Source organism: Dermacentor silvarum, chromosome 8 (genome assembly GCF_013339745.2).
Source record: "Dermacentor silvarum isolate Dsil-2018 chromosome 8, BIME_Dsil_1.4, whole genome shotgun sequence".
NCBI lineage: Eukaryota > Metazoa > Arthropoda > Arachnida > Ixodida > Ixodidae > Dermacentor > Dermacentor silvarum.
In genome coordinates, this window is record NC_051161.1 from 120,500,608 (window position 1) to 120,644,786 (window position 144,179).

Consider the following 144,179-nt stretch of genomic DNA (forward strand, 5'->3'; position numbering starts at 1 on the left):
ACGTCGAGTTCAAGTGGGAGATGCCGCAAATCGAAGCATTTGAAGAACTGAAGCGACGCCTACAATCGCCGCCCATCCTTGCGCATTTCGACGAAAATGCCGATACCGAAGTCCACACCGACGCAAGCGGCGTAGGACTCGGCGCCGTGCTTGTGCAGAGGACTGATGGACTAGAAAGGGTTGTAAGTTACGCTAGCCGGTCGCTATCGAAGGCGGAAGCAAATTATTCCACAACAGAAAAGGAGTGCCTCGCCATCATCTGGGCTACATCAAAGTTTCGCCCCTACCTCTATGGCAGGCCCTTTAAAGTTGTGAGCGACCACCACGCCTTGTGTTGGCTAGCTAACTTGAAGGATCCTTCAGGTCGCCTCGCACGATGGAGTCTGAGACTTCAAGAATTCGACATCACCATCGTTTACAAGTCCGGGCGAAAGCACTCTGACGCCGACTGCTTGTCTCGCGCCCCCGTCGAACCGCCGCCACAGGATGACCAGGATGAAGACACTTTCTTGGGACCCATCAGTGCCGACGAATTCGCCGAACAACAGCGAGCCGACCCGGAACTAAGGAACCTTGTAGATTACCTGGAAGGCAAGACCGTCACTGTCCCGAAGGTGTTCAGGCGAGGATTGGCGTCGTTTTTCTTGCAAAACGACATTCTCCTAAAGAAGAACTTCTCGCCTCTCCGAGCCAACTACCTCCTCGTGGTACCCTCAGCATTGCGTCCAGAGGTTCTGCAAGCTCTCCATGACGACCCAACGGCTGGACACCTCGGTTTTTCCCGCACGCTCGCAAGGATACAAGAAAAATACTACTGGCCTCGCCTCTCTGCCGACGTCGCCCATTACGTAAGGACATGCCGAGACTGTCAGCGACGCAAAACACCGCCGACGAGGCCAGCCGGACTTCTACAGCCGATCGAGCCACCTCGCCGACCGTTCCAGCAGATTGGGATGGACTTACTGGGGCCTTTTCCGACGTCGACGTCCGGGAATAAATGGATCGTCGTAGCTACGGACTACCTCACCCGCTACGCCGAAACAAAAGCCTTGCCCAAAGGCAGTGCTGCCGAGGTAGCCCGATTCTTCGTTGAGAACATCCTCCTGCGTCACGGTGCCCCAGAAGTCCTCATCACCGACAGAGGTACTGCCTTTACGGCAGAACTAACTCAAGCCATCCTGCGATACAGCCACACAAGCCATCGCCGGACCACCGCCTACCACCCGCAGACGAATGGCCTCACCGAGCGCCTAAATAAGACCATCGCCGACATGCTGGCAATGTACGTCGACGTCGAACACAAGACGTGGGATGCCATCCTTCCGTACGTGACCTTCGCATACAACACGGCCGTGCAAGAAACGACGCACATGGCGCCGTTCAACCTGGTCTACGGAAGGAACCCGGCAACGACGCTTGACGCCATGCTACCGGACGTCACCGACGAAGAAAATCTCGACGTTGCCACCTATTTGCAGCGTGCCGAAGAAGGTCGACAGCTCGCCCGCCTGCGCATCAAGAACCAGCAGAGGACCGACAGCCGACACTACAACCTTCGACGACGCTACGTCGAGTACCAGCCCGGTGACCGTGTTTGGGTCTGGACTCCGATACGCCGACGAGGACTTAGCGAGAAGCTGTTACGTCGCTATTTCGGACCATATAAGATCACCCGACGTATTGGCGCACTGGACTATGAGGTCGTGCCAGACGGCATTTCGCAATCACAGCGGCGCCGGGCACGACCTGAAGTCATCCACGTGGTGCGTCTTAAGCCTTTCTACACCCGCTGACAAACTTAGGTACTTTGTTACTTTGTTATTGTTTTTTGTTATTTTGTTTATTACGCATGGTTTTGTTTTCGCTTTCGTGTTTGTTTGTAGCATCGGGACGATGCTTTTTAAGGGGAGGGTATTGACACGTACACATGTTTATCTTTCACCGGTAGCCGCTTTCAACATTGGCTGACAAATGTTAAACGTTATCGCTCGGCGCAGGACGCGCCTGCATTGGAAGCTTCTCGGACGTTATCAATGCTTCTATCCGTCGTCTGTGGTCACCGACGCCCATGTAATCTGATTGTATGAGCGACGCGAATTGTCTAGAACTTTCTGGAAGACACGCGGGCATCAGGGATTAATCTGGAACCTTCGATGACTCAGGTATAAAAGCCGACGCGTTTCGCCGCTGATCAGATTTTCGACGATCGCCGACTGTGTTCGCCGCTATCGTTGTGCTTTGAGTGTAGCTTGCTTTTGTGGGCACAGGTTCGCCCAATAAACAACCAGTTTCGTCATACACAGTTTTGTGACTGTTTTCTCTACCGTCACTACTACGTGACAATATGAACCAATGCACACATTAGTTAAATAATGCATTTTGGTAAACCCTTGTCGGCACATTTCCCAATAGGTTGCGAGAATTGTCAGTTCTTCGCTGCAATATTTTCTCGTATGTAGTGGCAGAGGCTACATTTGTTATTCTTTCAAACACCTGGCTGCCCAGCTCCGCACACAAGCGGCAACGCTTATGCAGGCTGGAACACGTTGGACGAATTGAAGTGAATAAAGTAGATTATTATTATTATTATTATTATTAAATGAGGATTAAGGTCGATTAAGGCGTATTAAAGAGGATTAAGGTGTGTGAAGGAGGATTAGGGTGCATTGAGGTGGATTAAGGTCTATTAAGGTGTATTAGAGAGGAATAGAGTGGATTAAGGTCGAATAAGATGCGTGAAGGTGGATTAGTGGAGATTGAGGTGAATTAGAGTAGAATTTACAAGACTCGTATTCGCGTCTCTTAGGCGATAGCTAAGGACAACTGGTAATCTTTTCAGTTCTCTGGCCCGCAAACCCGCTGAGCTATATAACTCTCTGATATAGCGTTCATTCTCTCGTTGTCTAAAGAAATGCTTATTCGAGCAGATACCTGGTACGTTGGTAATGTGCAATGTATTGTCGTCTTACATTGTCGTGTTTGTTAGTTAAAGTTATTCCTCTTCGTTTATATATTCTCTCTCCCTTATTTTTCTACTTTAAAAGGATGTATGATTTCATTAAACACTTCAGTTCTGTTATAGCGATTTTACAAAATCGTATTTTGTACCAGGGAGGCTCCCTAACAGTTTCTATCAATAGGAAACGTTATCATGCTTCTTATTCTGTATTTTGCTCAACCGTAGAGCCTAAATGCAATTAAATCTTCCTTTTGTTTTATTAAAGGGGGTCATTCACTTTTCGTTTTACATTTCTTGTTCCTCCCACAACGCCTTCATGCACAACGCCACATCTGTAGTATGTAAGTTACAAGCAATAATGAAAAGATATTTAAATAATGTTAGGTATTTGCCGAACAAATTGCGATGTTTACTCGCACATCTAGCGTCCGCAACGTTGAGGCAGCGCATAGTAAAAAACAAACAGAATTGCTTGCATCGGTAAAATCACATTGTTTAACACTAACACTTGCCTTCCATTCAAATTATCCCAAGCTATACGAGAATGTTCATTTTAAAAGAATTGTGTCAACTGAAGGCTCGTTGTGTCCTTCTGGTTGATCTATAGTATCACCTGTTATTTAATGGTAATGAAGTAAAATGTAAGGCAAACTAAACAAGCACACTTACATCAAGAAGGTCATTAAAGGTAGCAGGTGCAGATTCAACTGCGCCTACAACGAGCGCCACTATGAATATGAGTTTCGCACGGTACATGCTCCCGGCATTTGCAGCTGTCCTTTAGCGGGAATATGTGTCGCTACCTATATATGCAATATGCACCTGTTAGATATGTAGATATACAGCTGTTGGAGATAGAAAGGGCAGAAACGTTTTAATTTCTTTATTTGCTTTTTCTCGAGCAAGACGCATTTCCGCCTTATTCGTTTTCCCCAGTCGCCTATGCTTCTGCACAAAAGTCTGGAACGCTTACTTTTAGCAGATTTCGGAAAGCTTTTATTGTCCACCGTATAGAGGCATGGGCTAGTCGGTTACTTTCTTTTGTGTTTCTTTCTGAAGAAAGAATCCAGTCGTCAGTACAGCGCTGGTGTGCATTTCTCGTCTTGGCTCTCCTTTTTTTTTTGGGGGGGGGGGGGGGACTGTTCCCCTGTCGACTTTTATTGTCTAGCACAGCTAAATTTAACGACAGTTTCGCATAACAAGGTTGTTTTGCGTCTTCAGGCCATGGGCGAGCAAAGCGCAAATAACCTACGTACGTTCCTTCTTTTCAAGCTGAATTATATTGCGATAGCAACTTTATGGACAATCTGGGCGAATTTCTGCCTTCGCCGTCGCCGTGAGGTTCCGTATAAAGTCCACGACCGCTAAAATCGTCGCTGCGCTATGTACGCTGTATGTGAGAGTGAACGCATGCGACGGTGAGCCGGCAATCGCGGTTCGCGCACACAAGGGCGGGAAGCGGGGAGAAAGCGCGTAGGCTTTTCCACTCACGCACAACGCTCCGGAGGGAGTGTAGGGAAGTGGAGAGGCCGCGCTTTACTGCAGCCGCGTGCTCACGCCGAGCCGGAAGGCTCGCGTGAGCGCGTTATGTCAGCTGGTATACCTAAAATCCCTATATAGTAAAAGTACCGCCATCTACTCTTTCCTCCGCCGTCTCCTCTCCTAAAAAGCACTTGTTTTTTTTCTTTACTTTTTGCTTATGAAAGCAACTTGACGGTGGCGCCCCTAGAAGGTCCCCGTTAAAGCTTTCAGGCCGGGCATGCGCCACGGCCGCCGCCGGCGACTGCGGCTGCGCAGAATGACTTTCAACATGGCACTGAGGCGGAAAAAAAAAACGAAATATGAAGAAGTGAAATCGCGCGCTATCATCGTCCAATAAGTGATACAGGAGACAGAGCAGCGGCGGTGATCAAAGGATGGTGGTACTTTTCCTATATAGGGACTTCAGGCATATCCCCAGGCACGGTGTTAGAATAAGCAACATAGGTGCTAACACTGTCCCCACAACGCGCGCGAAAGCGCCGCCCGCTCGCGTCCAGATTATGTTCGGCTTGGTTACAGCTCGGTCGGCGCCGACGTAGAGGGCGCTCCGGAATGAGGTCCCATAGGGTGCCTCGATGCCAGCGGCCGGCGGCGCTGGCATCGAGGCACCCCTAAAGCCCCTATATTTGTAAAAGTAGCGCCATTCTTAGATCTTGCCGCCACCGCGCTCACCCCGGCGCTTCCTCCTCGCCCTCTCTTAGCCGCCTCCTGTCGCCCCAGCCTCCTCCGCTCCCCCATTGGCTAATCCGTGTCACGTGGAAGTTCGCGTCGCGCTTTTGTATATTTTTTTCTTTCCAGCGCGCTCCGACTGCCATTCTCGGGCCTGTGCGACGAAAGTGCTGTACGCACAAACGGATCAAACGTGTTATGGACAAAAACTTCGTTGTGATGGCATGCTGCTGCGCCTTAAGTTGCCGCAACCGACAAGGCGAGGGCAAAAGGCTTTTTTTGTTTACCATCCGGCGTGCGCAAACGCTTGCTGCACACTTGATATTTGCGCCGTCTCGCATCGTCGCGTTGCTACTTCCAAAACGGCATTATTAAGACCAGTTACTGACTGACGAAGCAAAATCGCGCCTCAAAAACGTCTCCACAGGGCGCGATCGAAGTTTTCCTCGGATTTCCTCTGGTAGCGAGTTAGCTGTCGTCTGCCACGGCAGGCCCGACGCAGGCGGCGCCACTGTCGATATCGCGCCTCGATCGCGCTGGTCGCGCCGAGCGCGATAGTGGAACGGAGGAGGAGGGAAGTGGATGGCGCTACTTTTATAAATATAGGGGCTTTAGGCACCCTAAGGTCCCAGCGTCGGCGGTAGAGTGTACTAGACAATGGTCGAGTGGGCCGAACGGCGCTCTGCCGCTGAGGCGCCGCGTGTGGAAAAATAGTGCGAGGGCGCTGCGAGCGAAGTGGATTGGGGCGGAGACACGCTCCGCGGCATATTCAACGTACTTTCGCTGCGGGCGCCGAGGCCGATTGCGTATAGTACGCTCTTAAAATAGCGCTTTATTTCAACTGCAACTTTATGTTTACACGATTTTGCCAAACATATATATTTGAGGCATAGATTATACGACGCGCCGTCTTCAATTTTGCTGTCGTTGTCAAGCGCGTCGTCTGCTAGCGAGCACGCGTTCGCTACACGGACGCCCGGTTTTTGTCGCAGAACCTCGGTGCAGTACATTTTTTTAATGGTTTAGTTGTTTCGGTGTGCCCATGACTCTTCACGGCCATTTCCAAATGTAGTTTTAGCATGATGAACGGCTGTTTTTACCACTGTCCTCTAAAAGTAACTGGTATCTCCGCACCATGAAGGTTACGTAAGAAAACTTTATTATTGATATCGTGTCATTTTACACGCGCTTCTTGTTTGTGGATATTGATCAGGGACAATGATCGAAGAAAACAATACTAGAATGAAATAAACCAGGTTTATTAACTGCGTGGCGCGAAGAATGACCAATGTATTTCTAGGTAATTAAATGAAAGGGTACATAGACATACTTATTTACGATATATATATATATATATATATATATATATATATATATGCAGGTAAAAAAATAACAAATATTCTAAATGCAATAATTGAAAAAGTGAGAACTCCCGACCGGAAAAAGCGCACGTGTTTGCAGTAGCAAACACACTTATGAGTGATTACTGGGAATAAAACTCTCATTCGCAGAAATACTAGTCATAGCAGGCAAAACCATCTTATATATATATATATATATATATATATATATGCAGCGAAGTAGACGCGCGTATGAAGCGGTTTATTGGCGTTTCGGCCTGGGTCCGGAAGGCCGGACCCCGGCCGAAACGCCAATAAACCGCTTCTTACGCGCGTCTACTTCCTGTGAATATTTACCCGGACCCATAATCGCTTTGTCTGATATATATATATATATATATATATATATATACCTACATATATGTGTGTGTGTGTGTGTGTGTGTGTGTGTGTGTGTGTGTGTGTGTGTGTGTGTGTGTGTGTGTGTGTGTGTGTGTGTGTGTGTGTGTGTGTGTGTGTGTGTGTGTGTGTGTGTGTGTGTGTGTGTGTGTGTGCAAGTGTTATTAATATACTGTACGACGCCGAATTTCCGTTCGAATGTAACGCATAACAGCAAGCCCTATTAAAATCTCAAAGGTGAGTGACTGCATGCAAGTAAGGACTGTTATTCCGAATTATTTTGCTGCCGGAAAGTCGTGGCTGTTGCGCAGAGGCGCAGTTCCTGAGAGAATTAACGGACGTGTGTTAATAAGTCCTGCTTAATAATACTTAATAATGCTTATTAAGTCCTGTGTTTTGGGGCTGCCTGTAAATCTGCTAACTTGATTCAGACAAGAATTTTTGACAGTCTCACCATGTTTGCAACCCATTAAAGCGGAGTGCCCCATGTGGTACCACACTTATCTTCTTCAACGAACGCAACAGATCTGCACATATCTCTGCGTGTATGTGAGACATGCCATTCCTTAAATTGTTTCATTATGGTCGTTATGATAGTGCACCGGATAACTGAACGCAGCCGTTTATAATATACAAGCTGCAGAGTTGAGCGGTCATACATTTAATTGAGAACGGCATTACATTTACGCATGAAATATAGGATAAGCGTAACATGTTTTTCTCGGAAATCAGACTCGGGAATAATTTATGTTGTTTACACCCCCAGAAATAAGCCGAAGAATGCAGCCACCTGCTTTTTTTCTTTCTTTTTTAATATAAGCAAATTCTTGGGTTTTACGTGGCAAAACTACGATATGATTATGAGGCACCCGGTTTAGTTTTTGCCACCTGGGGTTCTTTAACGCGCACCTAATAGAAGTACACGAGTCTTATTCCATTTCGTTCCGATCGAATTCCGCGACCTGAATTGAACCACGATATAGGCACTAATTAGGCTACCGCGCAGGCCTGCTTTCTTTTTTTTTTTTTTTTGATGTAACGACTGGAAAAAAAATTCCACGTACGGCTTACGGTCAAAGATTAGCATATAGAATGGCTAACTAAAACCGTTTTCGGCGCTCGAGGTCCGACTGCAATAATTGACCCCGTACCAATTACTCCGCATTTTGTTACGCGAGAAAGGCGGAAACTTGATTGGAATGTTGCACTGCAGTTTACTCTTTTTTTTTAAATACCAATGCTACCCGTAAATCTAAATGCAAGGCGCCGGATGGGGCAGATATGCTTCACTTGTTTGAAGCGGCAAGCAGGAAGGCTACATATGTTACAATTGCTTCGTCTGCATTTCGCAAGGTCTACTGATAGAAAACTATATATGCCCAACAATACACACGAGAGATACATGCTGCTCGAAGAACGAGAAAAATATTTTTCTCCAAAGGGAACCGTACAATAACATATTAGAATAAAAGTCGACACTGCGGCCGCAATGCACGCGCAATCACCCAGCGGCATTAGAAAATAATAAAAAATAAATAAAGAAGAGAAAGGAAATGAATTTATTCTTAAGGCATAAATACATGTAATATGCAATTATGAACCCCATTTGATCGGTCTGAACTCAAATACCAGCGCGCGAAGTAGTACGAATGACTCTGCCGAGCAGTATCGCCAGCAGTTTCCAACGGCGCGACCTTGATACGGCCCAATCCACTTCGACCGCAGCGCCGCTCCAGTATTTTTCCACGTCGGGCGCCTCACTGCAAAGCATGCGGCCATGCGCCGCCCCAGCCGCTCGTCCCACTCGACCATATTCTAGTACACTCTAGTCGGCGGCAAGGCGCGTGCTGCCGCTGCTTCGTCTTCCTGCTTGCATGTGCGGCCGCACTGTTTTGAAGGCACGCTTTTTGTTCGCGTGCGTTTCATGAGCTTATGCTTGGGTATTGTCGCCACGGGCCCTCAACAATGGTGGCAGCGGCCTTCTGAGGGGCGTTTGAAATGGCTAGAAAGTGCTTCGTTCCGAACTGCAATTCTGGATACCGGACTTGTGCTGAGCATGTGCCTTTATTCAAAGCGCCGTCCGACAGCAGTCATCTAGAGCAGTGGCGCCGTGTAAATCTGAGGACAGACCGAACTCTAATGCCTACCAACCATGTCTGCGCCTACCATATTTCAAAGGATACGATATCGACGGCATACTACGCGTAGCTCGATAAAAGGGTTCCCACCTTATTTCCTAACTGTCCAAAGAACCTCACACGGTCAAATAAACATCGAAAGCCGCTGCAGAAGAGAGAACCTCCTGTGTGTCACAGCAGTTTGTGCAAATTTTGCTGCATGTACAAGATATATACTGGGTGGCTTAACTATCATACACCAAGATTTAAAAATATGCAAATAGTCACGTAGCTGGACAGAACCAAGGTAGTATTGTCTGCCGTCGCTTGGAGGTACTCAGAATATTTTTTTAGCATTCAGCCTCATTACATATTTATTTTTTAATTGATTAATGAACTTTTCTAATACTATAATAGGATAAAAAGTGTGAACGAGAGAATTGTACAGCAACATGGAAAACTTCCGATACAGCTTTCTGTTGCCCAACATGTGATGCTCAAAAGTGTTTTCCGCGCGTGAAAGAAACCCGCGAAAACAGGCAAAATTGCCGCGCGTCAGGCCGCTCGAGGGACTTCGCGTGTATTCGTGGGCTTCTTTAACGCTCGGAAAAACATTTACGCGTAGGACGTATTGAGCAATATAAAGCTGCACCGGGAGTCTTTCATGTTGCTCTCCAATTTTCTCATTGACACTTTAATCTAATTATAATATTTGATAAGTTGAATAATTCATTAAGACTAATTATGTAATTAGGCCGAATGTAAAAATAATCTGAGTATCTCCAAGGGACGGAAAACATCATTATTTTGCTTCTTTCCAGCTACGTGCCATTTGCACATTTTTAAATCTTTGTGCACCCTGTATAATACTGCTGTTTTCTGTGCAGATGTGTGCCTGATTTTCAAATTTGTTCCATCCTAGCTACGCAATCTTTTTTTTAATGCGCGTGCGGTGTATATTACACGCGTGCATGTTTTTATTCAAATTTTTGCATTGTGGGAGTGTATGAGAGCGTAAGCTTCTGGGATGATTAACGCCTTTTAAAATTATCGAGCTGATTCATGCACAATTTTTTTCTTATTTTGTCTTCGCAAAATAAAAAGTATGAGATTATTGTGTAGTGGGTGTAAGTATATTTGTGGACAGGCTGTAGCAGGCACTGTCAAATACGCTTACATTGGCACATTCTCATATGCAATTTAAGAAAAAAGAAAGATTTTTTTAAATCCTGCAAGAGTCACTCAGTTCTCAATGGATGAAAGCCATCGCAGGACTGAGTACACAGTCCTCAACAGACATACGCGCCCGTGTATGTCCGTGTATGTCTTCAAGTGCATGTCCAATGACATACATACCACCAGTACTCTAATCGTCTCTTGCTTATCCCTACGACTGATCTGTTAATGTTTCCTTCCACTTTAAACCCAAGCGCGCTTCTGGGAGTTGCACGTTACCTAGTTTCTCGCTGGGTGAATCCCGTCGCATTCCATTAGGATGTGCTGAGTGGTCTCTGGATCCATACTGCAGCATACACATGCCTCATCTAGTTGCGAATATTTGCTCCGGTATGTTTTGGTCCTTAGGCAACCGGCTTGAGCCTCAAATAGCAAGGCACTGCCCTTTGTCTTATCGTACAGATTTTCCTTTCTGATTTCTTTCTTCTCATTCTTGTAAATCGATGATGATGATGATGATGATGATGATGATTTATTGGCATCCCCTTTGAAACGGGGTGGCGACAAATAGTCACCTAGCCTGCTTGATTTAATCAGGTATACTACACATGTTCTTTATCTAGCATTTTTGTATACCTCTCATTATCTTTCTTTTTCAAAAATTTAGCTTGTATCGCTGCCTATGATTTTAAGAGATCAGGTCGTATCCATCTTTTCCCTGCTTTTTTTCCACCAGCACTCTAATCGTCTCTTGCTGATCTCTACGGCTGATCTGTTTATGTTTCCTTCCACTTGAAACCCAAGCGCTTCTGGGAGTTGCACGTTACCTACGGTTCTCGCTGGGTGGATCCCGTCGCATTCCATTAGGATGTGCTGAGTGGTCTCTAGATCTTTACTGCAGCATACACATGTCTCATCTAGTTCCGAATATTTGTTCCGATATGTTTTCGTCCTTAGGCAACCGGCTCGAGCCTCAAATAGCAAGGCACTGCCCTTTGTGTTATCGTACAGATTTTCCCTTCTAATTTCGTTCTTCTCATTCTTGTAAATCTCCATTGTCCTTTTCGTTTCCATTCTTTGCATCCAATTCACGGTCTTTATTTCTCTCACTTTCTTTCTGATGACCCCAGGTTGTCTATTTACAGTTTCGATTATCCTGTACTTGGTTGCCAACTTTCTTGACCTCTTCCTCCATTCTGTGTCCAGGCTTTTCATGTAGAGATACTCGTGCACTTTAGCCGCCCATTTATTTTCATCCATGTTCCTGAGCCTTTCTTCAAAACTAATTTTGCTTTGTGCTTCTCTGACTTCAAAAGAGGCCCAACCCATGTCTCCATGCACTGCCTCATTTGTCGTATTACCGTGTGCTCCCAAAGCCAACCGGCCTACTGATCTTTGGTTAACTTCCAAACCCGCCAATATATCCGATTTTAAGCATATAATGGCATTTGCGAATGTTAGCGCTGGCACCATTACTCCTTTCCAGATTCCACGCACCACCTCATACTTATTGTGGCCCCACAGTGCTCTGTGTTTCATTAATGCTGCATTCCGCTTCCCCTTTATTTTCAGATTATCCTGGTGGTTGCTTGAGTAATTCTTTCCTTCGTTTATGTGTACGCCGAGGTACTTATATTGCTTCACTATGGGTATTACTTGCTGTTGAATTGACACCACGAAGTTACTCGTGTGTTCATTAAAGATCATAATCCCTGATTTCTCTGTGCTAAACTTAAGGCCTAGATTTGTCGCTGCGTTCCCACAGATATTCGCAAGTATCTGTAAATCTTTTTTATTGTCCGCTAGTAGCACAATGTCGTCTGCGTACATCAATCCAGGGACCTTCTGTTGCACCATTTGTCCATTACGCATGTAGGATAAATCAAAACCTAATTCGCTGTTTTCCAGTCGTCTTTCTATGCCCTTGACGTAAAGCGTGAACAACAATGGTGACAGAGGGCATCCTTGCTTCAATTCTTGGTGAATTCCCACCATTTCATTTCCTTTTCGGCCTTCCCATGTCACTTGTACTTGGTTGTCTCGATATATCTCCCTCAGCAGCTCCACGAAATCGTCATCTATGCCTTCATATTGAAGAATATCCCACAACAATTCCCTGTCTACGTTGTCATAAGCTCCTTTAATATCTAGAAATGCTACCCATAAAGGTCTTTTCTGAGCTACTGAAATCTCTATGCACTGAGTTAGTACAAACATATTGTCTTCTAAGCGTCTGCCTGGACTGAACCCATTCTGTAGTTCCCCCAATACACCGTTTTCCTCCACCCACTTCGACAGTTCTAATTTTATGGCTTCCATTGCCATTCTATATATCACCGACGTTACTGTAACTGGCCTGTACGAGCTCGTCTTATCCTTATCTCCTTTGCCTTTGTAGATGAGATTCATCTTGCTTTCACGCCATCCAACGTGAATATTCTTGGTTCTAATCACTTACTCTATGGCATTAGTCAGCAGTGCCTTGCTTTTTGGACCGAGGTTTTTGATTAGCTGTATTGGGATTTCATCGGGTCCTGCTGCGGTGTTGTTAGGGACATTTTCTGCTGCCTTTTTCCAATAAAAGCTTTCTATGCTGAATTTTGATCTCTCAAGCCTCTCTGTTGTTGCTGGATCTGTTGTCTGAACTACGCTTTTTCTCGTACCGAAGTTATCCCTGATAACGTCTGTGATGTACCGTAGCGCATCATCGCCTTCATAGATGTTACCGTCTTCATCCCTTATAGCCGTTTGCGAGTTTCTAGTTGGAGCTCCGAGTGCTTTTATATGGTTCCAGAATCTTTTTGGGGCGCCTTTGTCTCTTTTGTGAATGTTATGCACCCAACGTTCACTTGCGCATTTAATTTTCTCTTGCACGAGCTCACTCGCAACCCTTTTCTTTTCTCTGTATGTATTCCATCTAAGGAGCACCTCTTCTTCTTGTAATCCCAACTTTTTGGCTTCTCGATGAACCCTAGATGCCTCTTTACGCTCTTCTATAGCTTGTTTAATTTCCTTGTTCCTCCACTTACGTGGTTTCCTCTTTCCAATCCAACAATTGTATTGCCGTGTCCGCCTTATTTCATGCTGCATAACCTCCACCAGTTCCTTATATTCTCAGACTGCTGTAGGAAAATCCTCAATTTTCTTCTCTGTGTTGTTTGCGATCTCTGTTATTTGCTCGTCATTCATTTTTAAAAGCTCTGAGGCTATTGGTTCATGTTCTGCGCTGGTATCTCTCCCAAACTTTAATGCTAAACGTCTATGATCGCTTCCCAGGCTATTTTTTCCATTTTCGTCTATTATCATTTAGTCCAGTTGTTCGCAGACCATTTCTGAGACTAAGGCGTAGTCGATACATGACTGCCTGTTTCCGCATTGCCACGTTACCTGTCCATGACACTCATTCTCCCTGTTAACTACTATAAGGTTCTGTTCATCACACAAATCCAGCACTAGAGAGCCGTTGTAATCAGTATATCCGTCTAAATCGTCCATGTGCGCGTTCATATCTCCCACTAATATCACCTGGCCCGAGTTACTGAACTCATTAATATCGCTTCTAATGCAATCGACCAATTCCTTATTTTTTTCCCTGCTATCACTACCTGTCCATAGGTAAGCTACTCCCAGCCACGTCTTTTTACCTTGCCATGTACCACTAATCCATAAATGCTCTTTACATGTCTCGTTTACCCTTCGCCACTTCAGACCTCGCCTAATTAGTACGCCAGACCTCCGCCTTTCCTTGACCCGGTCATTCTGTTGCACCCTTCAATAACAGGCGCCTGCTCCAAATCTCGTAGATGCGTTTCGGTCAAGGCGTACACGCTAATCGCTTCATCATTCAGTTGCGTTTGAATTTCCAGCCATTTTTCCTGCTTACGACCACCCTGCATGTTAATGTAGCAAATTTTACCTTCTCTATTCTTATCCTTTCTGCGTCGGGTCCGGTACAGCAGCGCCGCGGCGCGGGAGTTCACAAGAAAAGGTCCTCGCTCCTCCCATGCATTCGCGAGGCGCTTTGGACACTCTCCAATATTCTAAAGTCGCGGGTACAACTTTAGAAGGCAGCGGCATTTGCCCCCTCAAAGGCGGATGCATACGAGCCTCCACCAATGGGCGCGCGCTGAAGACTTGCGTCATGAGCCGGACGGCTGGTGTCCCCGCCGACAGAGAACATGGCAGCCCGCTCTTCAAGCAGGAGCGAGTCGCGTCAACGGGACTATTTCTTTAATCGGGGAGGAAATCGGCTGCTGCGCTTCGGTCATCTGGGCGGGGCCTCTCCTGTCTTCTTAAGTTGTACCCGGCTATAGGTCACTCTAGCAGTCGGAGGTGAAAGAAAGCATGGGGCGGAAAGCAGAGGAGGAGCGGAGGGTAGACGACCTGCGCATGCGCTGAGTTGCCGGCGGCCACGGCGTCCGCCGCAGCGCGGGCGATCTCATCTGCGCTTACGAGTTGGGGGGGGTCGTGAGTGAGCTGGAGAGGGTAGGCTAAAATCCCTATACAGTAAATGTACCGCCACCTACTCTTGTCTCCGCCGTCTCCTCTCATAAAGCGCTTGTTTATTTCTTTACTTTTTTGCTTGCGAAAGCAAGTCCACGGTGGCGCTCCTCGAAAGCCGCCATTGAAGCTTTCAGGCTGGGCGCGCGCTGCCGAGTGACTGCGCAGAGTGACTTGCAACATGGCTCTGAGGCGGAAGAAAACAAACTATAAGAAGTGAAAGAGCGCGCTATCATCGTCCAATCGGAGATACAGGAGGGAGAGAAGCGTCGTTGATCAAAGGATGGCGGTACTTTTCCGAAGGTATAGAGACTTTGGGCTACGCTAAAACCCCTTCATAATTTGAAAGTAGGGACACTCTCCTCCCCGCAGCGCTTTCCTCCTAGATTCTCCTCGCCTGCCGGCTGCGTGCGCTGCGCACGGCACGCTATTCCGCCTTGGCTACTGCGGACAGGCCGCAGAATTCAATGGAGGCGCATGATTTTGGGCCAGTTGCGCGCCCCAGTGGCGTAGAAATTGTTGAAAAATGGTGATAACAGCATATAGAATGCTGAGGAGGTTGGTTTCATCTTAAAGCCGTATGAATGGCACACACGCGGTGAGTTCTATACTGCAGATATTTTTTTCTGCCACATAATATACTGCTTTAAATGTGCATCTGATCTAGTACTGCTTGTGGCACATCGCTCTGGGTTTGGCAGTTTTTCCTTGCACGTGCGCACATGTGCACCACAGGTATTATATTCTGCGTGCCTTCATATTGTGACACATAGATGCAAGTAACAGTGAAATCTATTTACAGCTGATATTACAAGAGACAGGCAGCGCAGGCGAGTCCCTAACGTTGTTGTCTTCCGACACCATTTCGTGCCCTTCTTCTTCCACCTTGTTCCCATCGTTGTAACATATGGCCCTCTGGCGTGGAAGCACCGTTCCGGTGCGTCTTATGTAGACGAAGACTGGTAGCGTTTGAGGCGGCCATCATGCACGACGTCACGGGGAGGCTGGGCAGAGCAAGCGGGAGTCGTCGCAGGGGAGATTTCGTATGTTACAGCTGTCACCTGACGGAGGACCCGGTAAGGACCAGCGTAGCGCGACATTAGCTTTTTTGATAGGCCAACGCGGCGGCTAGGAGACCATAGAAGGACAAGGTCCCCGGGAAGGAAATTAGCGTCACGGTGACGACCGTCATATGTGCTCTTCTACTTGTTCTGGGAAATAGAAAGCCGACGATGAGAAATTTGACGTGCCTGACGAGGGCTGTGGGAATGTGGTCTCGGGCGTATTCCGACGTAGAATCCTGAGCGATGGGCAAGACGGTGTCGAAAGGCAATACGGGGTCGCGGCCGTACAATAGATAAAATGGTGAGTAACCGGCTGTGTCGTGACGCGACGAATTGTACGTGAATGTGACGAAGGGAAGAGCATTGTCCCAGTCACGGTGGTCATCGGAAACGTACATTGACAGCATGTCGGTGATTGTGCGATTAAGGGGCTCAGTCAGGCCGTTCGTCTGCGGATGGTAGGCAGTCGTGAGCTTGTGCTTGGTGGCACAGGAACGGAGTAGGTCGTCCACAACTCGGGAGAGGAAATACCGGCCGCGGTCTGTAAGAAGCTGACGAGGAGCGCCGTGATGAAGGATGATGTTGTGCAAAAGAAACTCAGCGAAGTTGGTCGCGCAGGATGTCGGAAGAGCTTTGGTGATCGCGTACTGAGTTTCACAGTCGGTAGCGACAGCAATCCACTTGTTGCCGGAAGCAGATATGGGGAAAGGACCAAGCAGGTCTAACCCAACGCGAAAGAACGGTTCGGATGGCACGTCGATAGGTTGAAGGCGACCAGCAGGGAGCACAGGTGGCTTTATCCGGCGCTGACATAACTCGCAAGAAGCGACGTAGCGGTTGACGGATCGGTATAGACCGGGCCAGAAGAATCGGCGTCGTACACGATCGTACGTGCGAGAGACGCCAAGGTGACCAGCCGTGGGTACATCGTGTAACTGAGAGAGAATGGTGGCACGCAGATGGCGGGGAAGGACAAACAGCCGCTCGGGACCACTAGGGTGCATGCTGCGCCGATACAACGTGCCGTCCTGGATGAGAAACAGTCGAAGGGAGGGGTCGGACGGCGCAGACGCGAGCTTGTCCATGACGTCACGTATGTAGGGGTCACGGCGCTGTTCGCTTGCGAGGTCAGCGAATGCAGAGAGCGAGGGAACAGGAGCAGGAGTGTCGGTCGCAAAAATGTCCGGACGGTCGACAGGATGAGGTGACAGACAGTCGGAATCTTGGTGTAAACGACCCGACTTGTAGGCAACGGTGTACGGGTACTCCTGAAGTCGCAATGCCCAGCGACCGAGGCGGCCTGTAGGGTGCTTCAGGGAAGAGAGCCAGCACAGCGCGTGGTGGTCTGTAGTGGCTGTAAATCGCCGACCGTATAATGAATTACTGCAGTAATTCATTATACGGTCGGCGATTTACATTCATTATACGGTCGGCGAATGCACTCGCCATGGCGAGTGCATCGTCCGGTCATGTGTTTGTCTCAATGTCAAAGTAGCTTTTGCGCTGTGGTTTCTGCATTGAATTGGACGGTTGCGCAATTTCAGTGTGATGAAGCGGTGCCGGCAACACTGACAAAAGCTTCTGGGGGGGGGGGGGAAGGGGGGGGGTACGTTTTACGACGGTGCAATGGTATGCGCTTCATCTGCAAGCGTCGAAATTGATGGAGGTAAAAAAAAAAGGCAAGTGGAACTGGCGACACTGCTGCCTAAAGGACTGTCACAACCACGAAGGCCAGCCCGGGATAAAGTTGTACAGGTTTCCTGGCAAGTCTTACGAAATGTGACGGTGAAAGAAATGGATGGCAGCTGTGAGGAGAGTAAAGTAAGTCAGCTTCTTTCATATTTGTGAGAAAGGTTTGTTTTGTAAACCCTGCAACACCTGCGCGTTTTACGGCTCGTTGCGCGATGAACTTCGATGAATATTTTTTAATGGTTCAATATCATTTATAAAGCTACTAATCATTTAATTTACAATATTATAACGAATAAATATCTTCGCAGATTACGCATTTCTTGAGCAGATACAAGGCATTACCCTTTTCGCGTGACGGACAAATTGTGCTGGGCTACTCGCCAAAGAATGTTTACGCATTAAAAAGACCGGATAAATAAGGACTCGTTTGTCTCACTTGCGGCGCAAAGCGACTCGTAGTTGCGCGGACTGCGTCGGCAAGTAACTCCCGGTTCCGTGTTCAGCAGTGAGCCATATGACAGACCGCTTACAACTGCTTTAAAACCGCAAAAGTTTTCCTTTGTCAGCGTGCCAGACGACGACGAAGTACACAACGTTAGAGCAGCACGGTGTCGCACAGTCAATGTCAATCAAGGTCGCGCCCGATCCGGATCACATTTCGCAATTTCGATCACGCATGGTCACTGCCACACGGTCCAACAATCCGAATCATGTTAGTTTAGCTCACTCGACATGACTGTGCTGACGACAGCCTACGAGTGAGCGTGTAGCTGCACGCGGTCCAGATCGAGCTGCATGACAATCTAAAGTAACAGTGTGCATGACAGGAGGATCAAATGATAGGCCGCGCATACAACGCGGCGGGGCGAAATGAGGCATGCATTGCCAACAGTGAGGCGTCGATTAAAAATCGGTCAACTACAACGTTTTCAGGGTGCCAGTTGAGGGACTTTAATTTTAGTGTAACAGTTTACTCACGTGAAGGATAGTTTCGTATAGTTGCTTTCCCTGCTGCGAACGGCACTTCGCGTGAACGTCCACGCCGTCCACTTCTTTCACAGAGGTAACATGCGAAGCAGCCTATAGCTTGTCTCCGCTGGTTAACGCTGCACCATGAAAGTACTCGTCTATTCCTTTAATAAGCATGAACCCAGCAAAGTCTATTTGTGTCATCACAAAGCGTCACGCTTGCACTTTCACGTACACACACAAACAAAAAAATGACATCTCCCGTAGGGGAACCCTGAGTAGTATGCGAAGCAGCCATAGGGTCGACTCAACGTAGTTTTATCAACTGTATAAACTTGGACATGCAGCACCAGCAACGCGCAGAACTGTTGTCGACGCCGTCGGCATTTTTCCCGCGTTCGCACCGAATGCAAGCGGCGTTGGTGACTGTTGCCGGTGCCTCTGGGGCGCCTACCGTCGCGTCTCTAACCTAAGCTGCTTCGCATTATCGCGCGCGGAGCCGCAGGTGTTGCCATTCGTTGCGCAATCCGGAGAGGGGAGGAGCGTCGGAGAGGAGAGGAGGAATTCCGAGAGGAGAGTTGAGACAATAAGAGGAGAGGAGGACGAGGAGGATGCGCATGCGCAGTAGGGGTGTGGACGCCGCACTGCGGAGGGAGGGAGTGACATAGCCCCGAGCATAAGATGCTTCCCATCTAAAAAAGAGACGGCGGATTTCGGAGACGTGTATACGTAGTTTCAAAATCTCGCGGTCTTCCCCCCTTCCCAGTTTCGCGCCGCCCGCCACACGCGGCGCTGAGCATCACGGCACCGCTAGGGTGCCTCGATGCCAGCGCCGCTGTTCAGGGTGGTGCCATCCTTTGACCGCCCCCGCGCCGCCGTTTTCTCGCTGCGACGCCATCTTGAATCACAGCCAGCGGTTGCGATTGCTTGGTGCCGGTGCTTAGTTCGAGACACATTGCGCGCGGATGCTTCGCTGACGCTTCTACTTGCTGGACAGTGTTCAGCCGCATGAATGACAAGCTTGTCAAGTGCATCGAGTCGACATGACAGGCTGTTGTGTTCCCAAGTGCACCGGATCGACGCGTAAAGGGCTTCGTTGTTTACGCTTTCCCCGGAACCCAGAGCGAAGGAAGAGATGGGAAGCCCAAGCGGTATCACTGGAAGGCAACGGATAGCTCCTACATTTGCGAGGTAAGTGTCAAGAAAGTTTAGACTATCGCACCGTGTTTTTAATTTAAATAAGAAAGTATTCTCTGATCCTCGCTCACGTACCTCCGTTCGCTCACGAACTAAGCACTGCACCGATGCTGTCTGAGTAGCCTATGGTTTGCGAGCGCGCGTCGCATAGGCTTTTGCCGTTTTGATCGGCGCAGTCTATGCGAGTAGTACCCTTATTTTAAGGATTTCCGAAAATGCTTCGCCGCGAAATAGTCTTACATTAGCTACAAATCGTCATGTAAACCACCTATTTTACTTTTTCACGGGAATCACACATCGTGTGTCTCTTGTTTCTTTTTTTTTTTCCTCAGTTTTTTTTTTTCGCTACTGGTTATTTGGGACTAAAGAACGCAGTGCTTCTTCTGGGGAGAGCGGCTGTTGTGTACGTGGCAAGCGAAGCATTGTGATTTTCTCTGATTTCTCAGCAGATATCTTGCGGATCTCAGGCTGTTACGTTATATAGCTGATTTTTTCAACGAATATATTTGTAGCGTGGTGCTCGTAAGCCGATGGTCATTCGTGCTCATTACCGATCGTAGTGGGTACTGTGACGGTCTTTAAATGCCTGTGCGCGGTATGCGCAGGTGTAGTAGAGTTAAGGGGCATCGTGGGACCAAAATGTTTCGGCGCTTTCTGGCATGGTGTCTGTTGTAGCCTGTGCATTTCTTCGAAACGTGTGAAGCGAAGTAATACAGCATTACTTCTGCGAAATTTTATTTTTAGGCACTGTAATGGGTTCTCCGTATTTACAAGGCAACTTTTCATATCAATAATCACTTTTGTTGTTTGACTTAATTTTTGTACTTAGAAACACATTGAAGAGGACCAGTACGAGGGAAATCGACGGGATGGGCGTCGTCTGTTAAAGTCAACAGCCCTACATCATCATGGACTATATTTTTGAAGTGAAAAACAGTGCTAATCTGTATTTGACTGTCTTAGTTTCATTTACGGTTTTTGTACGCGATATGTATGCAGTGTTCTTTATTTTTTCGATGTACTTATCAGTGTTCTAATGGTTATTTATAAAATGTTCTGTACTCGCCATCGATGTGTTTGGCTGATGCGACGTATTCGATGGTAGCTGATGTATTCTGGCTGGATATCTTGATTAATATTACCCGCGGTTGCGTTTTCTTGTTTGTATGCTTGTTTTCTATTTATATTATGTGTAATAAGGTTGATGTACTCACTTGAACCCCCCCCCCCATGTAATGAATAAATTAAAAAAACTCTCCCTATCCCGAATTGTTTGTGTCGAGCCTGCCTTGCGAATTTTTTTTATCTCGTCTTTTAACATAACCTTCAGGCGCCATACAGTACATATAATTTTTCATGTAGATATCTCTTGCATGATTGACTGTACTAGACATTACTAAGTAAATATATTTTGTGCATCGTTTGGTTTCTTGTGTGTACTACGCAAGATTGACACAGACAAGTTACGTTACATTTTTCTCTACAGCACTAACTAAACCTTATTTTCACATCGCAGCTATTTTTACACCAGCGTAATCCTGTCAGCACACAGTTTTGTGGGCAAAAAAAGCAAAATTGCGCGTAGATATCGTCAAATAATTGCAACGAACGCGAAGAGCACGCGCAACGCAAGGGAAACTAACCGCCGTGCGCGAGTGGCTGGCTACGGTAAAGGAGGCGTGACGTGTAAACCAAAATACAACAGCGAAAAAGAAAAACTTCCACACACAGGGTGTCGCAAACCTTATATACCAAGCATCGAAGCGCAAAAAAATAGTGCATATTTCAAACATACACACGGCATATTAAATGTGATTGAATTAGGCAACTTGGGGCATGTTCCCGGCGCCATACATTTACGCCTTGGATCTTCGACGAGTTAACGGCTATTGGTTATAAAGATGTGCAGATGCGATACCGATAAAAAAATTCTCATCAAGGCAAAGCACTTGGAAGTGCGCCGCGAGTAACACTATTTATGAACGCAAGCGTAGCTGAGTCTGAGCTCGTGTGATTCAATATGGCGGCGCCAGTGGGGTTGTCTCCACCCTGAACGGCGGCGCTGGCATCGAGGCACCCTACGGCACCGCTGCTGCGCAGCAACGCCGCCTGTTCACTGTACGGAGCCTATAGAGGAGGTCAAGACGAGCTCAAGAGAGTTGTACGCCTTTTCCAAACGCTGCAACTTAAATTACTAGTTGTACAGGCAACAAAACGGGCCGCGCGCTACTTGTCTTTTGTGTGGTGGCAATCCGTATTTAATGCAATCTGCTATGCGTGGGTAAGCGGAAGATCGGAAAGCAGCTGCCCGAGACGTGCGCGTTATGTTTGTTGCTAGGCAATGCTTTCTAGGTTCACAATATCCAAGCATGCTTTAAAGTAATTGCCACCTTGCACATTCTTCCTGCTTCACTCTTCTTGCCAAGAATCTTCGTTTCGTGCAGTAGCCGGTCATCAGTGTGAGCTTATTTTATCTGCGGCGGGGCATTCGCCCGACGGGAAACTAGATTTGCTTTGATCAGGCATGTAATGCTAATTCTTGCGCTCGTGCTGCTGGTCCCAAGGTAATCACTGGTTACCGTGATCTGGGTTCATTTCGCGGAGCAGTTTGTACGAGTGATTTCTCATGACCAGCGAAAAGATACCTTGCTCACTAATGCAATGAGTTGCCATGACTAACTATGCATTAAATATTTATACAACATGATATAAGGCATTATGCGCATATGTAATACTTACATCGTTAATTAATTTTGTTGGCTTATTGATGCAAATGCATGTGTTCTTTCTGTGCTGATAGTGCTGATTCCACTCCCTGGGAGCCGAAATGAGAGCAGCCGTGTGTGCGCGCCCAGCGATCAACGATACCAACCACAATCGTCACCGTCTCTGCACATCTCTGCAAGCATGCATGACCGCTTTGTGACTGCACCAAGAGAAATAAACGTGACTAAATTACTGAACTCGGTTTGTACCTCTAACTCGATGTCGTATACAATCTTGTTGGACACCTCCGACACGCACTTGTCTTTCACTGTCACATCACCGCCCACAATTTGTTCAACGCCATGCACGTGTGGAAGCCGACGCTCCCCCTTTCTTGAGATTGCCGCCACGAAAAAAGCTGTCGGAGTCGGAAACCTTCTTGAAACCGCATTGCAGTCTTTGCATCGCTTTTCCGCAAGCAGGCGATCTACCACCGTCGAAAACGGGGCACCGTGAGCACGAGCAGCGAAGGAAAGCGCGGGCGAAACAATGTAAACAAAACGGAGACTGCACCACGGCGCGACCGCGCTGCTTGACATTTCCACATTGGGGGCGCTGTCAGGAGGCGCAGAAGTGCCTTCTGGCGATAGTTTTCTCGTCTATTATCGAGGCAGTCGCCCCACACTTTGCAGTGTGCCGCTGTAGAAAGATTGTCCACGCTAGCTACGCTACTCACAGCGTTCTCTCCATAATATAAGCCGTGTACCTATTTGATATAAGACAGAACATTGACACGCGAAATGAAAACACGTGTAGAGCTGCGCTTAAATTTCGCATTAGGAAGTATCGTAACCGTCGGTAAAATTTTTGTACTTGGACTTTACCTGAAACTTCGCGGCGAAGGCAACGCTGGAAATTCGCCACTTGTATTTTATTTTTATATTATTTTTTATTTACAAAGACCTTACAGGCCCCCGTAGGAGCATTGCGTAAGGAGTATAAGTGCCACTTGCTACACAATATGTCTACTAGCTCTTACAGTTCTGTTTCCGTTTATGCCCTCCTTACGCAGTACGCAATGCACTTGTCGTCATATAATTGTCGCAATAGTAAAAGTGCACTTGCCTGAAGCACCATGTAGATCCTATGCACAAATGGTGGATACAGTATGCAAAAATATCGACGGGTTGCTACGATATGGAGCTAGAGTAGCGCGCGTCGTCTGTATGGAAACAAAGCACTTCATTAGCGGAGGTCTCTCTGCGGCGGCTGCTGTGAATCGCACCTACCCGTCACTCACGTGCTGCCTCTCGCAATCTCCCGACTATCGAGGCAGTCGCGCCACACTTCGCTTCGTTTGAAGTGTGCCGCACTAGACAGATTGTCCACGCTAGATACGCTGCTCACAGCGTTCTCTCCCTAATATAAACCGTGTACCTATAGGATCATAAGACAAAATATGGACACGCGAAATGAAAACACGTGTAGAGCTGCGCTCAAACTTCGCATTAGGGAGTATCGTAACCGTAGGTGAATTTTTTGTACTTGGACTTTACGTGAAGGTTCGCGGCGAAGCCAACGCTGGAAATTCGCCAGTTGTGTTCACATAATTGTCGCAATAGTAAAACTGCACTTGCCTGAAGCGCCATGTAAATCATGTGCACAAGTGGTGGAAACATTATGCAAAAATCCCCTATGGTTTGTCAGCTTATAGAAGCAAAAGTAGAATGTGTTTATACTTATGGTTATTATCAGAGAAATTAAATGATCATGGATTCATCAGGATAGAGAGACACAACTTACTTTATTACCAAACTTTATTGGCAAGTAACATACAGTTTTATTTCTCGCGATTTTGTCTATTTTATTAAAAGCACAACACTTGCAGTCTCGCGAGAAAAAGATGCATATAAGATGTCGACCATCCCCAACCCATCTAGAAGAAAGCATGGCCAGTAGAACAATTTAGGAGGTCACATTTTCTCAGTTGTTGCAAGAGCGGGTGTAAGTGATACAGGTTGGCCAGCCCCCGCAGAGTGCCTGGAAGTACTTCAGGCAAGTAAAGTTCACGTGGTGATATGGTCCTTCTTTAATAATGGCACTTTCCCACAGGTGGAGCTCGCAGTGATTTTTTCCTGTTGGGGAAACCAGCACGTTGTGTTTTATCGTGGTATGATTTGCCCCACTGCAATACCGAGAGATGTGGCATGCCGCAGCGACCATTTACAGAGAACCACATCCACAGGGGTTTTTCTGCACATTGCAGAAAACCACATCCACATGCAGGGCAGCATATTATTGCAGTGCCTCTGCTATCATACATTATTGCTGCAGAACAGTACGGCAAGAACACCAGCATGCTTAAGGCAACCATCCGGACACCCCACTACCAGCCTTATTTTTCTTCTTTCTTTTATTTTTTTTTTTTCGTCACGCGCTTGTAGTCGCCGCATCCTTGCTAAAGTGTGTAACTGTGCGAATCTTCATGAAACGACATCAGGATTCACATGTATGCCTTTACGTCTCCACATGGGCACCATGCTAATATTCACTTAGACTTTACATGTTGATGAATGACACGAAATAAAGAAATAAATATCAGTGCTTCACAATAACACTAGTCGCACAATAACAGCGCCAAAGTGATGCCAGTCTTTTATGATAAGCCAAAATACTCCCAAGTTTACCATTATCAGTTATTCGGCCGTGGTGGCAGGCTGGCATTAGTTCTCTGATGAGGAGGAACAGTTAGTGCGGGTCGCGACAGCAATATTCGCATTTTGATAGAGCGAAAATGTGAAAAGATGTTAAGTTGTTTTTAGCAGCAGCATATATTTAACTCAAAGAAACTAATCGGCAGCGCTCAGCACGATGTCTCGTAGCAGGCGCTGCAGCGCTAAGTGATGTGAAAGTTTATCGGGCTAAATTACCACTTTTTTTACAGGCGCAAAACTGCATCCACGATAACACAAAAGAGGTAAGGAGTCGTTTTACGCAGCATCAGACACTGCTAGTTGGGCGTGCGCAGCACATGCGTAAGCAGTACACAATACGTTGCGTACGCTGTAAATTCAGCGTGCCACAACAATTTTAGTTTAACGGGCCGTGATACGCTTTACTCAACCAAGACGTGCCATATGGCAGGTGTAAGCGTTTTAAATGCGCGTAAGCATTAGGCGGCGAGAACCCAGCGCACACGAAGCTATCAGTAGTCGGCGCACTTTGTCCACATCGCAAATCACTTTCAGGAAAGAGCGCGCGTGGCCGCGCCATACGTAACCGTCACTAGAGTACGGTCGATCACCGTTCATAATGAGTCGACACGGATGGATAAGGCGCTAAAGAGCGATAACGGCTTATAATAATCGGAGTGTCATAGGCGCGCCTCGCGGCGCCACCTGCAGTATTTTGCTTGAGTCATCAATTGATCTTGCGCCGCCATCCGCACCACTTCGTGTCGCCGCAGCGCTCTCAATTATACTGCTCGGATCAAGTTTCGTAACATTGATAATGATACCAGGCTGCGTGGAGATGAGCAAGTGGCACAATGCTTACGCATACTTTGACAACTCCCAGAGGAGTTTCTGCGTGATTTTTTTAATGCTTCTCAGCGCCACCAAGCATCAGAGGTATACCGCGTTTCAGTAACGGCCTGGCTTCTGCGATCGGCGCACCGGACAATCGCGGAGGCCATGGTAGCGGCCACAAGCATCCGAGTCAAACCACTTGTTTGAACCTCCGCTAGCATGGCGACATCGCCTTTCAACGTAAAGTAGATGGAATTTGCATCGGGTTTGCCCTTGCTCGCGCCGGACGGATTTGCCGAGTCGGACGCCATTGTCACCATCATGCACTCTCGTTTGTTCGAGGTCTCGGGAGAGCGTCACGCAGGAAGCCGCGCGTCACGCACGCGCCATCTTGTTACAGGCGTAAGCACGTATCCGTGAAATAGACCGTGCGCTTCTAAACTTCCATCCCGCCGCCTTGCAGCGTACGCTTGATTGTGACGTGCGTTCAACCAAGTGTGCCTGTTGTCGATAACAGCAAAACCCGTGCAATGAATTAATGCGTTAAAAGGACCCTGCAAAATGTTTAACAATATTAGAAAAAGTGAGAGTTAAAGGAATAACTTGTGGGGATGCGCGACTCTCACGCGTCCCCTGATGTTGTTTTCCCCGCATGGCTCGCGTCTCCTGTAATCTGGCTTCGGAGCGTGGCTTTACGGCGGTGTGGTTGGCGCGAGTGTTGGCGCGAGTGTTGCGCTGCTAATGCCACCTAGCGGCGGGTTTACTTAGGCGCAACAGGACGAAGGCGCTTCCTCTTCGGCCTGGGGGCGGCGGGCAGCGCGGACCTTTCGCGCGTGCGCCGACCCGCTTCGCGAGCCCGTCCCGAGAAGGTTTAGGAGCAGGACACCGGTATGGACGACCACGGATCGTTCGAACGCGCCACCGTTCGCGTGACCATACAGCCGAACGACTAGGCGATGGTGCCACAGCATGGGACGAACATATTCGCTCGCTATCCGGTCGCGATGAGTCGGACTGTGCCAGGCAGCGGTGTTGAAGGTTAAGGTCTTCAATCATTTGCTGTAATTCTTCCCCATTGTTGCTGAATAGGACAATGTCATCAGCAAACCGAAGGTTGTCTGAGATATTCGCCGTTGATCCTCACTCCTAAGCCTTGATTTGTCGCGCGCCCATGTGAATGTTCTAGGGGTAGTAATTCGGCTAGCATGCATTAGGGTATGAAAGGTGCAATAAATGCCCTTTTGACTGTTTGCACTACCGTGTTGTCGTTCCTTTGTCCCAAGAGCACGTGTGAGACCCCACAAACTTTACTAAGATCATCCAGATAGGGTAGTTGAAAGCGATTAGAAGTACCGCAATCACAACCAATCAAAAATTTGTCCTTCAATCCCTCATAGGCGTTCTCATTCCTCCTTTCACACAGTACCCATTAGATGCAACCGAATAAGGGGCCGTTGCCGCCAATACAATGCTCATTGTATATCAAGTGGTTGAAAAGAATGTAAGACACCGCCCGTGGACGTCTGGCACATTCGATTTCTTGTTGGCGCTTGCGCATTACTGTCGTGGCGCCATGTAAAAGAAGAGGCCAGCGCGCCTCAGAAGAAGTTGTCTGGCCGTCAGCGCAACACGCAACTGTCGCAAGTATACGTTGTTGCTTGAGCCGAGGATTCTGTTTTGCTGCACGCTGCGGGCGAGATAAAGCAAGCGAAATCCACAATGATTGCGACGCCAGGCAGCGGTGTTGAAGGTTAAGGTCTTCAATCATTTGCTGTAATTCTTCCCCATTGTTGCTGAATAGGACAATGTCATCTGCAAACCGAAGGTTGCTGAGATATTCGCCGTTGATCCTCACTCCTAAGCCTTCCCAGTCTAAGAGCTTGAATACTTCTTCTAAGCATGCAGTGAATAGCACGGGAGAGATTGTGTCTCCTTGCCTGATTCCTTTCTTGATAGGTATCTTTCTACTTTTCGTGTGGAGAACCAAGGTAGCTGTGGAATCTTTTTATGTATTTGCCAAGATATTCACGTATGCCTCCTGTGCTACTTGATCACGCGATGCCTCTATGACTGATGGTATCTCTACTCAATCAAATGCCTTTTCATAATTTATGGAAGCCATATAGCGAGGTTGATAGTGCACCGCAGATTTATCGAGTACCTGATTGATGACATGGATATGATCCATCGTAGAATATCCCTTCCTGAAGCGAGCGTGGCCCTGATTCAAGTCAACTGTTGCCCTGATTCTATTGGTGCCGGTCAAAGTCGTGGTAAAAATGGAGTGTTCCCCCTTTTTAACAAAACGATGTGTTATGCATTGAAGCACGGAAGTAAAGGGAAAGCCAATGCATTCCATCGGAAATTTTGAAAAATAATCTCTGAAAACTTGTTTAGTCCTGCGAATTCACCTAAATCGATATGCCTTGCAATATCACCGGCTTAAATCCGTAAATTTAAATATGTGCCATCAAGTAAACATTAAAGACTTATTTAGTGCAAATATGCTTATCATTCACTTCAGCACTTTCATTACTCGCTGAAATACTGGTCACCTCAAAATGTAATTTAGTTTTAGGGTTAGAATTGTGCTACCACATTACTGCTTGTGGGTGGTTGTCAGGCTCGATTTTCTCGAAGACAACCATTCTTGGCAGCAGTAGAAAGACTTTAAGACTTGCTCTAGAAGCCGATTTTATGAGAAAGAAGATCACCAGCCCTTTTCGTGTCGAGAAAAGGGGGGTAAGCGAAGCTTGTGGTGTGTGTACCTGACCTAGTACTTTTCCTTCCCTTTCTTTCTACGTTTCCTTTCGCTTTCGTGCAACGTTTCCTTCCGTTGCGTGGTACGATTCTTTGCTCGTTTCTGTTGTCGCTTGCGGTCGATGTCTCGAGCTTGCTCGACTGGCTGGGTTACCAGCATTCGCCCACCATTCCCGCTTGCGATTCTTCGAAATTACATTGCTTCAAACTGAAATCTGGCTGTCACGTAAGACAATAACCAGTTGTTTTTTTCATCCCCTTTAATTTCCACTAATTTATCATTTCTTTAATGCACTTAGTAAGTACAAGTAATTTCTCCTATGTTATCCTTGGTGTCTTCGTTTGGCTGGCTAACACTCCCAGAGTTAGTTAAAACATAAATGCCCCAGAAAGTGGATGGGAAAACTGCGCCGCGGTAGCTAAACTGGTAAGAGGATCGCACGCGCAATGCGAAGACATTAATTCGTTCCCCACCTGCAGCAAGGTGTTAATTCATCCATTTTCCTTTACATTAATTGATAATTTCTTTCATTCACTTAGTCAGTACAATCTCCCCTATGTTGTGCTTGGTGTCGTTGTTCGCTGTCTTCTTATGATATCATTAATAAAGATCGGGCCCCTCGGTTCCCTTTCTTCTCGCTGATTACATAACGAATTCTCTCGGTCTCGAATTCGGCAACATTGATGCCTTCAGGTTGCATATGTGGGCTTATTGACCAGTTCACCACGGGCACGGCATGAGTTGTCTTTAAATAAATGGTCTATAGTTTCCCTGCTGCGCGCAATTGAGTCGCATGAGGAACAGGTTTTCACGACTGCATTTTCTCGCGGCTACTATGTTTTATTTATCGAGTTCGAGTAGTGTTCCAGGTCGTCTTTAAGTAAGCATGAATTTTCACTACGAATTTTCACTACGAGAACAGCTCTCATGAGGGTAATTGCGGTGATTGAAATATACGAATTTTCTTACAAGGCTTACGCTTCTGACGAATCGCAATGGGTGCGAACTGTCAACCTTATTTCAGTATATCACGTCTGATTTTGTTTACTTTTTCCTAAACCAAAGCAGGGTTAATAATAACAACAAATGTTCGCTAACTGCCAAAATGGCATTGTGTGCCGTAAGTAAAAGAAATGTTGACATAAACTCTAAACTTGCTGCAATATTGAAATATTAAAAACGTTTCATTATTCTTGAAAATTACCTTTTCGCGCCATCGTAAACACACCGCATTGTAGGTCACGGAGGTAGATGAACAAGGTCCTTCTGGCAGGCACCGATTCATCTGAAAAAAAAATTGAATGCGTGGCAATAGTTAAAAAAGTCATATATACCTAACGCACATCTTGAAGTATTTTTGTGAAGCGAATGTTTCGTGAAGCGCTTAATGAAGTGATATACAGTAGCTCATTGAATTCCTGCTTCCTTGCGCAAAGGAAACTGGCGGGCGCGCTAACCTTGTTGCTGTGACGTTCCACATACAAGGTTATCCACTCAAATAGATAGTTGGCGTTGGCATCATTGAAGTATTCGAGTCGTTTTGACCTTACAGAGCACTCAGCAGCCATGGTCAGGAAAGTTCGGAAGGCTCCGAAAATAAAGCTTCGCTTTGGAACATATCACGAAAAATCTACGCCCTACTGTACAGCATTTCGTCCACTCAATTCAAATATAGAAATAAAAATTTTGCATTTATGTTGAACAAATTGAGCAAGATAGCTCAAAGTATTTTCAGTGGCCGTCTCTAGCAATTGAGTGCTTGCGTAAATCGCCGCCCAGGTTCAAGATTCTTTTAGCCAATTTGCGAGGTGTACAGTAATTTCTTCTCAGTATGAACCGTGAAAGGCGGTGATATAAAAATGTAAAACCTCTTCACTGTAGAAAAAACATTCCACACGTCCACCATCAGTGTCTATTAAAATTATGTATCACGTGCCAGCTGCTGTCTGACTGTCGTGTGTAGCCACTGTCCTAACAAGAAGCTCACGAACCGTGAGAAGTCTTCAAAGCTGGTGCTCTGATTTAGCAGGTGTTTGCAGCTAAATATAACTCCTTTATTTTCCCTTTTCAAAGAAAGGAGCAGCCACATTGCTGGGTTAATGTAATATGGGCACTGACATTTTGCACATGACACGGCTGTTATCAAGGATTTTGATATAAAATAAGAGAGGAAACTGGTGTCTACCAAACATTTATTGTTACTCTCACAGAAACAATACTTGCACCTTCGACTCCTCCAGCATAAATGATCAGCTTCATGAAGGTGTTTGTTTGTGTTTGTTTTACTTCTACCTAACATAATGCAGTACGTTTTGAAATGTGTTGATATAGTCTCATATAGATTAATCTTTTCCGCGAAGATGAACAGGCGCAGTCTTCTCATCGTCTTCTGCTTCTTCTGTCCTCCGAAAACTCTGACAGTAGCTGTTTGGTCTAGCAGAAACTCGCAGCTCAGTGTAGAGAGAGAGAGAAAAGACTTTATTCCAGGTCAGACTAAGACCTATAGATATTCCTCCGCCAGGAGGACCATGGCCAGCTGGTCGGCGAAGGCCGCCGACGCCAACCGCACCCGCCAGTGGGGAGGTGGTGGTTTAGGGTAGTGAGGGGATTGTAGGGCTGCGGGGCAAGAGAAAAGGATGTGCTCTACATTTGCGTACGTAGAGGAGCAGTTGGGACTTGAGGGGTCTGAGCGGTAACGATAAAGGTATAGGCGTGCTGGAGTGATCAAGGTGTTGAGCTGGATGGCCCTGAGGGTGCGTACTTGGGCGGTGGAGAGACGATGGTGTGGTGGCGGAAGCATCTTCAATGAATGCCGGAGGTGTTTCTAGTGCTGCTTCAGAGTTTTCTTGTAAAAGTGTGCCTCGTCCGCTATGGGCGGGCAAGGCCAGGGGATCGTCGGCGCCCGGCTATTAATCTCTCGGGCAAGCTCATGAGCAAGCTTATTGCCGATAATCCCCGCATGTCCTGGCACCCACACCACAGTGACCAAAGCAGGGGAGAGAGGGGAGAGAGCGTCAGAAAGGTCGTTATGAAGATTATCGGGAAGTCTGTTGTCGCGAAGAGCGCTGATTGCCGCCATGGAGTCCGAGCAAATGCGATACCGAGGAGAGGGAGGAAGAAGGGTTAGTTCGTCCGTCGCGTGAACGATCGCGGCCAATTAAAGGGATAGAGAAGAAGTAGGAAGTGAGAAGGGGCCAGCGGTGAACGGAAGTGATGAGAATGCCAAGGGGGGTCGGTATTGTCACACAAGCAGTGGAGCCATGAGTTTGGTAATACGCTTCGTCGACGTAGCATGTGACAGTGTCCGATGGGAAAGGGTCGTGGAAGTGAGCGCGGGCTTGTCGTCGTCCCTGATGAAGATGTGGGGTCATATTAGAGGGAATAGGGGCACAGCGGAGATTACTGGGAAGAGGTCGTTGAGGGGTGTACAGAGGAAAGTCAATGGGCCGGATGCCAGCCCACTGCAGTAGCCAATGACCCTGCGCAGAGCTGGATAGACGGCCAAGTTGTCGATCCCTATGGAGGCGCAAGAGCTCTGCGCATGATGCACCGGTGGGAATAAACTACACTAACTACTAACTCCGGGCGGCCCGAGCGGCCGCGCGCGCCTGCCTGGGCCGCAAAGCTCCGCAAGGCTCCGGGGGGAGAGTATGGGAGGGGGGGTGGGGGCGTTCTACGCCGCGCGCGCCCACCCGGCCGCTCTATCTTGAAAGCCATCTGCGGCGGGGGCAGAGTTCGCCCTGCGCTTTGTTTTCCTGGCTTAGTTCTTATCATCGAGGAAGGAAAAAAATTGGCTGAGGTTTAACTCTTGTAAACCTAGTTAGCACGAGCGCAAGGTCGGTTTGGATTGGCTTTCCAAAGACTTTGCACACAGTGTTTCATTAAATTTTGGCTTTCTTGCAAATCTGATGGTGTGTCTGTTTGTGTTTCTTGGACGGTAACGAAGACGGTCTTATGGTCCGTGAAGTATTTAGCAATGGTGGTAAGTTTGGCTACACACATTGAGGAATCAAGTGGTACTCGCTGGAAGACTGCCATCTAGCTATATCTACTGGATGATTGGAGTCAGCCTGTCGCTTGCGCTGAAGCGCACGCACAGAGGGCCCAGCCGGTGCGCCATCCATGGTGAGACCGAGCGACCAAGTGCTGCAGAAGCAGCCGTTAAACCCTCGCCTGGTCAAGTGGTACCGCAGCGGCGATGCTCCGAGTGAGTGCAGCTGCGACGACTCTCCGCAGCGGATCACGTGTCGTGACCTCACACTTGCCACACACGAGCTCCGGCGGCTCAAGCTCACTGCGACGTGACGAAATGACCTTACGAGACGTGGTGTAGTAGAGCTTTTGCTCTAAAACTGAGAGGCCCTACCCCCTCCGCGTGCTAGGAGAAAAGTGTGGAGGAAGTCACGTAGTATATTTTTTTAGCTGTAGAGGCCATGTTGTGGCACAATGGCGGTTTTTTTATGGTAGCGTGTGCTCATGCGTGTGCAGCCCCGTAGGTCTCCTACCTTGACAAAGGCGTCGTGTGGGCAGGATTGCGTTACTGTCCATGTTTTGTTCCGCTGTGATATCTCGACCGTGCTCTTCCAGCTGTTATTGTGGCCAGGTGTGACTGGAAGAAGTAAAAAGCCTGAAGCGAGCGCGCATGCAACGCCATACACGACGTACCACGTCACGGACGGAAGGACGATCTTGGATTATATTTCGCGTCTTCGGTGGATTCATGCTAAGGTGTCATCACAGACTGAAGCCGCTATGCTTCTGAATATGTACGATAAACGACTTGCAGGTCATTTACAGCTGTGCTGTGTTCCTACTTTTGTCAGCTGACGATGCATTTGTGGTACGTAATACAGCCATGGAGAAGGATGGGAAAGAAGCGGCTCCTGTAGTAATAAGGGACGAATCCTCTTTGGCCGCAGATATCTGTGATGATCAGCGGCACTTGATAGAGAATGTGGCTTGTTATCAGTGCAGCGTTCAGTTTAAGCAAGGACGTGGTATTGTGTCCCCAACGTACACCTGCCGAGCGACGAAGTGCGTTGACTCATTGCACTGATGCAGTCACAACGCTTTCGACCGCGCGTCGCCATAGTACCTTGCTGCCGGTGATGACGCCCAGGAATCAAACATTAGTTTCACGAAGAATTGGATGGCCTCTGATATTCAGCGTGAGTCGTGTTGATTGCGCCTCATTCTCGGAAAAAGCATGAAGGCGGAGTTTTCCGCTGATAAAGATAGGCCAAGCGTCGATAAGTGAAGTTCGATGATGGAGATTGCGCCCTGGGTTATCCGGGCCAAACTTTTGTGTTTGAACCCCGGGATCCAAATGCAGATGTCACCTGCGTAGATGGACATTCCAACTGCCGTCCGACCTACTTTCAGTACGTCTGGAAGGCTGGAATGGTAACGTTAAAAAGCAAGGGAGATAGGACACTTCATTGCGGAACACCGAGGAAAATGCGTCGCTTTTCGCTCATTAAACTTCTGAGCTTAACCTAGACACATCGATCTCTGAGAAATTCATGGACGAATCGAAGAGCATTTGCCGAGACGCCCACAGCTCGGAGTCCGTTGATGATGCCTGTATGAGGCACATAGTCGTAGGCTTTGGCAACGTCCATAAATATGGCGAGTGTCGAAAGGCTGTCGACGCGATGGTGCTCGATGTGGCTTAGTAAATCCAAAACACTGTCCTGGGTACTCAACCGTGGACAAAATCCGGTCATACACTATGAAAGTCTCTTTCCTTGCTCAAGATACCAAGTTACCTCGTACATATTATTCTTTCCATCAACTTTCATGCACATGATGTTAGCGATACTGGCCAATATGAGGCAAGGATCGCAGGATCATTTCTGGACTTGAGCACTGAGGCACCAGATATGCTGTCTTCCATGCTGCTGGGATCTCTCCTGCGCTCCAGACGTGATTAATTATGTCCAGAGGAACTCGTCTTCGCTTGTACGGCATATTTGTCAGCATCTGATGGCTGATCGAATCGGGAAGCTCAAGAGGAGTCTTTCCATGCTTCAGGATAGCAACCAGGCGGCTGGTTTTCTACTGCTCCGGAACAATACCGGAGACCCATGCGTCATTGTTATAATTGATCAGCGCAGTGCGACCAGCCCTGCCAAGGTGAGAGAGAGACGAATACGACATCCCGTCAGGACCAGGGGCAGATGAATGGCGACACGACGCCAGAGCCGCCTCTAATTCAGGCATCGTAAAGAGCAAGTCGCAGTGGTCACTTAGGGAAGGTGGCGCAAAAACCTCGAATTGGATTGAGGCTGACCGAGTTGTGCCCACAATCATTTTGCAGAAGTCGTCCGCTACCTCCATATCAGTGCGACGTTGGTAAAGGGCCAAAGCACTGAAAGGGTACCTTTCTTGTGGGGAAGAATGCAGGCTCCTGACAACATGCCAAATACGTGACAGCGGCTTGCGAGGATCCAGTGATGAACAGAACTTTCTCCAGGGCTTCCTTTCTAATTTCTCGAGATGGCGCTTTATTTGTTGTTGAGCTCGGCGACAAAGGACGAGATCGTGCGTGGATTTCGTCCTTCTGTATTTCCTTTCAGCGCGTCGTCGGACTGCGCGTAACCTCTCGAATTCCACGTCGATAGGAGACCCCGGCGTAGGTGCACATAAGTTCCGCGTGGCCTCACTGAGGGCGGACGTGATCAAGTGTTCTTTTTGGATCGGCGACTCGAGATCCGCACAGTAATTCTCCACGAATGTCTTAAAGGTGGGTCAGTCTGTGCACCGCACATGAGACGAAGTGGTAGGTGCGCACCACGTCACGCAGATATACATTGGTATGTGATCACTGTCATGTGTTTCCACATCACTGAACCAGCTAATAGAGGACTGTAGTCGTGAGGAAGCAAACGGCAAGTCCAAGAAGCTACTATAAGACATGCCACGGAGAAACGTAGGAGAGCCATCGTTAATATTGTTGCACAAAAACGTATATTTACAAATATTTACAGGCGAGAAGCACAGGCTTAACAGCAACCAGCCAAGATGGCGAGGAGCAACCTCTACGTCCTCTTCTTCGGTGCCGGCCTAATGCAGACCGCTGTTTCGGTGCCGATCTTCTTCTTCTGTCTCGCAGCATTAACCCCCGGGCGAAAACACGCGCACCATTTGGGCAGGTCAGAGTGCAGCATCAGCGGACGGGTTGTACGGCTTTAGCCGGGCAGCATGAACTACGTCAGTAAGGACCGGCGCAGATGATAACATTGGCTTTGCCGGTGCAATCTCATAAGTGACGTCGGTAACTTGGCGCAGAACGCGTGGTAGAAGCTTCGCTGAGAGACCAATGCGCCGAGTTGGCGACCACAGGAGCACTAAGGATCCAGGAGCGTAATATACATTCTTGTGACGGCAATCGTAACGGTTCTTCTGTGCCACCTGGGACATATGAAGGCGGTCACGTGCGATATGACGTGCAGCCTGCGCACTGGCGATGGCATTTTGTGCGTACTCAGGTGATTTTTGTGGAGCGGCTGGTAGTAAAGTATTCATGGGTAGTGTTGTTTCCCGGCCAAAAAGAAGATAAAACGGTGAACAGCGTGCCGTATCGTGGCGTGACGAATTATATGCAAATGTAACAAAGGGTAATGTAGAATCCCAGTGACCGTGGTCGGCGGAAACGTACATGGAGAGCATGTCTGTTATGGTGCGAAACAGGCGTTCCGTGGGGCCGTTTGTCTGAGGGTGATAGGCGGTGGTGACTGTGTTTTGTGGAACATGAGCGTAGAAGGTCATCGATGACACGGGGCAAGAAGTAAGGGCCGCGATCGGTGAGCAGTTGACGAGGCGTAGCAGTAATGCGGAATAACATCGTGCAGAAGAAAGTCGGCAATAACGGTAGCACAGCTGGTTATAAGTGCGCGCGTAATAGCGTAACGCGTGGCATAGTCCGTGGCGACAGCGACCTTTTTGTTCCCTGATGCTGATGTAGGGAAAGGTCCGGGTAAATCGAGGCCGACGCGAAAGAACGGCGCTACAGGGACATCGATAGGCTGAAGATGGCCGGCGGGAAGCGTCGGTGGTCTCTTGCGTCGCTGGCACAGGTCGCAGCGGCCAGCATACTTCTGTACGGAGCGATAAAGCCCTGGCCAAACGAAACAACGCTGCACGCGATCATAAGTGCGCGTCACACCAAGATGACCTGCTGTAGGTTCGTCGTGAAGCTGCTGGAGGACAGTAGAACGCATGTGGGAGGGTACCACCAGTAAGCGCTCAGGGCCCTCGGGGCATACACTGTGGCGGTATAAAGTTCCATTATGTAAGGTAAACATCCGGAGCGACTCGTCAAAGGCCCCGGAACTGAGACGGTTGATGATGGAACGTAACGCCGCATAACGCCGCTGTTCATCGCTGAAATGAAGAAACTCAGCTATAGAAAGGACACAGGCATCGGTGTCAGGGTTGGTGCTGTCGGGTGGATCCACGGGATAACGGGACATGCAGTCCGCGTCCTGATGTAATTGGCCAGACTTCTGCATGACGGAAAACGAGTACTCTTGTAATCGCAAAGCCCAGCGTCCCAGACGGCCTGTAGGATCTTTCGGCGAGGAAAGTCAGCAGAGCGCATGGTGGTCAGTGACTATCGTGAATGGGCGGTTAAAGAGGAACGCTCGAAATTTGGAGATGGCCCAAACAAGGGCAAGGCATTCACGCTCGGTAATTGAGTAATTGCATTCTGGGGCAGAGAGCGGGCGGCTGGCATACGCTATGACGCAGTCACGACCATGCTGGCGCTGGGCAAGGACGGCTCCGATTCCGTATCCACTGACATCGGTCCGAATTTCCGTAGGAGCAGATGGGTCGAAGTGCGCCAACAGAGGAGAAGTCGTCAGAAGGCGGATAAGCGCAGAAAATGCATGAGCTTCTAGATGGCCCCAGACTAAAGGCGTATCTTTCTTGAGAAGGTCGGTGAGTGGACGGGCGTTGTCAGCGAAATTTTTGACAAAGCGACGAAAGTATGAACATAAGCCAACGAAGGAGCGAACGTCTTTGGTTGAGCAAGGTGCAGGGAAATGCTTCACGGCGCGAACTTTTTCTGGGTCAGGTCGGATTCCTACACCATTAACATTGGCCGAGCACTGTTATTTCGCGGCGACCAAAATGACACTTGGATGAGTTAAGCTGAAGACCGGCGCTGCGGAACGCTTGGAGGATCGCGGACAGGCCCTGAAGATGGCTGTCAAATGTCGTTGAGAAAAGAATGTCATCTAGGTAACATAAGCAGATCGGCCATTTGAAGCCACGAAGGAGTGAATCCGTCATGCGCTCAAATGTGGCTGGCGAATTGCATAGACCGAAGGGCATAACTTTAAATTGGTATAGCCCGTCAGGTGTCACAAAAGCGGTCTTATCGCGGTCCATAGGATATACGGCAACCTGCCAATAGCCATACCGCAGGTCGATGGACGAAAAATAACTTGCCCCGTGGAGGCAGTCGAGGGCATTGCCTATGTGTGGCAACGGATATAGGTCCTTCTTAGTGATCTTGTTTAGGTGTCTGTAATCAACACAGAAACGCCAGGTGCCGTCTTTTTTCTTGACGAGCACGACTGGGGATGCCCAAGGGCTAGAAGAAGGTTCTATGATGTCTTTTGCCGCCATCTTGTCGACTTCTGTTTGTATAATCGCCCGGTCAGCAGCAGAAACACGATACGAACGGCGATGAATAGGGTTCGCGTCGCCGGTGTCGATTCGGTGCATGACAACCGTTGTCTGGCCAAGTGGGCGGTTGTCGAAGTCAAAAACGTCCCGGTACGACGCTAACACACGGCCGAGCTCATCAGCCTGCACAGGTGAAAGGTCCGCGGCTATCATTTTGTTGAATTCACTGGTGGGTAATCTGACAGATCCTTCTGCGCACGTCGGACTCAAAGGGGCCTCAGATGCTAGCGTGGAGATTTCACAGTCGTTGAGGGATACCAACGTTGCAAGTGCAATTCCGGATGGTAGAACACGGGTGGATAAGCCAAAGTTGAGCACAGGCAGATAACCTTCGTTGTTGACAATTTCGACAACCATGTGTGGTAGGGTCACATTGTGTGTCAAGACAACGTCAATAATAGGGGATGCAACGTAATCCCCGTCAGTGACAGCAGCAGAGGGCGTCAAAAGAACATAAGTAGTGGATTGGGGCGGTGATCGCACGAACTCTAAAGAACACAGTTGCGTAGGCTTAGCAGGAAGAGTCTCGAGGCCAGAAGCTAGTTCAAGTTGCAGGACACTGGCGCCGCAGTCGACGAGGGCTGAATGTGTCGACAAAAAGTCAATACCCAAGATCACGTCGTATGGGCACCGCTCAACCACTAGAAACTGAGCGCTCGTCCTATAGCCAGATATAGTCACGCAGGTAGTACACGTTCCAACAACAGCAGGTGTGCTTCCATCGGCGACTCTGACTGTACGTAGCACGGCGAGTGTCAGGACTTTTTTCAGTTTCTCACGAAGACTATCGCTCATCACCGAGATCTGTGCACCAGTGTTGATAAGGGCCGTAACAGTAACACCGTCGAGTTGGACTTCGAGCAAATTAGAGCGGGTAGGAAAAGTCAGACGAGTATTTCAAGGCCGGGTCGAGAATGCAGCGTCACCTCCGGGCGTTGCACTCGTTAGTTTTCCGATGCGTAGCGTCCAGAGTTGGCAGGCGACGGGAAACGGTGGGCTTGCGGCGAAGGGAATCGGCGGGCTTGCGGCGAGCGAGATCGGCGATCGCGCGGCAATGGGGACCTGCTGTACACGTTGGTACAAGTGTCGATGTCGGGCATGTCAGTCGGGGGAGAGCGCGACGATTTTGCGCGGGAGTAGCCTTCAGGACGAGGGTTCCGGGTGCTCCAGCCAGTCGGCGACGTCTGACGGCTCCAGCAGTGTCGTGCATTATGCCCAACTCGAGAGCACGCGAAACATATTGGGCGATCATCCGGCGTCCGCCACTCAGCGGGATTGCGGTATCGCGAGTAAAAAGGCTGGTTCCTCGGAGCGGCTGGTGGAACTGGTGGTGTGACTGGTGCGACTGGCGGCACGCGAACAGTGCATGCAGACAGAGGAGAGTCCCAAGTTAGCGACATCCTGTCGAACCACGGCTTGAATCAATGAAAGCATAGGCTGGTTGGCTGCCGAGACATCGGGCACGAGAGGGGCTGGTGACATTGCTTCTAGTTAACGGCGAACGATCCGTGTCAAAGTGTTCGAAACGGGTGATTCGAACGTAGGTAGTGGTTCCTCACATGATGACGATGCGGCAGTATTGGGGAGCCTGGTGAATTGCTGGGCGATACGGCAGGATTTGGCTTGTTTGAATCGCCGACACTATTTCACAATAGCATCCACGGTGGTACAGTTCTTGAATACTAAGAGGTTGAATGCGTCATCGGCGATTCCTTTGAGTATGTACCCGATCTTGTCCGCTTCAGACATGCTACCGTCAACTTTACGGCAAAGCGCTAGAATATCCTGAATATACGAAATCTATGATTCAGTAGATGACTGCGTGCGAGAGCCAAGTTCCTTTTTAGCGGCTAGCTGACGACCCAAGAGCTTGCCGAACAAGTCATTCAGTTTTTCTTTGTAAACGTCCCAGCTGGTCAGATAGTGTTCAGGCATCTCGTACCAGACGCGCGCGGTTTCTTTCAGATAAAATACCACATTCGCCAGCATACGCGTATCGTCCCATCTGTTCTGTTTGCTGACACGCTCATACCATTCAATCCAGTCCTCGACGTTCACGTTATCTGTGCCACAGAAGGTTCGCGGATCTTGCGGAAGCGATAAGATGACAGACGGTGGGGACGGCTGCTGCACGGCAGATTCCGGCTGCTGCACGGTAGGTTCCGGCGCTCTGCATGCTTTAGTGGCCATCGCCGAAGGAACAACGCAGCGACCACTTCGGAGTTCCGTCTTGGGTGATGGTGATGAACAGGCAGCGTACCCCGCACCTTCACCAGAAAATGTTGCGCAAAAACGTATATTTACAAATATTTACAGGCGAGAAGCACAGGCGTAACAGCAACCAGCCAAGATGGCAATGAGCAACCTCTACTTCCTCTTCTTCAGTGCCTTCGCTGACCTCTGTTTCGGTGCCGATCTTCTTGTGCCTCGCGGCAATATTGACAAAATCCTGGGCGTGCATAAAATCGGACAGGGCTTTGCGTCGGTTATTCATTACTGCACTTACTCATTGGGGGTGATGAGCATTGAAGTCGCCCACAATAAGATGAGGAGCTGTACAACTCTGGATTGTTTAAAGACAGGTACCAGAAATCAATGTGATCTCTGGGTGGAATGTAGCCGCCGAGTATCGAGAAGACCCGTCCTTTAAGTGTTAACGTCAAACAAAGGTACTGGTTCGTGTTATTGGGCTGGAGGACATGGCGGTAGTTATGAAATATCTCGGCGTATGCACACTAACACCTTGCTAGTTTCATCAGCTTCTCACGACCACAGCAATACATATCCAGAAAGGCGGAAAGCAGAAGGCATGTTGGGCTCACATATCACAATCACAGCGAAGCGGTATTTCTGGACGGGTTGTCGGAAGTCACTCAGGTGAGCACGCAGGCCTCGGGCATTCCACTGCATCACTACACTGCGACGTATGCGCATCGACGCAGAGGAGGTGCTGTGTGGCAGCGCCATAGCGAATTACTGAAGTGCCGCCAAGAGCGGCTCAATTGCGTCCAAAAACTGAACAACAACCCTTGCTGTTGGCGTATTGAGGCCTGAAAGCAGCGTGCGCATGGAGTGTACAGTTGTTTCAGAAGAACGTTCACCTGCTGGCCTTCCGAATTGTCCATATTGTCCGCTCGAACGGCATTTAATCTTGGACGCGTTGGTTCGACGACCTTGGATGACAGAGCAGGCCATTCAACATCAGAGGTGGAGGATAATATACCTGTATCTTTCTGAACCACCCTGGTAACATGTGGCACTGCAGCAGATGGCGTCTTATCATTCTGTGTCTCAAGACCTTGAGGCAACTGAGCTGAGAGTTGCTGTGACGGTGGCTGAGCCAGACTAGTGGCGTGTGACTCTGGGCGTCGGCGTCGGGAACGACGTTTGCGGCGACGAATAGACGCGGCCGCCTCTTGGTAACTTGAGTTCCCCTTTACCATCTTCTTCAGGATGAGCCTCTCGTTCTTCACCATAAGACAGTCTTTAGCTGTCCCCTCATGAGCACCGAAGCAGTTGGTACACTTGACAGTCTCCGTGGTGCAAGTATCGTGGTGGTGTGAGCCGCCGCATCAACGGCGGGATATTTCGTTTCTGCAAATAACACTTACATGGCCAATCTTGTTGCATTTGTGGCATTGAACATGCCTGGGAACATACAGACGGACACGATGCCGCACATAGACTACCTTGACGCGGGATGGGATAGAATCGGTTTAAAAAACTACTTTAACACACCGTGATCGGCCGAAACGATGGATATTGACTATCCTGGCCGTAGAATTCACGAGTGTCCACAGGTCGCTGACAGTTATTTCAGGGTCTACATCTGTACATCAGGGTCTACAACTCCAGTGGAAGTCCGTTTTCCATGAGACAGATAGGGGCGGACCCGCATACCGCCTAACACTCCAATTTCTTTCAGCTTGTCCACTGACGCCCAAGATTTCACATCTAGGGTAAGAGCATTCTTCCATGCGTTGATTCTGACCTCTTGTACTTGTCCCGGAATCACCTAGTCGAAAAATTGGGTCAGCCGCTGTCTGTTAATGGTATTCAAATTACCCGTCTCTGTTGTGGTTACGAAAACCACAGAAAATCCTTCAGATGCGTCAACATTCTCTGTAGGCAACTCCCTCGCTGCTGATGTCCGACGCAACACGCCAGGTTTGTCAACAGTCTTTGTAGTGGACTCACCAGCTGTTGATGTCCGGCGCAACTTGCTTTTCGGGCGGCGCGATTCAACAAGCGTGAAGCTGCTACTGTCGGAATCCATCTCAGTCACCGTGGAGTCTGGAAGCTCCAGGTCGGTGATGGCCGTAGCAAAGAAGGCACCAACCGGCCGAGCAGCAGTTCAGTCGACTGAGTCGACGGGAAGCTGCACGGGAGGTGTGCCCGCCATCCTGAAGGATGACGCGATCACTGTGTACACACAATATTAAAACTACAGAAAAGTGGAACAGCCGAAAACACAGACGTTCTCTATCGCCACTTCTTCCTTCTCGCCCATTGACCCAAAACGCCAATCAAATCTACCACAATGTCTACCCCTGCCTCTGAAGACCCTTTATGACCCTTTCGACTGAACGTTGCCTGCGCGAACAGCCTTCTTTTAGGAGCGAAGCTCCTTATAGCGGCACCCGTTCCGTCCCCGTCGTAATAGTAGTAGTGTGTAACCAGTCTGAGAAAAATGAGAAAAAAATTTCGAAGTTGTGTCCGTAGCGCGGAATCGAACCAGGGACCCCTCGCTTCCGAGCGCGCGGCGTTAGCCCACTACGCCACGAAGCGCACATAGACACACGCACCACGATGGCAATAAATACCCAACATTAACGAAAGGCCGCGTTTCTAGCGCGTTTCTAACGCGTTTGTGCTAGCGCGTTACGGCCCGTGTAAGAAGCTGGTGTAAGACGCTGTGGCCTCTCCGCCTTACCTTCAACGCGTTTCGAACGCGCTGCCCAAGGCGGTGGCAAGTCAAGTTCAAGTCGAGGAGCGTTTATGAATACGGGGGGTATACTCTCTCAGCAGTCATGTGATGGCGTCGGCAAACGCGGTGCACGTTCCGGCATGTGTAAATGGCTGCGTAAGACGCTGTGGCCGCTCCCCCTTACTAGAGAGTACTGCACGTTTCTAACGCGTTTGTGCTAGCGTCCCCTTAAGCGGGAGATCCGATGATTCCCTCCGGAGCTTCGCCCACTCATCATCATTCACCCCGTGGATATGCTGTGATTTTTTTCGCAGTGGCCACACCACAAATCCATGCTGTGACAACTGTGGCGCCGTGGAATCTATGGAGTACATCTTGTTCGAGTGCCCAGCAGAGACGAGCGACGCCGATATAAAAGGAGCATGGAAAAGCTTTACCAAGGCCCCGTGACATTGACACAGTTGTATGGTCCCTGGCCTTGCCCATCAAAACAGAGCAAAGCCTTACACTTCTTGTTTTCAAGTGAAGCTTATATGCCGCAATCGTGTCGGCGTCTGTGTTGGCAAGCGAAAAAACCCAAGCCGCGCGAAAATGAAAATTCCACGTCGGGCTGCGGTATCGAACCACCCACCTCCGTGTTGCGAGACCACCCCGCTAACCGATTCAGCCAGTGTACGTTCATCATGCGCGCCCTATAAAGCGGGGTTTTATATGCCAACGCCTTTGTATATGCATGAAGTAGTAGTAGTGATTTTATTGAAGAAGAAAAATGACGCTTATTTCTGCTGCCCAATAGGGAGCACGGCGCAGCGTCAGGGGAAGGGGGAAAATGTCGCAGTTTCGCCCTAAGGGCGAAGCAATGAATGCGATAGCAACACAGCAATGTTATACGAAGTAAGGTGAGCGGCTTTGGTAGCAACAACACGCAGAACTGTTGTCGACGCCATCGGCGTTTTGCCCGTGTTAGCTCAAAATGCGTGCGGCGTTGGTGACTGTTGCTGGAGCCTCTGATATAAATAGGCACTTGGTGCCGCAGCTAAACGTCGCCTCCCTTCCTTCCCCCTCCCCCACGGCCTCTCGCGCGTCTGAAGAAGGCGCGTTTGCTCTACATATATGGTGATTGTAAAGGTGAAACGAGACGCCTACTTCTGCAGCCCTTAAGCGAGCACGGCGCAGAACGCGCGTTTGTTCTCCGCCGTGCGTTCACTCCCCGTGAAAGACGCGCCCCTCGCGCCCTTTCACTCGCACATACAGCGTTCGGCGCGCGGCGACGATTTCATCTCCAAATGACGTCATACGGAACCTCACGGCGACGGCGACGGCGACGGCGACGCCGACGGCAGAAATCTGCTTTTGAGTGTCCATATAATTGCTATCGCAATAAAAGGAGATAAAGATGTTGAAAGGAAGGGAAGAGAAGGAGAAGCAGCAAGAGTCTCATCCGATCATGGAGGAGGCTGGTGATGATGAAGTGAGGCTGCTGTAGCCCACGTATCCAGGAAGACGCAGGTTGGCTGTAGCAGCTTACACCTCCTACAGAACAAGCACATCGTACTCGCTCCGCAATAGGTGCATGGAGAGGTCTGCCTGCCGCTGCCGCAACGAGTTTGCGTTCCACTGGAGCACGCTCGGGCGGCGGCGGCAACGTGCAGGCGGGAGGGGACTAGCCATGTTGACTACTAGGTGGGGGCACACCACCTGCCTTGAGGCAGATAGAACATGAAGAAGTAGACGCTGAGCCCGCAGCTGGCGCGCGTGATCACACAATACCCCCAGCCAATCACAGGCGTCCCCTCCCTTCGTAAGAGGGAAAGGGTGTGATCGCGTGTTCGCTCGTCTCGCGCCCGCCGTTTCCTGCCAGTTCAGGCCCGGCAGTCAGCTAGGGAGGCCGCCTTTGGTTCGTTCTACCGAAGAGAAGGCTGCGTTTAAGCAGCGGCAGCGGGCCCGTGAACGTCTCAAACGCTCAAAAAACTAACCATCACCTGTCCTAGGGTTGGGCATGCCTCGCGTGCACCCATGTGTCCGGTAGGGGAGGGTTTTTTATATATTGAGCCATTTGGTTTGCTGTCTAAACTATGACTCACATACGTCGTCTCATCAAGCCTTCGAGTTTATTTTATTTTGCATTTACCATCTACTTTCATGGCATCGCACACTTACCCTGCTGGTGATAACATCGCACGACCTGCATTTTTTTTTTAAATGCGAAGTATTTCTTGGCGAACATTTGCCACTTTCACAGTATCTATCTATCTAGCCGCCTGCGTCTTAATGCTCTCATGGTCTTCTTTTTCTTTCTGCTGTTTTACGTACCAAAACCAGTTCTCATTATGAGGCACGCCGTAGTGGAGGGCTCCGGATTAATTTTGACCACCTGGGGTTCTTTAACCTGCACTACAACGCAAGCACACGGGCGTTTTTGCATTTCGCCTCCATCGAAATGCGGCCGCCGTGGCCGGGATGCAACACTACATTTGCTAGTAGGCACAGCGTTTGACCGCTGGCGCCACGCTGCGCCGCTCGCACGTACCGCGTTTGTAGGTGGTTTCTTTCACCGAGGGCGCTCGAACGCAATCATATGGTTCGCATGAATGCAACCCTCGGAAGCGTTGCAGTATGGCACAGTGGCTACGGCGCTCGCTTTGGGATCATGCGTACGCTGGTTCGAATTTCGCCCGGGCTAGAATTTTTTTTCCTTAATATCACGCTTTTCTTTTTTTTTTCCTCTCTGTTTGCCAGCGTGGTTGTTTGAACCCCGGTGCCACGGCGGCAGCCGTGGTACCGGGCGCCGACGCGAAGCGGCGGTCGTTGGGGTGTTGCAGAGCGCAGCGTAGCAACACCCCAAATAAAAAAATACTGCTCCAGTCAGGTAGACTGCTCCCTCCCTGATAGTGAGATTATATTTGGATCATCAAAACAGTGATGCGTTTATAATACCACCGATACCAACAGCAGGCTAGTCACCGCCAGCCCAGCGTTTTCTCCGTCAACGCCTCCTCCGTTCCAACGGCGGCGGCTACAAACATGGTACGCGCGAGCGGCGCAGCGTGGCGCCAGCGGTCAAACGCTGTACCTACTAGCAATTGTAAATACGCGGCCGGGATTCGACCCCGCGATCTCGTGTTCAGCAGCACAACGCCTTAGCTGACTGAGCCACCCCGGCGGGTTAGTGCTCTCATGGTCGTATCGTTAACTTGGTATTCACCAAAATTGTCATAGTATGACAAGAGTGTATGACGAACATAAATGATAGGCCATGACATTAATTTCATGACATGCGTGTTGTGTAGGACGTGAAACAGCCACCTCAAATGACAATGCCCTAGCGAAAAAAGAATAGCACTCAAAAGCCACCGAAATGCATTCTCACGTGGTTATTAAGTGAAGAAAACACTAAAGGGTGGTGGTAGAAGTCATAGTAGTGATGAGCATGACTCATAAAAAATGACAATGACTCAGGAAAAAAATTAACACTAAAAACCACTTAAATGGATTCGGACTTGGGTATTTAGTGAAAGAAACACTAAAGGATTTGTGGTAGAAGTGACAGCCCTGAGCATGACTCAGCAAAAATGACAATGATTCAGCGAAAAAAAATTCACTCAAAAACCACCGAAATGGGTTATGACGTGGGTAATAAGTGAGGGAAACCCTAAAAGATGGTGGTAGAAGCCATAGTCATGACCATGACTTTGCAAAAAATGAATAACTCAGCGAAAGAAGATTAACACTCAAAAACCGATGTAATGGGTTCGGATGTGGTACTAAGTGAAGGAAAAGGTTAAATATTGATGGTCGAAGTCATTGTCATGAGCATGACTAAGGCTTTCGCCTTAAGGTCGCTTCGGCCACATGACATGAATGTTATGGCATGCATGTCATGTAGGTCATGAAGCAACCGCCGAAGTCTTGGTGCTCATGGTCGTTTCGTTAACTTCGTAGGCTCCCCGCACAGTGCTTCGCATAAGATCTATTCCCAAAGGGCGTGGGATCTGCTGGCTTTCTTTTTTTCATTTACTTCTTCTGCGTACATTCTTCTAGGGCCTTTCTTCTCCTTCGTCCCATTCCCGTCAGAGTAGCATGTAGGGCAAAATACGCTGGCTAAACACTCTGCATTTTCAATAAAGAGCTTTCTCTCTCACGTCTTTGTTGTCACGGATCTCAGCGCAATGCTTGGCTGATTTGCTAAACTGGCACCTAACAGGCTTATCCGCCATGCTGTGTAGAGCCGCTGATGATGACACGCTGCGAAAGAAACCACATCGTCTCTTTATTCTGAACGACTTCTGAAACATTCGGACATACCTGTTGAGCCACAGCTGCTCGGCACCGAAGTTGATCGAAGTACTCCAGACGGAGGCTCAGGCGGAACAATGGCCGGCTATGTATGCCAGGCTAACCCAGCCTGCTGCAGCACCACCACCACCTTCTTTCCTATCGTCATCCGGTCGTCATTTGTTGCGTCCGCTTCTGCTTGAATCGCTGCTGTAGCTGCGGACGCCGTCGGCGGCGTGTAAAGCTTACGAAACTTCAGCCCCTAGTTTGACTATAGAACTCGGAAGAAAATCTCTGGTAACATGGGGCAATATTGATGCCAAAGCCGCAACTCACCCATTGAGTGAAAAATTATTCCATCTCCCGCTAAAGGGAACCATGTGTGGATGCGAAGCAGCGGGGAGATGGTTAGCTTGAGCGGGAGACGGTTTCGCAGTAGCGGTCCGAGCGCTCATCGCGGCGCTGCACAGGAGAGAGAATGAGGCGCGCGCGCTCCGTCATTTTCATACCGCGGAACTACCGTGGCGCCCCCAGCGGAGTATGCAGCTGTCGCACCATTTGTCGCCGCTCCGTATTCCTAGAGGAGAGAAACGGGAAGAGCGTAGGAGAGGAGAGTGAGGGGGAGGGGACGCGCATGCGCTGTGCGGGTGTGGGACGCCGCGGGAGGGACGGACAAAGCCGCCGGCAAGAAATGCTTCGCATTTAAAAGCCGGCGCTTGTCATCTGTAGCAAGGAAACGGCACCTAATTTCCCATTGGCTGCGGCGCCACTTAAGGAGCGTGCCTCCACGGAGCAGAGCGAGCGAAATGGAACAGCTGCTGGCCGTATTAGTGCGCCAGGTGTTGTGTGAGGGCTGAGGGCATGGCCGCGACTCCACGTCACCCTCGCTCTCGCTCTCGGAAGCCTGTGTTATCCGCGCGTTCTTCAGTGTCCACACAAACTCGCGCCTGCGTCCTACCTGCGCATCGGTAAGGCCAAATCAAAGCGCGCCAAGCGCCTCAACGCGCTCACTTGCCCGCGAAAAGTTCACAACTTGAAGCACCGCGCAGTGGCGTTCAATTGGAGATTAATGCTTTCGCATTCACAACTTATAAAAACTGCTTAGGTGGGCTCGGATTTTTTACCCATGTTTGTGCGAAAATGCTTTTCAAACTCTTAACATGCACTTGCGCTTTATCATAAAGATGTTGAAGTTGATAGATGTTTGGCAACGACGAGACCACCCTCAGAGAATACTTCGGAGATACTCTCGAACGATGATAGTTTAATCTCCGAAGTGTTTGTTGAGAATTTCCACTGCGTTGTTATAGCAATCTTCATTTGCATAATGTTCGATCCAGCCGAAGCGGCTGCTGCAGTGACGAGGATTCTCAGTTTATTAAACTCCTCAGCAGTGTTGATGGTGTCGTTATGGTGCGCAGCCATTGCAAATTGTCAAAAAACGCCGCCATTGTTTCTTGTTTGCATCGAACTTCATAGGTTCTAGCTGCGGCAGCTTAGACTTGACGCCGTTCGAATTTTTACTGCTTATCGGGCGTGAAGCTTGACACGTACGGCCGGTTTCAAACTGGAAACGAAGCTTAGGTGACATAGTGCACACCCTTGTCTCCGTGTTTGCTTGCGTGTAACCTCTCACTCTGGCTCAGCTGATCAGGTGCCTTGTCTAAATTGTCCTCATTAGTTTTCCTGATCAGCATTTAAAGCGCCTCGATACAGACATGCAGGGCGCTCACTTCGCATGCTCAAAGCTATAGCTATCAATGTAGTCAGTCTACTTCTTCCTTTCGGACGCCATCCAGTTGAAGGCACAGGCTCTAGCGTCACCGGAGTGGCCATTCCGCGAGTCCCCAGGCTGCCCTGAACTGTTCGTGAGTGCGCATCGGTCACAGCACGTCACCGTGTACGCTTCGATGAGGGTGACGTCGTCTCGGAGGTTCCGGGTTTCGGCAACATGTGGCGGACCGCAGGTCCCGCCGGCTGCCACATTCTCTTGAACAATAAAGAGACGGCCCATCCAAACGGCGCATTTGTTTTATTGGAACAGCAAACGGGGGGAGGGGGGCGGGGAGGCGTATGCGCTTGAGCACGCGGCATCTCGTAGGCAGCTGAGCTGACCATAGAGAAGAAAAAAAAGTGTTTGCTTTCACTATGAGCTGACCCGATCATGATTTGTGGTTCGTTAGGTGGATTGAAAAACGTAGTTCTAACAGATGGGGTTGTAGCCTATATCGTTCGCGCCGTTACTTGTTTTTAAATACGTAAGCGTTCCTCTGCTTACCCAATGAGAAAACTGTCCGTCAGTCCGTCCTTCCCGTAAAGACGACCGCTTTTAAGTTATCGGTCCGTGCGTCTCTCTTCAACGCGTAGCAGCGAAAAGACAGCGCGCGGAGCTATCAGCACTGGGCACACTGTGTTAGCTTCACAGATAATCTTCAAGATACGCTCCGCGCGGGAGTGCCTGAGTGGGTTTCATTGGTCCGTACCGCCGTCAGAGTCCTTTCATCACGGTTCATAATGGTTCGACACGGATGGACAAGGCGCCAAAGAGCGATAACGGCTTATGATGATTGTAGCGGCATCAGCGCACCTGGTGCCGCGACCTGCAGTACATTGTTTGCTTGTTTATGTTCGTTACACTTTGTTAAACAATGCACCTTGAGTCGCCGTCCACACCAGTTCGTCTCGCCGCAGCGCTCTCGTTTGTACTGGCCGGATCAAGTGTAGTAACACTGATAATGACACTGATAATGACACCGGGCTGCGTCGAGATGAGCAAATGAGACAATGCTTACGCATACTTAGTTGACTCTAGAGGAATTTCTGCGTGATTTTTATTATTATCATTTGCAAGTCTGCTCTATTCCTTAGCATCATTCGCAAATGTCGTTTTCAATTTTACAGTAATAAATAAAACAGCAATTAGGTTAATAATGAATTTGTTATTTAGAGACACCCAACAATATTCCCAATATTTAGGCTAACATATTCGTTCAGTTCGTTCAAGCTATTGTTAGTGCCACATTTAGCAGTAGTTGCTTATTTTCAAAAGAAATATTATCCGAGCCAAATCATATAGACGAGCTTTTGATTGTCGAACAATATACTGGGGCCTTCAGCTAGATATTGCCAGAAAGAGAAAAAATAACTTCTGACTAAACTGAGCAGGAACAGCTATGGACAAGAGCTAGACAATGCTATACATATTTAGCAATCAGCTTCAGAGTAAATTGTTGTTTTTTGTCTAAAGGAATGCATAGAACGCCTATATTGAGAAATTCTACAATGCATAATGCAGACACAAGAACTTGAAATATACATTCCACGTGTTTCTTTTGTTGTTGTTTTTTATTCGAGTAGATATTTATTTATCTATGAGATGGCTACGGTATGTTCATTCTGGTTGTTGCGCACGAGAATGGCTGCCCTAGTGCGCAGCTAGACATGCACGATTCGAAGTGTTCTCGGCAGAATTGAGATGGAGCCCGGGTTACAAAAAGACAACGAATTCGATTGTTATACAAAGCATAAACGTTTAATATAAAAACTTGCAATAAACTAAGCAAGCTCCTAGAACAAATGCAAACAGTCATGTAGCTCTAAATGTTATAGCAGAGGTAAATGAGCAAATAATATAAGGTCTGTGACCAGTCACAGGTACTTTTGATGGACCAGGCGAGAAAGAAATTAGCGTATCTTGCACCGGAGGCGCACTGCTAAAGAGACAGCGGAGCTGATGGGCACCTAGCTAGTCCTGGCTTTTTGGCTAGGCTATGCACTACCAAGTCATCCCCAGCATTTTCCGGAAGTTCTATTATTCATCGATTATCGATTGGCTATCGCAAGGTATTGGCCACGTATTTGGGCTAGGCTTAAACACCTTCGCTAGTTCACAGGGGTATGTGCCATTGCCTTTGGACCATTTCTGCAAGAGCGCCAGGATCAGTCCTTAATTTCTGTTCGCATGTTACGGACTAACGGTCTGCTTAAACAGCTCCGCTGTTAAAAGTGAGTTGCCCGTTGGCGGTTGATTTTTCTCTGCAGCTCTGACTTGCCGAAAAGCGGCGCAGGTGCCGAATGACATCAAGCTTGCATGACATCGAACTAGCCCTCTCCCAACGCGAGTTCGGGACTCACTTCACCGCCCGGCACAGCTGCACCTGCAATCCCTAACGTCGCCCCGTCCTCCATTCAGCGGGCGTCCTTAACACCTGTTTGTTTCCTTTTTTTTTGTTGTTGAGTAAGGTTCATTCCTATAAAAACCTGTAATAAACTGTTTCAGACAGTAGAAGGAGTGCGCTTGCTGCAGGCGGACGTAGATGTTTCAAACAATATAAGCCCATTTGCCGTAATATATTTGTACTACCCATCATTTTCATAGCGGTTGAATACTTGCAGCTCCATATTTACTTCTAGCAATTTGCGTACAAATACTTGAGCTAGGCATGCAGCTCTTGAGGATTGGGACAAAAGTGGTCATACGTGTCAAGTATAAATTCTAAGTTCTACGTTGGGTACGTCAAGCTCTGTGATGGCTCGTCATCCCTTTTAAAATGCAGGGCCTCCAGCCACGGATGGCTTGAGCGTGCGATCACGGGTTGTAGCAACAGGGTCAATCTGAATGGCCACACGACAAGTAAGCATGGCCCCTTATGGTGTAAGTCAGGCTACTTGCCAACAATCCATACGTCATGTACTGTGGACCAACTAGCCAGCCGACGTGACAATACCCTCTACAAGAAATTACCCTTCTACGTCACAAACAATAAGTTCCAGGAAAGTACCGAAATAAAGACCCAAGTGAATGATAAAGCAAATCCGAGAAACGTACGACAATTCACAGATGTGCGCGACAGGTCTGAGCTGCCATCGAGATTGTTCTATGTAAATACCGTGTTTTGTCACTTCGTTCCAAAGAACGAGAATGTGTAAACCTGTAAAAACGGACACGAAAGCGAATACACTTGGCGGCGCTTAGGACAGGGGCAAAACAGACACTGCCACACGGGTACCAGTACTAGCTCAATTCAAGATACTGCTCCGGTACGACATATCCTTGCTAAGATACAGCTCCGGTACGACAGATCCTTCATAAGCACCCCGAGAACGACCTCGACTCATACGAGGTTGCATACGCGCACTTCAATATATTTGATTCTGTCGAGGACGTAGACATCGTCGGAGTTATCTGAGGCGGCGAAAATGAAAGTGGCATCTGGTGAGAAAAAGCTTCACAATATATGATCTACGTCCAAAACACGAACCACCCAATGCTGGCAACAAAAGGGATTGGAACGCAGGGCATACTTTCTCTATTGCATAAGCTTGATCTTAAAAATTCTACCTGCCCCGATCAGATTTCTAACTCATTCTTAAGTCGATATGCAAGCTGGACATCACTATATCTATTTAAAATATTCACTCTTTCTCTTCAAACATCAGTGTTACCAGACTATTGGGGCAAGGCTGCAATAATTCCAATACATAAACCGGGCTCGAAATTAAATTTAAATAACTACCGCCCAGTGTCATTAACAAGCTCATGCTGCAAAATAATGGAACGCGTAATATTTAAGGCCATAATAACTCACCTAGAAACAAACGAACTTCTATATAAAAGATGTCGCAGTTTCGCCCGAAAGGCGAAGCATCGATTCCAATAGCAAATTAGTAGAGAGCTATTCGGAGTAGGGATAGTAGCTTTATCGGCTGCATAAACTTGGACACATTGGCTTACTAACTGAATTAACAATCGTGGTGTCAGCGCGCACAAGCAAACATGAATAGATCACACTGTATGACCGCAGCCAACGACTGTGAAAACGCTAGCAGCAAGCGCAGGTTCACGCAGTCTATCGCTTCAACGGAAACTGAGCGGCGAATGCACAGCGCATACAAACGTCAGAGCCGTGTGGAGATAAGAGACGGTGCGGGCGACGGGCACCGCCGGGCAAAGGGCACATGCGAAGTGGTTGGCAGAGGAGAAGCTGCCCCCCCCCCCTCTTCCCGTTTCTTGCTTTCGCGTGGGAGATTAAGTGGCAAGATACGCCTTTGGTGCCGGAGCACAGCGCCGCCCCGCCTCCCTCCCTCCCCTACCGCCACGGCCTTTCGCGCGACGGTCGTGTTTGCTTTCCACCGTGCGTTCGCTCTCCGTGATAGTGCGCGGGGGAGTTCGCCCTCCGGGATAGCGTGCGTCCCCCGCGCGCTTTCGCTCGCTCCTACGGCGCGCGGCGACGATTTTCTCGCCCTTGGAATCTATACGGAACCTCACGGCGACGACGACGGCGACGCCGACGGCAGAAATCTGGTTGAAGTGTCCATATAATTGCTATCGCAATAAAACAGCACGGTTTCATATCAAACCTGTCCACTATAACCAAATTAGCTGAGTTAACTCATGACATAGCTAACGTACTTAATAATGATGGCCATTTAGATGCAATTTTTCTAGACTTTTCTAAAGCGTTTGACGTAGTTCCACACCAGGATTAACTCACAAAATTATCGGCTTTTGGTATTAGTAATAAAATAATATCATGGATTAACAGTTTTCTAACCAATTGTAAACAGGGCGTCGCAATCAATTATCATCTTTCACAACCACTCGATGCCTACTCCGCAGTACCTCAAGGATCGATCGTTCTGGCACCACTCTTGTTCTTGATGTACATAACGACATCCAGTTTTCCATTAAAATATTGTCGCAGTTTCACCTGAAAGGCGAAGCATCAATTGCGATAGCAAATTTGTAGAGAGCTATACGGAGTAATGATAGTAGCTTTATCAGCTGTATAAATTTGGACATGCAGCAGCACCGGCAACACGCAGAACTGTTGTCGACGCCGTCGGCGTTTTGCCCGCGTTCGCACAAAATGCGTGCGGCGTTGGTGACTGTTGCCGGAGCCTCTGATATAAATAGGCATGATAAGTGGTTCTTGAGGGAAAGGGAAAGGTTGGCGCTATCTTCTGGTGCCGCAGCTACACGTCGCCTCCCTTCCCTCCCCCCTACGGCCTTTCGTGCGTCAGAAGAAGGCGCGTTTGCTCTACATATATGGTGATTGTAAAGGAGGAAAGAGACGCCTACTTCTGCAGCCCTTAAGGGAGCACGGCACAGAACGCGCGTTTGTTCTCCGCCGTTCGTTCACTCCCCGTGAAAGCGCGCGTCCCTCGCGCCCTTTCACTCGCACATACAGCGTTCGGCGGCGCGCGGCGACTATTTCATCTCCATTGACGTCATACGGAACCTCACGGCGACGGCGACGGCGACAGCGACGGCGACGGCGACGCCGACGGCAGAAATCTGCTTTGGAGTGTCCATATAATTGCTATCGCAATAAAACTCAATTCAGATGCGCCTGTTTGCTGACGACTGTGTCGTGTACACAGTCGTCCACAACTCAGACGAGCAGATAGAACTTCACAATTTACTGCAAACAATTTACTCTTGGTGCAACACTTGGGGCATAAAACTGAACACCTCAAAACACATTACATTTGTTTCACGAATAAGAAACGCCCGCTTAACTTTACGTATTCTATCGGAAGCTCAATAATCAACAAAAGCGACCAGGTAAAATACCTAGGTATTAAACTCCCGGGAGCCTTAACTGGGAGGCTCATATTTGGACAATGTGTCAAAAAGCCGAAGGCAAACTATCCTTTTTAAAAAGGAAACTGCGCGCAGCACTACCAGACGTCAAACTAATTGCGTACAAAACACTAATAAGGCCATGCCTAGAATACGCTGATTTATTCTGGAGCCCTTATCAAAAATGCCTTATAAAAAATAGAACGCATAGAAGAATTAGTAGTTAGATTTGTATATTCGGAATACAAAAGGCAGTCTAGTATCTCAGGTCTGCTCGCAAGGAGAAACATAATATCCCTCTCAAAGAGAAGAGCAATTTCACGATTAAAATTCATCTATCAATAATACCATGGTCATTTCCAGATAACACGTTCTCATTAACTGCAAGATCCTCCAAAACGCTCAACCAGACTAAATCATTCCAAAACAATCTATATTCCCCCAAGTCATGTTAATGTTCACAAACGCACCCTTTTTCCATCAGCCATTTCCCAGTGGAACAAGTTAACAAACGAAATTGTGTGTTGCAATAACATAGACTCTTTTATTAACCGCATTCAGTGTATGGACTTTTCAACATGATTTTTTTATCACTACATTTCTGTACCACTCCTGCATGGGCCGTGAAGGGCCTGCAGTATATTCAAATAAAAAAAATAAAAAAGTGTTTTATGAGCCACGTGAAAACTTTAAAAGTCGTAGTGCTGGATTCTGAAAGAAAGGCACCGCAGACGATATTCATGTCTTACTCTGGATCAAAGGTTGTCATGCAGTCACTAGCGTGTGAGACTTCCTTTCAAAATGCATTTATCGAACTCCCGTGCTGTTGGACAGCACTTCCTCCAATGCTCCAGCTTTTACAGGGCATCACGACTGTTCACGAAGTGAGGTTCTTAACAAATTGAGTATATTTTGCGGTCCCGGTGACATTGTTTGCTGTATCTGAACAACAATCAAACACACAGCACAAACTATTAGCTACGTGTAAAGATATAAAGTAGCAAGTGATGCCCATTGTCTCAAACATGCGATTTTGGACTGCTGTCACTTGACCTCTTCAACACATTGTTAATTTTCAAGGCGCCAAACCACTAGCTTTTTCAGACCTGTCTACACAAGGATCCTATAGAACTTTTCATGTGATAGAAGAATTGCTATCTAAAGCATGTTTGCATCCACATTCCACTCACCTATATCCCTGTAAAGGTCCTTTCCTTTTTCTCTAGTACGAAAGGTTGTTTCTTCTGAAATAGCGGTCAAACAAAATTTGTAAATTACAATGTTGCGAGTTTTCTCAAAAAAAAAAAAAAACTCCCGCAATACCAATACTCAAACACTTGTGAATGTGCCTCTCGTGTAAATTTTTAACTTACTTGGCCAAAAATCGAGTTCCATGTAGGGGCCGCCTGTTTCACGGTCATACCCCAGCTTGGCGTTAACAGGATTGTCATATCTGAAATCATATCACACCTACGTTAACAGACAAAGACGTAGTTATCACTATTTCCAAATTCTCACACAAGGCATGTCAACTTTATTTAACACAGCTACATCACCACTTTGTGGCGGTTAGCGGAGTAAAATCGCGTGCGAATTTAGACAAGTAGCGCTTTCTTATACGCTGGTATTCATGCTTATTATATAGTATAAGTATACGTAGGGCAATTGTTTTTGTTTAACAAAAGGTTTTTCAAGAATAGCTCCAATATGCGCCAGTCCTCAGAGAATAAGGAAATCTCAGTTCGTGGAATTGAAGCATTATGAAAAGATGGTAAGTTTTGTGATGAGACAAGAACGCATCAAGGTAGTGGTATCACGGTAGTATTATTAACAGTAAGGTAGAAGCATTGAATTTCGTACCAGAGCAGTGGAAGCGATGTACATTAGTCTGGTAGATATATTTAACGGCATCTTATAGGTGTTTGCAACTCATTGCAAATAGGACAATTAACTTGGATTAACTGGAGGCACCATTTAGGGAGCTCTTAATTATAGTTGAAAGAAGTTGGTGAGCAACCAGGCAACCATTAATTTATCAAGTTAAGTGGAATATATTGTGACGGGGCGTCAAATAGATAAAGGTGGGATAGGATTTATATACAGGGACTTTTGGTAGAGATGGCCACGATCGCTGAACACGCGCAGCGTTCCCCGGCGATCGTCGTCTTCTTAATGCAAGGAGGCGGTCCGTAACAACTAACCGCCCCGGCGGGCTGAGCGCCGTCTCGGCGCAGACTAATTAATTACACGAGGAGGCGACGGAAAAGTACGGCTTCAGTCGGGATACGTACACGACGTCACGAGATGGCAAGGTAGATGGTGAAGAACTGCCCAGTGGGGTTATTTCATAGTTCACGTCACTAAGTTGCCGTAAAACCTTGTAACGTCCGGTGTAACGCAATAGAAGCTTTTCGGAGAGACCGACGCGACGAGAAGGGGTCCAGAGAAGCACAAGAGATCCCGGAGAAAAGCAGAGGTGCCGGTGGCTGCGGTCATAACGGTCCTTTTGTAGTAATTGTGAGTCGGATAGTCGCTCATGAGCTATCTGACGTGCCAGATGGGCTCGCGCGGCTGCATCGTGGGCATACTCCGTGGTATGTTGTAGAACAGCAGGTAGGAGCGTGTCAAGAGGCAATGCAGGGTGGTGGCCATACAGGTGGTAAAATGGCGAAAAACCGTCGGTGTCGTTACGCGAGGAGTTGTACGCGAACGTGATGTATGGCAAAGCGCTGTCCCAGTCCCGATGATCGTCAGACACGTACATCGACAGCATATCGGTTAAGGTGTGGTTCAGCCTTTCGGTGAGCCCGTTGGTCTGCGGGTGGTACGCAGCAGTGAGCTTGTGCTCCACAGAACAGGAAGGAAGGAGGTCATCGACAACTTTCGTCAAGAAGTAGCGGCCTCAGTCTGCAAGCAGTTGCCTAGGAGCACCATGACGAAGGATGACGTCATGAAGGAGGAAATCGGCGACGTCAGTGGCGCAACTAGTCGGCAAAGTTCGCGTGATGGCAATACGCGTAGCGTAGTCGGTCACAACTGCGATCCACTTGTTCCCTGAAGCAGACGTAGGAAATGGACCGAGGAGGTCGAGCTCGACGCGGTAAAATGGCTCCTGGGGTATGTGAATAGGATGCAGAAGGCCTGCAGGCAACCCCCAGGGCCGTTTACGTCGCTGACAAAGGTCACACGCAGCAAAGTAGCGTCGAACAGATCGGTACAGAGCTGGCCAGAATAACTGGCACCGCACGCGATCGTATGTGCGGGATACGCCAAGATGGCCAGAGGTCGGAGCATCGTGGAGTTCTTGGAGAACAGTAGCACGAAGATGCTTGGGAAGAACAAGCAGAAGCTCTGGGCCGTCGGGAGTGGTACTACGACGGTAAAGAATATCGTCGTGAAGCTCAAACAGGCGAAGCGATGAATCGGGCTGACGAGAAGGGAGGCGGCCTATAGATCGTAACGTGTCGTCACTTTGCTGTCCAGCGCGTATGTTGGCAAGATCTGCAATAGCCATGACGAAGTCACCGTTATCACGTTCGGCGGTGTCGGGAGGGTCGACAGGGTGGCAGTCAGCCCGTGGAATAGCCAGAAATTTTTTTTTTTTTTTTTTTGGGGGGGGGGGGGGGGCTCAGGTTGCAGCGCGGCCTCCTCCTTATAGAATTTGTCGAGGGATCAAATGCATGAATAATAACTGCATTGCCAATTTCATTGTATATTAGATGCTGCAAAGGAATTATTGAACGCTATGCACTGTCCATTATAATATGTATGTTTTCATAACAGAATATATTCGTAAGCCCCCAAAATTGTGGCAGAAATAACTGATATCAATGCTTCCGTGTTTTTTTGTCTAATTAATAAGTAAAGAAAGCATTACATGAACTTTAGAACTATTGACCCTTTTCGCTGAGCAGTTTGTTTTAGAGAAACGAGATGGCGCTCACGGCGGCGCGCCATACCTCTCCTCAGCGACCGCGCACGAATACGAAACCATTACCGATTCTACCTTGCTTCTGTGCGATCAGCTGTCGGAAATGCAACTGAGTTTTCGCTAACACACTGTGCTCCAATCATGCTAGATTGAATAATGTGGATTGAAGACGTGTGCAGTAGTTGGCTGCAAAAATAGTGACTGGCATGTTAAGGAATAGAATGAATCTGTGTGGCAAAGTTCGCGGACAGCTGCTGCAACTGTCCGAACGTGTTCCGGCACTTCGTGATGTACGGCTTTCCTAGAGGATACAGAAATTTGCTCATCCGCCAGCCTTGTATCGCTAACCTTCAAAGAAAGGGCTTCAACCCCAGAACGTCGGCAACAGTGAGTACCACTCGTTAAACAATGACAAAGGGAGTAGCGCCGCTTCCTGTCATAGTAAGTTTCGCGCACGTTATATATACACATCTGTCCCAAATGGCAGGAAAACTTACGCCGGCTCTATCGCCGACGTATCAAGAATAACTGAATGGGCGCATTCTTGAATATATGCGCACTGTATATGCACAATAAATAATGGACTACACCTATGGCGCACGAATGGTCGAAGCTGAATGTTTCGTGACGGTCCACAAGAGTAAGCAAGTTACTAGCTGTAATATATATTTGCTACAAGGTATTACAATGTACAAAACAGCTACGTTTCAAGCCTTGTGCGCAGCAAGAACAAATCTATCGGATTCGGAACTGAGCACACCCGCGAGCGATTAGGCAGAAAATAATCAGATAGTGACCGCACCGAGGAACTTCACTGAGTCAGAAACTGACAAGCCACTGCTTCAAAATATTTGCCGAATAAAGAACAAAGAGCAAAACACACTAATCCTGACAGAATTCATAATCGCAAATCTTGGAGTGCATATTTAGCCCCGCTTTTAGAAGCACCATATAAACTGCCTGAGCCGTTTGGACATAGCTCAATCAGCTCAGAAAGCGCTTTTGCATGTTCTCTGAATCTGTGATCAAAGCTTCGTGTCGTCCACCTAGTCACCGTCTACGATATCTCCGAAAACAGAGGTTTTCTAAGCCGCGCCGGCGTCATACACTTCCATTGTAAACAAGGAGGCAACGGAGGCAGTTGAGGCAAGCAATGGACGCGTCACCACGTGATCAAATATGGCAGCGCCCGCGGGATCGCCGCGAAAAGGGTCAATATCAGTTCAAAACCAGCAAAGCAGTGCATGCCGCTTATATGAAAAACGTAAAGTCCATGAAATGAATAAGTTGAGGACAAATATTTTGATGAATCTTTGTCATTCAAGAACCTTGTTTACATTTTTCTACATATGCAACGGCCAGGAAGAAACCTCAATGACGCTATCCCTCGTTGCAATCGATTACGTAGGAGCAGCTGTAATTCGTCGTGTATTGTAATTACACCAAGATAATACTCGCCGCAGTGAGTACAAATAAAAAGTGGGAGTTCTGCAAAGTATATATTAGAAATGCGAAGATAGAATGGAGTATACAAATGCGAAGATACAACTCGCTAACGGGCAAAAAAAGAGTCGTTGGAAACAAAGTTCACTGCTTGTATACACAAAACCTCGCAGTAAGATATTTAAAAATACGTATGACTCTCCAATAAATCTACGTATTTAAGCAAACGTCAGTGTATATAATGCGTCAAATACGACAAATAAACATGTTGCTCAGTCACAGATAGTAAACTTTGAGCACAGAAAGACAGATTATCCTGGCAAGAACATAACTATGATCGCAGAAATAGTGATATGTACTTGGGCCATGCAGCGGTCACGACAGTGCCATGTGGGTAGCATAATAGAGGAATAATGCATAAATCAGTACGAAAATGTGTAATTTAACTGCCTGCACAACGCCAACAATTATTCTGCACCCAAAATTAAAGGAGGGTATTCCTTCGTTCTAAAAAAGAAATAAAAGCAGGTAGCTGAAAAGGAAAGAAAAGGACAAACGAAGGCCACAGATGATGCAGTAAGTTGAACTACCCAATATCCGGGTGTTTTTGGCGAACGCCGCGTGGGCCGGGCTTTCAATGAGCAAGGTCGGTCAAAATTGGTTATTGGTATCCTCGTAATTTTTGTATTCGCGTGATAATTGTGATCATGATGCTAACTGCTAGAATAAACGGCGAAAATTTGTGCGGTTTTAAAAGCTAATGAGCGGTCATACGTTTTCATAATTAAGAACTTATGGACCTGAAGAAACAGTGCTTTTTACGTGCATTGATTTTTGCTGCTTCGCTATCTAAAGGACAAACTTCTCTCGGCGGGAAAGTTGAGCGAAGCGGTCACGTTGATGCCGACGTCTCTGTGGGTGTATGGAAGCACCAGCCTAACCATGCGTTCCACATACATTGTAGAGTGCAAGTAGTTTTTTAGTAAACTCTTGTTAAAAAATATTCTCTTTGCGCTGGCAGTGGTGACTGGAAGGGTGACTAGAAGCTGCAGCAGTATTTACACATTTATATAGAAGCTGCTGTCGCAGGGAAAGATGGGCATCTATTCTGGTGCTAAAACCTAAAACACTCCCTTGATGTCGTTGGCATACTTGTTTAGGTACCTTGCAGAAACAGTAGGCTGTTCGATTCCAGCGATGTCCGTCGTTTCGTCAGGAAGTATGGAGAAGCAGCCTGCTTTTGAATCTAAGCTTTCTTTGATAATGTCACCACAAATTTCAATAATTTGGTTTTGTGCGTCTGGGCTTAAATACGAGGCAATACTGGGGCAACTTTCCAAATGGTTCTTCAGATATGTATCTCCACAATCAGCTCGCATGCGAAGAATCACTCTGAAAATGTCTGTATTTTCAGCAGGGGCATTGCTTAAATCCATAGGGCCCCTGTCCCTGTGGCCACGGAGAGCCAGACCTTGTCGCCCGCAAAAAAAAAAAAAATCCTCAATAATAGGCCGTTCACTTTCTTCTGTTTTCTCATATTTTACTTTGCCTGCCCTGGTCCAGCTGATCAATCACATTGGGCACGCTTCCTGAAAATGTTTGGAGAAAATTATCAGCTGCTAGCTGACAGTCACGGTGATATTTAGTATTTTCGTGTGTGTGGAAGATTGCGAGCGCGCGCTTCCATTTATGGAACGGCTTGGACAGGAGGGCTCCAGTGCGCGCATTTTGGCCCAAGTTTATAAGAACATTAACCCCATAAAGTTCTAGAATTGAAAAACTTTTAAAGCATGCCTTTGGAAATGTCAGCGCACCTGTCGCGTCAAAAGTTTATAAGAACTTTACACCCATAAAGTTTCGTAATTGAAATCCATGCGCTCCGTATATTCCGCGGCCGCTGCGAGATGCCGCAACGCGCCCGCTCGCTATCGAAAAGCCGTTGAAAGTTTGTGCTTGGGGCTCCTTGCGTTACGTGACTCCAGGTGCAAGGGCGTTGCCACGAAATCCAGCCCGAGTTCGCAATGTTCGTGCCGAAATGTCTTTTCGAGCGTGAAAAAGACATTGTAGACAAAATCCAGAATGATTGCCGGCGTCGGTGGTAGTTTTGGGCGGCGCTGCATGCCAGCACCAAAACATTTCGGGGGGGGGGGGGGGCTGAAGCCCCATCAGCCCCCCCCCCCCCCTGGCTACGCGCCTGCAGTCAGCATATTGGTGCATCCGGCCAGATTTGTAGAGCACGTCAAAGGTGTACTCCTGTGGTCGTAACGCCCAGTGGCCAAGCCTTCCTGTAGGATCCTTCAGCGACAAGAGCCAGCAAAGGGTATGGTGGTCCGTGACAACGGAAAACGTTCGGCCGTACAAATAAGGATGGAATTTTGCCACAGCCCAGACAAAAGCCAGGCATTCGCGCTCAGTTATCGAATTCCGCTCTGACGACGAGAGAAGGCGGCTGGCGTAGGCAATGACGCGGTCCTGGTCATTCTGGTGTTGGGCGAATACTGCACCTATGCCGTGGCCACTAGCGTCGGTGCGAACTTCTGTAGGGACCGACGGGTCATAATGCGCCAAAATGGGCAGTGAAGTGAGTAAACTGACCGGGGTGGTGAATACGGCAGCTTGTGCACGACCCCAGAAAAAAGCGATGTCCTTCTTGAGTAGGTCAGTAAGCGGCCGGGCAATGTCGGCAAAATTCCTGACAAAGTGGCAGAAGTAGGAACACAAGCCGTCAAAACTCCGTACATCGCTAACTGAGCGAGGAACAGGAAAGTTTCGGATGGCACGCACCTTGTCGGGGTCAGGTTGGACACCGCTAACACTAACAAGGTGACCGAGAACGGTGATGTGACGCCGAGCGAAACGACACTGGGAGGAGTTAACTTGTAGGCCAGCGCGGCGAAACACTTCGAGAAAGGCCGACAGGCGGGCTAGGTGGTCCTCAAAAGTAGCCTTAAAGACAATCACGTCATCTACATAGAATAAACACGTAGACCGTGCACTTATAGCCCAGAAGGAGAGAATCCATCATTCGCTCGAAGGTTGCGGGGGCATTACACAATCTACAAGGCAGAATTATAGACCCATTAGCTTGCTTTCAGTATTGTATAAAATATTCACCTAGATTATTTCCAATAGAATCAGGGCAACACTTCACTTCAGCCAACCAAGAGAACAGGCTGGCTTCAGGAAGGGATATTCTACGATGGATCATATCCATGTCATCAATCATGTAATCGAGAAATATGCGGAGTGCAATCAACCTCTCTATATGGCTTTCATAGATTATGAAAAGGCATTTGATTCAGTAGAGATAGCAGTAGTCATAAAGGCATTGCGCAATCAAGGAGTACCGGAGGCATACGCCAATATCTTGGCAAATATCTACAAGGATTCCACAGCTACCTTGGTTCTCCACAATAAAAGTAGAAAGCCACCTATCAAGAAATGGGTCAGGCAAGGAGACACAATCTCTCCAATGCTATTTATTCACTGCATGCTTAGAAGAAGTATTCAAGCTCTTAGACTGGGAAGGCTTAGGAGTGAGGATCAGCGGCGAATATCTCAGCAACCTTCGGTTTGCAGATGACATTGTCCAATTCATCAACAATGGAGACGAATTACAGCAGATGAATGAGGACCTTAATCGAGAAAGTGTAAGAATTCGGTTGAAGATGAATATGCAGAAGACAAAGATATTGTGACCGACTGGTGACCTCTAGGTGACGGCGAGCGGCTGGACCATGTCGTGGCAGCGTCAGGATTGTAGGGGTGTGCCGCAGATAGTGGGTCAAAAGGGCTGCGATCAAGGCGGCGAGCATGGCCAAAGGATGAAGTACGTGGCGGGAACGACTAGCGGTTGTGACAGTAGCGAGCAACGTGCCCGACACGGCGGCTGTTAAAGCAGATAGGCCGATTGTCTTCAGTTCGCGAATCAGCAGGGTTCCGCGATTGTGGAAAGAACCGTGGATACCGAGGGACGATGTTGGGGCCCCGGAAGCGGATGTAGGGCTCACAACGGCGCAAGCAGCGTGAACCCCGAGATTCGCGAATTCGTTTACCACGATGGCTTGGACGAGTGAAACAGCTGGCGTGCTCGAGTCACCGGCGTTAGAGCTGGTAAAGAGGCTAGCGGGAGCCATAGCCTCGATTTCGCGGCGGACAATCTTTGTCAATAAGGCCGACGGCGGTGAAAGGTTAGATGGCGGCCGCTCTTCACACGAAGACGTTGCAGCGGTGTTAGGAAGCCGGGCGAATGGTCGTTCAATACGGCGGCTCTTAGCCTGCTCGAAGCGCTGACACTCCTCGATCGACGGTAGCACAATTTCGGCACATGAGCAAATTGAATGCGTCGTCCGCTATCCCTTTCAGGACGTGGCCAACCTTGTCAGACTCTGGCATGTTACTGTGAGCTTTACGGCACAGCGCTAGCACATCCTGTATGTACGACAAATATGATTCCGTGGACCTCTGGGCTCGAGTTGACAGCTGTTGCTTCGCAGCGATTTTTCGACTGGTGGCCTTATCGAACAGGTTACGGAGCTTTTGTTTGAATGTATACCAGCTCCCAAAGTCGGCCTCGTGATTGTCATACCACGACTTCGCCGTTCCACTAAGATAAAACACCACATTGGCCATCATGACTGTCAGGTCCCAGTGGTTGGAATCGCTCACCCGTTCGTATAGCGTGAGCCATTCCTCAACGTCGATACCATCGGCGCCGTTGAACGTTCCAGGGTCTCGGGGTTGGACTACTACAATCGGTGTCCGTGGCGCAGAAGCAGATTCCGGTTGGTGTGCCATGGTGGTCGCACCGCAGCGCGACCGCTTCGGAGCTCCGTCGTCTGGCGAGAATACCCCGCACCTTCCAACAATGTATGACGGGGCGTCAAATAGATCAAAGAGGGACAGTATTTATATACAGGGACTGTTGACAGAGATGACCAAGATGGCTGAACACGCGCAGCGTTCCCCGGCGATCGTTGTCTTCTTCCTTAATGCAAGGAGGGGCCCGTAACAATATTTTCGTATTAAAAAGGCAGCCGATCCACTGAGTTGAAATGTACATCCCTTTGAGGGTGAATGCCGTAAATATACGGCGCCGCGAACAAGCCCCAAATGGTCGATGCCGTATATTTACAAAGCCGTCTGTAAGTTTGAAAAACAGGCCAATTTTTCAACTATTTGTTGCCCAGCAAGTGCTGCCGGACTGTGTGCATGGATACAACCAATTTTTGTTTTGGCTCCATAACCTCTTGGTTTTCATTCCACGGCTTTTTTACGCGCGATCGTGCGATCGTGCGCGTAACACCGATCCCGTGTATCAGAGCCTGTGAACGTCAACCACAGCGATCACAAGGCAATACTGTGCAAGTGCAGAGTCGTCCGTGAAAGTGTGAGTGTGTGCGTATAATCAACGGCTACGTGATCTAAAATAAAGGCTATGCAACTTAACGAAATGTGTCTTCATTCAACTTCAACATTAAAAAGTACAATCCTAAACAAGCAATCAAATCCCATGTGCATCGCATCGGGTCGCTCAGCATTGCTTGGGTTCGTTGCGTGGTCGTTGGCTTTGGACTTTGACTGTGATTCAGTTTGCATGGGCGAAAGCTTCGCGAAAGAAAGGGGCTTTGAATTTTTATTGCGATAGCAATTATATGGACACTCCAAGCAAATTTCTGTCATCGGCGTTGTCGTCGCCGTCACCGTCGCGGTCGCCGTCGCCATCGTCGTCGCCGTGAGGTTCCGTATAGAGTGCAAGGGCGGTGAAATCGTCGCCACGCGCCGTATGCTGTATGTGCGAGTGAAATCGCGCGAGGAACGCGCGCTTTCACGCGACTTCTTCCGTCGCGCGAAAGGCCGTGGGGGGACGGGAGGGAGGGAGGGGAGGCGACGTTTAGCTGCGGCACCAAATGCGTATTTATATAAAAACGTTGCGATGTCGTAAAGACTTCCGACGCTGCTCGACGAGTGTGTCGTTCTGATCTCGTCGAAAACCTCTGAGCCGCCCCAGAGGCACCGGCAACACCGGCAACGCGGGCAAAACGCCGACGATGTCGACGACAATTCTTCGCGGTACTGGTGCTGCTGCATGTCCAAGGTTATACAGCTGATAAAACTACTATCCTTACTCCGTATAGCTCTCTACTAATCTGCTATCGCAATTGATGCTTCGCCTTTCGGGTGAAACTGCGACAATTTTATTTATCTTGCTTTATATACTATGCCTACCTTCAAGCGGCATCGATAGGTGTATCAACTTAAAAACTGTCAGCCCTTCCACTGGGGTGGAGATGGCAGACCAGCGATAGATAAATAGATAGATAGATAAACTTGCCCCGAAGGGGCATCGCTAAAGATCGGGGCCCCTATTCCAGGGCTCCGCTGGCTCTGGCCATCTTCTCTGCTCTCTAGATCAGCTTGAGCTAGTCATCGAGGGCCGAGCTGGACAGCAGTGCCTCCCATCCCTCCCTCGTGATGTTCGTGTCGTTGTGTTCTATGTTGTGTAGCGTGCGCTCCCACGTAATGTGGTATAGGGTTGGTGTGGCCCCGCACCACGGGCATTCGTCCCTGTAGGCTGTGGGGTGCATGCGATGTAATATGTGTAGGTTCGTGTAAGTGCCTGTCTGGATCCTACGCCAGGCAGCGGCATCCTCTGTCTCAAGTTTTAGATGGGGTGGGAGATATCGCAAGTGACTCCCTCTGTGGTAGTTCAGGATTACTGAATACTCGGGGTCAACTGGGTCAGGTTCATCTGCAGTCGGCGTGATGAGTGCTCGTTTATCTACAAATTCTCGAGCTGCTCTGTCGGCATACAGGTTACCCGTGATGGCCGCGTGGCCCGATATCCAGATGATGGTTTGGGTGGTGTTGTCATCTTGACTAGCGTGGTATTCCTCGTAGCCATGAAGTGTTGGCCGGGTACCGGGCTCTTGTAGGGCTATGACCCCTGGTGGCTTTGAGGATTGAGCGATCAATTGTGTCCATAGCCGTTTTTTTTCTTCGGTACCCACGGCAGTTCCATTGCCAAATTTCCAAATTTTCTTTGACTGGCTTGTTCGGTCTAGGCATTGTTGGGTGTTGTGATCGGTGATGGGTTTTGTGGTCGGTGATGTCCTGCCGCAGGTGTGACTTAGCAGAGGTTCTGCCGTAGTGTTTTTCGCAGTTTCATGGACTGAAGCTGGCTCTTAAGCTTGCTGTCTACAGGGGCTGCCATGTGTTTCATTTCTGTCTCTGTGCGTTGTAGTGCAGTCTGTATTATTTGTTCCAACTGGGCGCGTGTAGCATCCCTGAAGTGTTGCATCTGGGTTTGGATGGCATCGACATTGGTTTGAAAGTCAATGATGGCCTGGTGTGGTTCCATTTCTTGTGGTTTTTGTGTGAGCTGTATCACTTGTTTGAGTTGTCTGTTTTCTTGTGTGTGTGTTTGTGCGCGCATGCTCGCGAGTTCCTGATCAAATTTCGTGGGCGGTGGCGTCTGTGGTTTTTTTGTACAAGGGGGAGGCTACTGCGGCCCAGCTCACCTCTTGTTCTTTGGTGTTGGTCCTCTTGGGTGAGGCTTCCTTGGTCTTCCGTTGGTGTTGCTGGGACCCCTTGTCCTTGGGCGCCGCTATGATAGGTGCACCCTGCTGCTGTTGCTTCGGCGTCGACCGAGATCGCTGTCTGGGAGACCGGAAGTGAGGCCGGGGTCGCGAGCAGGAGCGGGACCTGGACCACGGGCTGGAACCGGACCGGGATCTGTAGGCCATCGACGACTCCGAGTAGACTCCGAGCAGACCAGCGAAGCTGTACTAAGGTGGGGATTGAGTGTTTCCTATTATGATTATTAAGATTTGATGGTGTAATTGGTTACTTGAAGTATTAAAGAGAGAGAGAAAAAGAAACGTTTATTGTTGAAACAGTGTCCCGAGCGAGGCCCGGTGTCACCATGAGGTGGGAAGGTTCCTTAGACCAGGAACCCTTCGGCTTCGACTGCCCTCTTGGCCCTGGCGACGAGTTGTCGTTGGTCTTCCAGGTCCCTGGGCGCGAGCTTGGCCTCCCACGTTTTCACTAGGTGGTCTTCGTTTGCTTGTAGTGCTCGGTTGGCGTCCATTTCCGGCTGCATTTCGCTGTCTTCATGCCACGGACATTCCAGCAGCAAGTGTTCCAGGGTGTCGGGAACGTTGCAGAGAGGGTAGAGGTAGCCGTGGAGCTTCGGGTAGAGGCGGTGCATTATAGTTCCGTGAGTGTACGTATTGCTTTGTAGGCGTCTGAGGACCACGCTTTCTTCTTTGCCGAGGTTTGGGCTCGGTGGAGGGTACACGCGGCGTTCGAGCCTGTAGTGTTGCAATGTCGCCGAATAGTTGTTGGGTACGGCTTCCGCCTCTTCTGCCGCGGGTCGGAGAGCGTGTGGAGCGAGGGGAGCCCGGCTGACGTGCTCACTATTAAAGAATGACAAATATATATGATCCAGTGGTTTCCATTTATTTAATGACCACAGAGACCATGACCGTATAGCAACGGTACACCGCCATAGGGTGTACGGCAAGGTTGGCACGTTCTTCATAAACACGTCACCAACGCCGCGCGCGTTCGGTGCGAACGGGGGCAAAACGCCGCCACCGTCGACAACACTTGTGCGCGTTGTTTGTGTGACCGCACACAACTAAAGTCTTTACACACAAACGCTGTCAAAACGCTGGCAACGTGACGGAACGGCTAAACGCCGTTGTCGACACCGTTTTGGGAGAGGCGGGTGAGAGCCCAGAGAGAGTCGGCGGCACTGGCGGCGGAGGCCGGCAGGGCTGCGCGCATGCGCCGCTGTCGGAGAGCGGGCACGCACACGCACAGTCTAAGGTGCCTCGATGCCCTCCTCGCCCACCGCTCCCCTTCCACTGGGAAGTCGCGTTTGCTCTCCGCCGTGCGTTCGCTCCCCGTGAAAGCGCGCGTCGCTCGCCCTCGCGCACTTTCACTCGCACATACAGCACACGGCCAATGAGAGTTTTTTTTTTTCTATTGCCGGAGGAGACGCGCGAGGACGCCGACTTGACGCCCGAGCAAATATCGTCTCCTGCTTTCTAGAATGTTTCCGGTCAGTTTCTTGCCTATTTGTGAGCGAATTTTTGTGCCACTCAACGCATAAAGTCACAAGGATTCCATCGCGACCAAGTTTTTCACGGTGGGTGGACTTTTCGACCTCTTTTTCAAGACTTTTTTGCCTACCGCGCTAGGCCTAGCTACCCATCGGTGGAGCGGCCGCCGGCCGTTTCCGCAAGGGTTTTCCCGCACTCTACGCCGAAGATGTCTATGCAAATCTCCGTCGATGGAGAGGATATCACTCCCGATGATCTTCAAGACTCTGGGTGGTCCGTGGCCACCGCTAAACGCAAACTTCGTACGACGCATACCCCCACGAACGAGACGCAAGCAAGCGTCTCGATGCCCCGCAACGCGGAGTCGTCTCATCACTCCCGAGCTGCATTGAAGAGGCGCGTTATTGCTGCTTCGAGACTTCCTCACCTCCCAAAAGACCACCATCGAATCATCGTGAGACCTAGAAATGGCCTCGACATGAGAAATGTGAGTCAAATCAAGTTTGCCCAGTCACTCGCTATGGCTGCAGCGCTCAGTGAAGAAGACGTCGCAGAAGACTTGGTTTGCCCGAACATGATGCAGAACATCACAGTTATCAGTACCCCGGCGGTAAAGAACGCCAGGGCATACTCCAAGATCAACACTATTACTATCGGTAAGGCCAGTTTTGACGTTAGAGCCTACCGAGCTGCCCCCGACAACACATGCAAAGGTGTCATCAGGGGTATAGACTTGGACATTGGTCAAGAACAGCTTTATTCACTTATCGTGCCCCAAAGGAACCCTACTGCACTACAGGTCAAGAGAATCAAGAATTCCACCACGGTGATAGTCCTCTTTGACGGTCTAAAAGTTCCTAATTACATCATGTGTGGCACAAGCTTGGTGCGTTGCAACCTGTTTCGCAGACAGACGGATGTCTGTTAATTATGCCTGTGGAAAGCTCAGTCATCGAGTCGATGTTTGTCCCAACCCAGAAGAGGCGGTCTGTAGAGGCTGCGGTATTCAATCTCCTATGGAGGGTCACGTCTGCACCCCGGAATGCAAGTTGTGCGGGGGTCCACATCCCACGGCAGACAAGACGTGTAAACAACGTTTTCAAGTGCCTTACATAGTCCGAAGAAGAAGAAGAGAGCGGCTGATGCAATATACGTCGGCCTTTGCGGAAGACATCGACGACGACATAAACTTCACAGGTGGCGGCGGAGACTTCCCGCCGCTACCAGCCGGCGCAGGTGGACGCGATACCGCTGCGGGCCCGAGCAGCAGCTGGCGCTCGCCTGACGTCAGCCAACAGCTACACCCATCACGAGGGCGCTCCCGTTCCAGGGGCGGAGCGGGTGACCGTTCGGTATCCAGAGGCCGTTCGAGATACAGGGGCCGTTCCCGCTCCAGGGTACCTGCCGTCCGCATCCCTATGCAGCAAGGAGATCAGCACCAGACCTGGGCATCCAAGATTAAGAGCCTACACCCACAGGTAAAGGGGGGCACTCATCCAGAGCAACATACGGATATTTTTGTACAGATGCAGAGAGAAAATGCTAGCCTTAGAGCAATTGTTGAGCAACTTAGAGCTGAAATAGCCGACTTAAGGAAATCCCACCCGGTTCCATCACCGTCTCCTCCTGAGGCTCCTATCACGCATCCCAGTACAGTGGCCGCATCGGCTACGATCCTCGATGAGGTCCCTATGGACGTCCAGCCAGGGGCAAAACCCACAAAAAGGAGAGCACTAGCAAACCCAGCCAAGGACGAGGATGCAGATTTCAAAACGCAGGTCAAGGATACCTTAGCCGAGATCAAAAATGCACTAAAGGCAGTGGTCCAATCGATAGCGGCATTGGACAGCAGAATCACAAAGATTGAAGCTGACCAAATTAAAGTTGTACACTCAGCCGAGGCTACCCCGGTCAAAGTAAATCCTAAGGTCACGATCGCACAGACGCTGCCATCCCGTAGCAATTCGCAGGAGAAACCTCCAGCGATACTCAACAATGGCGGGACACCATAACAATTTCGTAATTTGGCAATGGAACTGTTAAGGCTTCCAATCAAAAAGGGCAGCCCTACAGCAGTACATCAAATCCCAGTCAATCCGACCACAAGTTATTATGCTACAGGAGACGCTGACGGAAATGGTGAGCCTGTCGGGCTACACACCCCACATCACGAAAAGTCCAGATGGCAGAGGTATCTGCACGTTGGTGTCTAAGCAGTACACTTCAATCACGCACAATCTACACATGAGACACAGCAAGGTTGAACACTCTCTGATAGAGATCGTACCAGGCAGCAAGCTAAGAAACAGCATCTTCATACTCCACATATATAGCTCTCCAAAAGGTAGGCACCATCGCTTCACCACGTTGTTATCGAAAGCTATTACGATCGCTAGCAATGCGGGCGCACCCATAGTGATAGGGGGGGATTTCAACGCACCCCATCACGCTTGGGGCTACCCTGGCACCACTGCCAAAGGAGCCGAGCTCTGGCAAGCGGCCTCGGATCTACACCTCACTCTGGTAACGGACCCCGCGTTTCCTACCCGCACTGGAAGTTCTTGCTCTAGGGATACCACCCCAGACCTCACCTTTGTTGCAACCACGGGAGAGGTCTCGTGGTCTAACTTGGCCGAGGACTTGGGGAGCGACCACTATATTCTAAGTACAACATTACAAATTCAGGGCAAACCCCCTAGAACTTTCAAGTTCACAGACTGGGACATCTTTCGTAAGATCAGATCTAGGAACACACACGAAGGCAATGACCCACCGGATTTCGCCAAGTGGCTATCTCAGCTTGGCGAAGACGTCAAGTCGGCCACCAAAACGATCAAGACTGATCTTAAGGCCAGTAAAATGGATAGCAGGCTTGCCCATCTTCTGGAGGCAAAAAGCGCCCTCGTTAGCAGGTGGAAAGCACACCGCCTGAATCGCAGACTACGCAAGCGCATAGCGAGTCTTAATCTGGACATATCCGTACACTGTCAGACGCTGGAGAAACAGCATTGGGACGAAATTTGCAACACGGTTGATGGCCAAATGAGAGTGGGGGGGGGGGGAAATGGAACCTCCTCAAACACCTGCTGCAGGAGACCAAATCCAGATCCACACAGACACGTCTGGTAGACAGAATACTACACTCGGAAAGAAAAGCGAAATCAGACGCGGAAATAATGGAGTCTTTAGCCCGTACATACCAACCGTTGTTGGCTATAGCCCGACCTCCTTCTGGCTACCCGCAATACACAGGATCGCCAGCCCTCGAGATGGACAAGCCCTTCCATGATGCAGAGGTCCGGAACGCATTAACCAATCTTAACGGGAAATCCGCCCCCGGCCCAGACGGCATCACGAACCAGACGCTACGTAATCTAGACGACGATTCTGTCACCATCCTCACCAAAGAAATCAATCGTATTTGGGAGTCGGGGGTTTTCCCCGAGCACTGTAAAATGGCGTCAGTCATTCTCATCCCCAAACCAGGCCGGAGTCCCAGTCTTAACAATTTGCGACCGATTTCTCTCACGTCTTGTATAGGCAAGGTCGCCGAGCACGTCATCAACGATCGCATATCAAAACACATTGAGGAAACAAACCTCTTCCCTATCAACATGATAGGTTTCAGACCACGCCTATCGACTCAGGACGTCATGAAAGTGCTGAAACATCATATTATAGATCAGGAGACAAAGGACGTTAGGGCCATTCTCGACCTCGATCTAGAGAAGGCATTTGACAGTGTTTCACACTCCCACATACTCGAATCCATCTCTCGCCTCAACCTAGAAACCAACTTTTACAAGTTCGCCAGCTCGTTCCTTAGGGATACAAGAGCCACTATCAAGCTAGGGGACCTCAAATCTGAGCCCTACGATCTGGGTTCCTTCGGCACTCCTCAGGGCTCAGTCGTCTCCCCGCTGCTGTTTAACATTGCCATGTGCGGGCTTGCTGCCGAGCTCTCAAGCCTGGACGGCATCAAGTATTCCCTTTACGCGGACGATATTACCATATGGAGTGTCGGTGGCTCGGAGGGCTGCGTGGAGAGCTCCCTTCAGGAGGCCATCGACTGTGTTGAAGTGTACATCAAGGAAAGGGGTCTCAAGCTCTCGCCGTCAAAGTCCGAACTTCTTTTATATCGGCCCACGAGAAGGGGTCCTAAACCCAAAAACTGGAAACCACTGGCCGACGTCGACATTAGGCTGCACACGGCTGCGGGGAAGCGAATCCCGAGGATGGATTTCATACGTGTTCTGGGCATGATCATCGAAGCCAACGGACAGAACGGCCGTACGATCGACCATCTGACTTCCAAGGCGGAAGGGGCCATCCGATTAATCGTTAGGATCTCCAACAATCGGGGTGGTCTTCGGGAGGACAACCTCCTCAGACTGTTCCATGCCTTTTTGATGAGCCACATAAGCTATGTCGCATCCATGCACAAGTGGCAACGCCACGAGAGGACTAAATTAAACACTCTCATTCGAAAAAGCATCAAGAGAGTCCTAGGTCTTCCGATGCACACGAGCACAGAAAAACTGATGGACCTTGGAATCCACAATACGCTTGAAGATGTCATCGAGGCTCAGCAAACGGCACAGGTTGCCAGGCTTTCAATTACATCAGCAGGGAGAAAGATCCTGATTGACACGGGACACAACCCCCTCACGCTCGAAGTGCAAAACACACATCTCTTTGATCGCATGCGATCTTGCATCAAAGTCTCTCCCCTTCCACGAAACATGCACCCACAATACAACGTGGGCAGGCGTGTCGCTCGAGCCTCCTCTCTTTTAGCCCACGCTCACGCCCACTCTCCGCTTGCATGCTTTGTCGATGCCGCCCAGTACGGCGCTTCCGCTCACTTTGCAGTAGTATCCACAGATTCTATCCTCAGCATCGATTCGAACCTCTTCTTCTCACAAAGCAGAGCAGATGGCCATCGCACTGGCTCTCCTTGATCCGCAAAGAACTGATATTTACACTGACTCTAGATCCGCTGCTAGGGCCTTTGCTTCCGGGACCGTCTGCAAGGAAGTTTTTAGAACTCTCGCTCACAAGGAACTCACACACCACACCATCACTTGGTTCCCTGCTCACCTTGGCTCGAGGGTCGGGGGCCTTTCCAATGTCAATGAGCTAGCCCACTCCCAGGCGCGAGGTCTCACTTGCCGCGCCGGGACTTGCGCGGCTCAGGCGGAGGAACCAGCCCCCAGCCTTCATTTTAGGGACATTTTGACTACTTTCAACGACGTCACGAAACACTATCAAATGGGCCGTAGGTCCTTCCCACTCCCACACGAAAAGTTGTCTCGGCCACAGGCAATCTCTCTTCGCATGCTTCAGACGGAGACATACCCCAGCCTCTCCATTTACAGTCACTACTCAGACATTTCAGCACATTGTCCAGACTGTAACGATCGCAGTGATTTCAGACACATGCTCTGGAGGTGCCCCTCTTTACAGGGAAAGCATCACGACTTCTCTGAAGATGAATTTGATTCCATGATCAAGAGCCCGGTCCTACTACAACAACTCCAGGCTGTCCAGAAGGCCCACGACGCAGCGGTGAGGCTAGGCCTCCCCGTCCCTACGTGGGAGCGGCCCGCGATCCTCCCCCTATAAAACGGGGGCGGAATCCTTCAGGACCTCAATAAAGTTCTTTATCTATCTATCTATTAATCGGACGCGACCATCGAAGAGTGAGCACTTAACAGCTTCGCTGTAAAAAGAAAATCATTTACGCTTACTTCGCTACCTGCAGCCAAATTGCATGTCTTGAAAATTATTCCTAAAATTTACTACCTGTTACTTCCCTTATTCCCTAGGGCATTGCTTCACGCAACTGTTATTTGTTATCCATATAAATTATATCTTTACTGTAATGACCGAACCAGTCCAGATAACATCGTTCATAGATGATTGTCTACAGTACCGCGAATTCACATTTACGAGTTTTAATTGATTTGCGATTATAACCTTTGTTATATTCATACCTGGTGTGTTAAATAACACGAATCTTAATGCAGCCAAGCAGTATGAGAATAACAAAAATGAAAAACATCGCTTTTTCCACTATACTTACTGTCTCAACTGCCTACAAAGTGACCAAGTAACCTAGAAGTGACCACAACAATTATAATAATAATCGGCACACTTCAAATGCATGTGTTTCATCACATTGTAAGCTCCAATGCCGCAATACTTAATGCCGCTATACGCTCCTCAAGAAATAAAACTACTCACTTTTGGTGCCAATACATTACCCGCCCTCATGTAGCTTCCATAGTATCAGACCCCGTTTCGAAAACAAACACAGGTGTATTACGAATGGTTCAATGATAGGTTAGCTCTTTTATTTGTATAAGATACAGGCCCACCGATTCAGGAACAGCTGCGTTCAAATATGCACGGAATTCAACCTTTACAAGAGCTGTGCATTATTCAACGACTCATGTTCCATTCTCGAATGAAAATATTCCTCAGAGACCATCTCAAGAAGAGTGTTGACGCTAATGCGATTTGCATTGAAGCAATGTAGCGATGCCCCGTATTGTCACCAACGAAATGCGTCATGTAGGAGGCATGTACTGCAGCCGGGTTCATCTCTCGCGCTTCCTTCTGGACTCGTTGCGCCATCTAGCAGCGCTGCCACGAAGTCCGTGCGTGGCACGTGTCTGGATATAATATCAAGAAAATAATGTCTCGATATATATTGACACGTATACCTCTTTATCTTTCACCGGTTGTCCGCTTTCCACCGGCTAACAAATGTTAAACGTTATCGCTCGGCGCAGGACGCGCCTGTATCGGAAGTTTCTAGAACGTTATCGGTGCTTCTTTCCGTTGCCTGTTTTCACCGACGCTTATGTTATCTGATTGTATGACCGACGCGAATTGTCTAGAACTTTCTGGAAGACCCGCGGGCATCAGGGATTAATCTGGAACCTTCGATGACTCAGGTATAAAAGCCGACGCGTTTCGCCGCTGATCAGATTTCGACGATCGCCGACTGTGTTCGCCGCTTTCTTTGTGCTTCGAGTGTAGCTTGCTTTTGTGGGCACAGGTTCGCCCAATAAAGAATCAGTTTCGTCCGTACACAGTTTTTACGACTGTTTACTTCAGCGTCACTACCACGTGACATCTGGTGGAGGTGCTTTTGTGTCCATGCAGCGGACGCCCCCGAAAAGCCGTGATCCAAGCCCGAACCCCGAAGAGAGTACCAACGTTGTCCCGGAGCATCGAGCTAGCCTCAGGCTACAAAACCAACCCCCGGAGTACGGACTTCTTCCCGAGAAGACCAAGAGGACAAAAGTCACGACCTCGGCAGCAGCTACCATGACAGCCCCTGCGCCAACATCTGCAATCCTGATGCAACAACCCAAGGAGCCGCCGACTTTCCGCGGTTCGCCATGTGAAGACCCCGAAAGCTGGCTGGAGGCGTACGACCGGGTCGCTACGTTCAACAAGTGGGACTGCGACGACAAGCTGCGCCATGTTTACTTCTCGCTTGAAGACGGCGCCAGAACCTGGTTCGAGAATAGGGAGCGTGCACTAACAACCTGGGACCTCTTCCGAGCCGCGTTCCTGGACACCTTCACTAGCGTCGTCCGTATCCGTAAAGAAAGAGCTGCAGCCTTGCTGGAAAACCGTGTACAGCTTCCGAATGAGAGCATCGGTATGTACACTGAAGAAATGACTCGATTATTCCGGCACGCCGACCCCGCTATGCCAGAAGACAAGAAAGTTCGCATGCTCATGCGGGGAGTTAAGCAGGAGCTATTCGCCGGACTTGTGCGGAATCCACCAACGACAGTCCAAGACTTTCTCTCGGAGGCTACGAAGATCGAGAAAGCACTGGACATGCGCAACCGGCAATACAATCGCCGTTCGACGCCACCGTACGCCGAAGTCCAAGGACTCTCCCACGACCTACGAGACACCATCAGGGCGATAGTACGCGAAGAGCTGCAGAAGTTGCTACCTTCGTCGCAGCCTCAAGTTGCTTCCATCGCCGATATCGTGTGGGAGGAAATCCAGCAATCGCTAGGACTTCCCGAATCACCGCAACCCCAGCCGGAAGCGATGACCTACGCCGCCGTCGCCCGTCGTCAAGGACCGCCTCCGCGCTCGCGACAGGGCCCCGTAACGCCGCAGTCCCGTCGTCCACCGCCGCCGCCGCCAGCACGCCCGCCCGTCGCCCAGCGCAGCTACCAAAGGAAGACAGACATTTGGCGCGCCCCCGACCACCGCCCGCTCTGCTATCACTGCGGGGAAGCCGGCCATGTCTACCGCCGATGCCCATACCGCGAGATGGGCCTACGAGGGTTTGCCGTCAACGCGCCGCGTCCACAGCTTGGCGAGCGCCCACGTGACATCGCCGACTACCTCGCCGGAGCCCAGTGGCAACCACGACGACCCTCACGCTCGCCGTCACCGGGCCGCTACATCTCGCCGCATCGCCGTCAGTACATCGGTTCCACCCGGGGCCGATCCCGAGCCCTTACCCGGGAAACTAAAGGCAGCAACCGATGGAGGTGCGGTTGCTGTACGACGCAATGCCGAAGATCCTCCGCCGCCGCCGACGACGACGATTCGCGAATCATCACGACGAGATTTCAGCATGCCGCCTAGCAATAGCCTTGACAGCACTTCGGCGCAAATAGAAGACCTTCCGACGCGACGTAGCAGCAGCAGAGCAAGCCGACGCAGCCGTGATCCGACGCCACGAATTAACCGCAACGCCAGACGCCGGTCTACCGATCTAGACGTGCTCATCGATGGCCATAACGTCACCGCTCTCGTCGACACTGGAGCCGACTATTCCGTCTTCAGTGGCCCGATCTCCGCCAAGTTGAAGAAGGTGAAAACAGCCTCGCAAGGACCCGATATCCGGACAGCGGGAGGCCACCTAATAACGCCGACTGGAATCTGCACAGCGCGAGTCACGGTAAACAACCGCACTTACCCGGCGAACTTCGTAATCCTGCAGCACTGCTCCAGGGATGTCATCCTAGGCATGGACTTTCTAAATCAACACGGTGCAGTCATTGACTTACGGTCCAAGTCGATAACACTTTCAACGCACAAGGCGATACCACCGGATACAAGCATAAGTTACCATGCCTTGAATGTGCTTGAAGAACAAGTCACCGTTCCGCCTCGCTCCAGCGTAATGATTTCCGTCGGTACCGAAGTGCTTGCAGACATGGAGGGCGTCATCGAGGGCGATCATCACTTACTGCTCGACCGTGAAATTTGCGTCGCTAGAGGCATAGCTGAGCTACGTGCAGGGAAAGCAAGGGTGATGCTCACGAACTTCAGCCCCGAATACAAGCACATTAACAAAGGCACCACGAGAGTACTATTTCGTCTCCTACATCGACGAAATAGTACAAGCCAGCAGTGCTTTCGCCTTCACGGATTCCAGTGCACCTGCAACGACGACTATAGTATCTGAACCAACTTTCGACGTCAACCAGAACCTTCCCAGGCATAAGAAAGAAAAGCTAAAAGCTCTGCTCCTACAATACAAGGACTGCTTCTCGTCGTCGTCAAAAGTTCGACAAACCCCTGTCGCCAAGCACCACATTATAACCGACGAATATGTCCGCCCAATGCGTCAGAGCCCGTACCGAGTTTCGGCGCGCGAACGCGAGGCCATAAGGCAACAAGTCGACGAAATGCTACGCGACGACATCATCCAGCCGTCCAAGAGTCCGTGGGCGTCCCCCGTGGTGTTAGTGAAGAAGAAGGATAGAACCCTACGTTTCTGCGTCGATTATTGTCGCCTCAACAAGATCACGAAGAAGGACGTATACCCCCTCCCACGGATTGACGACGCCTTGGATCGACTCTACAACGCAAAGTATTTTTCGTCGATGGACCTCAAAACCGGCTACTGGCAAATCGAAGTCGACGAGAGGGACCAGGAGAAGACTGCCTTTATAACACCAGACGGACTGTTCGAGTTCAAGGTCATGCCGTGTGGTCTTTGCTCGGCACCTGCGACTTTCCAACGCGTCATGGATACAGTACTGGCAGGCTTGAAGTGGCAGACTTGCCTCGTCTATTTGGACGACGTCGTTGTGTTTGCCTCAAGCTTCGAAGAACACCTGCGGCGCCTTGAAACAGTTCTTCAAGTAATCAAAACCTCCGGACTCACGTTAAAGCCAGAAAAGTGCCGCTTCGCATATGACGAGCTCTTGTTTTTGGGCCACGTCATCAACAAGTCTGGAGTGCGCCCCGACCCTCAGAAAAGTGCGGCCATCTCCAACTTTCCTCCGCCCGCTGACAAGAAGGCAGTGCGTAGATTTCTTGGACTGTGCGCCAATTACAGGCGCTTCGTCAAGGATTTTTCACGGATCGCTGAGCCACTGACGTATCTCACGAAGGCCGACGTCGAGTTCAAGTGGGAGACGCCGCAAGTCGAAGCATTTGAAGAATTGAAGCGACGCCTGCAATCGCCGCCAATACTTGCCCATTTCGACGAAAACGCCGATACCGAAGTCCACACCGACGCAAGCAGCGTAGGACTCGGCGCCGTGCTTGTGCAGAGGACTGACGGACTAGAAAGGTTTGTAAGTTACGCTAGTCGGTCGCTATCGAAGGCGGAAGCAAATTATTCCACAACAGAAAAGGAGTGCCTCGCCATCATCTGGGCTACATCAAAGTTTCGCCCCTACCTCTATGGCAGGCCCTTTAAAGTTGTTAGCGACCATCACGCCTTGTGTTGGCTAGCTAACTTGAAGGATCCTTCAGGTCGCCTAGCACGATGGAGTCTGAGACTTCAAGCATTCGACATCACCGTCGTTTACAAGTCCGGGCGAAAGCACTCTGACGCCGACTGCTTGTCTCGCGCCCCCGTCGAACCGCCGCCACAGGACGACCAGGATGACGACACTTTTTTGGGACCCATCAGTGCCGACGAATTCGCCGAAGAACAGCGAGCCGACCCGGAACTAAAGAGCCTTGTAGACTACCTGGAAGGCAAGACCGTCATTGTGCCGAAGGTGTTCAGGCGAGGATTGGCGTCGTTTTTCTTGCAAAACGACATTCTCCTAAAGAAGAACTTCTCGCCTCTCCGAGCCAACTACCTCCTCGTGGTACCCTCAGCATTGCGTCCAGAGGTTCTGCAAGCTCTCCATGACGACTCAACGGCTGGACACCTCGGTTTTTCCCGCACGCTCGCGAGGATACAAGAAAAATACTGCTGGCCTCGCCTCTCTGCCGACGTCGCCCATTACGTAAGGACATGCCGAGACTGTCAGCGACGCAAAACACCGCCGACAAGGCCAGCCGGACTTCTACAGCCGATCGAGCCACCTCGCCGACCGTTCCAGCAGATCGGGATGGACTTACTGGGGCCTTTTCCGACGTCGACGTCCGGGAATAAATGGATCGTCGTAGCTACGGACTACCTCACCCGCTACGCCGAAACAAAAGCCTTGCCCAAAGGCAGTGCTGCCGAGGTAGCCCGATTCTTCGTTGCGAACATCCTCCTGCGTCACGGTGCCCCAGAAGTCCTCATCACCGACAGAGGTACGGCCTTCACGGCTGAACTAACTCAAGCCATACTGCGCTACAGCCAGACAAGCCATCGCCGGACCACCGCCTACCACCCGCAGACGAATGGCCTCACCGAGCGCCTAAATAAGACCATCGCCGACATGCTGGCAATGTACGTCGACGTCGAACACAAGACGTGGGATGCCATCCTTCCGTACGTGACCTTCGCATACAACACAGCCGTGCAAGAAACGACGCACATGACGCCGTTCAACCTGGTCTACAGAAGGAAGCCGGCAACGACGCTTGACGCCATGCTACCGGACGTCGCTAACGAAGAAAATCTCGATGTTGCCACTTATTTGCAGCGTGCCGACTAAGGTCGACAGCTCGCCCGCCTGCGCATCAAGAACCAGCAGAGGACCAACAGCCGACACTACAATCTTCGACGACGCAACGTCGAGTACCAGCCCGGCGACCGTGTTTGGGTCTGGACTCCGATACGCCGACGAGGACTTAGCGAGAAACTGTTGCGTCGCTATTTCGGACCATATAAGATAATCCGACGTATTGGCGCACTGGACTATGAGGTCGTGCCAGACGGCATTTCGCAATCACAGCGGCGCCGGGCACGACCCGAAGTTATCCATGTGGTGCGTCTTAAACCTTTCTACGCCCGCTGACGACGTTAGGTACTTTGTTACTTTGTTATTGTTTTTTGTTTATTACGCATGGTTTTGTTTTCGCTTTTGCGTTAGTTGCATCGGGACGATGCGTTTTAAGGGGAGGGTATTGACACGTATACCTCTTTATCTTTCACCGGTTGTCCGCTTTCCACCGGCTAACAAATGTTAAACGTTATCGCTCGGCGCAGGACGCGCCTGTATCGGAAGTTTCTAGAACGTTATCGGTGCTTCTTTCCGTTGCCTGTTTTCACCGACGCTTATGTTATCTGATTGTATGACCGACGCGAATTGTCTAGAACTTTCTGGAAGACCCGCGGGCATCAGGGATTAATCTGGAACCTTCGATGACTCAGGTATAAAAGCCGACGCGTTTCGCCGCTGATCAGATTTCGACGATCGCCGACTGTGTTCGCCACTTTCTTTGTGCTTCGAGTGTAGCTTGCTTTTGTGGGCACAGGTTCGCCCAATAAAGAATCAGTTTCGTCCGTACACAGTTTTTACGACTGTTTACTTCAGCGTCACTACCACGTGACAATATGACGTGTTCTTAGGGGTGGGCAGCGCTACCCGGTCGAAGGAAGTAGACGATACGAGCGCTCACTGACAACTGGTTTATTTTTTCTTAACAAGTGAATATATATACACAAAATGGGATCACGTGACGCGCACAAGTGGTGAAAGTGGTGGCTTGATAATGAAACCAAGTTTTTGAATAGCAAGATATCCTCAGACCTTTTCGTTACTTGTACGCGTCACATGATCCCATTTTGTGTATACCGCGGATGATCAAAATTAAGTTTTACAGAATTTTTAAAAATCGCCTGTGGCAGGTCGCATAACTCCGAGCTGCGTTATTCCCCGCATAACTCCGTTGAGCTGCGTAATTCTTAGAGGCGGACCTTATTAGCACGAGAAATCGAAACACATATTCTGCTAATGAACAAAAATTGTCGAATTCATTTCTTAGTTAATTACTTTACGACAAACAGTGCAGTTTACGAATTGTAGCCAGTGAGCTTGTCAGGTGTAAACTCCTAGATTGAATTTACAGAATGGCACCGGTTTGGCGATATTATTTCCCAAAGTGTAGGACGAAATACATGGGCGTTCCAGTTACTTTTGTGTTTCAATGTATAAAGCAGCATTTTATCCGCCGCGGTGGCTGAGTCAGTTAAGGCGTAGCGCTGCCGAGCACGAGATCACGGGATCGAATCCTGGCCGCGGCGGCCTCATTTCGATGAAGGCGAAATTCAAGAAAAATTGGCCGCCAACCCGCCCGGCGAACGCGAATGTCCAACGAAGCTGTATCAAACACCACACGTGGCCGAGCATTGTATTCACGCTGTTCTTCTGGATTCTTTAATTTCCGTGGTCGTCTACCAATGGCAGTCTTAGAATGAACTGAATAAGTTGCTAGACGGATATCCCCTTTCTATATGAAAGCTTGGTGACGCGTCACTAAGTATATATATATGTATGTATGTATGTATACGGCTCCGCGGTAGCTGGTAAGAGCATCGCACGCGTAATGCGAAGACGTGGGATCATTCCACACTTGCGGACAGTTGTTTTTTCATCCACTTTCATTTCCATTAATTTATCATTTCTTTAATTCAATTAGTAAGTATAACCAATTTCCCCTATGTTGTCCTTGGTGTCATTGTTTGGTGGCTTCTTATGATATATATATTGTACCGGAGCACATCGGCACCAGCTCTGTGCCAGCCAGTGTGGAAGAAGACGTTGACGATCTTGTGGTTCGCGCTAGGTCGGTTTTCAACGAGCCAGCTTGTTTTAACCGTCAAGCTTCGTCAAATCTACCTGCCTAATACTCTTATCACATTTGGTGGAAGTGCTGGGTGGAAGTCCCTTTCAGCGTCCTGGAACTCCGCAGCCGTACGCTAGCATCTGCATTCGCTATGACCGAGGACGCCGGCCCTCGCGAGCTGCCCCTGCTCCCACACCTGTCGTGTGCTCTGGGGTGCTTCGTCAGCGTGATCCTCCAGTCTTCAGTGGCACTGACGGTCACGACGTGGAAGACTGGCTGGCCGAGTATGAACGTGTTAGCGCACACAAGTGGGATCACCGCGACTAGCTGACTTACGCCATCTTTTACCTTGCCGACGTGGCCAACCTGTAGTTCAAGAACCACGAAGCTGATTTTACCACCTGGTCAGCGTTCAAAGAGACCCTCGTTTCGTTTTTCGGCCGGCCAGTGGTGCACAAGCTTCGCGTTGAACACAGCCTCCGCGGCCGATCTCAACAAATTGGTGAGACCTTTACAAGTTACATTGAGGATATCATGGGCCTCTTGTAGGCGGGTGAATGCGTCCACGTCGGCACCTGACAGAATCAAACGCATAATGAAAGGCATAGACGATGACGCCTTTCATATGCTTGTGGCCAAAAACCCACAGAGCGTTACTCAGGTTATTGAACTTTGCCAAAGTTTTGACGAGCTGCGTAAACAGCGCATCACCACACGTCGCCCTGGAATGCAACCGGCTGACCTTTCAGCTTTGGCTCCCAGCAGCGCTTCTATTGACTACACCTCCTTGCTGCCTCAAATTGAGCAATACGTACGCGAGGAAGTTGCACGTCAGCTCTCTCTTGTGGCATCGGCAACCGAACCTCTCCCCACAATGGACCAGTCGCTTCGTCGGGTTATCCAGACGCAAGTTGCTGAGGCCCTGCCGTCCCCTGCTTCGCCGCCGCAAGTTACGGCACCGCTACAAGTTACGCCTACGGCGCCGCTACAAGTTACGGCGCCACTCACTTACGCTCAGGCCCTTGCACGATCTCATGCCCAACCGACGCCAGTCCCATCCAGCCCAGCCACCAACTTCTACACGCCGCCAAGTCCTTTACGGCCGGTTGACGTACCATTCTCGCATCCGAGACCATCTATCAACTACTGGCGCACTGCGAACAACCGGCCAGTGTGCTACACTTGCGGTATTCCGGGACATGTTGCGCGCCTCTGTCGCCACCGCGGACTCTATTTTCGCGATGGCGCTCCCAACCTTGGCCATGTCCCTCAACAAGCTACACACCGTCTTACATCTGACGCAACGGACTCGTATTCCAGTCGCCCCGCCTTCAATTCACGCCGATCTCCTTCTCCAATGATTCGCCGTTCCAACCATGCCCAGGAGGAAAACTAACAGCCGCAGCTCCTGAGGCAAGAACTGCGCTGTCGTCGAAATTTACAAGGCCTCTTCTTTCGCCACCTAACGAGATTGTAGTATTTCTTGACGGTGTCGCGACGAACGCTCTTGTCGACACAGGAGCAGCTGTTTGTGTGATTAGTGAGTTTCTATGCCGCAAACTGAACAAAGTGACGACTCCACTTTTTGATATCTCGCTACGCACAGCGAGCTCGCAGCACGTCAAGCCTTCGGCCAACTGCACCGCTCGTGTTTTAATTCAAGATGCGCTCTACGTTGTCGAATTTGTCGTGTTTTCTCATGCGTCGCATGACGTTATCCTGGGCTGGGACTTTATTTCCGCGCATCATGTAGTTGTCGACTGCGCTCGTGCACAACTCGCCTTGTCTCCGTTCTGTCCCACAACCGTCGATGACCCTCGCCCGTCTGCTAAAGTGGTTGTCGCTGCTGACGTCGTCATCTCTGCTTTCTATGTCGCCTTAGTGTCCGTCACCTCTGACGCTGTACCCAATTCCACTGCATTTTTTTTTTTGCACCGTCTGAGGAATGTGCGCGTCGCCGGAACCTTGTCTTACCGTTTGCAGTCGTCACACTTGATGACGATTCCGGTGCCGTTTACGCGTGCAATCCGTTTCCCTGCCCTTCAACTGTATTATATGGCGAACCTGTTGGGCGTCTCGACACTTTTGATGCCATTTTTTTGTTTGATGCGCCTTGCGATACGACCCCACTACCTATCGATGCCGCCACTTCTGCCGCCGCTCCCGCATCCCCCGTCTCACCCGACCACGTCGTCTTGTTGCGCAGTGTCGATAACGCGCTCCCGCAAAGTTAGCGCAATCAGCTCGTTCAACTGCTTGACCGTTTCCGGGCCTCTTTCGACCTCGGCCAACCTTGTTTGGGGCGCACCTCAGCGGTTGTTCACCGTATTGACACCGGTCGCCATGCTCCACTGCGTCAGCGTCCCTACCGAGTGTCCCAAGCTGAACGCCGCGTCATTAGTGAACAAGTCGATGACATTCTGCAACGTGGCGTGATCCAGCAATCACACAGTCCTTGGGCTTCTCCGGTCGCAATGGTGCGGGAAAAGGACGGCTTAATCAGATTTTGCGTGGATTACCGCCGACTAAACAAGATCACACGTAAGGATGTTTATCCTCTACCACGAATAGACGATGCCCTCGATTGTCTACAAGGTTCTTAATTTTTCTCTTCCTTGAATCTTCGATCTGGATACTGCCAAGTGCCGATGGCTGAAGCGGACAGTCCGAAAACGGCTTTTGTGACCCCTGACGGGTTATACGAATTTAATGTGATGCCCTTCGGCCTGTGCAACGCGCCTGCGACTTTCGAGCGGATGATGGACACTATCCTCCGAGGACTTAAGTGGCGTACCTGTCTATGCTACTTAGACGACATAGTTGTTTTTTCTCCCAATTTTGAATCTCATCTTGATCGCCTCGAGCAAGTTCTTGAGTGTCTCACGGCCGCCGGTTTGCAATTAAACTTGAAGAAATGCCATTTTGGTGCCAGACAGCTTACGATTCTAGGCCACGTCGAGGGAATCCTGCCAGACCCTGCCAAACTGCGCGCCGTTGCCGAGTTTCCCAAGCCAACCACACTTAAAGAGCTCCGTAGCTTCATCGCCTTGTGCTCTTATTTTCGCCGTTTCATCCGTAATTTCGCTTGTATTATCGCCCCTTTGACTTAGTTACTTGCCAGCAGCGCTGACCCCTCGGCGTGGACTCCAGATTGTGACGAGTCATTTACGACGCTCCGCCGGCTCCTTACGCCCCCTCCAGTACTGCGCCACTTCGATCCCAATGCGCCTACTGAAATTCACACGGACGATAGCGGTGTCGGTCTTGGTGCCATTCTCGCCCAACGCAAAGACGGCTATGACGAGTATATCGTTGCTTATGCCAGCCGTACCCTAACAAAGGCAGCGTCAAACTATTCTGTAACGGAAAAAGATTGTTTGGCAATTATTTGTGCGATCGGCAAATTCCATACTTACTTTACGGACGCCAGTTTGACGTTGTGACTGACAACCATGCCTTATGCTGGTTGTCATCTACGAAAGCCGACCCCACTGGTTACCTCGCTCGTTGGGCTATAGGCCTTCAAGAGTATGACATACGTGTCATTTATCGCTCGGGACGCAAGCATTCAGACGCCGATGCCCTATCCCGTTCTCCGCTGCCTCCTGACCTACTTTGCTTACAAACTTCCACCTGCGATTCGTCGTCCTTCAGCATCACCGACATGCCGGCCGAGCAACACAATGATGCCTGGATCTGCTTGAGGTTCTCTCTCACCATTCGCTTGAATCTGTTTCACGCACCATTCGTCGTCAAGCGCATCACTTTGTCGTTCGTGAAGGCTTGTTGTGCTGCCGCAATTACCAAACCGATGGCCGCAGGTGACTGCTTGTTATCGCGTGTCATCTGCGCTCGGACATATGCACCGCCTTCCACGACGATCCTCAATGCGGCCACGCTGGCGTATTCAAGACCTACTCCCGCCTATGCCTGAGGTATTACTGGCGCGGCATGTATCGATACATTGGCCAGTACGTGCGGTCATGCCTTTCGTGCCAACGCCGCAAGACTCCCTCTCATAGCACCGCGGAACCTCTTCAACCTTTACCGTGCCCTGTACGACCATTTGACCGTGTTGGCATTGATCTTTAAGGTCCCCTCCCGAACACTCCTGCGGGCAACCGGTGGATCATTGTCGCCGTCGACCATCTTACACGGTATGCTGAAACATCTGCGCTGCCAGCTGCCACCGCGATAGACGTCGCTCGCTTCCTTCTTCGCCACCTCATTTTGCGACACGGTGCGCCCCGTGAATTATTAAGCGATCGTGGCCGCGTCTTTCTCTCAAGCGCTATCGAGGCACTGCTCCAAGAATGCCACATTGTTCACCGGACCACCTCTGCATACCATCCTCAAACCAATGGCAAGACGGAGCGTTTCAACCGTACCCTTGAAGATATGCTTTCGATGTACGTGTCCGATGATCACTCCAATTGGCCGCAAATGGCCGCAGGTGGGGAACGAACCCACGTCTTCGCATTACGCGTGAAATGTTCTCACCATTGAGCTACCGCGGCGCCGTTTTTCCATCCACTTTCTGGGGTATTTATGTCTTACAACTAGAATTAACCCCAGGACTATTATCCAAGCGCCACCACTCACAAGCCCCTAGGCTTGTGAGTGAGAGCATCTCACTCGTGCTCGTGAGAGCATCTCAAGCGTAATGCGAAGACGTGGGTTCGTTCCCCACCTGCAACAGTTGTTTTTTTCATCCATTTTCATTTCCATTAATTTATTATTTATTTAATTCATTCAGTAAGTACAAGTCATTTCCCTAATGTTGTCCTTGGTGTCAGTGTTTGTTCGCTTCTTATGATATGATTAACAAATCGCGCCCCTCGGTTCCCTTTCTTCTCGTTCATGACATAACAAGGGCTCGAATCCGACAACATTGATGCCTTCAGGTAGCATATGTGGGTCACGGACACCAGGCGCGTTCGGCGCGAACGCGGGGAACGCGGTCGGCGTCGGCAGCAGCTCTACGCGTCCCACTACCACATGACTTCACTCCTCCTTTCCGCCTCGCATCCGCTATGCTGCGCGATGCTATTTTTATACTCTGCTTTCACTCTCTCTCTCAGCTCTCTCTCCCCCAGCTCGGCGAAGCTATCGCGCAGCTGGTATGGGGTATGGATTTTTGTGTTTACGCCACGAAATTGTCCGACCAACGCCCGTGTGCTTGCGTTATAGTGCACGTTAAAGAGCCCCAGGTGGTTAAAATTATTTCGGAGACCTCCACTACGCCGTACCTCATAATAAGAACTGGTTTTGGCACGTAAAATCCAAGAAAGAAGACAAAGCAGCTTTTTCGTAAAAAAGTAAGTGGAACAACAGTGCATTTTTACGGCGAGTTTGATGGCGCATATTCCAAACGTGTCATTCTGGAAATTCATTCCAAGTGGATACGCCTGACAAGCTCACCGGCTAGAATTCGTATGTTGCAATATGTCTCCTACAGTAATTAGGTAAGCAGTTAATTAGGTAACTTTGTTAATTAGTTGAATATATGTTTCGATTTCTCGTGCTAATGTACGCCTCATCGAATAACCCAGCTCAATGATAAGAATCATGCTACCTGCCACTGGCGATTTCTAAGAATTCCGTAAATCTTAAAAATGAACACCCTGTATATTGAAGCACTCCTATGGCGGCCTGCAGATAGAACTTGAAACAAGACAAGGGGCAGCGGGAGTGAAGACAATAAAATGTCGCAGTTTCACCCGAAAGGCGAAGCACTAATTGCGATAGCAAATTAGTAGAGAGCTATTCGGAGTAGGGATGGTAGTTTTATCGGCTGCATAAACTTGGAAACATTCGCTTACTAACTGAATTAACAAGCGTGGTGTCAGCGCGCACAAGCAAGCATGAATAGATCACACTGAATGACCGCAGACGACTGTGAAAACGCTGGCAGCAAGCGCAGCCGCCGCAGCGGGCGAAGGTTCGTGGGGTCTATCGCTTCAACGGAAACGGAGCGGCGAAGTTCTCTGAAGCGAAATAAGCCAATAATAATGCAGCGTTAGGGCCATCTCTGCTCTATCTCTTGTTTGCCTTACACCGTCTCACTGTGCTATGTTCATAATAAAGTAATGTCGAGTCTTAACAATTGTTGAATAACTACATATGCATATGAATGATAAGGTTTTCACTACTGACCGTGAGTGAAAAGCGCTTAGTGGTCAGCGAAGCGGTCAGTGCACGCACGTAAGTATTTCACTTGATCGACTGTGCGAATAATTTACTTTTTTCGTTACTGTTATTCTTGCAAGCATGATGCTATTGTCCGCGTACCCATGCGAATACTGTTTTTTACGTTCTTACTTGCGCGGGCTCATTTAGCGCGTTTCTACGCCACGCACAGTTAGCGCATTACGGTTCCCGAAACCTAGCACTGGCGCTAGGCCGCGCTGATGAGGTTGACACGTTCGTTTTTGCATTCTCTTGCTGTCCAAGCACATAGACAACGCTCAAAGATTGGTGAGCTCGATGCAGCACCACACTGTTGAAATTAATTGCCTTTATGGGCCGCGCAGGGTGCGTGTGAACACAGAGACAATGTTTTGGTGGACACAGGGTCTGCATACATCTTCCATAGGACACGATTTTTCCAGATCGTTTCGAAGTGTATTTACCGACTAGTTCTCTCGCAGAGTGCTCCAATTTGTCTTATACCGGTGTCACACGGCCACTTTTGATAGCGATCGAGACCGATCTGGATCGGAATGTTCGACCACGTTTGGCTCCCTTCCGTAGATTGAGCAAAGAAGCCAATCGCGACCAAGAAATTCGACCCATATCGGGCTCGATCACGATCAAAAGTGCGCCGTGTGACCCCCGTATTAGGCACTGGAATAAAGTCGTGTTTGAATAAATAACAAATGTAGCCTCTGCCACTACATACGAGAAAATATTGCATCGAAGAGCTGACAATTCTCGCAACCTATTGGGAAATGTGCCAAAAAGAGTTTACCAAAATCCGTTCTTTTACTGATGTGTGCATTGGTTCACATTAGACTGAAATGCCAAGTCCTCAGGTGATGCAGGAAACCGGCGAAGCGTGAACATACCACATCGCGGCAGTGGTCTCGCGGAGTGCTGTGTTGTGGACACACTTAACCCCAAAATCGTTATTTTACGCTGGTTGTTCGTGCACCCATAAACTGCACAGTGCTGGCCTGTAGCCTTTTGATGAGTATATATGCCATTATTTACGAGCGTAAGGCATTCGTGACAAAAACAAACGGAATCATCCAAGGAAAGCTACCACTCCGCAATGCAAGCGCAAGGCAAGCTCACAGTCCAGACCGAACAGGCAACACTGACACATACTCTCGACGCCAGACCGTCGGAAGCGCCCTCGTGAATACGTCTATAACGGGCCATTTCTTGTGTTGAAGACGGTAAGTCAGGAAGGCCACTTAAAGATCGCATGGTACATTGGCCCCAATAACACCATGGAATCAGCTGCTATTGGAAATACATTCAAGTATCATACCAGGAGGGATGCAAACAATTCTGGGGCGACTGAAGCAATCCTATGGCGGCCTGCAGAGATAAGTTGAAACAAGACAGGGGGCATGGGGAGTGAAGATAATAAAGAAGTGTAAGATAGAACAAAATGGAGTATGTATTGTGCAGCCATAAGTGGAGTTTTTTATTGCGATAGCAATTATATGGACACTTCAACCGGATTTCTGCCGTCGCCGTCGCCGTCACCGTGAGGTTCCCTATAGATAAAATCTTCGCCGCGCGCCGTATGCCCGAGCCGAAGGGTGCGGGGACGCGCGCTATCACGGAGAGCGAACGCACTCAATCTCCCACGCGCAAGCAAGGAAGCGGGAAGCCAGCGCCGGAGGGAGCGGAGGGGGGGGGGGGGGGGGTCACACTTCCTCTCTGCCAACAACCGTGCTCGTCGCTCGCTCGCACCGTCGCTTATCTCCACACGGCTCTGACCTTTATGCGCCGTGCATTCGCCGCTCAGTTTCTGTTGAAGCGATAGACCGCACGTACCTTCGCCCGTTGGTGCGGCGTATGCGCTTGCTGCCAGCGTTTTGACAGTCGTTGTCTGCAGTCATTCAGTGTGATCTCTTCATGTTTGTTTGTGCGCGCTCACACCACGCTTGTTCAATCAGTTAGTAATAGTCGGGCCACATTTTCCAACGCACGCTACACATGCAATGCTGCCCGGGTCGGCAGTGCAGCGCTACAGGTGTGTCCCTTCGCACGCGCTGCCCACGAGAAGCGCTTCTCATCAACACCACCGTTTCACACGCGCCTTCTCGTGGTCATCGAGTCTCTCTTCATGTCGGTCTACTTACGCCGCAGCACACCTGCTTACTTAATCAGCTCATGTTTACTACAATTCATATTGCTACCAAAGCCGCTCAACTTACTTCGTATGACATTGCTGTGTTGCTATCGCATTCATTGCTTCGCCCTTAGGGCGAAACTGTGACAATTTATATATATATATATATATATATATATATATATATATATATATTCACTTGTTGGAAAAAATCAACCAGTTGTCATTCAGTGCTCGTATCGTCTACTTCCTTTGTCCTTCGTCCGGGTGCGCTGCCCAACCCAAAGAACATTTTTTAGTTACCAACTCGCCGAGCTTGCTGTGTTAATTCAATATATGACGTGCTTTCAATTCTGCCCAGCATCGAAGAAATTTGAAACGTTTTTTTGTTTGTTTTTTTTTTCGCTAGAGAGCGACACATCCCCAGGGGTACAAACCCAGTGACCCAAGTTGGTGTGAACGATGTTCATTGCAGATAGTCACATGACCAGTGGCACACGACCACCCGTTAAACTTGGCGTGAAAGAGGTTTGATAATGACGAACATGCCACTGGGTGAGGTAAACTTCAGGAGGAATGTGAATTACATTAAAATAATGAATTCGCCATAATATCCACCGCCTACGTGTAACCGTTCGAAATGCCCATCTGCGCACACTCTCATGCTCCATATTGGGCAAGAACTGACTTGCTCAACTATACTTTCTTCTCTAGGGGAAAGACAGAATAGATGAAATTTTTCCTACGTTCGTAACTAGCACTGAATTCACAGAACGTATTCGTTGTAACATTGATCGACCTGTGGCATTCTATATGTGCACTCTTATAGTCTAATTTTCATTTGTTACGTGTGCATAAATTGTTGCACATTAAGCTACTTTATATTTTGCCTTCTACATGGGCAAATGAAGCCTGCAGTATTGTAAAAGTAAACAAGTAAATAAAAAATAAATAAATAAATTATGTAATTGATGGATGCCAGCTGATGTTACGAACATAAATTAAGGTGGCTAGTTTGTGCTGGCCCTCTATTTTATTTGGACTTGGGCGTGTGTTTCAAAAATGGAAAAAAAGTATGTCAAATTTTTTTTTCTGAGGTTGTTCGTCCGTTATATAAAATTTTATCGCGTTTACGTTAGACCAGTGACAACAATTTATACAATTGATTTTTAAAACTTCGGAAATACTACCATTTAATTATCCGCGCCATTACGCATGCAAATTTTTGTTCAATGTTTGGCAAGACATCTGCCAAAAGGCGCACAGTTTTCTTGTAGGCGTCCGAACATTTACTACGAACAAAATAACAAAGTAATCAAGTATACAATTTTTTAACTATTGAACAACATAAAAGCAAGGTTATTGTACTCACGTCCGCCAGTCAGCGTTGTACCGAAGTCGAAACTTGAAGTGCGTGTTATTTAAATATTCCTTCGAATAACGGAAACACGTTACAGGGTAGCCGTACATAAATGTCACATGACTAGTTGCGTACACATATATTCTTGATGTAGTATTCATGAGCTGCAAATTATGTTAACGTAATCAATATTTGTTAGTGTAAAAATATTTGCGCAAGTCATAAAATCATACAAAGCATCCAAATGAGCTACATTTATTTTATTCAATGCCCTCTATATACAGGGCGTCCTAGCTAACTTTAGCTAGAGTTTAAAAATATGCTGATGCATCCTAAGACGACGGGACCAAATGCATGTTGCTCAGAATTGCATAGAGTAATCCAAACTATTTTTGGCGTTCTGTTTAATTCCCGAGTTAGTCAAGAATATTTCACCAACTTCTGAAGCAACAAAGTTGAGCGAAAAATTCCAATGAGGAAGTTGGAGAACAGTTTGCAAAATGTCCGATTAAACAGTTTCTAACTTCCTATCTATTAAGTATTAGTTTTTTTTTTTCGCTTACTGCAGATGCACGCGAAATACAAAAAAATACCACGTGACAAGCCCGCTTGCGCGCCGTGATTGCAGCGCTCCCAAACGCTCCGGTTGCCGTGGCGTCATCGTCACTCAAGCTTCGTCGACTTTCGTCGTCGCCGTCGCATCGTCGTCCATACAGGTTTCACGATACATTCCTTGCCACGCTATGCACATCGTCGTCATCCCATTTTGCTCATGCCGTTGTCCTGCTATCGTCCTCATACAGTCGTCATCGTGCGATCGTTGTCATACCGTAGTCGGGATGCCGCCGCGGTTTTGCCATTGTCATCATTGCAACTTCGACATCCGACTTCTAGTCATGTCGTTGCTGTCACGCGGCAGTTTCACCATCACTTTAGTATCGTAATTCCATTGTACTCACGGCCGTCGTTGTCATATCCCAGGCGGTACGCCAGCTCGGGCCAACGTGATAGGTATTGGCTGTTGCTGGCCCAATGAAGGCCTGTGGTTGCCAGCTTGGTCCCAATATGGGTTGTGTCATCCTGACGTCTGATCCAATGATGGCCTAAGGTTAACAGCGTGGCTCGAATATCGGCTTGGCCATTTTGGTAGGCATGCAACGTTGGACCGGATTACACATGCAGCCAACAATATTAGCACTGCCATGCAACAAGGCGGAAATTATTGGACCGACATTCCTGTGAACTTGCCAACATAAGTTACTAAGTTTGCTTTCTGGGGACAACACTGGGCTCGCAATAATCAAATGTGTTGTTCCTGATTATTTTTAATGTATTTTGTACGTCTTATTAACCATCAATGACATTTTAAAAAAGCCAATACAAACTCAAATTCTGAGGTTTTACGTGCCAAATCCGCTGGTGTGATTATGAGGCACGCCATAGGGACAACTTCGGATTAATTTTGACCACCTGGGATTCTTTCAGGTACAACCACTGCATGCTACACGGGCGCTCTTGCACATAGCCCCCATCGAAATATCCCTCACCCACCGTTCAAAAAATCCAATGCACAGCACAGGAAGCAGAGGAAAACTGGGCGCTGCTTTAATGATCGTGCAAAGGAACATGAACTTGCGATAATAAACAGCGGTATTGCATATTTTCCGGCGCATTGTAGACTTTTAATGTGCGCTCCGCGGCTTCCGAGGATCAAGATTCTTAACAGAATCAGGACTTTCACTGCCAGGGAGCTTATAGAAGCGTTTTATATTGCCTCGAGAGGGAACGCATGCGTTAGTGAAACTCACATTTATTTCTTTATTTAGCATCGAAGAAAGGCTCATGCGCGGCGTGCATGCGGTGGCGTAATATTCATGCTCATATTGCAAAGGATTTGTCTGTTTGTTGCTTCATTGTGCATGTGTGGTAAGCTCCTTATATTCCGTAATATTCATGCTCATATTGCAAAGGATTTGTCTGTTTGTTGCTTCATTGTGCATGTGTGGTAAGCTCCTTCTGGCGGAAAGAAAACTTACTGGAAAATTTGCGCTTGTCCGTGTCGATACTCTCGTGCCCTTGCATGTCTCTGGCACAGCATTTTTTTTTTTCGTTGTTTTTTTTTTCTGGCCTGTTTCTCCGTCCTTCAACCGTCCATCCCCTACACACCGACGTAAGCCTGGTCAGCGCTATGAATGAAACGCTCAGGTAGAAACATGCCGCTTTGTAGAATCGACTGCGCGCGCACGCACGGGGGATGGCGGTGCGTTTCTATTGCCCTTGTCTCCCTCTCTCGCTGGTTCCAGAAGAACGAGGTGGGAGCCGACTTCTTCATCCACCCTTACCCCGTGCCCGTTCCTCCTATGCATAACTAGAATACAGACTGGGTGACGTGAGTGCTTGCAGTATTTTGCGCTCTTGTCAGCACACTGCTATCGTGAAAAATGCTCGCTTGCGGTCGTCATGCCGCCTGCAAAACCTACAACTTAAACCACGCAGCAGTGTGGCCACGGATTTTTGTGAGTGTTAGATATAATTATAGGTAAAGGCAACAAAGAAAGTCCACGCTGGTGGCCACCGTCTTCGATTTGGAATCGCTCGCAAACGCCGGAACCTGGATCTTAGAAAGGTGAACTGCACTTGTTTTGCGCATGTTGTATATTTTGTAAGGCGCCAGATTGAATGAATTAGAAAATGGCGCCTAACGTTGCGTGCTTTACAAACAAGAGTGTTTCAGCGAATTAAATTACATGATACTGTTGCCTTAAAAATTACGTCCAGCTACTCAACCGCTTTTTCTTTTCGCTTGAATTCTACGATTTGTGTGTAACTTGTGACGCAGCAGTTATCACGTTTATTACGCGTCGGAGATGCGGCGAACCGACCGCGCCCAATGCACTGATCACACTCAAGAGCGATGATGAAGAAGAACTCCATGTGAACCCCACGTGATGATGATCTTGTAGAGATGACGAAGGATAGCTTAATAAATGCCCACACTAATTTCCCCCCGCGCGAGAGCGGCTATCCTGGCCGCCATTTAAAGGGATGGAGAACACTTTGTGGAAGGCTTCATACGGGAAACGTGGATAACATCCGATGCCTTTGAGAATGTGGCGAACCCGGTCTGATGCGGTCATGGCCATGTTCACGCGTCGACAAAGAGCAAGCACATCCTCGATGTACGGCGTATAAGATCAGTAGCGCACCCAAGATCTCTGCCGGGGGGGGGGGGGGGGGGGGTGACAGTGTGCCAATACCATCTACACAGCACTAATTTCAAATTCTTCACGGGAAATTGTCAAAAAATGCGCTTTTTGCGTTCTCGCAGACGATTACGCCTCTTACATCTTGCAGTACTCAAAGGCGCAAGGAAAGAAAAGGGGTTCTACAAACGGGTGGGTTAACTCGACCTCAGGAGGGAGGGGAGGGGGGGGGGTTACAACCCCCGAAACCCCCCCCCCCCCCCCCCGTTGGTGCGCCACTGTATACGATTCCCAGAGTTGTTACTTGTGAGTGTCGAGCGTCCTTTTGAGGAGGGTGGAACGAACCGCCAGTGCACCGAAGATTTGTCGGAGCTGCTGTTTGAAAGTGCCTGAGTCCGTGAAATCAACCTCATGGCTGAAAAGCCAAGTCTTCGCCACTCCTGTGAGATAAAAGGCGACGTGACGTAGCTTGAGCGGAGCGTCCCAACTGTTAGCCGAACTCACTCCTTCGTAGTCGTCCAGGTAATCCTCGACGTCTTCAGCGCGAAGGCCAGCAAACAGATGGGGAACACGCTGGTGCCCACTGACAATCCAATACGGATAGGCTGGGGTAGTCGAGGCCGAGATGGTTGGAATAGATATGCCTGTTGGCTCGTCCTGTGACGTGCTGGCGGACAGCTGGAACAATCGGCGACCTGATCAAATCTGCAGGAGGTTGAGGGGGGAGTCAGAGGACGGAGGACCGAAGAGCACAGCGCTCCACCACGTGTGACGCAGCAGTTATCACGACGTTTATTACGCGTCGGAGATGCGAACCGACCACGCCCAAAGCGCAGTTCACACTCAAGAGAGAGCCCCACAAGCGATGATGAAGAACCCCCTGTGAACCCCACGTGATGATGATAATCTGCAGATGACGAAGAATAGGGAGCTTATAGAAGCGTTTTATATTGCCTCGAGAGGGAACGCATGCGTTAGTGAAACTCACATTTATTTCTTTATTTAGCATCGAAGAAAGGCTCATGCGCGGCGTGCATGCGGTGGCGTAATATTCATGCTCATATTGCAAAGGATTTGTCTGTTTGTTGCTTCATTGTGCATGTGTGGTAAGCTCCTTATATTCCGTAATATTCATGCTCATATTGCAAAGGATTTGTCTGTTTGTTGCTTCATTGTGCATGTGCGGCCCACAATATTACTGTTCAAGTTCTAGCATTTCTTGCGGTTGCTTCGTTAACGATGCAGTTTCTTTCCATTCACAGGGCCCTGAATTGCATCATTTTGTCGATGTGAGACGGCTTAAGCAGGAACCGCATGGCGCGTTTTTCGCTCGCGAAAAACGCGACGCGCGGCGAGCGCCCGCGTTGCCGCTGACGCGCGAGCAGCCGCACGAAAAAATGGAGCGGATCGTTCGCGCCGCGTTTTCTGGGTTGCCAGAAAACATAACTCCCAACCACATGAATTGTCTCTGTTACCGCATATATAATATGCCCTTAAAATTACAGAACTCTAATATGAATAATATTCGTGTAATTAGACAGCGACATTTAGACAGCGACAAGATTGTGTGCAAAACTACGGCGATGTACCTTCCACGTGATGAGTGGCCGCTGCTTGTTTACAGCTTCACGTAGAAAATGGGGTGTTGGCCGCTTATTACCGAGCAGAGGAGGCGATTGCTACTATTTAGGGCCTTGTTGAAGGTTGCTTTGTCCATTTTGGGTGAACGCGATGGGCGAACGAACACGTGTAGCACGTTTTCCTTCGACGCGCGCGCCAGTTCGCGTATTTACAATTGCTAGTAGGTACAGCGTTTGACCGCTGGCGCCACGCTGCGCCGCTCGCGCGTACCATATTTCTAGCCGCCGCCGTTGGAACGGAGGAGGCATGGAGGAAGGAAAAAAAACTAGGAGGGAGCGTCACGTGACAATCTTGAAGCCTAGTCATAAAAAATTTAGAGGAATGGGATGATGGGAAATAGGCCCTCACGTGATAGGCAAGCGGTAGATTTTACTCGGCTCGCTTCGGTGGCTTCGGTTTCGTCTGCTGCGGGGGTTTCGGAATATGCGCACATACTCGGTGTGGCAAACGCGCGCCGAGGTTAGTGAAGGAATTCGAGTGTGTGAAGCAGTTGAGCCTCGCCGCTTAATTAGCAGACAGGCGCCAAGGCTGTTGCGAACGAAGGCGTCGGTTAACCGGCATTGCGCCGAACAACCCGGGAGGACCACCTCAAGGACGACTGGTTGCGTTTCGGTGTGGTTTCAGGGAAACGAGGGAACCTTTCGCCCTGCAAACGTGTGAAAGCAACCAAGCCGCCCTTCCGACGACGATTCGGTGCGTTTGACGACGTCTTCTGGGAACCAATGATGCCTTTCGCCCCCGCAAAATGTGCACGCGATTAAGCGAGCGTACAGAGGGTCCGAAGCGACTGTCCCTACGGGAAAAAAATGCGTCCCGTCTTGTACCCAAGGATGGACTGGCGAGCCGGAGACTCCGAACATATTTAGGGCCGTGCCGGCCCGTAGCGCAGTCAACACTGTTGCTCGAGATCTGCTCAAAGTCTTCGGCCTCTCAGCAGACCGGCGAGAACTCCCGTCAGCAGTAGGCGCACCTGCGTGATGAAGTGTTTTGTGCCAGGATGCCCTAATCGAACAGAAAATCGGCGCGATGGCCTGTCCTTCCATAGGTAAGCACAATGAACGTTTCTATTATTTATGAAAATGGAACTGCAATATTCGCGATCGTTAGTGACTACGTGCTCGTGTGAATTATAACTGCCGAAATAGTGGTGCAATACTATTCAAGCCATTTTTTTTTCAACTTTGTCATAATTCCCACTAAGTGCTAAACATTTATTTCTCTTTAAAGTACTTTTATCAGCTAGCGTACACTCCTAAAAAGGTACGATGTGAAACTATTTATTGTCAAAGAATTACATTTCCTGCTATAAAAATTATTATTGACTGAATTTTGTATGTATTTCTTGTGGCTGAAAACAATCAAAATTGCAATAAAACTAATTAATTGAAGAAACCATGAAAGATTAGTCTTCACATAACTTACCAAGTTTGGAATAGTCGCCAAGAGCAATAATTTGTAGAGAATATTCTGCTCGTAGTAACTCGGCTTGTGAGTGCAAAGTTCAAACATCATGTTGCAAAGTTCAATCACTCCCCATGTTGAGGCTAAATATCATTTTCTTTTTTTTTTCAGAAGATATGATGTTGGTTGACATATTTTAAACAACAGGTAAATGACAGTTGAGATGAAATAACACAGTTTTACTTTAAATTACAGGAGTGAACATCATTTTCATTCATTTATTAGTAGAACCCTGAAGGCCTGGAGGCATTACAGAGGGAGCATTACATTACATTATGTATGTGTTACAGCTATATCTTTGATATTTTTGGGTGAAACATGCACTGCAAAGTTACTACAGCTCCATTTCCCCCGAGATTCAATTAGCTGTATGTGTATTTTACACGCACACTTAGATCAAAGATAGTTTTCTACACAAGGGGATGCTGTGTGTAGGGAAAGCATGCACAGATCATGCGAGGTCTTTTGCATGACTCTTCAAAGGCTGTGTAAATGCATTCCACAGCAAATGTTATTGTTGGACCTTAAAAATATCTGGTGGGTTATTCTTTAACTGCAGACGCTTGCAAAGGACGATGCCACAGCAATGAGTCAACCTTAAAGTGAAGCAGCTACATCCATGAGAACATAACAGCATCAAGTTGAGCCAGTAAGTTGATGCACAGCTGTATGCAGCCATAATGCATGTTTCCAGTTTGATCATACCTTTTTCATGACTGTGGTAGATGTCCCCCACGATTCCTGAAGTGAAATATGCTTTTCTTATATTCAGGCAGGTCTCTCTCAAGCCACAATGGATATGGACATCTCTGAGGGCTTGTCTGATTGATGTGCTAGCAGAGGGTACTGCTACATCTGCTAGCGCGTCCTTGACTGATTCAGACATCGCTGATGAGCCTTCCGAAATCCAACATGTCCTGGCATGTTTGATTGTCGTAATGATCACAGAGCTTGTTTAAGACATTTTCTCACATGTGTGCCTTGGTTCATTCATGTTCTGATCTGCTTTGCAAAAATCTTGTGTTTCCCTTTAATATATATTTTGGATTTCACCTTTAAAGTAATTATTTAAATGCATATGAGAATGTCATACAGCTTTTTGTAAGATGTTTTCGATAGATTTAAAAGATCTATTAGTAATGCTCAGAATAAGGAGAGAGATAGAACTGTTCAACCTATCATTGGCTACATTACAGCCCTTTTTTGACACAGGTGACAAGCATACTGCATTCAAATTTCATTGTTAACACTGGCAAAAGCAAGTGCTAATGAATGAAAGCCATATACGCTACATCATCTCATTTTAGTTAATCTAGGATAAGTACTTCGTTCTGCGTACGTGCTTTGTGTCATGTTGGTCGCCCATGCACCTGTTACAGCGCGTGATATTTTGCAGCCACAGCCAGCAGAAGACGCACCTGAAAAGGCCTTTCTGAGGCATGAAGTATGGCATTACACAATTACAAACTGCGACCAAGAAGAAGATGAAGACTCTACGGCAATCCCATCAACAGCTTTTTCAAAAGGTTGCTCATCTCGAAAATGTCATAGAAGATTTATCTGACAATCGCATTCTAGGAAATGAGGATGTCGCCGTATTGCAGAGTCTTGGTGGGGCAAAAAAAGACTTGCTCATGCGTCAACTGCCACATAAGTCTGGTGCCAGCAATGTCACCCGCTTACTTGCCAGAGCTCAGGCCATTTGCACTGACTTTGCATTTTTATTCCCCTACAGCATACAGATATCTACGAGCTGTTCTCAACACATGCCTCCCGCATCCAAAGACACTGTGTAAATGATATCAATCCATTGATAGGGCTGCTGACTTTTCAAAAGAAGCAATGACTGCATTGGCTATCAAGGTAAAGCACGGCTCTCCACATTATGCAATCTGGTTGTGGATTGAGATGGCCATTCAAAGAAGTAGTGTGGGATGGGAAAAGCTTCCATGGATATGTTGACATGGGCATTGATGTCAATGATTACAGCTTTCCAGTTGCCTAAGACGCATTTGTTTTAATGCTTGTTGCAATCCATGGCAGATGGAAGCTGCCGATTGGCTACTTTCTAGTGCATGGCCTTGGTGGTGAGCAGAGGTGCAATTTGTTGCTGCAAGCTGCTAGATTCACTCTTGAAAAAGGTGCACACATTGTGAGTTTGACCCAGGCAATGTGTCTGAGCTTGGGTGCCTGCGGCTCACAGTACTGGAAGAATTGCTACACAAGTTTTCTCGTGGGTGAATTATGTTCATGATGGCCCACACAATTAATTCCTTTATCCATCAACTTCAGCTGTCCCACCAGGTTTTATGTTAAGGCATTTATTTGTTTTTTGAGTGACCTTGTAAAGTGCATATATTGTTCAAGAGCGTTGTATGCAGATGTCAAACTTTTATAGAGGGAAAATGTGGTACCTTATTGTAAATTCTGCAAGTACATGTTTGTTGTCTTGCTGAATGCTGTAGCTTGAATCGCCTGCATGCAAATTATGCTTAAACAATTGTTCTGTTCAGCCCAAGCTAAACAGTGTGGACAATGACGGTAGGTTAGCTGGCCTACCTTTCACTAGAGCAAACTGGGTGATGACATGGACATGCTGTGAATGCTCTCAATGGATTATGTGTGAGCTAGGTATACGCTTGAGGATGAGAATGTTTTTTTAATGTTTATCCTGTATGTCTTTTACCTGACTTTTGTGGAAATTTGCCACTGCCACCTGGAATACCGTTGGTGTTACTATTTAATTAATTTAATGTGCTCACTCTGTTCACTTGCTTTACAATAGCCTTTTATGATGCCAGATTCACTGTAACCGCAAACATTTGGTGTATACCACTCAATGAGTGTTTTAAATACCGTGAAATATTCATTCATTTGAGGTTCACAACGTAATAGAGCCATCGCGTCCTAATTGCGGTGTGTTGGCTCAGCTTAGACGGTGCTAACTTTTTAACACGAAAGTGTTTTATGCCGGGGTCCACCAAGACTTCACTGACGTATTTCCGTCACGGAAATACGTCACACGAACATACACGAACATAATACAAAGAAAGAAACCAGAAGAAAAAGTTCCACAAACATGCAAAATTTGGAAATCGAACCCACGACCTCTCGGTCCGCGACGATAGATCGCCGAGCGTTTAACCCATTGCGCTACAAACGCATTTGCAGAGAGCTACACAGACGCGCCTTATATATCTAACACTCCTCCGTGTACCCGCGCTCTTGCTCGGGGCGGTGCCGCCGCCTACGAGCAGAAAAGAGAAGTACTGCATTATGACACTAACGCGCACCGACAGTGAACGCTTCGGTGGTCTCAGCACTGCGACGCCTCGATGCCAGCATTCGTAGGGACGCTGGCATCAAGAAGCACTACCAACGCGTTCTCGCAGAAGCACTACTAGGTGGCGTTCACTGTACTCAGCACAGCGGAGCGTGGCCTCCGCAATTAGCTCTGAAAATGTTTCTGAAGTTGATCGCGGAGGCTGCAATTACGACGCGCTGTACGCGCTGATTTGACTCGGTGACGATTCAGTTACGTGCTTTGTCTTGCGCGTTGTATTAGTGTGTCAGTTACGTGCTTCGTCTTTCGCGTTGTGCTAGCGTGTGCAGCGTAGTGCAGCTTCCATATGCACGACGGTTGCTCATGGTCATCGACGTTGGTAGTCGTGATGGAGGAGACGTGCCACCAGGCGTCAGCGTGGGTGCATCAACGCCTAAGGGCGCTTTAGCCACAAAACACCAATAGACATTATATATCAATGTGCAATAAACATTACACTACTTCTGTGAAGACACGTTTCACTTTCGTGTTCTATACCGATTCCTATATAAGAGGGATCAAGCACATTTTTTTGTAGGTATGTGATACAACATAAGCTTTGTTGTACATTTTACTTGCAGCAAAATGCATTTTATTTTAATGTTGACATACTTACTTTTTGGGTCTGACCTCACATCAATTGTTTCAACTTTGACGTTGTGAACTACCACTCTTTTTTTAATTTCTGCACATGTATTGCTTACTTTTCTGACAAGCACAATCACCGAAGCCTTTCGATATTTGTGAGGACAGCGCAGATATAAATATTATACAATTATAGCCCTGTATTGCATACAAGGCATTGTATACTTACAATGCCTTGTTTTGCTTACAATGCCTTGTATATAGGCGTTGCATACAAGGCATTGTAAGCAAAACTGCAGCTACATTCAAGGACAGCTGATCCCATTGACCAGTTTTATTAAAGGTATCAATACTACGTGTGATATAGTTTACTTTGCATAACATTATTATACAAATGCCCTGTGGCATACAAGTATGCTAATACTGATACCGAAGAGCAGTGGCACAATAAGTTTTCCTACTTGCTGTTTATAATTCTCTTTTGTGTATTATCTTTGCAATGTACTTCATTTAAATTATAAATGTGGCTTCCTTCTGTATTTGTGTGAAATCTTCTGGCTTCTATAGGTGCAATAAACACTGAATAAAGAATGAAACAATTACTGTTGTCATAAAAATGTGCTTTCCATAGTACAAGTACACCAGCAACACAATGAATCCACAAGTGCAAATGAATGCTGCCATTCTTCCCTTGCCGCTATGTATTCAGTTTTCATGCCGTTTCACACTAGCAGAGGAAGAAGGGTCCTCCTGGCAGTGTTTGATTCTAGGACATAATTATGCTGTGGGGCTATACTCGCATTCGGAAACAGCTGAATAAACTCTAGATAATGCACAAATCTCGTCCATTTGCTTTATTATATAACGAAAATTGATCCCCGAGGCGCGTCTCAACAGCGTCGTCGCACCACAGAATCTTGCAAAATAGTACACGTAAATCTGAATTAACGGCGATTATTTCGGCGTTTAGAATGCAGGCTAATGCTATTTATTTCTCTCAAAATGAAACACGCCCACCAGAGCTTTTTATTAAGCGAAAATGCGACAAAAAAGTTTCCTTCAAAACATCTCGTTTCTTCCAGGTGCAAGACAGCGTGACAAAAATTATTTCTCTCAAAATAAAACACGCACACCAGCCTTTTATTAAGCGAAAATGCGACAAAAAAAAGAGTGTCCCTCAAGACGTCTCGTTTCTTTCTAGGTGCAAGACAGCGGGACGAAAAATTAGCAAGATGATACGCACCACAGCTTAAGGTGCACAACGGCTGATTTGACGCAACTTGAGTACGTAGGAAAAATAGACCACACTCGGGCATCTGGACGGGTTTCGAGCCGCGAGCGCTGGCAACTCCACTAACCGCGGTGGTGAGCGCAAGTGACGCCTTGAAAATTTTCTGTCTTCATGAGTCAGACGCCCCAGTCTTGCTCCACGTTTCAAGGCATCGCATTTGAAGCGAAGAACGACGCGCGCAGTAGCAGAAAACCACCACCCGCATACGGGCCTCCAAGCCAGTGACGGCAGGCGCCACTAAACGTTACCACGTACCAAACAATCACGAATGTTCCGGCAACCTTGTGGGCCTTTTCCGCCCCATAAGGCACCGCGCACGGGGCCCCTGGGAGAGGGAGGGGTGGCTTCAGAGGAGGTTGGCTTGCCGAGGCTAGCGGAATCACGTGACGCTCCCTCCTAGTATTTTTTACCTCCATGGGAGGAGGCGTTGACGGAGAAAACGCTGGGATGGCGGTGACTAACCTGCTGTTGGGATCGGTGGTATTATAAACGCATCACTGTTTTGATGATCCAAATATAATCTCACTATCAGGGAGGGAGCAGTCTACCTGACTGGAGCAGTATTTTTTTATTTGGGGTGTTGCTACGCTGCGCTCCGCAACACCCCAACGACCGCCGCTTCGCGTCGGCGCCCGGTACCACGGTTGCCGCCGTGGCACCGGGGATCAAACGACCACGCTGGCAAAAAAAAAAAAGAAAAGCGTGATATTAAGAAAAAAAAATGGCAGAATATCCACGGGGTGAATGATGAAGAGTGGGGCGAAGCATCACCGACGGTGGTGGCGTCGTGGTCGGGAAAGGCACGCAGCAACGAGGTGATGGCGGTTTTTCGAGCGGTGTCGTTCTTAATGGACGATATCTTGGTTAGATTGTTCGAGAACCACAACCGGTCGCACACGTCGCAACTGTGGCCGAACGAAACGTCCAGAAAGTCTCTCTTGAACCGGGCGTCGGCACCTTCGTGTTCTTTCTTGGCACGTTTTGCAGCCGCCTCTCGAACTCTGACCTCCTCGTTCGCCCGTCGATAGGCACGCTTTCTCGTCGCTTCTCGTTGCCGGACGGCTTGTAGATCATCTTCTCGTGCGGCCTGGCGCCGCTGCCGCGCCGCTTCGGCCTCTCGTTCTCGTACACCGGGATCTTGTCGGCGCCGCCGCGCAGCTTCGCGGCGCGCTTCTGCCTCGCGCGCCCGCACGTCGGGGTCCCTTCTTCGAGCGCGAGCCGCCGCCGCCTACGCGCACGCCGCTCAGCAGCCTTGTCCATCTTCCGCATACCCTCTGAACGCGCGCGCGCCAAAACGGCGCGTTTATTGTATTATAGAGCACCCCCTGGCGTACGGCGCCGCCGAAGAACACGCGATCGTCGTCGCGCGATCGTCTCTCTCCTTCCGTACGTGTGACGTCATTCCTGTTTTCATAAAACTAACCTTTTATTTTAACACGAAAGTGTTTTATGCCGGGGTCCACCAAGACTTCACTGACGTATTTCCGTCACGGAAATACGTCACACGAACATACACGAACATAATACAAAGAAACAAACCAGAAGAAAAAGTTCCACAAACATGCAAAATTTGGAAATCGAACCCACGACCTCTCGGTCCGCGACGATAGATCGCCGAGCGTTTAACCCATTGCGCTACAAACGCATTTGCAGAGAGCTACACAGACGCGCCTTATATATCTAACACTCCTCCGTGTACCCGCGCTCTTGCTCGGGGCGGTGCCGCCGCCTACGAGCAGAAAAGAGAAGTACTGCATTATGACACTAACGCGCACCGACAGTGAACGCTTCGGTGGTCTCAGCACTGCGACGCCTCGATGCCAGCATTCGTAGGGACGCTGGCATCAAGAAGCACTACCAACGCGTTCTCGCAGAAGCACTACTAGGTGGCGTTCACTGTACTCAGCACAGCGGAGCGTGGCCTCCGCAATTAGCTCTGAAAATGTTTCTGAAGTTGATCGCGGAGGCTGCAATTACGACGCGCTGTACGCGCTGATTTGACTCGGTGACGATTCAGTTACGTGCTTTGTCTTGCGCGTTGTATTAGTGTGTCAGTTACGTGCTTCGTCTTTCGCGTTGTGCTAGCGTGTGCAGCGTAGTGCAGCTTCCATATGCACGACGGTTGCTCATGGTCATCGACGTTGGTAGTCGTGATGGAGGAGACGTGCCACCAGGCGTCAGCGTGGGTGCATCAACGCCTAAGGGCGCTTTAGCCACAAAACACCAATAGACATTATATATCAATGTGCAATAAACATTACACTACTTCTGTGAAGACACGTTTCACTTTCGTGTTCTATACCGATTCCTATATAAGAGGGATCAAGCACATTTTTTTTTTCATACTACAAGTAACGCCCTCTAGTATCGTACCATCTTGCATTTTTCAGCGTATATGCATTCATTATATAGTACAAGTACCGCCCTCTACGGCCACTTCAAGCACGCGTTCGCTACGCGGACGCTGGCGGTTCACTCCATTTATATATACGTGCGAGCGAGCGAACGGGAGAGTGGGGCGCAGGGAGGAGAGAGATCGAACGGCGAGAGAAGGAGCGGCGAAGCACTGCACCTACCCTTGCCTACACTCTCTCCACACACGCGGGAGCTCCGCCGAGCTCCCGCGATGCGAGCCCCCTCACACGCCAGAGCGCGCACTTCCTCTCCACTCACTCTCCGCTACTCCGGAGGCGGTTACCTACGACGGGACGCTCGGGCCACGCCATAAGGAGCTTCGCCCCTAAAAATTGTAGCGCAAGCGGGATTTGAACCAGCGTACGCATGATCCCAAAGCGAGCGCCGTAGCCACTCAGCCATAGAGCCACGCTTCCAAGGGTTGCATTCATGCGAACCATATGATTGCGTTCGAGCGCCCTCGGTGAACGGAACCACCTAGAAACGCGGTACGTGCGAGCGGCGCAGCGTGGCGCTAGCGGTCAAACGCTGTACCTACTAGAAAATGTAGTGTTGCGCACCCCCGGAGGCAACACTCCAATTGCTAGTAGGTACAGCATTTGACCACTGGCGCCACGCTGCGCCGCTCGCGCGTACCGCGTTTCTAGGTGGTTTCTGTCGCCGAGGGCGCTCGAACGCAATCATCGTTCGCATGAATGCAACCCTTGGAAGCGTGGCTGTATGGCTGAGTGTATGTTTTGATCATAAGGTAAAAAACATGCCTGTTAGGGGAGGTGTCAAAACCTTCTTCTTTAAACTGCATACTAATACGCTAGAAGTAAAGACATATATGGAAGAAAAAGGAATGTTCGTACCTTGGGGCACTCACTGTTTTATATGTAGGAAACCAGAGACAATTGAACACGTTTTTCTAGATTGTTCCGGAGGTTACTTCTTTTGGGACATACTTCAAAGAACTTTAAAAAAAAGAGTTACCTATAGATAGCTACGGCATTAGATTTTTACCGATCAATAACGACGAAGGCATCACATTCGACATGATAATGCTCCTGGGCCTACATAGTATTTGGTTGTCAAGAATGGCCTATCGTCATGCAGATATTGACGCGCGGCCAATAAGGAGTTACTTTCGCGAATCTGTTAGCAGAATGGTTCAAGTGTATAAACTTCATGAACCCGAACCAGACTGGCTTCCTAGGTTAGAAGGGCTGATGTACATGCCCGAGTTTTGATTGTTCCTCTTTTCAGCCCTTGATGTACTGATATGATTGTACACTGTATTTCTGTGTGAATTTAATAAAGGCAATAAAGAAAGAAAAGCTGTATGGCTGAGTGGCTACGGCGCTCGCTTTGGGATCATGCGTACGCTGGTTCAAATCCCGCTTGCGCTACAATTTTTTTTCTTAATATCACGCTTTTCTCTTTTTTTTTGCCAGCGTGGTCGTTTGATCCCCGGTGCCACGGCGGCAGCCGTGGTACCGGGCGCCGACGCGAAGCGGCGGTCGTTGGGGTGTTGCGGAGCGCAGCGTAGCAACACCCCAAATAATAAAATACTGCTCCAGTCAGGTAGACTGCTCCCTCCCTGATAGTAAGATTATATTTGGATCATCAAAACAGTGATGCGTTTATAATACCACCGATCCCAACAGCAGGCTAGTCACCAACATCCCAGCGTTTTCTCCGTCAACGCCTCCTTCGTTCCAACGGCGGCGGCTAGAAACATGGTACGCGCGAGCGGCGCAGCGTGGCGCCAGCGGTCAAACGCTGTACCTACTAGCAATTGTAAATACGCACCCCCCCGGAGCTAGGCCGCGCTGATGAGTTTGATGCGTTAGTTTTTGCATTATCTTGCTGCCCAAGCACAAAGAAACGCTTAAAGATGGGTAAGCTCCTTGGAGCACCACACTGCTGAATTTAAATAGAGTTTAAGTGCTTTGTGTGGAAAATGAACGCAAGAAACTACGGCGCGAAGCAGACGACCCTCGCTTCCCGCGCGCTTCGCGAGCGCGAAAAGCCCACGGGTCCGGAGCAGCAGCGGCGCGGCGCGGCAGTTCACACAAAAAGGCCCTCGCCGGAGCCGGCGCTTTGGACACTCTCCCATATTCTAGGTCACTCTACTCCGAGTAGAAGCGCGCGACGGCGCGATTTCATGCGATTTCGTGATGGATCCTGCTGGGCAGCTGGTGAGAGTGTGCGGACGCGTTCACTTCGGCTCCCGTTTTACTCAACGTTCTCGCGACGCTTTTCTGCGGTTTCAACGTTATATTTGTGCTCCATGGCTTTCTGAAGACACAAGGACTCTGTGGACCCTTTTGGACGCAGTGAGTGCTTTTTCTCACGTTTTTCAACGCCTTTTCGATCGTCGCTCGGCCGCCGCCTCGCTAGCCCTTACGAGGGCAATCTTCACTCCGACGTGGCGCGCGCTCGCTAGCGCGGCGCCGCAGCTGGCACGGTGCTCCCTCCCACGTATTTTCACGCTTAACAATGGATTACCAAGTGTCGGGGGTGCACATTGACCCGGAGGACATCACGCCAGATCATGGCTGGCAAATCGCCACGTCTCGCCGAGCAGTAGCTCAAAATGTAGGCGCCAAATCTACACCGCCATATGGCACTTTGAAACGCGGAGAGCATATGCCCCGCGGTAGAGAAAACGCTAAACACAACATCATCCGAGCGAGCAGAATGCCGCAACTGCCAAAGGACGATATCCGCAGCTTTGCAGCGGAGCTCACCTCACTGCCGACAAGGCATGTAAAGAACGCTATCACATTCCCTATGTGGTGCGAAGACGACGATGGGAGCGAGCACGCTTGACGCAAGACGACGACGACTGTGCTACAGCGTCCAACGCAGCCGCCTACGAAGGTGGTCGGTCCGTTGTCAACCGATCCAGGTCCCGATCCGGTGACCGTTCCGGGAGCCGCTCAAGGCGTGGATCGAGGTCCCGGAGCCGTCATCGGGCATGTTGCCGTGGTGCGCCACGCGGGGCCCCCACTAGATCTGCATCAAGGGGCTACTCCAGATCCCCTTCCGGCTCCCGTCACGGATCCCGCTCGGGCTCCTGTTCCGGGCCCCACCCCGGCACAACCGGGGCCCCCCATCAACGATCGGCGAGCCCTCCGGCGCCATCATCGGCAGGCAACGCCAGCAAGAATAAGCGAGGCACCCTCACTTGGGCGGACATCGTCCGAGGAAGAGGAAACGCTACATCACAGGTAGGGTCGGGATCACTCCCAGAGCATGTTACAAAGACTACATCCGAGATAGCATTCCTCAAGCGCGAAAATGCAATGATAAAAGAAATGATACATAAACTCACGGCCACCATTGCTGAACTGAAAAATGACAAGAGCGTGCGCGCCGCTACACCTGCCACTGACAACACCGCCAATGCAGACACCCCGTCGCCGCTAGAACCTGTAGACGCCGCCAACGACGATGGCGAGAGCACACCCAAGAAACGCGCGGTCGTTCGCGAACATCCAGCTTCAAAGCCCGAATTAGATGACATTAAGAGCGTGCTGTCGTCGATTAAGACAAGCCTCCGCTTCCTCGGCGAGAGCATGGCCCTCGTGCAGTCCACCCTCGCGGCCCACGGTGATCGGTTGGGCAAAGTAGAACACTATCTCGATCACGTCGTCGCCCCCGCTGTCGCCGCAGCTAAGCCGGTCTCGCAATGCATGCCTACGCCCAGTCCACCCCCTCACGTGGCTCTCTTGCACCCGTCGGAAGCCCGCACCGACACCCAAATGTTTCAAGATGGCCAGGCCAAATGACGAGATGCGCATCTGGCAATGGAACTGTAGGAGCTTCGCCCGGAAGAAAGCCTCCCTACAGCAATACCTACGCAGCCACGAAGCCAAACCTCACGTCGTCCTGTTACAAGAAACTGTAGTGCCAACCGCCACGTTCTCCGGATACCAGTGGTTACCCGGCCCTTCGGGTGGACGCGGTACCGCCACGCTGGTCACTAATAAGATCACCTGCCTTGTGCACGACCTCGACATGCCCGAAATCGAACATGTCATGGTAGAGCTTCTCCCTGGCAACGCATCCCGACAAAGCGTGTACATACTCAATGTATACAGCAGCCCCAGTCACCACAAGCAACGGTTCAAACGCCTGTTCCATAAAGCCATTCGCCTCGCCGGCTCCAACCCGATAGTGATCGCGGGCGACTTTAACGCCGCGCATCGCACCTGGGGCTACGCGTACGACACCCCCAAGGGTACCGAGCTTTGGCAGAACGCGAACGACATGAATCTTACCCTCATTACGGACAAGGCTTTCCCCACCCGCACTGGCACGTCCACGCAAAGAGACACCACCCCGGATCTCTGCTTCGTCAAGAATATCGCCGACGCCCGTTGGTCCAACCTCGCGGTAGATCTCGGTAGCGACCATTTCTTATTGGCCGTACACTTCCCCACAGTCAGCAGGAAGACCAAGACGTACACGTGGGTAGACTGGGACCTCTTCCGTAAGACTCGCGCAGAACGACCCCCTCCCTACGCCACGCCAAGTCTCGAGACGTGGACGGATCAGCTTAAGGTCGACGTCGGCAAGGCCACCAAAACCATCTGTACAGACCTGCCCACCGAGAGGATGGACAGTCGCCTAGCCCACCTGCTCGAGGCCAAACAATCCCTACTGGCCCGATGGAAGGGCCAGCGCCTCAGTCGGAGGTTACGCAAACGCATATCCGAGCTGAACAAGAGCATAGCGGATCACTGCAGCACCCTTTCCAAACAGCAGTGGGATGAAGTCTGTAACTCGATTGACGGGCAGGTCCGTAATGGCAAAACATGGAACCTACTCAAACACCTGCTCGACGACACCAACACCAACACCCGCACCAATCAGCGCCATTCTCTCGCGAAGATACTCCATCAGGCCAAAGGGACCGCACCACCCGAAGACGTCGCCAAGAGCCTCGTGCAGAAATATCTACCGCTTCCCGCGGACCCGTCGATTCCTCACTCCGAATACACTGGTACCGACAACACCCACTTAGACGCCGACTTTTCCGTCGAAGACGTGCGCCGAGCTCTCCACGAACTCAATGGCCGCTCCACCCCTGGCCCCGATGGCATCCCCAACAAGCTCCTACGCAACTTGGATGAGCCCTCCGTCAATTACCTCACCGATACTATCAACAAAACGTGGAAGAAGGGCGAGCTACCCAACGCCTGAAAACTCGCCCACACGATCCTTATTCCCAAACCGGGAAAAGCGCCTAGCTTAGATCACCTCCGGCCCATCTCGCTCACGTCGTGCGTGGGCAAGGTGGCGGAGCACGTGGTCCTCAACAGGGTCGGTCGCGATCTCGAGGACCACGACTACTTCCCGCACCACATGATCGGCTTTAGACCTGGGCTATCTACTCAAGATGCCATGTTACTCTTAAAACATCAAATTCTCAATGGAGGAAACACTCGGGATATCCGTGCCATACTCGGCCTCGATTTAGAAAAAAAATTCGATACGATCGCCCACTCGTCCATCCTGAGGGCGATCGCATACCTCGGGCTCGGGCGTCGGTTCTACGACTTTGTCCGCTCCTTCCTGACCCGGCGCAGGGCCGTCCTCCGCGCAGGAGACCTGGTGTCGGAAAAAGTCGAGCTCGGACAGCGGGGAACTCCCCAGGGGTCCGTCCTCTCGCCGACGCTCTTCAACCTAGTGATGGTCGGGCTCTCCGAACGACTCTCGAGGATCGACGGGCTAAATCACACCATCTATGCGGACGACATAACGATCTGGTGCTCCGCGGGGTCGGATGGCTTCATCGAATCCGCCCTGCAGGAGGCCATTGAAACTGCCGAGTCCTACCTTGAACACACCGGTCTCAAGTGCTCCCCCACCAAGTCGGAGCTGTTGCTGTGCTTGCCCAAACGCCGTGGCGCTAAGCCCAAAGGGGGGAAACCTCCGGCCGAACGCAACATCACACTCCGCATAAGAGACGGTCGTATAGTTCCCAGGGTAGACTCCATCAGGGTCCTGGGTATGATCATCGAGTCCCGCGGAACCAACACCCTAACGGTGCAGAAACTAATGACTAAGACTGAAAATGCAATGCGACTCGTACGTAGAGTGGCCAACCGGCACCACGGCCTGAAAGAAGACAACCTACTGCGTCTTGTACATGCGTTTGTTCTCTGCCACTTTACCTATGTCGCCGCCATACACAATTGGCTACGTGCGGAGCGCGACAAACTCAACGCCCTTATTCGAAAGGTTGTGAAACGAGCCCTCGGCCTCCCTATCACCACTTCCACGTATAAACTCCTCGAGCTCGGCGTGCACAACACGCTAGAAGAGATCGCCGAGGCTCAGGAGCGAACGCAGATGATCCGACTCACGACCACCAAGGCGGGCCGCCACATTCTGCGCGAGCTCGGCTTTTTCTCCTCGATGACCAGGGATCCCCCAGATTTGACGCCGGTCCCCCGCGAGATCCGAGACCTTATCACGATCGCTCCCATTCCGCGAAATATGCATCCCGACCTAAACCGAGGCAGGCGCCTTGCGCGAGCGACCGCCCTTCTCAGGCGCATAGACATGAAAACGGACGATGTCTCGTTCGTGGACGCCGCTGCCTATCGCAACAACCGAGCCTTCGCCTCGGTCGCGGTCTCATCCTCGCAGCGGATCCTCAACTCCGCCACGATCCTCACTCGAGAGCCCGAAATAGCGGAGCAAGTAGCCATAGCCCTAGCTATGCTCGACAGCAAACGGAATGTCACCTATAGCGACTCCAGACCGGCCATCAAAGCCTTCGAACGCGGTGTCGTCTCGGACCAAGCGTTACGCATCCTCCGCAGCGCGGATCAGAGTACCCTCAAGCACCACACCGCCATCTGGTTCCCCGCCCATCTCGGACGGGTGCCGGGTGCCCCGCCAAACCTCAACGAGATCGCCCACGACGCAGCGCGTGCGCTTACTGACCGCGCCGTCCCAGGGCAACCTCACCTCGCCGAGATAGAGACCAACCGGGATGCACCCATTACGTATAATGAAATCACCAGACACTTCTACCTTGGACACCGCATCTTTCCGCCACCACACCCCAAACTTGACAGACCGCAAGCGCTAACCCTACGCTTATTACAAACAGACACGTACCCAAACCCCGCCAAACTCCACGTTCTCTATCCTGACGCGTACCCCAGCGACATGTGCCCCTCGTGCGCATACACGGCGACACTCACACACATGCTCTGGGAGTGTAGAAACGCTCATCCCGACTCTACCTCGGACAAGTGGGAGAAGTCCCTCAGAAGCTCGCTTCTCGCCGACCAGCAATGGGCCGTCCAGCAGGCCCACGAAGCGGCCGCCAGGTATTCCCTGTCGGTCCCTACGTGGGAGACGCCCACTACGCCCTGAGCGCGTCCTGCAGGACCCAAATAAAGTTTGTCCAGTCCAGTCCAGTCCTGCTGGGCACGCAGCACAATGACGCGCGCGTCCCACCATCCGCGCGTGAATCGCGCCTGAAATGGCGCCATGCGGTTCCGGCTTTAGAGCACGTGCGTGGTTGACGATTGCAATGAATGGATGGATGCAAAACTTTAATGAAAGTACTGAGGTACGCAATGTTGTGTTGAATTAGTCTGCAACACAACATGTTGGGGCAGTGATGTGCGGATTATAAATTGAGGTTGACTAGAAATTTAAAACAGATAGTTATGTGTAGTTATCGCAGTATATACTGGGTGCCCCAGCTATCACGCAGCACGATTTAAAAAAAGAGGAACGGCGTTACGCGAAGCAAACCTATTGTGTATTGTTTCCAGTACAGTGCAGTAACCGCCAGTAATTTTTTAGGTTACTGAGATTTAATTAGGTAATTATAAATAATTATCTAACTCGAGAAGTACTGTCCTAATTATCAAAGTGCCAATGAGAACATTGTAGAGCAACATGAAAAACTCCCGATACAGCTTTCTGTTGCTCAATTCCTGCTGCATAAATGTGTTTTTCCGAGCGTGAAAGAAGCTCGCGAATACACGCAGAATTGCCGCGTGACTGGCCGATCGAAGCATTTTGCGTGTATTCGCAGACTTCTTTCACGCTCGGAAAAACACATTTATGTAGCACGTATTGAGCAACAGAAAGCTGTGTCGGGAGTTTTTCATGTTGCTCTACAATCTTGTCATTGACACTTTGATAATTAGGACAGTACTTCTCAAGTTAGATAATGAATTACAATTACCTAATTAAATCTCAGTAACCAAAAAATTACTGACGGCTACTCCACTGTACTGGAAACAATACGCACTAGGTTTGCTTCGCGTAACGCCGTTTCTCTTTCTTTAAATCGTGCTGCGTGATAGCTGGGACACCCTTTGTATATATTGTTACGCGCTATGCCGAGCATGGAAGAATGCGCCAAAAAGGCGGTGAAGACGACGATCGGGGCAGCGCTCGTGTTGTTGTTCTGCCATCTTGCTAGCAGCCGTCTCTCTTTGTATATATCGTGTAAATATAATTTTCCTATCCCTTTTGCTACTCATATCCCCGTGGCATTTTGGTGGGAGGTGCGGGGTACCCACACGGTACAACGGAGCTCCGCAGCGGCCGACGCTTGGCTTTATCCACGATGGCGGAAGAGGTGTCTGCGCCCACCGAGGCGGCACAAACGACAACGGTCGTCCTGGCTCAGCTAAAGAACCCAGGCACATTCTGCGGGACTGACAACGTCGACATCGAGGACTGGCTATCCCTGTACGAGCGTGCAAGTAAGAATAATCGCTGAGATGAGACGATCATGTTGGCCAACATACTATTTTATCTCGAGGGAACCGCGAAGGTGTGGTTTCAGAATAATGAAGAGGAAATTGGGAGCTGGGATGCATGCAAGGAAAAGATGCGTTCCCTGTTCGGCAAGTCCACAGGAAGAAAGGCAGCAGCAAAGAAGGAGCTGGCATCTCGTGCGCAGACAGCGACAGAGTCATACCTGACTTATATACAGGACGTGCTTGCCCTTTGCCGCAAAGCCGACGACAGCATGACGGAGTCTGAGAAAGTAGGCCACGTGTTAAAAGGCATAGCAGATGATGCCTTCAACCTGCTAATCTGCAAGGACTGCGACACCATCGATGCCATCATCCAAGAGTGCAAGCGCTTTGAGGCCGCCAAAAGTCGACGCATTGCCAATAACTTCACTCGACTTTCGAACACGGCAGCAACGTGGTCCTGCGAAGACGTACCTGAGCCGTCGGCGCCGCTCACCGTGGAACACGTGAAGAAGATCATCCGACGTGAACTTGATGCTGCGTCTCCTGCTTCTACGTGCGGCCGTACTTGTGATCATAGTTCCCAGATGGTGCCACTAGTCCAAGCTATCGTTCATCGGGAGCTCTCCAATGCTGGCCTGGACTCTGTGTGCGCCGCAGCTCCTTCGCAGCCGATCGACCGCTGTCCCTCACTTTCGCACGCCCAAGGTCAAAGGCCGCCTTTCCGTACTCGCAACCCAGCCGAATGGAGGACTGCTGATGACCGTCCAATTTGCTTTAACTGCCGTCGTATTGGACACGTGGCCCGCCATTGTAACAGCCGGTGGTATTGGTATCAGGCTCCCTATGGAAACAACCGTAACAACCGTCACCCCGACATGGATCATGGCCGATTTCAGCGCTACCACGAGCATCCCCAAACCACCGCTGAAGACGCTCCCCCCATGCCGTATCGTCGTTAGCCATCCCCACGTGGTCACCAGTCCCGTTCGCCGTTGTCGCGTCGCCAATCGTCTCGCTCGCCCCAATTCCGCCGCCCTACGTCGCCGATTGCACGACTCCCTCGGGAAAACTAGACGATGCAGCTCCCAGAGGTGATGCTGCATCGACGACCCGCCTGCCAAATCCTCTGACCACACTGCAGACCAGACGAAACCTGATAGACGTTAAACTGGATGACGCACATGTTGTCGCTCTAGTGGACACTGGGGCTCAGATATCAGTGATGAATTCGGAGCTTCGTCGCCGCCTTAAGAAGGTCCTAACACCACCCACAGTACCGCTCATTCGTGTCGCCGATGGCGGAACGTTTCCCGTGCTAGGGATGTGCTCCGCGCGAATAAGTGTTGCCGACCGATCCACAAGCGTACTCCTTGCCGTGCTCGAGAAATGCTCCCATGACCTCATTCTCGGTATGGATTTTCTGTCTGCCCATTCTGCCCTTATTGACTGTGGAACTGGCTTGCTTCAGCTAGACCTACCGTGCTACCATGACGCTCCTACTACACGCCAGCCGCGCTTGTGCTCAGTGGATTACGTTCGGCTACCTCCTCAAGCCGTTATGTATGTGAACTTGCGGTCTTGTTCGCCCATTCCCGATGGCGATTACATTTTGACCCCGATCGTTGACGTCTTATTCGCCAAAAACGTTGCTCTTCCTCACACCCTTATCAGAGTTGCAGATAATCACACGTCTCTACCCATACTGAACTTTAGCTGGTGCACGCAACTCATCCCAAGCGGCATGACTCTAGGCCACATTGCTTCTATCGATGAGTGTGCCGTTTCTGCATTCGTCACCGACGCTTCTTTATCCTCTGCCCCTTCCTCTTTCTCGCACAATCTCGACGACGGTAATATTGACAAGATGATTGCGTCTGACCTCCTTCCTGCACAGACAGCCGATATGCGGCGCGTATTGAAGTCCTACCGCGACATCTTTGACTTCAATGACCGTCCTTTGGGGCAGACATCTGTGGTCACTCACAAGATCAATACTGGGTACGCCAGCCCAATCAAACGACGTCCCTATCGCGTGTCCCATGCCGAGCGAGAAGTGATACAGCGTGAAGTCGACAAGATGCTCATCAAGGACGTCATTGAGCCTTCATGTAGTCCATGGGCATCACCAGTCGTCCTGGTGAAGAAGAAAGATGGCAGCTGGCGCTTCTGCGTCGACTACCGGCACCTAAACTAGGTAACGCGCAAGGACGTCTACCCTTTGCCGCGGATCGATGACGCTCTCGACTGTCTACACGGCTCTGCATACTTCTCTTCTATCGACCTGAGGTCAGGCTACTGGCAGATCTCCGTCGATGATCAAGACCGTGAAAAAACCGCATTTGTTACGCCTGATGGACTTTACCAGTTTAAGGTAATGCCGTTTGGACTGTGTAATGCCCCAGCCACATTTGAAAGGATGATGGACTCCCTCCTCCGTGGATACAAATGGTCAACTTGCCTGTGTTACCTTGACGATGTCATCGTGTTCTCACCGACATTTGACAGTCACCTTAGCCGATTGTCGGCAGTTCTTGAAGTTTTCAGGCGAGCAGGCCTTCAGCTCAACTATACCAAATGACGTTTTGGCCGCCGCGAAATCACTGTGCTTGGCCACCTTGTGAGTGCTGAAGGCGTGCAACCTGACCCAGAAAAAATTCGTGTTGTGAAAGACTTCCCTATACCACGTTCCACTAAAGATGTCCGGAGCTTTGTAGGCTTGTGCTCCTATTTTCGACGTTTTGTCAAGAACTTCGCCGACGTTGCCCGCCCACTCACGGAACTCTTGAAGAAGGAAACGCCATTTTCTTGGGGTCCTGAACAGGCCACTGCGTTTCACACGCTCACGATGTTACTTACGTCACCACCCATCTTGGCCCATTTTGACCCGTCAGCCCCCACTGAACTTCGCACCGACGCCTGTGGACATAGCATCGGCGCTGTTCTCGCCCAGCAGCAACATGGTCGCGATCGCGTCATCGCCTATATCAGTCGCCTTCTTTCCTCTTCAGAGTGCAAATTTTCGATCACTGAACGCGAGTGCCTCGCACTAGTTTGGGCTGTCGGCAAGTTTCGACCATACTTGTTTGGCCTCACCTTTTCGGTCATCACCGACCACCATGCGCTTTGCTGGTTGTCTTCCCTCAAGGATCCGACTGGACGACTTGGTCGCTGGGCACTGAAACTGCAAGAATACAGCTTTGACGTCACTTACAAGTCTGGCAGACTGCACCAGGATGCGGACTGCCTATCCCGTCATCCAGTGGACCCTCCCGACTTGTCAGCGCACGATTCGGACGCCTGTGTCTTCGCGATATCCGCTTTATCCGACATACGCAGCGAACAGCTCAGCGATGCCAATTTGCGGTCAATTATCCACCGTCTACACTCTCATGACTGTGCTCCGTCCCTACAATTATTCGTGCTTCGTGACGGCATCTTATACAGACGCAACACCAGCTCCGATGGCCCAGAGCTTCTACTAGTTGTACCCGAAACACTCCGTTCCACTGTCCTCGAACAGCTTCATGATGCCCCAACAGCTGGACATCTCGGAGCAACTCGCACGTACGATCGCGTTTGGCGTCGGTTCTTCTGGCCAGGCCTCCACCGCTCTGTGCGCCGATACGTTGCTTCTTGCGAGTCTTGTCAGCGTCACAAGCATCCATCCTTGTCGCCAGCCGGTCCTCTTCAGCCCATCGACATTCCCGGTGTCCCGTTCTACCGCGTCGGCCTTGATCTCATCGGGCCATTCCCAACATCTCTGACTGGGAACAAGTGGATTGCCGTCGCTACGGACTACGCGACACGATACGCTATCACGCGGGCACTACCGACAAGCTGTGCCACTGACGTTGCGGAATTCCTACTTTATGACGTTATTCTTCACCACGGCGCTCCTCGACAGCTGCTGACCGACCGTGGTCGCTCCTTTCTGTCCAAAGTCGTCGACGACATTCTTCGTTCGTGTTCCATCCGTCACAAGCTAACCACTGCCTACCACCCGCAAACCAATGGGCTTACTGAGCGCCTCAACCGCACGCTGACCACAATGCTCTCCATGTACGTTTCCTCAGACCACCGTGATTGGGACAGCACCTTGCCTTATGTGACATTCGCCTACAACTCGTCACGCCATGACACCGCTGGCTTTTCCCCCTTTTACCTCTTGTTTGGCCGCCATCCCACATTGCCCTTCGAGACGCTTTTACCATCACCTGTGCGCCCTGTTACCGACTACGCCCGCGATGCAGCTTCTCGGGCTGCAACGGCTCGCCAGATTGCCAGGGATCGTCTTTCTGCCTCCCAGCTGTCCCAGAAGGCCCGCTACGATAGCCATCACAGAGTCGTTAATTATTCTCCGGGCTCTTTGGTCCTCCTATGGACGCCTTGCCGCCACGTTGGCTTGTCTTCAAAGCTTCTTTCCCGATACTCCGGGCCTTACAAGGTCCTACGCCAGGTCACCAACGTCACGTACGAGATCACTCCATTGGACAGTCGCTCATCTACCGCGTCCGCCACTGTTATCGTGCACGTCTCCCGCCTTAAGCCTTATGTTGCCGGACAAGATCCTACTGCTCCTTAAGCGCCGAGACGGCGCTCTCGACGGCGGGGGTTCTATGTTACGCGCTATGCCGAGCATGGAAGAATGCGCCAAAAAGGCGGTGAAGACGACGATCGGGGCAGCGCTCGTGTTGTTGTTCTGCCATCTTGCTAGCAGCCGTCTCTCTTTGTATATATCGTGTAAATATAATTTTCCTATCCCTTTGCTACTCATATCCCCGTGGCAAATATATATATATATATATATATATATATATATTATTTCAAAATCTTTTGTTTATATGAGTAGACTTTCATATAACCGCCGGATGTCGACGAAATAATATGGTGGCCTTCATTGTTGGAAAATGCTGTTATCGCAGAAAGTGAGCGCAGAGCCGAAAGAATCACTGAAATCTGCTGTCTTACTTCATTTATTTCTTCCCACGTGAATTTAGATGCTGATAAATTTCTGGTGTAGATCCATCAACTTTCATGAATAGAAACGCCGTGAGCTGGATTTACAATTATTTGATGCTGTATTAGGATCAATGCTATAAATTCCTGCCAACGCAAGCGTTATCACGCGGTACATATTGGGTGTCCCAGCTAAAAGTAGCCAATGTTTTAAAAACGACGCAGTGTGCTAGGAGCTGAAACCAACTCAGTGATGTTGAGGATAGCGTGTCCTAGTCTGCGGTATTGTTTTTCGTTTGCAAAGTCATTTAATTAGTATAAAATAATTGCTTAACTTTTTTTTAATATTGGCTTCCCCAAAAAAGTGCCAATACGAAAGTTGTAAATCAAATTTAAAAATGGCCGACTGTAGTGTTTGCAACTAAGTACCATTGATGGAGCTTCTTGCAATTGCCTTTAAAGAAAGCCCGCGAAATACAAATAAATGTTACAGGCCTGCCCGGCACACGCAGCACAGTCATAGCGTAAGCTGGTTGAGGGGCGCAAGAGTAGCTCCAATTTCGGCACCACGCACGACAAGGTCTTCGCCGCAAAGTGTGTTCGCCTCGATTTTGACGAGAACGATCTGAACTGTCCGCCCTGCGACGGCGAGCTGCGGTTGTAATGCTCTCTGCAAAGCAGTGTGCTGAGCCCGATGATGCCTGGTTGTAGCCGCGCACGTAGCTCTACGATTCGCTTCTTCAGCAGCGGTTCGTACCTTGCGAGGAGACGCCATAACGTGTACCGAAGAGGTACCCAGAATACGTGACGCACATCTAACACCGGGATAGTGTTGATTGCACGCCTCGTCTGAATCGCATCGCGTCTGAATCGCATCTCGTCGCACGCGGCGGTTGCAGGCACGTTAACCAGATGGCGCCACCATTCTGTCGGAGGCTCGGGTCGTCTGCGCGCCTGGCGCGCAGGCGCGGGGGCGCAGGGCGCGTATAAAGAGAATATTTCGTCTGCCTGATAGCAAGCGCTTGCGTGGCTCAGTGGTAAAGTATCCGACTCCCACGCAGCAGGCCTGGGCTCGATCCCGGCGGAGACCGGGTACTGTTTTTCGCATTTCCCGCGATAGCGGCGACGGGGCGGCGGCATCATCGCGACCAGAAACGGCTATTAGAATGAGCCCATAACAGCTTACGCTGTAAAACAAGCGTGTGATAGCGCCACTATTTCAGAGCTCCCAGACGACCGATCAAGAATCGAAATCCACATATATCTGTATAGCGGTTCCGGGACGGGCTTCGCATTGCCGGTGGCCGCAAGATACGCGCCAGCAGCCCTCAGTGGTAAGATATTATTGCGAACGAATAGTAAACATGACAATTGCATTTTCCTTCCCGATTAAACAGTTCTGTGCTCAACATTTACTCAAGCCCGAGCTTCTTTTTCATTATTATTAGGTTTTCTTCTTGCCTTGTGCGTTCGGGCTTCATTCTTTTTCTTCAGGGGTTTTACGTGCCAAAACCAGTTCTGATTATGAGGCATGCCGTAGTGGAGGGCTCCGGATTAATTTTGACCACCTGGGTTCTGTAACGTGCACTACAACGCAAGCACACGGGCGTTTTTGCGTTTCGCCTCCATCGAAATGCGGCCGCCGCAGTGGAGCGAATGATATTTTATGCCACATGACGTTGAAACGTGACACACTTTCATCACCGCCGATCGCTCTCTGCGCCCCATCGCGACAGGGCACATGAACAGACTATGTCGTTTACTGATCGGTCGTCTGGGGGCGCTGAAATAGTGGCGCTATTAAAGTCCCTATAAGAGAAAAATACCGCCATCCTTTGACCAACGCCGCTTCTCTCTCTCCTGTATCTCCGATTGGACGATGATTGCGCGCGCTTTTTGAATTGAATTTTATTCCGCAACAAGAAAAAGTTACGAGGAGGGCAGGTAAAGGCTGTAAGAACAGCTTGAGGTGCCCTGACCCCCCTAGCACACGGGAAAGCATAAAAGCGTGCGGCTAAGGAAGTACAACCTACTAAGGAAACACAAAAGATATAAAACGTCACTTGAACAGGGGATTACGAAGCAGTCATAAATAACAAGGAAATCGTCGTATCACATCATTATAAAAACATTAAACGCAGTTGTTTCGGTGATGTACTAGATATGTCAATGTTATTTTCTTTTATTATGTGGTTTAGAAGTGTAGGCAATTGAAATTTTAACATTTGATTTCCGTAATTAGTTCTACATTTCGCGACATACCACACTTCAGGATGGCGTACATTATAAGCATGAATCTTTTTCTCTAGCCTTGCTAGGCTTGTCATGTCATCATTATTTTTCAGCAAACCGAGTTTATATAAACGGCATAGCTTGTAATCATACATTGATGTAACCTGAATGATGTGGTGCATGCCTTTCACCTTTTCACTTCGTTATATTTAGTTTTTTTTCCGCCTCAGAGCCATGTTGAAAGTCCTCTGCGCAGCCGCAGTCGCCGGCGGCGGCGGCAGCAGGCGCCCGGCCTGAAAGCTTCAACGTAGACTTTCTAGGTGCGTCACCGTCGACTTGGCTTTCGCAAGCAAAAAGTAAACAAAAAAGCAAGCGCTTTAGGAGAGGAGGCGACGGAGGAAAGAGTAGATGGCTGGTACATTTCTTATATAGGGACTTTAGGCGCTATCACGCGCTTGTTTTTGTATTTCGCGGGCTTTCTTTAAAGGCAATTACAAGAAACTCGATCAATGATACTTAATTGCAAAGACTTCAGTCGGTGGTTTTTAAATGTGATCTACAACTTTCGTATTGGCACTTTCTTGGTGAAGCCAATATTTAAAAAGTTAGGCAATTATTTTACGCTAATTAGTTGACTTTGGAAAACGAAGAAAAAATACCGCAGACTACGACACGCGATCCTCAACACCACTGAGTTGGTTTGAGCCTCCTAGCACACTCCGTCGTTTTCAAAACATTGGCTACTTTTAGCTGGGACACCCTGTACATACTTTTGAAGCAACCCTGAATCAGGTACAGTGCTTTCAATTGCCTAATTTGTTTTATTGACAAATCTCCGCCAGTTCTTGGTCATCACCCGTCGTTTTAGTGCAGAAGAAGGATGGATCGGTACGATTTTGTGTTGACTACCACGCGCTAAACAACATCACCCGCAAGGATGTATATCCGATGCCCCGTATCGATGACGTCCTTGATTCTTTGCCAGGCGCGCAATACTTTTCCAGCCTTGATCTTCGCTCCGGATATTGGCAAATTCCAATGCACGAAGCGGACAAAGACCGCCTTTTCTACTCCTAGCGGTCTTTACGAGTTTAACGTAATGCCTTTTGGCCTATGCAATGCTCCCACCACATTTGAAGGAATGATCGACACTGTTCTTCGCGGCCTAAAGTGAAAAACTTGTCTATGTTACCTCGACGACATCGTCGTGTTTTTCTCGACTTTCACTGACCATCTGCAACGCCTAGATTAAGTGTTCACATGCCTTTCTAATGCCGGACTTCAACTAAACACGAAGAAGCGCCGTTTAGCTAGCACAATGATTAAAGTCCTGGGTCATCTCGTTAGCAAAGACGGCATCCAGCCCGATCCGGACAATATTTCCGCAGTGCTCAACTTTTCACGCCCACTTCATGCAAAAGAACTGCGCAGCTTTATTGGACTCGCCTCATTCTTTCAACGTTTCATCCGGAATTTCGCCAGCATTACCTCGCCCCTCCACAAGCTCCTTGCTAGTTCCAGTTCCTTCGATTGGAACGATCAGTAGTGTGAAGCCGCGCTCCAGGACCTCAAGTCAGGTGGGGACTAACATCCCCACCTGTTCTTTGTCATTTTGATGACAAGGCACCCACTGTACTGCATACTGACGCTAGTGGTCAAGAAATTGGTGCCGTACTGCTGCAGCGCGACCGCGAATTTTCCGAAAAGGCTGTTGCATATGCAAGCCGCGTTCTGACTTACGCGGAAAAGAAGTACTCGATAACCGAACAAGAGTGTTTGGCTGTTGCCTGGTCCATTCAGAAATTTCGTCCATACCTCCACGGTCGACATTTCATGGTTGTGACCGACCACCATACCCTGTGTTGGTTGTCGACAATCAAAAAACTTGTCTGGACTCCTTGGCCGCTGGATACTCCGATTACAAGCATACGATTTCGCTGTAAATTAGAAATCCGGAAGGAAGCACCAAGATGCCAATGCTCTTTCACGATGCCCATTACCACCATCATCGGAGCACATCACATCACCTTGTCAAATTGGCCGCACGGAGGGCGCATCGTCCATTACACCGATTTCCTCCTTGACTCCATCAAACCGCCCTTCAGTGCTTGCCACTCACCAGTGCGCCGATTCTTATTGCCGTGGCATCACCAATCGCCTTAGCGGTGTTTCATCTCCACCCAATGCCAGGCTACGGAAACAGCTCAAACTATTCAAGTTCGAAGACAGCGTGCTCTACCGTTACATTTTTCACCCGGTAGGTCAACGATGGGTTCCCGTTGTACCGCGCTCTCTTCGCGCTGAAGTTTTGCAGGCCTCAGGCGATGACCCTACGTCAGGCCACTTTGGCTACCACAAAACCCACGAGCGCATACGCAGTCGATTCTTTTGGCCAGGTCTTTCCACGAGCATAGCTAGATATGTTGCCTCGTCCCCGCTTTGCCAACACCGTAGGCGACCTACCACTGCTCCGGTCGGGACGCTACAACCACTTCCTTGTCCAACAGAACCCTTCTCTGTCGTCGGCATTGACCTTTTCGGGCCCCTCCCAACTACTCCAGACGGCAACAGATGGATCGTCACTGCTGTTGACTACTTGACCCGGTACGCTGAAACAGCCAACGCACCTTCAGGAACTGCTTCGGAAGTAGCGGCCTTCTTTTTGCAGGCTATCTACTTACGTCACGGGGCCCCTCACGTTCTTTTCGGCGACCGAGGCGAGACATTTCTTTCAAGCACTCTTAATGAAGTTCTGCAAGCGTCCAACACCGTGCACAAGACAACTTCTAGCTACCACCCTCAAACCAATGGCCTAACTGAGCGATTTCATCGCACGTTGTGCGACATGCTATCCATATGTATATTCAACCTGACCACCGTAACTGGGATGCGATTCTCCCATTAGTAACATTTCCATACAATACGTCTGTTCAACGGATCACCGGATACTCCACGTTTTTCTTAGTATACGGCCGCCACCCAACCTCATCACTCGACGTTTCTTTCTTCTCTGGCCCCGTCAACGCTTCACCATTCATTTGCGACCAGTTTGTGTCTCGTCTGCCCAATGTCGTCGTCTCGCCCGTATGAACACTGAAGCAAGCCAAGACGATCGCAAACATCGGTACGATGCCTCTCACCGCGTCGTTTCCTACCACCCTGGTCACGATGTGCTCCTATGGACACCTGCACGAACACCCGGTTTATGTGAGAAGCTTGAGTCTCGATATAGTGGCTCCTACAAAGTCATAGAGCAGACCTCGCCGGTGAACTATCGCGTTACACCTGTTGATGCCCCAACTAACCGACGCTGCCGCGGAACAGAGATCGTGCACGTTTCCCGCCTGAAGCCCTTTCATCTGCGTTCCCCAGTCTAACGTGCGCCCAGGCTGGCCGCTTCCGCTCACGAGGGAAATTAGTGCAAGCATTTATACGGACTCATCTTCATCTGTACAAAACCATCATCAATCATCGGCTCGTGCTCTTTCTGCGTCGGCGCCTTCTTTCCCTTTTAGAATAAAGCGTCGTCTCGACCGTGGTGTTTCAATATTTATATTTCTGCTTATAAGGAACCAATATGGAAATATCTTGCGGTAGAATGCTCCCTAGAGGGCGCGTAACAACATCCGCGTTGTTACGCTGGATGTTGGACGCTGGCTCGCCTGCAGGCAAAAAAGCCTCGGAGGTGTATTACCACTGAAGAGGACCTCTGTATACTGCGAGCGCTTTCAGCAACGAGGCCCTTTGGCGACTATTTGAAGTGGATGACCGCGATCGAGAACCTGACACGTGCGCCTGGCCGCGAGGTGACGCAAACTCCAACCTTGTTCGACAGGTGGCGCCGCAAAGCGCCCAGCACTTTACCCAGCACTAAAGTCCCTTGATGTTTTATCCAGCACTAGGGTGCCTCGATGCCAGCGCGGCCGTTCAGGGTGGTGCCATCCTTTGACCGCCCCCGCGCCACCGCTTTCTCGCTGCGACGCCATCTTGAGTCAGAGCAAGCGGTTGCGAGTGCTTGGTGCCGGTGCTTAGTTCGAGACATAGTGCGCACGGATGCTTCGCTGACGCTTCTACTTGCTGGACAGTGTTCAGCCGCATGAATGACAAGCTTGTCAAGTGCATCGAGTCGACATGACGAGCTGTTGTGTTCCCAAGTGCACCGAGTCGACGCGTAAAGGGCTTCGTTGTTTACGCTTCAACGGGACCCAGAGCGAAGGAAGAGATGGAAGCCCAAGTAAAGCGGTATCACTGGAAGGCAACGGATAGCTCCTACATTTGCGAGGTAAGTGTCAAGAAAGTTTAGACTATCGCACCATGTTTTTCATTTAAATAACAAAGTATTCTCTGATCCTCGCTCACGTACCTACGTTCACTCACGAACTAAGCACTGCACCGATGCTGTCTGAGTAGCCTATGGTTTGCGAGCGCGCGTCGCATAGGCTTTTGCCGTTTTGATCGGCGCAGTCTATGCGAGTAGTACCCTTATTTTAAGGACTGACGAAAATGCTTCGCCGCGAAATAGTCTTACATTAGCTACAAATCGTCATGTAAACCACCTATTTTACTTTTTCACGGGAAGCACACATCGTGTGTCTCTTGTTTCTCTTTTTTTCCTCAGTTTCTTTTTTCGCTACTGGTTATTTGATACTAAAGAACGCAGTGCTTCTTCTGGGGAGAGCGGCTGTTGTGTACGTGGCAAGCGAAGCATTGTGATTTTCTCTGATTTCTCAGCAGATATCTTGCGGATCTCAGGCTGTTACGTTATATAGCTGATTTTTTAGACGAATATATTTGTAGCGTGCTGCTCGTAAGCCGATGGTCATTCGTGCTCATTCCCGATCGTAGTGGGTACTGTGACGGTCTTTAAATGCCTGTGCACGGTATGCCCAGGTGTAGTAGAGTTAAGGGGCATCATGGGACCAAAATGTTTCGGCGCTTTCTGGCATGGTGTCTGTTGTAGCCTGTGCAGTTCTTCGAAACGTGTGAAGCGAGGCAATACAGCATTACTTCTGCGAAAATTTATTTTTAAGCACTGTAATGGGTTCTCTAGCTGTATTTACAAGGCAACTTTTCATATCAATAATCACTTTTGTTGTTTTACTTGTACTTAGAAACACATTGAAGAGGACCAGTACGAGGGAAATCGACAGGATGGGCGCCGTCTGTTAAAGTCAACAGCCCTACATCATCATGGACTATATTTTCGAAGTGAAATTCATTGCTAATCTGTATTTGACTGTCTTAGTTTCATTTACGGTTTTTGTACGTGATATGTATGCAGTGTTGTTTATTTTTTCAATGTAGTTATCAGTGTTCTAATGGTTATTTATGAAATGTTCTGTACTCGCCATCGATGTGTTTGGCTGATGCGACGTATTCGATGGTAGCTGATGTATGTATTCTGGCTGGATATCTGGCTGGATATCTTGATTAATATTACCCGCGGTTGCGTTTTCTTGTTTGCATTCTTGTTTTCGATTTATATTGTGTGTAATAAGGTTGATGTACTCACTTGAACCCCCCCCCCCCATGTAATGAATAAATAAAAAAAAACTCTCTCTATCCCGAATTGTGTGTCGAGCCTACCTTGCGAATTATTTTTTTATCTCGTCTTTCAACATAACCTTCAGGCGCCACACAGTACATATAATTTTTCATGTACATATCTCTTTCATGATTGATTGTACTAGACATTATAAGTAAATGTATTTTGTGCATCGTTTGGTTTCTTGTGTGTACTACGCAAGATTGACACAGACAAGTTACGTTACATTTTTCTCTACAGCACTAACTAAACCTTATTTTCACATCGCAGTTATTTTTACACCAGCTTAATCCTGTCAGCACACAGTTTTGTGGGCAAAAAAAAGCAAAATTGCGCGTAGATATCGTCAAATAATTGCAACGAACGCGAAGAGCACGCGCAACGCAAGGGAAACTAACCGCCGTGCGCGAGTGGCTGGCTACGGTAAAGGAGGCGTGACGTGTAAACCAAAATACAACAGCGAAAAAGAAAAACTTCCACACATAGGGGTTCGCAAACCTTATATACCAAGCATCGAAGCGCAAAAAAAAAAAATAGTGCGTATTTCAAACATACACACGGCATATTAAATGTGATTGAATTAGGCAACTTGGGGCATGTTCCCGGCGCCATCATTTACGTCTTGGACCTTCGACGAGTTAACGGTATTGGTTATAAAGATGTGCAGATGCGATACCGTTAAAAAGATCCTCATCAAGGCAAAGCACTTGGAAGTGCGCCGCGAGCAACACTACTTATGAACGCAAGCGTAGCCGAGTCTGAGCTCGTGTGATTCAATATGGCGGCGCCAGCGGGGTTGTCTCCACCCTGGACGGCGGCGCTGGGCATCGAGGCACCCTACCCAGCACTAAAACCCCTTGATGTTAGAAAGTAGCGACACGCTTTGATCTACGCCGCAACGCCCTCGCCGGCGCGGTCAACCTCCGCTTTTTCTCCCCCTCTTTCGCGGAGGCAGCGCATCCGCCACGCTGAATGGCTGCGGCGCGCGATACTTCCCCGTCAGGTGACCCTGACGTGACGAAAACGGCGCGAAACTTGCTTTCGCGCGCCTTTAGTTTCTCTAGAGTGTACTAGACAATGGTCGAGTGGGCCGAACGGCGCTCTGCCGCTGAGGCGCCGCGTGTGGAAAAATAGTGCGAGGGCGCTGCGAGCGAACTGGATTGGGGCGGAGACGCGCTCCGCGGCATATTCAACGTACTTTCGCTGCGGGCGCCGAGGCCGATTGCGCATAGTACGCTCTTAAAATAGTGCTTTATTTCAACTGCAAATTTATGTTTACACCATTTTCCCAAACATATATATTTGAGGCATGGATTATACAACGCGACGTCTTCAATTTTGCTGTCGTTGTCAAGCGCGTCGTCTGCTAGTGAGCGCGCGTTCGCTACGCGGACGCTGGCGGACGCCCAGTTTTTCTCTCAGAACCTCTGTGCAGTACATTTTTTAATGGTTTAGTTGCTTCGGTGCGCCCATGACTCTTGACGGCCTGTACCAAATGTAGTTTTAGCCATGTGAACTGCTGTTTTTACCACTGTCCTCTAAAAGTAACTGGTATCTCCGCACCATGAAGGCTACGTAAGAAAAATTTTATTATTGATATCGTGTCATTTTACACGCGCTTCTTGTTGGTGGATATTGATCAGGGCCAATGATCGAAGAAAACAATATTAGAGCGAAATAAACCAGATTTATTAACTGCGTGGCGCGATGAATCACTAATGTATTTCTAGGTAATTAAATCAAAGGGCACATAGACATATATATTTACGATATATATAGGTAAGGGAAAAAATAACAAATCTTCCAAATGCAATAATTGAAATGAAGAAGTGAGAACTCGCGACTGGAATAAGCGCACGTGTTTGCAGTAACAAACTCACTTATTAGTAAATACTGGAAATAAAACTCTCATTCGCAGCAATAATATTCATAGCAGGCAAAACCATCTTATATATATATATATATATATATATATTAGTGTGTGTGTTTGTGTGTGTGTGTGTGTCATTGATATACTGTACGACGCCGAATAGTCATTTCCGTTCGAATGTAACGCAGGACAGTACTATTGAAATCTCAAAGGTGAGTGACCGCATGCAAGTGAGGACTGTTATTCCGAATGATTTTGCTGCCGGAGAGTCGTGCCTGTTGCGTAGATTCGCAGTTCATGGGAGAATTAACGGACGGGTGTTAACAAGTCCTGCTTAACAAGTTCTTAGCTCTCATTCAATATAAACGCCCCGTTTTGGGGCAGCCTGTAAATCTGCTAACTTGATTCAGACAAGGAAAACTTTGTTTGACAGTCTCACCATGTTTGTAACCCATTAAAACTGGGTGCCCCATGTGGTACGTACACTTATCTTCTTCAACGAACGCAACAGATCTACACATATCTCTGCGTGTATGTGAGACATGCCGTTCCTTTAATTGTTTCATTAGGGTCGTTATGATAGTGCACCGGATAACTGAACGCGGCCGTTTATAATATACAAGCTGCGGAGTTGAGCGGTCATACATTTGGTAACGGCATTACATTTATGCATGAAATATAGGATAAGCGTAACATGTTTTTCTCGGAAATCAGACTCTAGAATAATTTATGTTGTTTACACCACCAGAAATAAGCCGAAGAACGCAGCCACCTGCTTCTTTCTTTTTTTAATATAAGCAAATTCTTCGGTTTTACGCGGCAGAACCACGATATGATAATGAGGCGCCCTTTCTTTTTTTTTTTTTTTTTGAAGTATCGACTGGAAAAAAAATTCCACGTACGGCTTACGGCCAAAGATTAGCATATAGAATGGCTAACTATAAAACCGTTTTCGGCGCTCGAGGTCCGACTGCAATAAATAACCCCGTACCAATTACTCCGCATTCTGTTACGCGAGAAAGGCGGAAACTTGAATGGAATGTTGCACTGCAGTTTACTCTTTTTTTTTAATCTATATCAATGCTTCCCGTAAATCTAAGTACAAGGCGCCGGATGGGGCAGATATGCTTTACTTGTTTGAAGCGGCAAGCAGGAAGGTTACATATATGTTGCTTCGTCTGCGTTTCGCAAGACCTACTGATAGAAAACTATATGCGTAACAATACACACGAGAGATGCATGCTGCTTGGAGAACGAGGAAAGTATTTTTTCTCCAAAGGGAACCATACAATAACATAGTGGAATGAAAGCCGACACTGCGGCCGCAATGCACGCGTAATCATCGAGCGGCATTAGAAAATAATAAAAAATAAATAAATAAGAGAAAGAAAGGGAATTTATTCTTAAGGCATATCTACATGTCATGTGCAATTATGAACGCCGTTTGATTGGTCTGAACGCAAATACCAGCGCGCGAAGTTGTACATATGACCCTGCCGAGCAGTATCGCCAGCAGTTTCCAACGGCGCGACCTTGATGCGGCCCAATCCACTTCGACCGCAGCGCCGCCCCAGTATTTTTCCACGTCGGGCGCCTCACTGCAAAGCATGCGCCGCCCCAGCCGCTCGTCCCACTCGACCATATTCTAGTACACTCTAGTTTCTCCCGCTCGCCATGCGCAGTCCAAGTGTGGTCGCCCTGCCGCTCCGAACGTGTGTGTCCCAAGTTTTTCCATCCTTTCGTAGGAATCTGAGCTTCGTCCTCGGTGAAAATGCCTTGCTGCTGCGCGTTTCAATGCAGCAGCAGGTAAGAGAAAGGGCAAGCCTCATTTTATATCCCCCGAAGTGAACGGAATGTCGTGCGTCGGAAGCACTAGCTCCATAACATCGGGAGAAGGGATTTCGCCCCTTCTAAGCACGCCGTTCTTTGCGAGGTGAGTGTTACAGGTTTCCTCATATCTGTGGATGAAGTTGCATGGAGATATTGTCACGAGCCTCCAGAAGTAGACTTGAAGGTTTAATAACCCGTAGAGCAGCTGGCTCTCGGAAGACGCGACCGTCGGGGCTGGCTCGAGCAGAGAAGGGGGCGCGCGGTCTTCTTTCTTCTCTTGGGCTCGACCCACTCTTGCCCTCGACCCACTACCTACAGGTGGCAATATCCCCCCTTCCGAACAAAAGCATCGCCTCGATGCTAAAAAAAATAGGCGTAGAAGACAACGAAGAAGAAGGCAGGCAAAGCGAAAGTACACAAAAAAAGTAGCCGTCACGCCGGCACAGTCAATGAATGAAGAAGCAATCTCCCAAAGATAAATGAAAAGTAGAAACAAAGAAGGGAATGAGAGAACAAAAAAACGAAAACAAAAAAAGTTACGGACGCGCAATGTACGGCTTCATGCGCACAACATGAACTATGTCTGAGCTCGGCTGTCTTTGTGTCCTACTCCGTGTCTGCGATGATGTGTCCGGAACAACTTCGTAGTTTACGTCACTGACGCGGCGGAGCACTTTATACGGACCGAAATACCGGCTCAGCAGTTTTTCACAGAGACCACGACGGCGAACGGGGGTCCACACCCAAACTTGGTCCCCGGGGTTGTAGGACACGTCCCTGTGGCGGATGTTGTAGCGTCGTGCGTCTGCCTGCTGCTGCTGGCCGATATACAGCCGCGCGAGCTGCCGGGCTTCCTCAGCACGCTCTGCAAATTCCTCGGCGTCAGTTGTCAATAGGTCAGCGTCTTGACACGGCAGCATAGCGTCCAGCATCGTGTGGACTTCGCGACCGTAGAGAAGGCGAAAGGGCGTGAAGCGCGTCGTCTCTTGCACGGCGGTGTTATACGCGAAGGTCACGTAAGGCAAGATCCGATCCCATGTTTTGTGTTGAACGTCGATGTACATTGCGAGCATGTCTGTGACCGTCTTATTCAGTCGCTCGGTAAGTCCGTTGGTCTGCGGATGGTACGCGGTCGTCTTGCGATGCCTGGTGTTGCTCAATTCAAAAACCTCTTCCATAAGCTGCGCTGTGAATGCTGTCCCTCTGTCAGTTATTACAGTGGAGGGAGCACCGTGACGCAAGACGATGTGGCGCATGAAGAAGTGCGCTACCTCTGAGGCCGTGGCTCGTGGGATCGCCTGCGTCTCAGCATAGCGTGTTAAATAATCAGTCGCGACGATCACCCATTTGTTGCCGTCGGCAGAAAGAGGAAACGGTCCGAGAATGTCCATGCCGACTTGGTCGAAAGGCGTGTGAGGTGCTTCAATTGGCTGAAGTAAGCCAGCCGGTTTAACGGATGGTGTCTTGCGGCGCTGGCATTCACGACAGCCTTTAACGTACTGTTTGACGCTTGCCGAAAGCCCGGGCCAATAGTACATTTCGCTTACTCTAGCGAGTGTTCGTGAAAAGCCTAAATGACCAGATGTCGGTTCGTCATGGCAAGCGAAGAGGACGTCGTCGCGCATGTCCCTTGGAACCACCAGGAGGTAAGCACGGCTGGTCGAACGAGCATTCTTCTTATACAGCACGTTATCTCGCAGACAGAAGGACGTCAGCGAGCGGGACAGATGGCGTGGTATGGTTGTGTCGCGACCCTCTAAATGATCGATGATCGGTCGAATCTCAGCGTCGTCACGCTGCCGTCTGCTCAAGTCCGACGAACTAATGGCGCCCAGGAAGCCGTCATCTTCCTCTGTTTCCTGACTGGCAGGATCAATGGGTGCGCGGGACAGCGTGTCAGCGTCTTCATGCTTACGGCCAGACTTATAAACGATGGTGATGTCAAATTCCTGTAGCCGCAAGCTCCACCGTGCCAGTCGTCCTGAAGGGTCGCGCATGCTTGCCAACCAACAGAGGGCATGGTGGTCCGTCACTACTTTGAAGGGACGACCATAGAGATAGGGGCGAAACTTGATGATCGCCCACACGACCGCGAGGCACTCCTTCTCCGTAGTCGAATAATTCGCCTCGGCACGGGACAGGGAGCGGCTGGCATACGCTATAACTCTTTCCACTCCATCTTGAAGCTGGACGAGCACTGCGCCAAGGCCAATGCTACTGGCGTCGGTATGCACCTCAGTATCGGCATCATCGTCAAAATGTGCAAGAACGGGTGCTGACTGAAGGCGCTGTCGTAATTCAGCAAAAGCCGCCTGTTGCTCATCATGCCACACAAATGGCGTATCGTCTCTTATAAGGCGTGTCAGGGGTTCCGCTATCTTCGAAAAGCCTTTAATAAACCAGCGATAGTAGGCGCACAAACCCAGGAAGCGCCGGATGGCCTTCTTATCAGCAGGAGCTGGAAACGCGGCCACAGCGGCAAGCTTGTCTGGATCGGGTCGGACCCCTTTGGCGCTTACTACATGACCGAGGAACTTGAGCTCTTCGTAACCAAAGTGGCACTTTTCGGGCTTAAGTGTGAGGTCTGCCGATCGGATGGCTTCTAGCACACTCCGTAGGCGGTGAAGATGCTGCTCGAACGTTTCAGAGAAGATGACCACGTCATCCACGTACACAAGACAGGCCTGCCACTTCAGTCCAGTAAGGACAGTGTCAATCATTCGCTGGAAAGTAGCCGGGGCTGAACACAAGCCAAAAGGAAGCACTCGAAATTCATAGAGCCCATCTGGAGTCACAAAGGCTGTTTTCTCGCGGTCGCGTTCGTCTACCTCGATTTGCCAGTACCCGCTTTTTAAATCGAGAGAAGAAAAGTACTGGGCGCGCCGTAGTCGATCTAAGAAGTCGTCGATACGCGGCAGCGAGTACACGTCCTTTTTAGTCACGTTGTTGAGCTTGCGGTAGTCGACACAGAAGCGTAGCGTTCCGTCTTTCTTTTTGACAAGAACGACCGGAGATGACCACGGGCTGTTGGAAGGTTCGATGACGCCATCGTCAAGCATCTCCTGGACTTGCGTACGTATGGCTTGGCGTTCTCTTGCCGACACGCGGTAAGGCTGCTGGTGTATCGGGCGTGCGTCTTTGTACGTGATGATCCTGTGTTTAGTGATGGAAGTCTGGCGTACCTTGGAATAATGTGCGAAGCAGGTCCTGAATTCAAGCAAGAGCTTGCGCAGTGCTGTCTGGCTATCGGTGGACAGTTCAGAATTGATGTCAAGATGGCCCAGAGACGTGTCTGCTGTCTCCACTACTTCTGACGTGAAACAGTTGTTAACGTCTGCTTTTGCGTCTGCAAACGCTAACGAAGTGCCGCGGAACAGGTGTCGGTGCTCGTAGCTAAAGTTGGTAACAAGCAATTGCGAATGACCAGCACGAATCTGTATAACACTGCGAGCCACACAAACACATTGCTTCAGTAGGTGTTCCAAGTTTCTTTCGGCCACCGCTTCGCCATCGCGTAAGCCACAGCATCTGACGTCGACGAGGACACTGGCACGTGGAGGAAGCGTTACACTGTCAGCAGAAACACGAAGTACGTCGTCGCGCCGTCGGCCGTCTTGCACGTCGATTGCTCGTTCGGCAGAGAAAGTGATACGACGCTCTTGCAGATTGATAATCGCGCCGTACTCCTGCAGGAAGTCAACCCCAAGGATAACGTCGCGGGAGCATTCGCGTAAGACAAGGCAGCTCGCTACGAATGTAGATCCTTGAATCTCAACTCTAGTCGTGCAGGCGCCCAGCGGAGTAACGATGTGGCCGCCAGCCGTCCGAATCTGCGAGTTATGCCAGGGCGTGATCACTTTCTTCAGCTGCGTTGCTATTTTGCCGCTTAGTATCGTGTAGTCTGCGCCGGTGTCCACTAAAGCACTAACGGCATAACCGTCAACAGTAACTGGTATATCGAGCGAAAGCCGGTCGTCCCGTTCAGTTGCAGGTGGTGTCGGGTCGGTATCTTTCCGTAACTGCGTCCGTCGGAGGTCTTCAGCGCTTCGACCGTCAGCGACCTCGCCCCCAAAGATCGCCTCAGTTAGTTTTCCCGGCGGGGACTGGTCGACCGCTAGGGAGAATACCGCTGGGGCGGAGGTGAAAATCGTCTCGGAGACGGCGAACGCGACTGCCGCCTGGCAGGCGGTGGCAAGCGCTGCTGGGACAGGTATTCCTGAATGTCCCGGGGTCGTTGGCCGTATCGGTGCGGCGGCGAGTATGCGGAAAAACCGCGAATCCCAAGGCGCCGGTATGGGCACTGGCGGTACAAGTGGTCAGCTTCACCGCAGCGGAAGCACAGAGGCCGATAATCGGGTGTGCGCCAAACATCCAACTTCCGAGGGGGCGGGCGTCTATCGTCGACGTAGTGAACCGCTTGCTCCGTACGATGGGCAAATGGAGCGGCATGAACAACGGGCGGCGGCGTGTACCCAGCGTCGTAGTTCGGTATCGGCTGCACCGTCTGAACTGACACCGTAGGAGGAGCACGAACGAATAGCGGCGGAGAGGAAGCAGGGCGCTTCAGGGCTTCCGCGTAGGTCGCACGGGGGTATTCAGGAGGTACTGCCGCAGCATTAGCAGGAGGCAAGGTATCACGAAGCGCCTGGTGCAGTTCGTCCTTGATAATGCTCGCTATGGAGCTTACCGTAGGTTGCGGTGTTACAGCGGCCTTTTGCAACTCTTCACGCACTACAGAGCGGATGAGTTCTCGCAGTGAGTCGCCGTTGCTTCCTATGGCCGTGAAAATGTCAGCAGCAGACATGCTGTTCGCTTGCCGCTCATACAAGTTCGAGCGATGCAGAAGCATCTTTTCCATGGTTACGGCCTCGGACAAGAACTCCGCGACCGTCTTCGGAGGGCTCCGTATGAGGCCAGCGAAGAGTTGCTCCTTGACCCCGCGCATCAGATGACGTAACTTCTTCTCCTCCGTCATTCTTGGATCCGCTCGTCGGAAGAGGCGCGTCATGTCTTCGACGTACGTGGTCACAGTTTCGTTTGGCAACTGGACACGGGCCTGAATCGCTCGTTCCGCTCGTTCGTGGCGATCAGAACTGGTGTAGGTCTCCAGGAGCTGACGACAAAACTCGCGCCACGACGGCAGTTGCCCGTCGCGGTTCTGAAACCACGTACGCGCGCCATCCTCCAGGTAGAAGTAGACGTGTCTGAGTATTTCCGTGTCGTTCCATTCGTTCACGGAGGCCACGCGCTCGTATTCGACCATCCAGTCTTCGACGTCTTCGAACACTGTGCCATGAAACGTCTTTGGGATCCGTGGGCTCTCAAGTGTGTAACGGTTCGACATCGTGCTTCCCGTACCGGTTGGGGCGGTTTGAAGGGAGGTGCTGGTCATACCGGTCGATGTGGTGGGAACCGTAGCGTCGACGACTTCTGGGGACAGTCCCCTGATCCTGCGGCTGGCCCGATGCACGGGAGTGTCGACAGGCACTGGATTCGTAGCGCGGATCCTTGGAGGGGTCTGCAACATCCGTGAGGACGCTTACCCCGCACCTCCACCAGTTTGTCACGAGCCTCCAGAAGTAGACTTGAAGGTTTAATAACCCGTAGAGCAGCTGGCTCTCGGAAGACGCGACCGTCGGGGCTGGCTCGAGCAGAGAAGGGGGCGCGCGGTCTTCTTTCTTCTCTTGGGCTCGACCCACTCTTGCCCTCGACCCACTACCTACAGGTGGCAATATTAATGTTCTTCGCATAGCCGGACTCTTCGTTCAGTTTAATACAGAGCACCAATAATTGTGCATATAGTTTTTTTTTATGAGTTGGCTGAAATTTTCGTTGACTCTACGAGCCGTGACAAAGCTTTTTGTGTTTTCGCGCGTGCGTTAGTTTTCAAACGTATGTAATTTGTGAGTTAATGCCTGTAACTCCTATTTTGTGTTGTGTGCGTGTGTGTGTGTGTGTGCGTGTTTGTGTATGTGCGAGCGTGTGTGCGTGTATGTGTGTGCATGTATGTGTGTGTGCGCGTATATGTGTGCGTGTAATCCTTGCGCCTGATACTTGTGAAGCCAAGGAACTCTTTTACTCTTATTGCGTGCTTATTGTATCTTTACAGAGTTTCAATACTGCGAGAATTTTTTTCTTTACGTACACTTTATGTTGCGAAGGCATGAACCGCAATAAATAGGTAGATAAGTGGTATTATGTATTATTTGCGCATGCTCATATAGTACAAGCCACGCGCTTCTGATAATATCCCTCAATTCTGATAAACTTGACATCTTGAAGTCTGTAATTTAATTATCAAGTGCCATAGTCTTAGAAGTTTCCGTGTAAGAACTCAGCCTTTTTTTTTTTGAGAGAGAGACTTACGTACTCCTAGAGGTGATGGAATGTAATTTCTCGTCGTTTCATAGTGACGGAATACAGGCGCATGTGTAAAGTTCTCTGTTGGCTGTTTCGGAAACACAGCACGTATTTTGCACAGTGGCATTGGTACACAGACTTTTGGCCCACTCATTTTGGCGAATTCACTTTAATTAAACTATCACATTTCTTCTTGGTTACCTTCTCTGAAATAGTTTGAAGCGCCAATACACAGACACAAAAGAGCACATGAGACACAGACGCTCTTTTGTGTCTGTGTATTTGCGCTGAACAAACGGGGATAGCCGATATTCTAGTTGACATTAAGCGGAAGAAATGGAGCTGGGCAGGCCATGTAATGCGTAGGATGGATAACCGGTGGACCATTAGGGTTACAGAATGGATACCAATAAGAGAAGGGAAGCGCAGTCGAGGTCGGCAGAAAACCAGATGAGATGATGAAGTTAGGAAATTTGCAGGCGCAAGTTGGAATACGCTAGCGCAAGACAGGGGTAATTGGAGATCGCAGGGAGAGGCCTTCGTCCTGCAGTGGACATAAAATATCGGCTGATGATGATGATGATTTGCGCTTCGAACTATTTCCGATGTACAACCAACAGGCCCAAATCGCTACAATTCTACCTTCTCTGAGCCTTTTAAGAGCCAAGATGTGAACCAAATTCTCGTTTATACTCTACGCTGCCTATATTGTATGCACCCAATACACCTCCGCGTTACGGACAACCCAAGTGGCGACGTAGAGGCAAACAGCTCAGCCACTGCTTGGTACTCATTTTTTCGGAGCGCTTCCGCTTGTATTTATCGAAGCGTCCTCAAAACAAAATGTCATGACGTTCTATTGGAAACGTACTTTCATCATGACAGTTTCACAAGGGATAAATTCCCATACAACGCTTCAAAGGGCCGAATAAACAAGCGCGCGCATTGATTCTAATGCGGCTCCAGCGAGCCACTGGAGGGTTCAGCGCCGCGCCGGCCCGGTCAGGGGAGAAATCCGAGGAGAATTGAGGAGGAAAGCGCGCGCCCGGAGGAGAGTGTCGCTACTTTCTATAACATCAAGGGGCTTTACCCAGCACTAGGGTGCCTCGATGCCAGCGCCGCCGTTCAGGGTGGAGACAACCCCGCTGGCGCCGCCATATTGAATCACACGAGCTCAGACTCAGCTACGCTTGCGTTCATAAATAGTGTTACTCGCGGCGCACTTTCAAGTGCTTTGCCTTGATGAGGATTTTTTTATCGGTATCGCATCTGCACATCTTTATAACCAATAGCCGTTAACTCGTCGAAGGTCCAAGACGTAAATGTATGGCGCCGGGAACATGCCCCAAGTTGCCTAATTCAATCACATTTAATATGCCGTGTGTATGTTTGAAATACGCACTACTTTTTTTGCGCTTCGATGCTTGGTATATAAGGTTTCCGACCCCCTGTGTGTGGAAGTTTTTCTTTTTCGCTATTGTATTTTGGCTTACACCTCACGCCTCCCTTACCGTAGCCAGCCACTCGCGCACGGCGGTTAGTTTCCCTTGCGTTGCGCGTGCTCTTCGCGTTCGTTGCAATTATTTGACGATATCTACGCGCAATTTTGCGTTTTTTGCCCACAAAACTGTGTCCTGACAGGATTAAGCTGGTGTAAAAATAACTGCGATAAGAAAATAAGGTTTAGTTAGCGCTGTACAGAAAAATGTAACGTAACTTGTCTGTGTCAATCTGGCGTAGTACACACAAGAAACCAAACGATGCACAAAATACATTTACTTAGTAATGTCTAGTACAGTCAATCATGAAAGAGATATGTACATGAAAAATTATATGTACTGTGTGACGCATGAAGGTTATGTTGAAAGACGAGATCAAAAAAGAAATTCGCAAGGTAGGCTCGACACACCAATTCGGGATAGGGAGAGGTTTTTTTAATTTATTCATTAAATGGGGGAGGGGGGGTTCAAGTGAGAACATCAACCTTATTACACACAATATAAATCGAAAACAATACAAACAAGAAAACGCAACCGCGGGTAATATTAATCGATATCCAGCCAGAATACATCAGCTACCATCGAATACGTCGCATCAGCCAAACACATCGATGGCGAGTACAGAACATATTATAAATAACCATTAGACCACTGATAACTACATTGAACAAATAAACAACACTGCATACATATCGCGTACAAAAACCGTAAATGAAACTAAGGCAGTCAAATACAGATTAGCAATGTTTTTCACTTCGAAAATATAGTCCATGATGATGTAGGGCTGTTGACTATAACAGACGGCGCCCATCCTGTCGATTTCCCTCGTACTGGTCCTCTTCAACGTGTTTCTAAGTACAAGTAAAACAACAAAAGTGATTATTTATATGAAAAGTTGCCTTGTAAATACATAGAACCCATTACAGTGCTTAAAAATAAATTTTCGCAGAAGTAATGCTGTATTACCTCGCTTCACATGTTTCGAAGAAATGCACAGGCTACAACAGACACCATGCCAGAAAGCGCCGAAACATTATGGTCCCATGATGCCCCTTAACTCTACTACGCCTGGGCATACCGTGCACAGGTATTTAAAGACCGTCACAGTACCCACTACGATCGGGAATGAGCACGAATGACCATCAGCTTACGAGCACCACGCTACAAATATATTCGTCTAAAAAATCAGCTATATAATGAAACAGCCTGAGATCCGCAAGATATCTGCTGAGAAATCAGAGAAAATCACAATGCTTCGCTTGCCACGTACACAACAGCCGCTCTCCCCAGAAGAAGCACTGCGTTCTTTAGTATCAAATAACCAGTAGCGAAAAAATAAACTGAGGAAAAAAAGAGAAACAAGAGACACACGATGTGTGCTTCCCGTGAAAAAGTAAAATAGGTGGTTTACATGACGATTTGTAGCTAATGTAAGACTATTTCGCGGCGAAGCATTTTCGTCAGTCCTTAAAATAAGGGTACTACTCGCATAGACTGCGCCGATCAAAACGGCAAAAGCCAATGCGACGCGCGCTCGCAAACCATAGGCTACTCAGACAGCATCGGTGCAGTGCTTAGTTCGTGAGCGAACGTAGGTACGTGAGCGAGGATCAGAGAATACTTTGTTATTTAAATGAAAAACATGGTGCGATAGTCTAAACTTTCTTGACACTTACCTCGCAAATGCAGGAGCTATCCGTTGCCTTCCAGTGATACCGCTTTACTTGGGCTTCCCATCTCTTCCTTCGCTCTGGGTCCCGGGAAAGCGTAAACAACGAAGCCCTTTACGCGTCGATCCGGTGCACTTGGGAACACAACAGCCCGTCATGTCGACTCGATGCACTTGACGAGCTTGTCATTCATGCGGCTGAACACTGTCCAGCAAGTACAAGCGCAGCGGAGCATCCGCGCGCACTGTGTCTCGAACTAAGCACCGGCACCAAGCAATCGCAACCGCTTGCTCTGACTCAAGATGGCGTCGCAGCGAGAAAGCGGCGGCACGGGGGCGGTCAAAGGATGGCACCACCCTGAACGGCGGCGATGGCATAGAGGCACCCTACCCAGCACTAAAATCCCTTCATAATTTTAAAGTACCGCCACTCTGGACTCTGCCGCTGCCGCGCGACCTCCTCGCCCTCGCGCTTCCCCTCTGCGGCAGCCAGTCTTGCACCCGTTTTCCTGCACGACGGTTGGTCTCCCTGCCGTTGCACTTGGAAACGAGCGCACCTTGCATTTTGCTTTTGTTTTGCTTTTTCGTTCAAGCCATTTTACGCCATAGCTCGGCTGGCTCGGCGTATAGAGAACGTTGCACGCTGTTTCGTGCGCTGTCTGCTAGCGCTATGCCGTGCTGCTGCACTATAACTGCAGCAAGAAGCGTGAAGATGGTTATGCAGTTTTTATGATACCGCAAGGAAAGCGTGACGGCTTGCGCAAGAAGCAGTGGCTGCACAACAATTGCCGAAAGAACTTTGTTCCTACAAAGAACAGTGTTGTTTGCGAGGTAACGCGCCTTTCTTATTGCTCCTATTAAAGCATCCCCTAATGTTGCATTTTTTAAATTCTTGTGGCCTGCTCATTAGCATTTTTGCTGCGGCAATTTGTTCCTTGCATAAAAATGGGGTTCTCTTCAGTATGCTGAATATTTTGCTGGGACGACTCCATCACCTCGCACGTCGTCAACTTTTATTCAGTCGCAAATGCAGTACTATAGATTCTGCTTTCCACTGAACAATTAGGCCCGAAGATACAGCCTCTCGATCACACGTTTCGTGATTGTTAGGATCCCTTGCCTGTTTTACTGAAAATCGAAATAGCCGCTTTAGAGGAGCAATTCTTCCAAGCTTACTCGATGTTTGTGTCAGTCACTTAAATACAAAAAATTCAGGGCCTGAAAAAAATAATGGCAAGTATACCCGTGGTATTGCAAATGATTAGCGCTAGCTAGTCCACATTTTAAGGCGAAAGCCTTAGTTAGATCTGTTTCAAGGTCGCATTATGAGGTACCGAAAGTCACGTGACCTAAGCAATGTCAGAAGCTAACCAAAGCATGTACAACCATCTATAATAGATTATTAATGATTAGCAATGTAAGTAATTTGCTGATTAGTGATTGGATTAAGGTGGATTAGGGTGCATTAAGGTGGATGAGGGGGGATTTAGGTGCATTAAGGTGTAATAAGGAGGATTAGGGTGGATTAAGGTCAATTAATGTTGATTAAGGAGGCTTAAGGTGGATTAAGGAGGATTAGGGTTGATTAAGGTGTATAAAGGAGGATTAGTGTGGAATAAGGTCGAATAAGGGGGATTAAGGAGGGTTAAGGTCGATTAAGGTGTATAAAGAAGGATTAGGGTGGATTAAGTTGGATTAAGGTTGATAAGTGCATGAAAGTGGAATAGTGTGGATTAAGGTGAAATACAGTAGGCTTTACAAGGCTTTCGCATTTGCTCTCTTAGGTGATAGCTAAGGACACCAGGGAATTTTTGCAGTTATTGAATTTGCTTTGAACTGTGCCGCCATGCACGCACGAGTGGGTGACGATTACTATTTGGCTTTCTCACGGATATAGGCAACGTGGAGGAGGCGATCGCGCACCCTTGGTGTTGATATTGTTACGGCGCAGCCGAGAGTGGCGCCAGTCAGATGACGACGATTTGACGTGTGGTGGTGGAATAGGTCTCGACAGCCCTCTTGATTATGTGTCGTTGCCGCTGTTGTGTATATTGTAAGTATATGTTTATCTGTGACGTCCGCATCGTAACAAATTTGAATCCATAACAAATCGTAATTTCGACTTCTAGGCGGAGCCAGGCTTCGTTTTAATAGCGAATGCGTTAAAATAACGTTTCTTCGGTTTTCTTCTGTGGGTAAACTTTTCCCATCGACGAAACACGAGCCGAAGTCATTGCATCAATGCGCTTTTATTATGAAGGCTGATCAATAAATAGTGATTATGGTTATGATGTAGTAATGCAGGCAATATTATGTAGACAATGTTTTTCACTGCAACGTATTACCCACTTGTAATTGCATAAAGGATGTTTTATACATCCTGCCTGAG

At 49.3% G+C, this 144,179-nt stretch overlaps 2 protein-coding genes across 2 annotated transcripts; one reads left to right on the forward strand and one right to left on the reverse strand.

Annotated features, from left to right (window-relative positions):
• Nucleotides 1–24,141: 24,141 nt before the first annotated feature.
• LOC119462377 (uncharacterized) lies at nucleotides 24,142–93,331 on the reverse strand. Its single transcript, XM_037723721.2, has 5 exons — nucleotides 93,186–93,331; nucleotides 56,475–56,554; nucleotides 56,292–56,345; nucleotides 29,823–29,903; nucleotides 24,142–24,465 (listed from the first exon to the last, which is right to left on the reverse strand). The coding sequence occupies exons 1-5, from the start codon at nucleotides 93,281–93,283 to the stop codon at nucleotides 24,314–24,316; spliced, it is 465 nt and encodes a 154-aa protein (XP_037579649.2). The 5' UTR covers nucleotides 93,284–93,331; the 3' UTR covers nucleotides 24,142–24,313.
• Nucleotides 93,332–111,099: 17,768 nt separating this feature from the next.
• LOC125947713 (uncharacterized) lies at nucleotides 111,100–112,287 on the forward strand. The gene has a single exon (XM_049672958.1). It carries the CDS (start codon nucleotides 111,100–111,102, stop codon nucleotides 112,285–112,287), a length of 1,188 nt encoding a protein of 395 aa, XP_049528915.1.
• The last annotated feature ends 31,892 nt before the right edge of the window (nucleotides 112,288–144,179 follow it).

Coding starts and splice junctions, on each gene's coding strand:
- LOC119462377 (XM_037723721.2), bottom strand. CDS start 93,283: ATGTACGGCTACCCTGTAACGTGTTTCCGTTATTCGAAGGAATATTTA. Junction 56,555..93,185: donor TACAACGCTGACTGGCGGAC/GTGAGTACAATA, acceptor ATATGATTTCAG/ATATGACAATCCTGTTAACG. Junction 29,904..56,291: donor GGACCTTTACAGGGATATAG/GTGAGTGGAATG, acceptor TTTTTTTTTCAG/ATGAATCGGTGCCTGCCAGA.
- LOC125947713 (XM_049672958.1), top strand. CDS start 111,100: ATGCCCGAAATCGAACATGTCATGGTAGAGCTTCTCCCTGGCAACGCA.